The sequence below is a fragment of the Larimichthys crocea genome, chromosome X (assembly GCF_000972845.2).
Source record: "Larimichthys crocea isolate SSNF chromosome X, L_crocea_2.0, whole genome shotgun sequence".
Taxonomy (NCBI): Eukaryota; Metazoa; Chordata; class Actinopteri; family Sciaenidae; genus Larimichthys; species Larimichthys crocea.
In genome coordinates this window covers 5,116,380-5,238,275 of record NC_040020.1, presented here as the reverse complement: position 1 = coordinate 5,238,275, position 121,896 = coordinate 5,116,380, and the positions used below count along the sequence as shown (strand labels likewise).

The 121,896-nt window shown below is 41.0% G+C and overlaps 5 protein-coding genes across 10 annotated transcripts in view; 4 read left to right on the top strand and 1 right to left on the bottom strand.

Moving 5' to 3' along the window:
- The first annotated feature begins 692 nt into the window (after positions 1 to 692).
- Positions 693 to 18,684, top strand: LOC104917894 (uncharacterized). Of its 2 annotated transcripts, XR_003463054.1 has the most exons (11): positions 693 to 871; positions 1,222 to 1,431; positions 1,607 to 1,711; positions 2,285 to 2,329; positions 2,513 to 2,592; positions 3,034 to 3,130; positions 3,242 to 3,316; positions 7,121 to 7,339; positions 8,872 to 8,968; positions 17,551 to 18,037; positions 18,109 to 18,684. XR_003463054.1 is itself a non-coding variant. In XM_010729471.3 (10 exons), the coding sequence occupies exons 1-9, from the start codon at positions 697 to 699 to the stop codon at positions 8,922 to 8,924; spliced, it is 1,059 nt and encodes a 352-aa protein (XP_010727773.2). In that variant the 5' UTR covers positions 693 to 696; the 3' UTR covers positions 8,925 to 8,968; positions 17,551 to 18,684. The 2 variants fall into 2 exon arrangements, 1 of the variants encoding a protein (XP_010727773.2); XM_010729471.3 differs by having other exon boundaries at positions 17,551 to 18,684.
- A 5,594-nt stretch (positions 18,685 to 24,278) lies between these two features.
- Positions 24,279 to 52,692, top strand: frem3 (Fras1 related extracellular matrix 3). The gene is made up of 24 exons (XM_019256061.2): positions 24,279 to 29,437; positions 30,219 to 30,308; positions 40,271 to 40,417; positions 41,328 to 41,558; positions 41,664 to 41,789; positions 42,091 to 42,342; positions 45,362 to 45,511; positions 45,592 to 45,801; positions 45,886 to 46,083; positions 46,168 to 46,332; positions 46,436 to 46,618; positions 46,734 to 46,864; positions 47,409 to 47,567; positions 47,661 to 47,964; positions 48,048 to 48,179; positions 48,282 to 48,613; positions 48,954 to 49,146; positions 49,241 to 49,345; positions 49,643 to 49,770; positions 49,872 to 50,006; positions 50,289 to 50,415; positions 50,531 to 50,718; positions 50,817 to 50,963; positions 51,058 to 52,692. Exons 1-24 carry the CDS (start codon positions 24,409 to 24,411, stop codon positions 51,625 to 51,627), a joined length of 9,432 nt encoding a protein of 3,143 aa, XP_019111606.2. The 5' UTR covers positions 24,279 to 24,408; the 3' UTR covers positions 51,628 to 52,692.
- A 59-nt stretch (positions 52,693 to 52,751) lies between these two features.
- On the bottom strand, positions 52,752 to 60,616 carry smarca5 (SNF2 related chromatin remodeling ATPase 5). Its single transcript, XM_010729473.3, has 24 exons — positions 60,333 to 60,616; positions 58,808 to 58,933; positions 58,559 to 58,725; positions 58,354 to 58,454; positions 58,163 to 58,263; positions 57,887 to 58,066; positions 57,614 to 57,769; positions 57,393 to 57,524; positions 57,190 to 57,258; positions 56,986 to 57,095; positions 56,650 to 56,876; positions 56,443 to 56,564; positions 56,202 to 56,354; positions 55,983 to 56,115; positions 55,726 to 55,874; positions 55,500 to 55,622; positions 55,300 to 55,407; positions 55,082 to 55,195; positions 54,853 to 54,975; positions 54,616 to 54,748; positions 54,407 to 54,525; positions 54,014 to 54,226; positions 53,778 to 53,888; positions 52,752 to 53,218 (listed from the first exon to the last, which is right to left on the bottom strand). Exons 1-24 carry the CDS (start codon positions 60,402 to 60,404, stop codon positions 53,153 to 53,155), a joined length of 3,108 nt encoding a protein of 1,035 aa, XP_010727775.1. The 5' UTR covers positions 60,405 to 60,616; the 3' UTR covers positions 52,752 to 53,152.
- Positions 60,617 to 63,465: 2,849 nt separating this feature from the next.
- Positions 63,466 to 74,384, top strand: usp38 (ubiquitin specific peptidase 38). Its single transcript, XM_019256072.2, has 11 exons — positions 63,466 to 63,627; positions 65,731 to 66,421; positions 67,745 to 67,880; positions 68,316 to 68,445; positions 68,693 to 68,794; positions 69,198 to 69,356; positions 69,439 to 69,632; positions 69,722 to 69,815; positions 69,918 to 70,024; positions 70,363 to 71,704; positions 72,335 to 74,384. Exons 2-11 carry the CDS (start codon positions 65,740 to 65,742, stop codon positions 72,503 to 72,505), a joined length of 3,117 nt encoding a protein of 1,038 aa, XP_019111617.1. The 5' UTR covers positions 63,466 to 63,627; positions 65,731 to 65,739; the 3' UTR covers positions 72,506 to 74,384.
- A 1,989-nt stretch (positions 74,385 to 76,373) lies between these two features.
- The window catches only part of gab1 (GRB2-associated binding protein 1), a 49,728-nt gene continuing 4,205 nt past the window's right edge, over positions 76,374 to 121,896 (top strand). Inside the window, exons 1-12 of one of the 5 annotated variants that reach the window (XM_027283334.1) lie at positions 76,374 to 76,451; positions 76,889 to 76,944; positions 77,060 to 77,228; positions 108,084 to 108,212; positions 108,885 to 109,050; positions 112,472 to 112,697; positions 113,388 to 114,073; positions 115,679 to 115,773; positions 116,754 to 117,054; positions 119,787 to 119,879; positions 121,069 to 121,162; positions 121,804 to 121,896. The exon at positions 121,804 to 121,896 is cut by the window's right edge and continues 31 nt beyond it. In XM_027283334.1, the coding sequence (XP_027139135.1) occupies positions 77,157 to 77,228; positions 108,084 to 108,212; positions 108,885 to 109,050; positions 112,472 to 112,697; positions 113,388 to 114,073; positions 115,679 to 115,773; positions 116,754 to 117,054; positions 119,787 to 119,879; positions 121,069 to 121,162; positions 121,804 to 121,896 (1,955 nt within the window). In that variant the 5' untranslated portion in view covers positions 76,374 to 76,451; positions 76,889 to 76,944; positions 77,060 to 77,156. Of the gene's footprint in view, positions 76,945 to 77,059; positions 77,229 to 98,769; positions 98,877 to 103,781; positions 104,002 to 108,083; positions 108,213 to 108,884; positions 109,051 to 112,471; positions 112,698 to 113,387; positions 114,074 to 115,678; positions 115,774 to 116,753; positions 117,055 to 119,786; positions 119,880 to 121,068; positions 121,163 to 121,803 lie in introns of those variants that run through there. The other 4 variants (XM_027283333.1, XM_010729478.3, XM_027283336.1 and 1 more) reach the window with 4 other exon arrangements.

Genomic DNA, 121,896 nt, shown 5'->3' with positions numbered 1-121,896 from the left:
ATGTCGTTTTCCCACCAGACCACCAAACATACAATAACGTCTTCTTTTGCCTCAACAATAATATTATTGATCTTTATCACTTAAAAAAAAAAAGGCTGCAGTGCCACGTCAATCCATCATCCCTATATTTTATGAATCTCATTTCTTGTACAGTTTATCAGACAAGAAATAAATCGAGGTGACGTTAAAGTTAGTTTTACCTTCAGCAAGAAAAGGCAACAGTCTAAAATCCATCTGGCGTCCTTCCCCTTAGTCACAGCGACATCTAGTGAGCATGAAATAGTACTGACAACAATGGAAAGTAATCTATTTTTCAGCACTATCTCAAAAACAAGGAATACAATTTGTAATTATAACTTCATAACATATTGTTTGGCGGAAAGAAATAGAAAATATAAATTGGAAAATGAAACAGTAACGCTACTGGATAAAACATTTGCTCTCACAGGTGTTACAGCTGGCACTACTATGCCATATTGTTCACTAAATTTAGATTAACAGTGACTCAAAATATAAATGTTTTTTTATAAACAATCCACATCTATCACCTCTTGTTGTTTTGCGGTAAAAAGAGAGTCTGTGGCAACATGGTAGCAGAATGTTTCCTCTTACTATTTAAGCAACACTGTTCTTTGATGCATCCTGCTGTCATCACAGACGTTGATCCTCTTTTTTTTTTTTGTTCTTTCTAGATGCATGCAACACATTTTGAGACATTCAGGAAGACAAGCAGCGTGTCAGAGAATTACCTTCAGGCAGAGAGCTTTACTAATACCTAACTTTACAGCTAGAATTTGTTGTTTTTCTCAGCTACTGCTGACATCAAACAAACTTACAATGACATTGGTCGGTCCTTCCTTCTTTATCCTGGGTGAGACTCTTTGTTTTTGTGCATTAATGACATAACAATTTTTGACAAGGCAAACGCGGCCACACCTTAACATACTTACATAGCTGGTTCTGTTTAAGCTTTGCAGTTACAGTAACAGATCTATTGTAAGTCGTGTAGTTTGATACGTTGCCAAGTTGACTTGAGAGATCAGCAAAGAAATTAGAACAATATTTGTCTTTTGGCGATTCATTCTTTATTGTATAGAGACACAGAAACAAAATGAAAACAAACACATATTGAGAAAAAACATAAAGTTTGTTGAATCTGAATGCTTAAACCTTTGTTGTTTTTGCGTTGTGGATTGTTCATGGCTGTATTCTTTCCTGCAGGTTTGATTGTGGCTTCTGTCACAGCAAATGAGGCATCAACATTGGGAATGAGCACCACAATTACAACTGAATCTGGTGAGGCAATGGATGATGATAACAATGCCTCTACACCCTTTACTGTACCACCCAATATCACCATGATCAGCAGTATCTCCATCAGTACGATGAACACCACCACCATCACCGGCACCATCAGACCCTCAACAAAAGGTGAGAGCTACTATCTGAGCTGTTTATTGCTTTATGCATGCACCAATGAGTGTTTCCTAAAAACAATTCTGTCACAGATATTGAGCTTGATAGCCAGTACATTCATCATCATCATGTTTTTTTTGTTGTTGTTGTTTAATGATTGTTCCTGGAATAACATGCATGTTTGATTCAGGTGATGAAAAAAACCCCACCACAAGTGCCTCACCGTTCTCAGGCACACCTAAACCCATCGTTCCTACTGGTAGCACATTTACCACCAAAGAAAAAGAAAAGGAGAGTAAGTAGAGACTGCTGATGAATAAACTGTATTCTACAGGTTGTTTTTCCCTGAGTAGCTTTAATTTTCCATTATCAAACACTGAGTACAAATGTTGGGTCACTCCCAAAGTCCACTCTCCAGCGTACAGGAACACAACTCTAGATATTGCTCTGTGTGCACTGAAAATGTAGATCATCAGTTGTTTGCGAACATGTCACTGTTGTATTTTCAGTTTTTTTCATTCCCCAAGTGGCCAAAAGAATCTGTTAATGCAGCTTTAAAGGTCCAGTATGTGTGATTTTTTAAAGATAAGAACTGATATAGTTGACTTACTTTAGTATGATCCTTCTTCTAAAGAGTCCACCATGTTGAACCATCATGTTTCCACAGCAATTCAGAATGGACAAACTTAACATTGACTCTTTACTTCATGCTGGGAAGGAGAGAGTTCACCTAGATGCCACTGAATCCTATAGGCCACTATATTGTTGACTGTATAATGAATGTAGTTTTTTTTACTGATATCCCAACTTCATATTCATTGTTTCATGTCAACCTTTTGCCTTTAAAATTTGAACTTTGTTCTTACAGACACCACTAAGAGACCACCACAGGAGGCATCAAGCGACAGCACCGGTTAGTGACACTTAAACGTGCTCCAGCACATAATATTAAATTATTTCCAGCCATATATGTATTTTTGATGTTTTAACTATACTGTTAGTTTAGTTTATACTACATAAAAAGATGTATGTCTTTGTCTGGAGCCGCATTGCTTACTACAATCTTCATAAACATGAACTATATTACCTCCTCCAGGCATTATCATCCTATTTGTGATCATCATTGTAGCTCTTGGTTTTGGAGTCGCCTGCTATGTGGCACGAAAGAGAGGAAGGGTAAGTAGAGTAGCCTGTTGTTTCGTTGACATTTAGGGAAATGTGCTTTTCCTTTCTACATGTGGGTTAGATGATCGAGAAGATTGTTACTACTCTCCTGTCTGTTTTCTAACATAGCTCAGTATAAAGACTAAAAACAACTAGTCTAAAGAATACTAATTAACACATTAGATCTTGTTTGTTTAGTTGCACTATAAGCCTGTAAACCATGATATTGTTTGGTTCTTTACAATTAATTACAATCTTTACAATTAGACAGATTTAGAGGTGTTGGTACATTTATTTTTTAACTTTGGAAAGAACCAAGCTAACTTTTTCTAGTCTTTGTTTCTAGATAAGCAGCCACTGGCAATAACTTCATATTTAGTGCACATGACATGAAAGTGGTCCCAAAATGTCAAACCGCAATTGTTGTGTGTTTCTGTGTGTGTGTTCCTGCAGCGCTACTCTGTTGACTTTGCTTCCAGACCAGATGAAATCAACATCCCTCTCAGCGCTGTGGAGCCAGAGTTGCCTGCTGATACTGTATCTCAGAACGGTCAGTCCAACACTCTTACATTAACAGTGCTACTGAGAAGTTGCCAAATTAATAAAATAAAAAAAATCAATCATTAAAACCAAACTTTTGTGATCAACATCCGCTTTTCAGGTTTGCATACCTTTGCAGACACTCCTACAAAAGAGCCAGAAGAACCAGAGGAGAAACCTGAAGCACAGGAGAAAGGTAAGAACAAACCTGTGAGTGATCAGCAGATTTTTATCGTTTTGCTGGAGCTCAGAGAAACAGGACAGGACATTTGTTTGGGTTGAATTAAAAAATATTTTGTGGGCTCATTACCTCCAACAAGGATGTTATGTCAGCTGTCTGTCAGCAAGTTTAGGGAAACAGTACCGGTCCGATTTTCATGAAAATTAGTAGACGGGTGTAGCATGGGCCAAGGAAGAAACAATTATATATTGAGGAGGATCTAAATCAAGGCAATACGAATTTATTTTCTCATTTGTTATTTGTTTTATTGCACATAGTTGTGTACTGTTTTCCTTCCTCTTTCTTATCAGTTAAACTGAACAAAAGTGCAGTGCAGTTTGTGACAGCTCTCTACGTTAACACAGATACTGTGACATATATCCTTGAAGGCTTTCTTGCAAGTAGATGTGTGAAATGTGTTTTCCTCTATACAGGCATTCATTTGTCAAGCGAATGCAAAAAAGTGTTAGGTTTTTTCCTATATTTAGCAAATGTGTTAAAGTTGTCACGACAACATGTGTATGAAGTGATTGTTTATTGTTGGTGTGAATATCATGGGAAGGAAACTTGAAATTATGCGCACGAGAATGACTCTCGCTTGAAAAACAACTTCTGCAAATTAATTTAGATCAGTTAAGGACTTCGACAGAAAAGTTTTGAAATGTGTGTGACGTAAAGTGTATGCACAACTGACACACATCGCTTCCTGACTTTGAGAGGAGACGAGCTGAAAACCTAACCTGCAGTACTCGTTTCTACCACTTGATGGAAACGAAAGCCAAGTTAACAAAATCACAAGCTTATTAAGTTTGAGTTTAAGCGCAGGTGACGCCTCATTGTCTTTTACATTGTTGTTATTTTGCCACATAAAATAAGTGTTGTTCTGCATAATTCAGATGAAAAACATAAAGTATTTGTCTTCATATGCAGTCAGTCATTTTTAAAACCCAGATATTGGGCAACAAAAGCAGATATTTATGAATTCAAGAAAATACTTTCCTCCATGAGTTGATTTTACAACAAAATATGAGGCACAATCATGCAAAACATTATGATTTTCTTTTTGTTTTAACATCGTAATCTGCCTGAGAATGAATGTTCTTGTTTCACTCAAAGAAATCCTCCCAGGATGAATTAGAAAGGTAAATGGTTCACAGTTCATGCCTGGGCCTGCCTCTTTGCCCTGGGCCACCATTTGTTTATATGGACAGTGCTGATGGCCGCTTTGAAAAGCAACTACCTTTTAAATGGTTCTCCTCCTCTCATGGGGAGGAAATATTGTTTATCAGGAATCAGAGCAGGTGGGCAGTCAGGTTTCTAATCATGCACCTGGGTTTTGTTACAGCTGCTTTAATTTAACTCGATGGCAAGAAGAAGAATCTGATATGGCTGATGATGACTCCTTGTCCAGTGTACTCAAACTCACTTGTTTTATCTCGAGTGTTTCAAGTAGTGAGCAATGAAGAAACCAGCCAGACGCTTAGCAAAATGTGATTTCCTCAATTACAACATCTCTGTGACAAGAATAGAAATTCCCCTGAAGCCAGTCTTCTGCAGCATCTTCTGCACCCGAAATTTCTGTATGTGAGATCAGACTGAAAATAACTGCACTTTGTTTAACAGCCACAACCATGACATCATGGAAACACTCCCCCTCTCCCCTTTCTCTCTTCGCCTTTGGGCCCTTTGGTAAAAGATTTCTTTGGGTTGGTATACAAAGAAATGTAGTGAGAAGCTTGTGCATGAAATGTTTCTTTTTTTTTTTAACCATATAATGTTTTTCATCTTAAGTGGAAGTTGCTTGAATGTTTGTGACTCATTTCCTTCAATGATGAGAAGGACTGTAAAATTAAAGAATGAGATAAGCATAACAATAATGTAATATAACAAAGAAACATAGTTCAACTTGGCTGGTCTGTGACATTTTAAACCAAAGAAAGATTATTAGTGGAGAGTTGACTTTCATCAGCCCTCTAATTTGTCACTTCCTGATGGCTGAGTGAAAATACTTCTTCTTTCTTTTCTTTTTTTTTAACACTAAAGGTCACATTGAGATTAGCTCCCACACACGTACACAAATAAACAGCCAGCATAAACAGGCCAAGAAAGCTGTCACACAGAAGAACTACTAAGATGTAGTTTTGCGGTATTGATTTCAACATTTTGTGAAATAAATGTCGATACCACTTTGATAAAAGCCCTACACACACACACACACACACACACACACACACATACAGTAGGTGCTTTCAATTATTCTTGCTGATTATACCACTGCTTAGGTTGATGCTGGGTGGGGCTATGATAGGCCCCCAGACTCCAATAAGAATGATAAAGAGTGACAGGCAGTTAGCCTATTGAAAGCAGAAGGGAAGCAGCTAGTCTGACTCCTCTCCAAAGTTAAAGAAATCTGCCTACCAACACCTTATATTCAGACAGTAAAGCTCATTAATTAACTTGCTGTGGATTATTTCTCTAAAGGTCAAGGAGTGCTTGAAACAAACAATTTTGTACGATGTAAAAAGGCAGGATAAAAAAACCTGCCGTCACTGAGATATGGTAATTGCTGTGATTAAAGGTGGACATCTTTGGATGGTCTTTCTTCTATGGCATTCATAGAAAGAGTTTGAGAGAGTTCAAGAGCTCTGTAAGGCTAATGTCCTCAAGACGAACATCCTGGTGTGTAATGCAAATTGGCATTAGCATAGTAACATTTAATATTAACACATAACACAAACTACAGCTGATGGGAATGCCATTAGTTTTGCTTTGGTACTAAAACCAAAGTATTGGACAAATCCGACACAATTTCCAGGCAATACATCCAATATTTTAGAGAGAGTTACATGGTGTAGGCCAACCCAACTGTTGTTGCCCAAGGGTTAATTAGTGAGCTTTAGATTTTTTACTTTGGAGTTTCCAATCTTTAAGCTGAAGTAACTGACACTTGGCTCTGTCTCAGTAACACCCAGATATGAAGCAAGCAAATAAAGGTTGAATTATATCTTTAAATATCGCATTCTATCCAGTCACTCTTTATATAACAAGCACCAGGTTCAGATCACATTTCCAGTCTCTGGAGGAGAATGGTGAGCTTACAGTCAGGTCAAGAGTCCACCTGTGATAAAGAGCTTAGTCATCCACCATAAACCAAGCAGACATGATGATTCTCTGAAGACTGGAATGATGCCTGAGGAGCCATCTTACTCACGGCCAAATAATGACTAGAACAACTTCATCTCCGCTTTCCTTCTACCTAACCCTAGGTCAGATAATGATGGGGCCGCCCTACTTTCCCACAGTCTCCCAACAGCTGCATGGCTGTGGCTCATTAGGAATTGGTCAGTAATCAGCCGCCTCATTACCAACATGGTGGCCCCCTGAAATGCCTTTGCCTGAGAGAAATCCCCCCCTGACTGTCAGAAAGGGCAAAACCACTTCAGGCTATATTAGTGGAAATACTGTTATTATGCAGGTGCTAAATACAGAATGCAGTCAAACAAATATCGAATCTGCAATGCCATAGAAGTTCAAGTGATGGAGAAACATCTCAACAATATTGCACAATTAATTTATTGCATCAGTTTAACTTCCTATTGAAATGACATGTCATAAATGTTGGGTTTTTCCAGTGTATTCCAATGACTCAACCTTATGTTTTGTTTTTATTCATCCACATGTTTTCACCTGCATGTGTCACGCTATAACTTGATTCAGAGAAGATTATTAATGTTTATGAAAAACACTGAAAAAGCAATTTGCTTTTGTTGTACTTTACAGCTAAGGCTGATAAGTCTGAAACTGAGGCTGGTCCCAATGCTGAGTCTGCAGCTCCGGCCACCTCTGACAAACCCAAAGAGGATGTCGCTGCACCTGTGGAGCCGAACGTGGAGGAAAAAACTGATGATGAAGGCGCCGTCTCCAACAAGACCTCGGTGGAATCGCTGAAGGAGACAAACGAGAACAACAGCAACAATGTTGACGTCAGTCAGCAGATGGGTTGGTATTTCAAGTTTGTCCCCTACAGATCTCACATCTCGTAGTGTCTGAGATTTTTTCACAAACCTTTCACAGGTTTGAAAGAATACAGCAGTATCTTTGGTATGACTGTATAGTTAAGTTTGTTGAATCTACTGTACACTCACATGGTGTCTACGTGACAGCACTTACTGCAACGTGTCATTTCAACACATTTTCCGCTAAGTGGAGACAAAAAGGAGAACTTACAGCTTTGCAGTCATTTACTACAGGCCTAATGTGTACAACTTCTACAGTGAATTTGAAAATCCACAACATTAAGATTGAGTCTATCTTAATATATTGCTAACATATCCATATTGGATTTATTGGCTGATGTATCCTCTCCATACTAGGAGTGAAATGATCCCTTCCTAGTTGTGCTATACTGTTAAAATGTCAGTCCACATCCTTAGTCATTGATCCAATTTCTGCAAAAAAAACCCCCAAAAACTTTAAAAATTAGCTGAAGCTACTGAGGGTTCAGCGGCTTGAGCAAGTTGAATCAAGTTAGTCTTTTTGTTAAAAAACTCCTTCCTTCTGATTCACCAGACAACGTTTTCTTGCTGAGTTGAAGTGGAGGGATAGTAACACAAAGAGGCAATGTTATAAAAGACTGGGAACCTGGAAGATACCCACTTAATTTGGTTGACTCAAACTACTGAAGTCTCATTAGTTTGAGATAAACCGAATAAATGAATGGAAGTGGACTCAGAAAGCAAACGCAAGCTTGAGACCAGAATCAGTTGATTGAACAAGAGGATATAGTGCAATGGCAGAATAGGATCTCGCAATGAAGACGAGAGAGAGAGACGAGAGACAATAAATGGCGAGCAAGGTTCCATGTAGGAGACTCAACAGGAACAGGTGGTGAGGTGATCAGACAAGAGCCATGCTCAGCAACACCACAACAGAGACAGAAAGACAAGACAGACAGAATCAGATGGTAAAACGGGAAAGAAGATTGAATTTTTCCAACTTTTCGTACGTTGGAGTTATACTAGGAAAGGATGTAGTCTCTTCACAGGAAAAACAATGATCAATAACGCTTTCAATGCATACTGTATACATACATGTTATATTTTTATATAAATGGTTCAATCTGGGGCAACTCGACTTAGTTGTAGATCCATGAAAACGTTTCACCTCTCTTCTAAGAGGTTTCTTCAGTTCTGAGCGACTGGTGGGGAAATCCAGGTATTTACCTTGGGTGGGATTGTTAACCAGGCCATTGTTTCTACTTGGTGGGTAATGATGGATCGACAACCAAGTCCAGTTGCTCCAGATTTAACCCTTCTCAATGAAAGATGATCTGGACGACTGAGAACCTCCACAGACCACAAGACATATGTTTTATGCATATATGTCAGTATGGTAAGGAAAATAAACATAAAAACGACCAAATCTGACACTGTTTTACTGATAATCCTACCAATATCTTCATATATTTCATTAGTAGTTCATATATGTCTATTACTAAATCTTATCTGTTTGTTTCTTTGTCTTCTAAACAGATCTGGTGTCAAGCAAACTCTTCTGGGACATTCCTCTCGATTCTCCGGTGTGAGACATTTTGCCTCTCCGCCTCTGTTGCTGTTCTCCAGGAACTCGGTAAGAGCGAATCAGACAGACGCTGCGCTGCAGCTGCTTCAGCCAGCTCAGGTGTTAATGAAGGGAAAACCCCCACCCTGAACTGTCGATCAACAGGACACGTACGACCACTTGGAGTGCTGTGTTACAGCTTCCCATCCTGAACTAAGATATTAAAAATAGAGGAGTCATAACCATTAAATCTAAAATTATAAAATGTGCTTGTCCCCAAAATTATAAATCATGCTGACAGTCTGACATCCAGTAGTTTATAAATACACAGTGGAAGCTGCATCCAAAACTGAGCCTCCCTGCTGGTGGAAAAAGTCAGTATCACAACATATATTTTCATGTGTTACATAGCTAAAGGCTTTCTTCAAAATAATATCTATTTCCCATACTAATAACTGCATTCTATTGTTTCTTTTGTTACTATAATGTGACCAAAGTACCACACTTAGGTGATGGCACACACTGAGCAAACGCAATCTACTGATAAAAACCAAAGAAATATCTCGTAAATGGACCATGAATTCAGATTTTTTTGTCAAACAGTTATTAAAACAACAGTTTTTAGTCTTTAAAATGAATCTACATGCTGATATATAGGTTATATTCTCTAAATGATTTACTTAATTAATGCAAAACCAGCTGCTATCACTCTATTTCTGCTAACTACAACTAAGGCTTTCATTCCCTTTTTCATTCTGGATCATCCTGCACTCTCTTCTCTCTTCCACTGACGGATGAGATTCTTCTTACACAAGTACTAACACGGGCCCTCTCCGCCTAATCATCATGTGCTTCAGGATGTAAGGCTCCACACCTGCACCTGCACACTCCTTCTCTCCTCCTGTCTGCTCAGAAACACTTAGGGCTGAAGCCTGAGGCCCGAGGAATTCACGCTGCTCTTCACAGCTGATGATAAGCTCACATCTGAGAAGCTATCCGCTCAGATGCTCCCGTGTTAGCAGTCACGGATCAGCTCCAGTCTCACAAAAACACCAGCTTCAGAAATCCCAAGCATCTCCACTTTGGTGAAGGCACTATAGTTGTGTCTCTAAATACCTGCTTCCAGAGCGAGCATGTCTTCAGGATAACAAAGAATGTAATGAGATGTGCATTTATATTAATACACCTTTTGACTTGTCATACAGTACACCGTGTCCCAAAAGTTTGTGCACCACAGACACGGTGGGACACGGTGGGACACGGTGTACAGTAGTAGGAACGTAACCACAGGTGTTTAATAACAATAACGATGGCTCTGTTCTATTCAAGTATCACAGTAAGCTGTGAAAGTCTCAGAGTAAGCCATCAAATCTAAAATCAGCAGTAGTATTTTAGGACTTAAAGTCAGTTCATGCCTCGTGTTCACAGTCAAAACCACAAACTGCTTTTGTTGTCTAAACCACACCACACACAGAAGGAAGTCAACTCACCATCCACCCAAAACACCTTCCTTTGTCTACTGTGCCGTACAAAAATGTAACACCTTATTCACTCTTTGTGTCTGCGAACATAATCCAGACAGCAACTATGGTTCTCAACATGATATAATTGGTGGTAAAAAGTTTTTCATAAACATAATTTAAAGGAGACGGGCTTGCCTCAAGTTACTCTCTTTTCTTTTTAGATGAAAGGCATCTAGCTATATTTATGTCTGAGGCTGGATGTTTACTTAAGGTGGAAGAAAGTCAGAAGTCTTCTGTTCTGTGACAAGACAAGCTGCATCAAGCATCGAGCAGCAAGCCCTTTCTTTATTAGAGCAAAGTTGTTTTGGAAATATAACTTTGATACGATGATACAGATTGTACGAAGTGAAAAAAAACCCAACATATGTCAAGGTTATGGAAAGTAATAACTTGATTACCTTTGTCTCAGTAATTTGTGGTGTCTAATAATACCTAATAACATAATACCTGCTCAAATCATTCTATCGATATGGTTTGTACTAATTCAATAATTGACCAACACTGTTTCTTTAAAAGAGCCTGGGGCTGATTTGCTGCTGCTTCAGGTTACTCAGGTTTTGCTCTGGATTACAGAGATCTGATCTCAATGAGGATAATGAGAATTCGATATAAATACCATAACAATACCACAAAGGCCAGATCAGATTGTTTATGATCCAGAACCCTCTGGGGTCCGAGCAATCGCCTCATAATTAAAAAAGCAATTGATAGGATCCCAGAGAGTTAGTACCAGGTGTAATATTCAGAGATGGCAACTGTTTCTATGCAAACCCCATATATTTATCTTTAAATCATCATATGTAAATTTCCTTTTGTGTAAATGTACTAGAAGTTCATTGGAAGCACTTAAAGGACATATTTGTTGTCCAAAAAGTCGAAAGCGTGTTTTTCTAGATTCATTTTAGATTTTGATTTATTTGTCTGTAGTCTGAAGTCAATAATTACACTCAGTTCATAGACAGCTGAATCATGTCTCTAGTAGTCTGTGAGAAACTGTGAGACATTTTGTTGCTGGCAATTAGAAAAAGGGAAGAGAAAAGGAAAAAGTGAACTCTTCACTCTTTCCCACCTGGTCTGGGAAGTGATGAGCATGCTGGAAACTGAAGTTGAAAGGCTACTCACCATTCTGCAGTTGTGGATAATGGATGTGAGCTGACAGGTCATAAACTAAACTAGCATAATTAGACCTTGGACGTCACTGTGTTATTTTCCAGTCAGAGTTCTGCTTTCATGTTTGATGGCTAATGTTGGAGGAAACTGTCTGTACCGCCTGGGATGAATACTTCACAGCGAGTGAAAGAGAGTGACAGACCGAGGTTTAACTGTGTGAGACAAACAGGGATAGTAGTTAGCCAGAAGTAGCTTGTTTTATTTGCAGACTCTTTCTGGAAAGGGCTGCTGGTGCTGGTTCAGAGACAGGTCATAGAGACAAGGAGGGTCAGGGATCTGAAGCTAGTACTTTAATTCTTTGTGTGTGGCTTTGGGTCATAAATGAGTCACTCAACTTTATGTTCTTTCAATGCCTGTGACAGACAATAATTTAAAATGTGGATTGAGTCATTTGATTTTTGAGCTATTTGTCTCTTTTTCCTGATTCCCAGCAGGAGCAAAAATCATCATTTCCCTTAGGCAATATTGCAGGTGTAAACACAGGTTCACGGTTGGCAAGTTGACAATGCAAAACGTGATGAATGCAGGATCTTTATCTCAGTAATAACAGCGAGGGGAAGCTTCCTGTACGTGAGGTTTGATGTGGTTCAGATCGACAGGCCGGCCATTACACCTGGGCAGCTTTACAGGTGGGAGGGACTGTCGGAAAATGCAGACTGACACTCCCTTCTCACTTTGAGAAGAAACAGAAACAGCTGGTGGAGGCTGGTTCTGCCCCTTCCTTACTTGACTTCCTACCACAAACCATCAAGTTTTGGTCAAGAAATTAAAAACCCTTGCAAAGTGGTGAAGATACCTATTAGACATGCGTCATTAAAGGGCCAGGGTATGCTGTATATGCAGTTTTGAGGCTGACGACTGTGTGTCATCACTTTTTTCCTGTGAAGATTTTGTTGATTTTCATGTTCTAACAGAAACTTAAGGATTTTACAGCATGCTCCGTTATGCATGGCAAAAGGTGGTGGTGGAGATGTGGAGACATGTACTTGCAGCTTAAGTGAAGAGGGACTTCATGTTACATTATTTAAGTGTTGATAGCACCTGGATAGCAGAACGTCAGGATTAAAATGACTCAGTGTCATTCAGGATTAGGAGAAATAGATTGGTCACAGGACACTGGACCTTATTTTCATAAGCAATATTCTTGTGTAAATACAGGCAACCTAGATTATTTAAAAAGTGAATAAGACCTGAGACTTTACATCCAAAAGGAATGTTTGGAATAATTGGATAATCACTAGTTTCATACAGCAAGACATAAAGCAGCATCACTTTCATCCTTGTCAGTGTTTTTGGGATATACAGTGATACTTAAATACACCCTCACCCTGGTTAAACACACACCAGCAGGCTTTCATTAAAAGATGCATTTGGTTTGGTTTTATCAGCATCAACCAAGTTTTGTAAAGGTGAAACAGGACTGGACTACTACTGCACTATTCAACTCGTTCAAGGATTAAATATACAGCCCATGTGTAGAAGCAATAGCTGAAGTTGAAGCTCTTTAAAGGGAAATCTACGTGTTTGCTTTTTTGCTAAGAGTTAGACATGGTGATCGATACGCTCATATCTGTAATATCTGTTATATCTGGGAAATATGAAGCTGAAGCCAGCAGCCAGTTTTCAGGGGGAGGAAATTAGGTTGTCCTTGTCATTTAACCCCTGAAGATCTTTGATGGAAACAGCTGTTGGAAGTTCAACTTGCACAACCTATGGCAGATGTCAAGTTGAATAGGTCAGTGTCACTTGTTAAAGCTCCAATGTATGAGTAATAAAGGTTTACTAGTCATTCCAGGCATACAAGTGACAAATTTATTGGACAAACTAAATCAGTGTTCTTTGGCCTTTGTCTGCTGAGCATGTCTTTTTCTTTAATGCCCTGTCAACATATTAGGTACTGTACACTCACTGTTTTCCGAGCAATTTCTGTGAGTTTGTTTTAAAAATGACAAATGATGTGAATGATCTTTGAACTGAAAGCAATACAACTTATCAGTGTGATGTCATTACACGTGTAATCTGGCCTACAGGAAGTAGGCTGTGGGTATAAATCTGCCATTGGTCATCTATTTCAATCACAAACTGTTCTTCTTCATCAGATACGTCTGGCTATGCGATACACATGTGTACAGATTAGCTTCCCCAGTGTCTGTGTGCATACTGCAGCTCTTTATCAAAACCAAAGGGTGTGTCCTCTTCCTGCTCCAGCTCCATGACCCTGCAGTGTCTTATGGTTGAAGTCCTTTCCAAAGATCATAGGTCAAACAATCCTAATTAAAGGGTACACGGTGACTGCAGGAGAATAATGTGGCCTCAATGTCAGAGTCAACTGGCTCACATTCTTTGCCTATCAAGGAGCAAGTCTTTGCAGAATTGGATGTGCAGCGGCTGCTGTGAAGTGTAGCCCGAACCGGGATACATTTCAACAAAGACCACCGCACATGAATGAACCTGAAAAAAATGAAAACAATGTTTGGGAGAAACAGACATTGATTCTGAATTCATGTTGATTTGTATCCTGCTCCAGGAAACACACAAGTCAGGCGTTTCGAAGCAAGCTATAAGGTTTTACATTCCCTGATGCTCCAACATACAAGCTTTTATTTTAAGATATGTCAGAGTATGCCAGGCCCTGACCTTCACTATTTACACCATGGACATTTTGCATTTTCTAGATTCTTCCTTTGTACTTCAGTCCATGCTTTGGCACGTGGCCCACAAAACATTTACAGGACTTAATTTAGTTGTGTGTTTCACTTCTTTACAACATGCTACACGTTTCTCAACAAACAAAAGAGGACGTAGTGATTATAGAGTGACAACATTTTGTACAGAATACAGAAATAGAGTTGGCACTCCAGTCACACAATGTATGTGAGTTAACTGTTAACAATCACACCCTTGACATTTTGTGATTTATTGACGTTGTTGCCTCTACTCTGCCTAGTTACTAATTTTTTTCATGTTTTGTAATTTAGAAATGTGTTATGATCATTGGTGCACAGGCCTTTCAAGCCTCAATGTTGGTGATTCCCTAGGGACAGGATTAGATAAATGTTGATATTATGTGGTAGCAAATGAAGAAATCATTTGTTTGAGGTTTGTGATTTCTATGACAAATAATTAGTAAAATAAATAATTTGTACATCGATGTACATTAACAGCCCCTGACTAAAATAATCTAAGTTTATTCATAAATCACCTAAACCTCTGTAAAGGTAAACAACCATGCTAGCAGGTGGCATAGCAGCACTTTGTTGTTGTTTGACAAAGTTGACATGCTGATGTTTACCACCATTTAACATGCTAGAATACTAACTAAACACAAAGTATGGCCATGGGTGATGGGACTTAGGTCATTAATTTTCCAGATTATGGAGAATGAATGGACAAATTCATTAGGATTCATCATCTGGGAACCATGAATGTCCATGTAGAATTCCTCAGCAATCCATCTCATAGATATCAAGCTAATAAGTAAAAACTTTGAGCTACTGGTGGCACTAGAAGAAAATTATGTTACCAAAGTCACTAGAATATACCCTTGATCTGTTCCAAATCTGGCTATATGTCCCACTGGACCAAAGGGGTGTACCAACCAACTGAAGGGAACAATACTGCCTTAAAGCCAAGCACTGACCGTGGCAAAAAAGGATGAACACAGCATGAAGACGCAAACGCTTTCATGTCCACATGCCTAAATGCCAATGCAGCTGACTCCGTCAGTGACCTGTGACTCTCCCAGAATGCAAACCCCATGAGGCCTACAGTTTTGTAGGGACAGTTTCCCCTCCTGTTGTCCTCTCCAGGCCGGTTCAGACATTCCTGGCCTTGCTTTGTGCATTTGGCAGGGCTGCTGAGATCAGGAGACCTGCTGACAGACAGATGTTCATTCACCTGCCGGTATCGCCTCCGGCATCAGCTCCACATTCCTCAGGCAGTGTGAAGCTGTCAGAGTCACACCGTGGCTTTATTATATATCAATCTCTCATCATTCACACACAGTTTACAGTGAGCTCAGGAGGAGAATGAATGAAAGTTCCCCAAAAATGTTAAACCTGTAATTTCTTTTCATGTGATGCAAGTTGATGTGTGGACATATTTGATGTTGAAACACGATGAATTATGAAATATACACAAGGGTTAAATTAAAGTAGATGGTGCAACATGATAGCTTCCTCCATTTTCTGTTGGTCAGTGGTGAAACATTGCAGTTGAATGTGACAAGAACCCTGTGAGCGATTGATATCACTGTAGAACTTTAGTGTTTTAAAGGCTGGTGTGATTGGGCCAGAACCCAAACCTTATTCCAAACTATAGGCAGTATAAATATGGACGTCACCCACAAGTTTCTGAAGATCCATTGTGAATCTCAGAGTGTGGTAGTCCTGCCTCTGCCACTGCCCAGATAATGTAAAATTTGGCAAAGACAGGGATCGTGGCTGGTGCAGTTTTGGCACTTCTGCATTGGCCTTACTTCACAGCCACAGGGGTTGCCAGTTGGTACAAACCTAAATCTAAACCACTGACCATATTTATAAATCAAATCCAAACTTAATCAATCCCAAACCTCACTTAAACCTTTGATCACAATACTGAAATTGACGTTAAATCAGACATAAAATATCTATTTTACGCTATTGTGAGTCACCTTCAATACATTCGCTTATAACTGAACTATTCAACTTATATTTCTGCATAACTTAAATATACGTTGGTAGATTGGTCGATTTTGTTTAGTACATATATGCACATGTACACACAAATTTTCAGAATATTTACAGCTCAGCCATAAATCTGCATCTTCTGTGAACAACATCCATCTGTGTTGTAGTTCAGGAAACTTACCTTTCAGTGATAAATCCTTCGGTTTTGATGCAATTTATCGCTCCAGTTGTTTCGACTTCTGTTTTTACGGAGTCTTTGTTGTGTCAATTGCCCCCAATAAAGACACTAATTACTTTACAAAGCATACACAAGTCCACCTCAGTGACACGTGATGTCATTTTCTGTTGATTTGCGTTCTTACAATAACAGTGTTACAACACTTTGGCAAGTGAAAATTAGATTTCTGTCCAGAAAGTTCTTGTTTGCTCCAGATGTCAAATGAGTCCAAAGACAGAACAAAAGAACATACTTAACCTCAAAAATGTTCTTCACAAAGTGCCATTGTTTTACCTGAATGGAATTTGTGTGTTTTCTATTTGTGGGTGACTGAAAAGGATGAACGTCCTTGCATGGGATTCAGTTGAGCATTTTCTTTCACACTACCAAATCCCCCTTGGAATGCACAATCTTTCAGCAGCCAGGTTTCACTATAGAGGCTAACTGGTCTCCGCAGATCCCTATCTATCCCTGTGGCTCAACCTAGAATAGCTGCATAGACTAAGATCGATGTGAAATCTTACCTGCAACCTGAGCCTCTGTAGTCACCTTACTGGTCTAAAACCAAACTATATTGGATGCAGTTCAGATTAACTCAGGTCAAATTGGAGATTGTGGGGTTAGTGAGAACAAAATCCCATTTTGAAGTATTCCACTGGGTTTGAATGATTGTCAAAGTGCAGCAGTTGTCTTAAAGTGAAAGATTTAAAGAGTAAAAAAAAAAAAAAAAGAAGAAATAGCTCTAATGTCCTTATTGAGACAAATATTTGGATGAATCCAAAATTGAACCCTTCCTGTCCTGCTGTCATATCACCCTCAGGGACTGCAGTTTTTTTCAGCTGCTTAGTGGTTAAGCATAAATCACATCAATAGATTTGTAGGATTATGTCAGTTATCCTTTCCCTCAAACAGATGTTTCTCCATAGAGGTTAAAGGTCATGACAAAGGCCGTATAAACTTGGCCAAAGCAGAAGTTACAAGTGGAAAAAGCAGGTGATTGCAGGACACGTGACTGTGGGACGGGATACATTGATTTCATTGTCCTTTACCTTTTTTCTTTTTTTTTTCTTTCAGACTGAAGAAAGGCTCCTGTTAAGGCAGTGGAAAAGACCACTTCAGTTCATATTGTGCAAGAAATCAAGCTGGCTCTGGCCTTCACAATGGAAACAAATGTATTGTAACACAGCCGCTTTTTCAAAGTTAAACGTCAGCTGAGCTCAGCTTTTTAATAATTTACTGATAACAAATTTACTAGATTTATTAGACTAAATGTTGATATTTTTGGTACAACTGAAACCCCCGTCCAGCCACTAAGCAGTATACGAACATTTAATAAATGGTTTATAACAAATTACAATTTAGTTGTAAGCATGTATCAGTGTCACCTATAAGTAGAAGAAGTAAAGTGTTCCGATACAACTTTGCATTAAGGTACAAAAGGTTTTTAAGTTGTTGTTAATGATCTTATTAATAGTTAATGATGTAAATAAATGGTGTTATAATACAAGTACTGGCATTGTATAGTCACGGCCAACTCCTCAAACCAAAGAGATCCTTAAAGGTCCAATGTGAAGGATTTAGTGGCATCTAGTTTCCCCTTCACTTCACCCTCTCTTTCCTAGCATAAGGGAGAAATTATGGTGGCCACAAAACAAATAAAAAACGTGACAGGCCTTGTCTAGAGCCAGTGTTTAGTTTGTCCATTCTGGGATACTGTAGAAACGCAGCGGTTCAACATGGCAGACTGCATAGGAAAGGACCCACGTCTACATAAAAGGCTCATTCTAAGGTAACATAAACCTAGCAGTTCTTATTTTTGGGGTGATTATACACAAATATTTTTTGGCCATATTCTGTAAATAGAGCCCCTCTAAAAGTTCCACACTGGACCTTTAATTGAAAGCTCACAACCTGGTAACCTGAAACTGATCTTTACACTGGAGCAAAATATAGTTTTTTTTGTCACACAACAGTATTTTTAGTACTCATTTGTAAAATATCAGGATAAAAATGTATAAATAAACAAGACAATGTAGGACTGTATGATTTGATTCAGTGTTCCTGTATCAATTAAGGATGCAATGTTATTTTTGTGGATGCTACATTTTGCTTTTTCAGTGCTATTTTCATTATGGGTATTAAAGTTTCCATTGTGCAGAAAACTGTGATGTGAATGTTATTTGAATGTATTAAAGAAAAGTATTCTAACTTTGTCTGACATTTTCTTGGCATTATTTACCATGATGGTTAATTTTTCCGAAATTTAACAAATCATTTTGATTATGAAAGTAACACAAAAAGTTGTGGCTGTCAGGACAGAATGAAAGTAAAGATTTCAAACATATTTTTCACCAAATATCATGTGGTACTTTTTGCTTAGAAACCAAAATAACCTTATAAACATCCTAAAACACCACAGAACCTTTAACTATGCTTATATAACTTTATCCACAGAATGTATCCACAAGCATCTGAAATAAAAGTACATACTGGCACCCACTGAAACACTAATTTAAGTTTTATGCGCTCATTTAACAGATAAAATAACTATTAGGTCAGTTAGCATTTGTCAAACGTATCTCTGTATCTCTGCTGCTGACTGTTCTTTTAGATCGCCCCCGACTCATTTTACTGTACGTGCAAACATGAGCTCCAGGTGCAAACGCATTTAGTTCAAAGTGACAGTGTTAAAAGACAAGAATCCCTCAACACTGTGCTGTGCACATTTCTGGGTCAGTAGCCGGCTTTCTGATTTTGGAACCGGTGTCGTCTAGAAGTGGACGTGTAGTAAGGTCATTGTTGATGCTTAAACAAAGATGCTTTTTGTCAGAAAAGAAAGAAATATAAAGATAAAACAATTATCTGCTGTTTAATGCACAAATAATTGCTGTAAGATCATCACTAAATGACTATATATGGATCTAGATTCTTGTTTAATTTCATGAGCATAATATTTTTATAATTTCCATCTACAGTGATGTGTTGCCCAGTGTTTGGGCCTGATCCAGCTGCTATATACAGCCTGTTTCCATGGGCTTCCGCTCTCCTTTAAAGACAAGTGATAGCACCAGCCTATATCAATCTGCCCACAGGATGCTTTAATCCACCATTAAGCAGATGAAATGTTGCACTGAGCCTGCGGTGCAGCAGTGACGGCAGGAGCGGATCTAAAATTTGTACGCACGCCCCTCGAACCTGACCGCAGTCATAGACACTCTGCACCAAATCATCCAGTCCAGCAGAACACAAACCTCTTCCTCCTCTGAACTGGATTCAAATGTCTCAGGTCTCAGTATCCTCTATTTATACGCTGTGTATATTTACAACAGGCCGGATGATTAGGATGCTAGTAGTGAAGAGAATGTAGGGGCAATCTTCTTCAGCTATTCTAAGGAGACAAGGAGTTTATCAGGGGTGAGACACCTCTCTGATGTCATAGCTTGTTTTCAAAGAATCTGTCAGAGTCACTTTGGTGAGCTGCTTCACACATTCTGCAGATGATCCTTTAAAATGTTTTCTTTCATAACCTATATGATGAGATGATCTCAGTGAGACCGAGATCTCTAATGTAAGAGAGGCCGGCAAAAGAAAAACATACAGGGCGAAGACAAGCAGCAAACATAAGTCACACACATGCATACGCAAACAGCAGCTCATCAGTCACAGAGATTTCTATATCTGTCTGTTGTTAAAAGTTTTAAATCCCCTGAAGATGAGAGACTTATTATATCTAAGTGATGCAAAGCTTTCCGAATTCAGAGATCTAGCCCAGCGAACAGTAGTTTGATTAAATGTGGATGAGATCTGAACTGATATATCTGTGCTTTAAATGTATTTACCATAGATATTTTCTTATAAGCACTCTGGTATTTTGTGTCCGCTTGGGAGATTAGCTCCGATCCTGCAGACCTTTACCTGTAGTTGACCTTCTGTATTGGCTCTAGGCACACACATATACTGAGCTGTTCATCAGCTGTATGTTTTCGAGTGATAAGTGTTACGGACACGCTCAGAATGTGAAGAATGAACACTTAGACTATTGCTTTCTCAAAGAGAAAACATCCATTAAAACTTCTGTCAGTTGTAGAATGTTGTCATGATTTAAGTTTATTTCTTTTTGGAACAATTACATGAACTAAATTGTCTAAATTTAAGTTATATATTACTTCTATATCTATTTAGGTTTATTATATATTCATTCATGTTATACAAGTCTGTTTTCTATCACATTTTCAACTGAGGACGCATTTGTGCCACATGATGATAAATGATGTATGTGTTTGTCAGGAGATTGCTGTAACTGTATAACTTTTATTTTGCATTATATTTCATTTTTATCACTCGAGTCTGAACCGTGTTAGCCGGTCTGTGAAGTTGCACATGCTCACAATGACAATGCTCGTTTTGGAGGTATAATGTGTACCTGCTAATATTTGCTAATTAGTGCTGAACACAACAAGTCCAGCCGAGGTTCATATAGGACAAAGTAATCGTATTCATTTTTTGTATAATAAATATTTTGACCTGATGATGGTTTTAGATTTAAAGTTAGTTAAAACAGTATTGACATATTATCATCTTTTAAGTTAAAAAGCAGTAAAACTGTGGGCCAGACAGCTGAACAATGAGCTGAACCTTACTGTAAAGCTCTGTAAGGCCCAGTGGAGCTGCAGATACGGGTGACGATTCTTTGTAGAAATTTGACACTGTTATTGTGAAAATATTATTACTCTATGGAATCACCAGAGTTATAACAAATCATCCAGAGGGGAACATGAATGACGACCAAATTTCATGGTAATCCATCCAGTAGTTGTTGAGATATTTCTGTCTATGAAACCAAAGTGGAGGACTGACTGACCAACAATGCCATCCCTTGATCATGGCTAAAAAGATATATAGCCACATTACTGACATGCTGAAAGTATGACAGATGATGTTAATGTGACATTAAAAAAAAAGAAAAAGACAATATGTGTGTTTACTTAAGGACTTAAAGCTTAAATTATAGAGATCTGGATCTGAACGCGGCTTCATCTTGACAGACGTAACAACTGCACCGAGAGGAAAGAAAGCAAATCCTGTCTGGGTGGCTGTTAGGGATACAGAGATGGGATCCACTTGGGCTTTGTTTTCCATCTATCATGAAGTCATTACTGTGCGCTGTCATCAGGAGCTGCTCCCTGGATGAAGAGTTGATGCTGGGCAGCAGTGCCTGGCCTCGACCCAGCTTCTCTCTCTCTGTGTTTACCTTAGACGCTCATTAAAGGCATGTCACCTAAATTTGACAAAGCCAAACTAATAGCTTAATGAATGCCATGCTTCTGCTCGAGAGCAGATGCATTTAGTAGCTGTTTTCCTTTTCTTATCAACTAATCGCATCACCTAAAACTGGAGAGGTAGTTGAATTTCACATATTGCTCAGGAATCAATATTAGCACCGATATTAGCAAAGACCTTTTAAAATGTCATTTGAAAGTTTGGATTCATGATTCGGATCTGACTTTTTAGCCTGCACGTCTTGATATTTTGGGGTGTACTTCTTTGCCATGGGAAGAATGTAAATGAAATCTAGGAGTAACAAAGTATAAAAAGCTCTGTGTGTTTGTTTCTATAGTTACTCCCCACGGTGTGTGTCCCCTTTTTATTCTTGGCTTGTCAAGTGAGGAGGGCAAGATTTATTTAGGGGATGCAATGAAAAGTGTGATACAGAATGCCTGGATGCATATGGCATCTCTGCTATTTGACCCACACTTGGAGGAAGGTTGCTGAGTGTTTCACAGTGTTGTCCTTAAAGCATTATCACCTCCAATAAACAGAGGAACCTTTACAGAATGACATTTCAAATTGTATTTGTTATGGTATCAGATCATATTTATTTCATTAATTAAAAAAGTGCCTTTACAAATATTTTCCTACAAGAGATTTTCAGTCTTGCATTCTTGTGCTTTGATTCACATTTTTATCAGCTGTTAACTTCTTCAATTTGCAGTTGTGTTTATGCATTTAAATATAACTGGACATCAGATTTGTCCTGCTATATTGTGATATAGTATCACTGATACTGATGACAATAAAACCTTCAAAAGTTAAAAAAAAAAAGTCAACCATTGCCATTGAAAGAACTGTGTCAAAATGTTTGAGCAATGCACACGGATCGTTTCATCGAGTGTCAGGCCCGACTCAAAAGATGATCCATAAAAGGCTACTAGGTATTTTTATCTTAACATGACCTTGTGCACCATACTGAGTACACATTCTCACATTCTCACTGCATCCAGTATGACTGCTTGATTTCTCAGTGCTGTGCTTCGTCAGTATCGCTGCAGAAAACAGCCTATTCAATGTATGTTCTTTATAAATGTTGCTAAAATAAAATTCCTCGTGCCACTACAGCCATGCATTTTTATATTTTATACATTTGACAAACAAAATATAATATCAAAGTATATTTATTTGACCCTGGCATAATAAAGTAGAGGAAGATTGGATGCTGTGGTGTGGTGCTGCCTGTGCCAGTGTGGACTTAATAACTAAGTCTGTACATAAAGAACTAACTTGAGGAATCTCCAAGTATCTGAGCAGTATTTTGGGCTGTGTTGTGTCTTCTCTGCATGTGTGAGACCAAACAGTGTCCGTACACCTGTCCTACCAGCTGATGTCACATTATTGTCCCTCAGTGTGGGACTAATGGCCACTCCGGTGCCGAGGTGTCCCACTCAGATCAGCCTCAGAGGCCTTTGGAGGGTCATTTCTCACAGGTAGGGGGTTTTGTTTGTTTGTGCTGATGGTGGTAATGAACTTTTTGTTGAAGCCTGAGTAAGAACTCAAATCCATGCTGCACTATTTTTATTTATACTAGATTGTTTATACTATACAACAAATAGAAATAAATCCACATTCAATAAATTTCACTTGGAATTTCCAACTTTAACTGTAAGAGGTTGAGTTGTGCACAACCTAGTGCTAGGATGACAAATTTGGCCTTGATATGGAGACTTTAATTGTACTGGTATTAGTGATTGCTTACTTCATTCACATAGTTTCCATCATTAGAGCCCTTCATCCGCCCTCTAAAGCAGTGAATGAGATCACACAGGTCAATGATGATACATCCGAGCATATAGCTGACTTCAAAGTGAGTTTTAAACCACTTGTAGAAATACTTCAGAAGAATCTTCACACTGAGGAAAGTGTTTATTATCCACAAAAAATTACTGTTTGTTGCTTTATTCAACTTAAGTGTGTGGCATTTACCTCTTAGAGGGCACTGGTTACATACACTGTATGTGAACAGTGATTTCTGAAACTAAACCATGAGAATATCAAGAAATCAGTATCAGTTGATATATATTTTAGATCTATTTATAAATAACTTGTGGAGGATTAGAAAGCGCCATTATATCATATTAAGGTATTTCCTAAATCTAGGCTACATTACATACATATAAATAGTAAATTTTGTTAAATCTTAAATAAAATATAGAGAATAATGTATTTGATCACACAGATTCTACTGAGTTAGGTTAGATTAGGTTTTGCAGTGCATTATATCCCTCACTTTTTTCAGTGACAGAAAGGGAGATGGGTGGGTGTTGGTTGAGGGAGCACTTTCACAGTCTTGTCCAATGGTCTATCTTAAATTAGCCATGGGGGCTGGAGGCTCCCTCCTCTTGCTGACAGAAGGAGGAGCCTGCGTCTGTCACTGTCTTCTGTTTCATTATTACCTGCGCAGCCCTGCAGCATTCACCACACTTGTGTCTCTGTGTGGCCACATAGAAACAGAGAGAGAGAGAGAGACTCAGAGGACACACTCCAAGGCCCAAACCATCAGAGTTTTCTTTTTTTTATGCTTTTTTTCCCACTTGGGACAGGAATCTGCTGCTACTGCTGACTTGTTAAAAATAAATTGCAAGGCAACTAGCAGTGGATATGGCTGGTTGTCTGCAAAAGTCCCCACTTTGTCAAAAGTGGGCACTTTTGAGATGCCTGCTTGCAACATTTTCTCTCAGCTTTTGTTTTTCCTCAGTAGATGCAGAGCCGTTTGACCCAGCTCACCTTTACCACCACAGATCTGGACCTAATGAAGACAATATCATCATCGCTAACAATGGGATCAGGGTGCCCTTTGGCAGGTCTGTGTTTCTGGACCCTTTGAATGATCTGGTAACAGAAGTGCAGCCTGGTGACCGTTGCCACATCACAGTTTTGGACAATGACCCACTGGCCCAGAAACCTGGGATGCTGACCCCTAAAAAGTTTCCCTGTTCGTTTGGACCAGATGAAGTGAAATACACTCACTTTGGATCTCGGAGTCCCAGCAAGGATCGTGTGAAGCTGCAGCTTCGTTATGACTCCCAGACAGACACAGTTGTCATCCCCTTCATGCTGGAAGTGGAGGTGGTTTTCCAGCAGCTTGAGATCCTCACCAGGAATATGCCCCTTAATGTTGAAAAGCTCAGTGGTGACAGCAACCCTATTGATAAAAAAGGTCTGGAGTTTTCCTTTGAGGACGGTGTCACACAGTGTAAGATCGCCACTCTGGTCGGCGCTGGAGGTCTTCCCAGGTATGGCACACTTTTGAATAACCCCTCAAATGGCCAAATGATTGACTGTGATGAGTTTGTGAAACAGGGCATTCGCTACAAGCACACAGCTAAAACCAACTCACCGAACAGAGACTATATTCCAATGATGGCAGAGCTGCAGGATAATGAAGGCAACACCATAATGCAAGAGCATTTCCAAATGATGGTTAGAATTAGAGAGGGTGCGGAGAATACCTCTCCTAAACCCAGCTTTGTTGCCATGATGATGATGGAGGTTGATCAGTTTGTGATGACAGCTATTACAAGCGACATGCTGGCTGCTGAAGATGTTGAATCTGATGCAGGTGATTTAATCTTCAACATTACTTCACCGCTGAGCCCTCAGCAGGGCTATATCATCAGTACAGATGATCAGAACCTGCCTATCACCTCTTTCTACCAGCGAGACATCAAAGATCTTAAAATAGCTTATAAGCCACCCTCAGAGGACTCAGAAGTAGAGAGGATTTTCCAGCTAGAGCTTGAAATTGTAGACACCGATGGTGCTGTGTCTGATCCATTTGCTTTTATGATTGTGGTGAAGCCTATGAATACTCTGGCTCCTGTAGCAACCAAAAATACAGGACAGCTATTGTTTGAAGGGCAGTCCAGAGCTCTCTCCAGCTCCCAGAATTTAGAGATTAGCGATGAGGATAACCTGGAAGATGTGAGAATAACTGTTGTTGATGGCTTAAAGCATGGAGACCTGACCATACTCGGTGCTCGCAGGAAATTCTTTACACCTGCCGATCTAGACGCAGGCATTGTGGTGTACCAGCATGACGGCAGCGATACCTATAGCGACAATATTATTTTTAGAATGACTGATGGCAGTAATGAAGTGGAGTTTTTGTTTCCCATCACTATTGCTCCCACTGATGATGAGCCACCTATTATCAATGCTAACACCGGCCTGGTGCTATTCAAGAATGAAGTCATGCAGATCTCTCCCTTCATCCTGAGTGCCACAGATATCGATTCAGAAGATTCCACCATTAAGTTTATCCTGGAAGCGCCTTACTCCAACGTGGGCGAGCTCCTGCTAAGGCAAGTGGAGCCTCCCTCTGACCCGTCTCTCTGGAAGTTCAGCGAGACAGATGAGATGTTTGAGCAGGTGGTGACTGAATGGTTTCAGCAGGATATTCTTGATGGAAAGCTGTTCTATCGTCACACTGGACCCCATAGCACCACCATTGTGATTGATCAGTTTGTGTTCCGGGTCCAAGATGATAATGACCCTCCTAATCAATCAGGCGAACACATGTTCACCATCAAAGTCCATCCTGTCGATGACCTTCCCCCAGAGCTTTTTCCGGGCACCACCCTTCACATGACAGTTCAGGAGTATGAACTGACACAATTCAAGAAGAAATTCTTGTGTTATACTGATCTAGACTCAGAAGACAGGGACCTGAAGTACACCATCATTAAGACCCCAACTGACACAGATGAGAACAATCCAGCCCCCTTAGGTGAAATTGTACTGACTGACAGCCCTGACACTGTAATTACAGAGTTCACACAGGCCCAGGTTAATCACCACAAAGTAGCTTACAAGCCTCCAGACCAGGAGTTGGGCATCACTCCAAAAGTGGCTCAGTTCACTTTCATTGTGGAAGACACTGTTGGTAACACAGCAGATGGACTATTCACCATTTTCCTGCAGCCAGTTGACAACAAACCCCCACTTATCACCAATACAGGGTTCACTGTTATGGAAAGAAATACATATGTCATCACTAGGAAAGAGCTGCATGCCACAGACACAGATACAGATGATGAAAATATTGTCTTCACTGTGACCCAGATTCCTATGTATGGGCATCTGCAGTACTTGGGAATTAGCATGTCAAATGGTGAAACATTCGTACTTGAAGACATCGCAAATGGTCGCCTAACTTATATCCATGGGGGAGAGGAATCCCTCACCGATGTCATAAAGATCGATGTCAGTGATGGTTTTCATGAAGTACCCATCATCATTAAGATCACCATCGAGCCAGTCGATGATGAGAGCCCCACGATTATGCTCCCAGAGGGTCTGCTCGGGGCATCCATTGATGTACTGGAGAACGGGGCGACAGAGATTACAAGTAATGTCATTCAGGGCCGTGATGAAGACACAGATGACCTTGTGCTCACTTTCATTGTTGAAGAGCCTCCCAGGCTGGGTGAAATCCTGGTTAATGGTGCTCCCGCTGAGAGATTCACCCAGGAAGACATCATAAATGGGGCAGTGGTTTATGCTCACACGTCCGGTGAAATCGGACCAATCAGAGAACATGACTCCTTCAACCTTACTCTGTCTGATTTGTCAGATCAGTGGGTTGTTGGAGGCAACAAGGTCCAGGGTGTGACAGTTTACGTCACCATCCTTCCCGTTGACAGCATTCCACCTATTGTCAGTGTTGTAGAGCAGTTTGTTGTCGTGGAAGGGGAGAAGAATGTCATTACTCTAGACCATATCCAAGCTGAGGATATTGACACTGACAATGATGATATCCTGTGCACAATCATTGTCCAACCAACATCAGGTTATGTAGAGAACATCTCCCCAGCTGTGGGCTCTGAGAAATCCAGGGCTGGAACAGCCATCACTGCCTTTAGCATTAAAGATATTGCCCTTGGTCATATCTATTATGTCCAAAGCATCCACAAAGGTGTTGAACCTGTTGAAGATCGTTTCACCTTCCGCTGCTCAGATGGTGTTAACTTTTCTGAACGCCACTTCTTCCCCATTGTCATTATTCCCGCCAATGACGAGAAGCCTGAAATTTTCATCCGTGAGTTTGTGGTAATGGAGGGCATGAGTCTGGTTATTGATACACCAATCCTGAATGCAGCTGATGCTGACATCCCTGGAGATGATCTGCACTTTGAGATCATCAAAAATCCCAAACATGGCACAATAGTTCAGCAGCTCAGCACTGGCACTATCCCTGTGGAAAGATTCGACTTGGAACTGATCAAAGAAGCATCCAACATTGTCTATGAACACGATGACTCAGAGACCAAAGAGGATAGCTTTGAAATCAGGCTCTCAGATGGGAAACACACAGTGGAGAAAATAGTTCTTATCATGGTTATTCCTGTTGATGATGAGACACCAAGGATGGCTATAAACGATGGCCTTGATGTTGAAATTGGAGAGACAAAAGTCATCAGTAACAGAGTTTTGAAGGCTACAGATCTAGACTCTGAAGACAAAGAACTAACATATGTTGTGCGCTATGGCCCAGGCCAAGGATACCTTCAGCGTATCAGCAAGTTTGGTAATGTTTTAGGTAATGTTACCCTCGGGATGAACTTTACACAGGACGAAATCGACAAACAGCTCATCCAGTATGTACACACAGGCCAGGAGGGAATCCGTGACCTCTTGAAGTTTGATGTCACCGATGGCATCAATCCCCTTATTGACCGTTACTTTTACATCAACATTGGAAGCATCGACATGGTCTTTCCAGATGTTATCAACAAAGGTGTGACTCTAAAAGAAGGAGGAAAAGTAACTCTTACCACCGACCTCCTCAGCACCACCGACATTAACAGTCCTGATGAATACCTCAGCTTTAGCATCACAAGAGCACCTAGTAGAGGCCACTTAGAGAGCTCCGACCACCCAGGTGTTCCCATTTCCACCTTCACCCAACTACAGCTTGCTGGCAACAAGATCTACTATATCCACACCTCTGATGATGAGATGAAAATGGACAGCTTTGAGTTTGAGGTGACAGACGGTTACAATCCTGTCTTCCGTACCTTCAGAGTGTCCATCACTGACGTAGATAATAAGAAACCTGTCTTGACTATTAACAAACTGGTTGTGGAAGAGGGAGAAACCAAGCTCATCACACCATTTGAGCTGACAGCTGAAGATCGTGACACCCCAGACAACCTATTGCGATTCATAGTCACCCAGGTGCCAGTGCACGGGCAGCTGCTTTTCAACAATACCAAACCAATCACGACCTTTACCAAGCAGGACCTCAATGAGAACCTTATCAGCTATAGGCACGATGGGACTGAGACCAATGAAGACAGCTTCTCCTTCACTGTCACAGATGGCACTCACACTGATTTTTATGTTTTTCCTGACACTGTGTATGAGACACGCAAGCCCCAGATGATGACAATTCACATCAACACTGTGGACAATGGTGTGCCACAGATTGTGGTTAACAAAGCTGCTGCCTCGCTGAAGGTCCTCCAAACAGGCCACCTAGGCTTTGTGATCACCAGCAAGGCCCTAAGATCAGAGGACCGCGACAGTAACCAGAGAGTCCTGAAATACACAGTATCTGAGGCTCCCTTGCATGGCTTCATCATTAACACCGCCCAGGGAAATGACAGCATCAAGACCTTCACACAAGGTAAGTCACAACATTTAATTTCCTAACAGAGTTTTAAAAATGTAACATGTAAGAGCTCAAATATCACAGACTCTGCAGTTCCCCACACTTCTATAAAACATTTTAACATTATGCACCCATTGTTTTAGTTTCAACTTTACTGCTTTGGTTCCCTCTTACCATTTTCACCCAAAAAAAGTTCTACCTTAAAGTTGCTACCTGACCAGCAACAAACAAAGTTAATCTTTGGTAAAGATATGAGTTGGTGGAGACCAAAACAGAGCTACAAGGAAAGTAAATACTGGACATTTGTCAGCTGGTATGAATGCTAATGTTGCTCAATGTCTGCTGATGTGTAAATAAGAAACTTGTTGCAAACATGTTAGCATATCATAACAGTATTGTGACCAATATGTATGTATTTAATACTGCTTAGGGTTCCTTATCATGTAACACTAATGTGAAGCAATATTTTTCTGTCATATTAGAAAACTATGAATTATTAAAGAACAAAACGAGGTCTTTCTGATAAGTTTAAATGATAGATAATACAACTAATAATAATCATCATAATAATAGAAGTGGATTATATTTCTGTAACAGATATTTCTTAACTGATGAAATATTTAGACTTTAAATAAAACAATCCTTAATGCTTCAAAACACATCTCCTGTGGCACCATATCACTTTAATTGCAGTCTTTGGGCTGTAACTAAAACCTTGTAAAAGTGGCTTTAGTCATCAGCGTTATCTTGTTTTCAGCTAACACTTCTCGTCTCTCTATATTTGTCATACCAACAGCTGATATCGATGACATGAAGATCTGTTACGTGCTGTTGGATGGGAGCAATGCCACAAGTGATATCTTCTACTTCACAATTGAAGACAACGGTAAGAATCTTTTAATATTTCATACTTGTCTGCACTGACACAAAACTGGGGCCATTTACTTAGGAATTATGTCCCTTAAGGCTGTCCTCAGACTTGATCTGTCTTTTAATGGCTTCTTAAAATTTAAACTTCCTGCTTTCTGTCAATCTCCTAAATGTTTGCATCACAAAGACTTAAGGCAGTTGGCCATGACTGACACCCAGTATACAGCCGCCATCTCTTTTCGCCCCACTGGAAAGGGTACCAGGTTTAAAGGACAGGGGTCAAAGGGGACTTAAGCCAAACACTGACTGTGGGTTGGTGAAAAGTGAAAGAGGTGGGACTACCTCATGCTCTAAACTTTATTGTTTAAGAACAATAGGATCCTTTCCCCCTAGGGTACTCTCCTGCGTTTTAAAATGTCCCTTTCATCTTGTGCTTGTGACACTGTGAAATGCGTAAAGGTTTGTGTTGATCTATTCAGTTTATACTTCTCACAAAATGCATTTAATGGGATTCAAATGAAAAGATTCTGTTTTCTAGTCTCTAATTTTTGCTTTACAAGCACTCAACATCCAATAATTTCTTTCTTTCTCACTTGGACATATAGGCTTTGGCTTTCAGTAACTCTATTATAGACTTACTGAACTATAACTATAATATGATAGTAACTATTTTCTGAATATTATATTTCCTGTCATATGAGCCTCGCTTGTAGAAAATTATTAATATCTACAGGTTTAACATTACAATCTGGTGGTCTATCTGTGAACATGTTCTTATCCTGTTTATCCTAAAGAATTCTCTTAAATGAACCACATATGCACGGTCAGACATGACGATATACCGTGTAAGCTTGTCACCCTCTAACTCTTCAATTTACTTGAACGGCATTGTAAATATAGAAAATGCAAAGTAATAAAATGCAACAGGTGGCCTTTGCTATTTTGGTATCAACTATAAAATACAAAACAAGATGTGGAAATGCAATCAATGCTCCAGGGAAAGTTTGGTCTATAATTATGCTGGATTGGGGGTCATGTCGGTGATAATACCACAATCCCCATCAAGGCAATTGAGAAGGCAGGACTGGGAGGATGTGTATTTATGTCAAATTACTGTCTTTTCCTCTGCAAAGTGAAGTCTCTTATTAGCCTCAACTGGATCCCAGTAATCAACTTTTTCCCTAGACTATAAGCAGTAGGTGATAATTTATTTTAATGAGCATCATTAGCTCTGACATTGATTGATATAGATACATTATTATTATTAAATCTGCCCTGTTCACCAGTGTTGTTGCTATTATTTCTTTACCTTACATTTTTGACCTATTAATCAATGGTTTTGTCCTTAAATGGGAGTTTAACCACAGGAAGGGAAAGCAAAGGCTTCAGTTAGCTCAATAGTCACCTTTCTGTTTGCTTTCATACATTGTTTAAAGTCAGTCAAGCCATGTGCAGTGGTGCAGGCTGGGGCATAAAACAAAACGTCTGTATGATCACGGTTCACATGTAAAGGCCACAGACAGTGCTTCAGCTCACCCCACAACATACTTGAAATTAATAGCATACACATATATTATTCCACATAATAGATAAACTGGTTCGCATATGCACACCTGGACACTCACCACTGCACATGACACACAAACAAATAGACAGGCGCATCCGGACAAAGATCAAATAACAGATAAAAGCCGTTTAAGACAACCGGTGAATCACTAATGTGAAGTGTTGAAGAGGTGACTCCTTGAGGGGAGATGGCATTATCCTGGACATGTAGGGACACGTAGGTGGAGAGCACACTGATGGTCAGCCTATCTGCTTATAAATCTAAGTAGGTGAGCTGTTTGTGTGGGAAGCAAAACTCCGGGCCTTTAGAGATTTACACCCAAGATTATCCCCTGAAAGTGTCCTCTGTCAGCACACTTTGTTGTGTTCAATTATTTGAATGGAATTTAATGACTTATTTTTCAAAGTTAGATAGAAATGCTGCTCCAACACCATAAAAAACTGCTTCATAATGTTGAAGTTTGGAATTTATTTGATTAATGCCTAATTATTTGCAAGTTTCTCTGTCGGTTAAGATCTTTTTTGGAAACACTTACACATTAATCTAACAAAGAGAGACCGAGACATAAAAGTAAACTAGTGCTGAACTGTCCACATTGATCTTTTGGGCTGTAATCCTCCCTCAAACACAGTCTTTTATTATTATTATTATTTTTTACAATGAAATTGTGTTTATATTTATTAAGCATTTTCAAAGCTATTCAGCAGAGTAAGTTCTTGTGCTCAACACAGCCCGAGTGTGACCTCGCTTTAGGAAATACTTCTCAGAAGCATTGCTATGGGCAGCTGCTTAATGGTCTTAGCAGCCTGTAAAAGGTACCTGTCACTACATGTACTGTACTGCAGCTTCTTCACAAGTCAGGAATACACACACACACACACAAATAAACACACTCTAAATCATTAACATATCTTCTAGGAGTAGTAAAGCAGTTTGGCATGTGCATGTTTCTGCAACTGTGTATTATGTATCTGTAGACACTTATATCTCAATCAGAGGTTTGAAAATGCTGTGTCTGAAGTAGCAGTAATCTGCAGTCTGTGTGTGGGTGTGTGGGTGTGTGTGGCCAGGCACAGCTGAAGTGTGTCTTAAGTAAGAGGTCAGGAGTGTTTCACACCAAGGGTCTCAATGTGGACCTTCTGGTCAGCAGTTACATTCCAGGCTGTGTGGAGAAAGTTATCAAGTCAGGACACATCTTTTTGCAAAAATGTGTCGGAGGTGCATAAATCACTCATGTGACAGAAGCTGAAAAAACAATGTGGAATGTGGTGTTTTCTCAGATTTGTGGGTCGTGTGGGACTAAATAAATTAATAAAAGCAAAAATATACTCCCATTGTGCGCTGTAATATCTGAGTCTATACACAGAAAGCAAATAATTGCATTCAGGGAACTAAGCCATTAAATATACAACAACTGTATCATAACTTGCGACAAGTTCAGCATTATCTTAGCAGAGAAATCTTTATAATGCTACCTTCTATGTAAAGTGTATCAGCAGCATTTTCTAATTTCTTAAGAAGCTGATACATGTGGCCCTTAATGATCTGGTGACATACCAAGGTTCTTATCTCAGGAATCAAACAGCTTTGGTGTAAAAGCAACATTGATTATTGTTTTAGTGTGGCAGTGAACTCTGTCTGTCTGGGAATTTCTAGTGCAAAAGCAAAAAATCTAACTGACCAGGTCAGAAACTCCCTACAGCCATTCAAAGTGGGGGATACTGAGGCAATAAATACTTGTTTTTACAAGTGGATACACAGCTCGCATATATCCTTGTCCATTAGGCATGGGCCCAGTGAGCCACAGGCTAAAAGAAGAACTTCAGACGTTTTGAGGTTTCTGTTCATTTCTTAGTCATAGGACTAGGGCAATAATGTCAGATCTTTGGAGTATATTGGTCTTCAGAAACACTGCCTCTCCTTGCCAATCTTAGCTGCAAGATAGCCTCAGATTTCACAGCAGCACCAATCAAACTACTGATTAACAGATGAGAAGAAAGAGAGAACAGAGCCTCCGCATTCATATAAGTTGAGTCGGTCTGTGCTTTTTCCAATAGCAACAATATAGTCTTCCAAGCATTGGAGAGGGATCATAGACCCCAGTGAGTTGAGTGTTATGTGATCATTCAGAGCCGGGAGAGGAATGCACTTCCTTGGAGACTCCAGACTCCTGGGCCACAGACAGAGCAGAGCCTGGAAGTGAAGTGGTATCCCAGAGCAGACAGGTGTGTACGTGAGAGGGAAGGCTCCAGGGGGATCCCTTTTCAAAGCCCCCCGTCACCCCATTCCCAGCTCCACAGAAATCCAACCCAATCTCAGATAGCCCGATAACCTGCAGACTCCCAACTCAAAGGTGCCTGCTCTGGAGTTGCACTTCCCCAGAGGGTACAATAATACCAAGAAGGGGAAAATGATCAAAAAGCAATCAACACAAAGAGCTAGAAAGTTCGTATATATTTGTCTGAACTATAGTTCACGCTTATGTTATTTTTTTTCTCAGCACGGTGGGTGTACAGTAAGACTGTGTACTGACTGACATGGCCATGTTACACCCCGACATCCTAAGTGTGTTTTGGGATCTTACATGTCAACCGTGTCAACAGTCAGCAGGAGATTTATTGACTAATGGAGCCACAGTCGGGGCCCCCTGTGACTAGAAGCTGAGGCCTCTTAGTCCCCCTCCACCACACCTCACTCTGTTCTCACTCCCCTTCCTCCCACTCCTCTAAGACCCCTTTATGGTATTACTACTCTTTTTCTTTGGTGTATTGATCTTTTAACCTCTTCTCCGTTATTTCTCTTTATGTTACCTTGCAGGGGGTTCCCCCTATCCCTTTCAATGAACCATGGTATCACCTCGTTCTGTGTTTCTTACCCTTTTTGTCCTTTTTCTTCAGCCTTGATTTATGGTGGTTGGAGGGCTGCAGGGGGTGGGGAGTTATGATGTATGGCTACAGTGGTTATTCTTATCTGTTCTCATATGGCAAAGCTGTTGCTACCCCTAGCCAAGCTGTCATTGAGTTACTTGCACTCCTTTCCTTGTCCTTTTCTTTTTAGCCACGCTAGCGGCGTTTGGTGCAGAGATTCCATGTATCCATCCGTAGGATGAAATGTAATATCTTTGGTCATCCCTAACCTCCCATATTGGCTTCGTTAGGTCCAAAGTTTAATTTCCAACACTTTATGACCAAATACTGACAAAACTAAAGACATTCCTATTGGCATCAGTTGTGCCTTGTGTTAGGTGCTAACTACCAAATGTATGCATGGTGGTAAACATGGAAAATATTATAGCAGCTGACTGCATGTTAGGGAATGTTAACATGCTGATGTTAAGCGCAAAGCACTGCTGCGCAGCAGCCTTGTCCTGTTTTGTTTCTACATAATGTCTGAGCAGGCTCTGCATGTGTTGCCATGATAGAAGATTGGAATATGTTTGTGAAAAAGTGTTTCGGGTTATGTATGCACCATTTCTCATCCAGTTTGACAAGGATAAAGTTTACTAGTACAACATTTGTTATGTTATTAGATTTATCCAAAGTGTTGCAAGCAACTGTGTCACCCTGCCAATGTTGCAAGCAAGGGTTTAAAAGGACATGGCTCTCAGACCCTGTCAAATTATGATTTGCAACATCCTGCGGAGATAACTTCACTGTCCTGCAATGAAGCAGCAATCTAGGCACTGTGATGTGTCGATTTACAGCACACGCTGCCGCTGTTCTGAAGGAATGATAAGAGTTATTAATAATCATACAGCATTCCTGACATGAATTCCTTGGAGCGCATAGAGGAAGTAAGAGCTTTCACTATTTCAAAAATCTCTTTCTACACTTATTAAGATGTTAAAGAACCAAAACAAAGAGGAAAAGTTAACATTCTTCTGTTTACATCAATTTATCAGTGAGTTAATCGACCAAGATTAAACAACTGGTGTTTAAATACCGATCATAGCTGACTGGAACCTCCATAGTATTTATATCAGGGTGATTAATGAGGAAATGCAATAATGGTGATGCTTGTCACTTGATGAGGATATTCTTAGGAGGTTGCGATTCCTTGCATCATGCTGTTGAGCGTCAAAGCCTCACATTGACCTTCCTCTCCAATCATATCTCCGGCCTGACCCACTATCCCACTGCATCTATGTATGGTGCAGGCAGCACTGCTGTGTAAATATGAGCTGATGAAGAATGTGCTGTCAAAGGAGGCTGGTGAAGGAGAAATCTCCAGCTATAATATCCTGTGTATGTTTTGACGTCGTTTTGCTGAGGCAGGATATCGGATACTTGAAATCCTATGAAGAGCGTCCATTCGCTGAGTCATTCTGCATTGCTGTACCTGCGACCAAAATATTTCAGCTTTATAGCTTTGTGTTTTCTGCTGCTGATAGTTTTTAGTTGAATGATGCATCAAAACACCTACATATTCCACTAAGTAGTAAGCCACTGTGCCTTAAAGGAGTTTTATATGAAGGTCTAGTAGTCCTCCAGTGGGTCGCACTCAGGTCTTAAAACAGAAAAACATTATCATACTTCTTAAATATACATTGCCTGCCCTTGTCAGTGAATAACATCAATCACTGAAACTAATTTATTGAATAGCTGCTAAGAGGGACATTTAGAAACACGCGCAGCCTATAAACCTTTTCATCCCAGCAGAAATTATGATGATTGTCACTTTGAAAAGCTAATGGAAATACGAGCTGAGGCAGGCAGCTACTGTATGTATTGGGTTTGATAGCCAGTCTAATATAGTATGTGTGTCATAAAAATCAGAGCATTAATCATCTTTAAAACCATGTCAGAGACGCTATTTTGACTTTATGTTTGGGGTAATTTTTCTCAGAGCTCTTTAAATTGTCATTTTTCTATTTTGAGAAACCATCTTCTCCCTGAAGCACTCTGCCCGTGTTACCCTGGGAAGAGTGGCATCTTGATTATTTCTTGATGCGTTGAGACTCATGCCAGCTCAGTGTCTGACATCTACAATAGAGGTCCAAGAAAAGGGAGATTCCCCTCTCCTTACACTGGTGTGAACAATGTGGAGGCAGGCAGGGGAGACAGGCCATGGTGGTAGATCTGGCCCACCCAGACTGTGGCCTGCTGTCCCTCTCAGTTGTCGATTCCCTCCGTGAACAAAGCCGACACAGGGAGGAAGGGGAACGTAGAAGGGGGAGGTTTGTGGAGTACAGCTGTCACTCTGCCCCACATAATCTGGGAGTGTGGCGGGAAGGAAGGTTTTGCGGGACACAGAGAGACGGATAGACAAAAACAGAGAGATATAGAAAGGGATCTTTGCTTTGACACTCGTGAACTCAGCCAGCCCTCCTTCTGACTTTATGTCACGATGTGATGAGTCAACAGTGACTGGGATACTTTGAAATTTCTTGGAAAGATTGAAGAAGGGCTAGTAAAGAGAGACATCGACAAAACTTTTGAACTTTTTAACAACACTGACAGTAGTTATTCTAGCTAAAAGTAACCACCTGTACCACTTTTACTGCAAAGAAACAGCACCTGTTGACCACACAGTGTAATAAACTCAGCAAATAACAGCAAATGTTATGTATTCACTGGTCTCTTTAGTCCTGTTGGATTAAACGTGGTGTGGGCATTCATTCAATTCTGAAAGATATTTGCCTATTAATGAATATAGGTAACATAATTTCAGATTGATTTATTATTGACCTTGGAAATAGCAGTTTAGCAAAAGGACAAGATAAGCAGCCAAAGTCACAAGATGTGTCTGAAAGCTCTGGATTATTTCCAGCAAGAGATCTTGTGTTTCTCAAACAAAAGGTAATGAATTTTTTAATTACAGCGATGAAATTAGTTAAACACAAGGCCAAATTTGTTATATGATGGCCATTTGTGCAGTATCATTATGTCATTTCACATATGTCACATATGTCACGTTACACATGAGTTGCTAGTTCACATGCACATATCACATAGCACTTTTTTCCATTCGGTCATTGCTAGGTTTTTCTGTTTTGACCACACTGCAAGTCAGCTTAACTCTCTGTGACAATATTTTGGACACAATGTTCTAAAATTAGTTTGAAATCTAGTTATAAAAGGACAAAAACTCATTAACCTACGACAAACAGGTGCTACAGTATTGAATTTATCAATCATTTTGAACCTTTTCTCATCCATTGTTTTAATCCAAGTCTGACAGTGTATGAAATACCGGTCGGTGCATGAGCTGTGTGCTTGTCTCATTCATAAAACCCCCCATTGTTTTACTCCTTGTAGCGATACAGAAACCTAAAGCTGCCTGATTGCTTGATGCCAAAACAGAGGTAGCTTTTTGTCTCTGCCGTGTTCATTTGATAATCCGTGATGATAGCCACTGACTAAGCGTCTTCTCATATCAGCTCCAAATAGGGCCGACTGCCAGGACAAACTTTCTCAGAAACACAGAAACTAATCTAATAATTGAAGTTTGACTTTCTTTTTTTTTTTTGGAACCATCAACAAGGAGTTTTCTTGAACAGATTCATGTCACGTGAAGGAGTGTTGATTGAGCATTTACCAGAATACAGTTAGTGTGTGTTGTTGTTTCGGTACAGAGCACAACAAATTTACACTGTTTTCTAAATTTATCATTTTATGCATGCACTGTATAAACACCTAAAAGAATTTGGGGTGAGCAAAAACAGACATGATACATGTTTCCTGTATTTTTAGCCATGACTCTTGGAAACCTGAGCATGGAGCATGGTCGAGGGTAGCTGTGCCCACTGGGCTCTGCTGCTCACTGCAGGCTATCACTAGTGGAGTACATGTGTGGAAGATGACACATAGAATTAGAGGTACTGCGATTATTTGAGCTTTCAGTCAGCTTAAGTGGAAGAGGACCTTCATGTTTACTGTCCTAACCTTTTCCAGACAATTAACTACTGTCATTGTCCCAGAAAATCCACTTGTTGCTATCAGTACCATCGGAACATGCTTCTACGCCTTGGTGAGTGCGGTTTGTCCCTGTTGTGGCTCGGCCTGGTTTGGCTTCAGTCTTGACATGTGGGTTTGAGGAAGTGGCCCCACTCCCACGCTCAACCCCCCGAGTGTTTTCATTCTCCCCACTCACATAGCATAAAGACTGCAGCGTCTTTCTTCCTCACTGATGCAAAACTGAGCTCAATGCTGGTTTATTGTGTGGACAGGCAGAAGCGCCTTGCCATTGTTCTCCGTACACTTTTTTTTCACCAAGCGACTTTGACAGGTGCAAAGTTCTGCTCACCTTTGTGTTTCATAATTTCTTAGACATATATCACCCAGGATAAAACATAGAAAATAGTCCCACCAAACTGCTGAACTTCCCTCGCTTTTCTAAGCGTCTTTAGCAGTTAGGTCAACAAGGCCGCCGTCAGTGTGACCAGCTGTGCAAGACTAAAGAGAGACGGCCCACACTCAAACTTTCCAGATCCAAAGAATCCACCTTGCTTGACCCATTTCACATCAGAAGTCACAGGTCACCAGACTTGTCTCACCGAAGGATAAGACATTACAGCCTTTTGCCGCTGTTGTTAAAAAAACATTCAGATTATGTAGCAGAACCGATAATCTTAAACATCTCTGAAGGAGTTGGTATCAAGTCGATGACCAAAACTGAGCTGACAGTTTGAGGGATTACATGAGTCATGAGATAGTATGGATTAAGGGCCGGATTGGGTTTAAAGTTGCAGATCAGTGGCAGGTGACTCTGAGATTTAGATGGTTTGTGTAGAAGTGTTTTGGTCAGATGTCTACAGCCTCTTTCACATATGATGAAGAGATCAGTGCTGAAGGCCCAAATGAAACAATGTATGACTGATGATGAACAGAATATGTGAATATATCTTTGTGAGACAAGAAGCTGTGGTAAGATAAAGTGATAGTAGTTTAAGAAAAAGAAATAGTGTATGTCACCTGCTGAGGTCACCCTGAAAACACCCATCTCACATTAAAAACTTCACCTTGTTCAAGAGGGAGAGCGGCAGAGCGTGGATGTGATGGGGTTAGGCAGATTTACAAGAGGCCAGCTCATTAAAGAGATTTTGCTATGACAGATTTTTTCCATAAGCAGAGAATTTATTTCTATGTTTGCCCTATTTAGGGTTGAGAGTATGAATGAGCATTAGGTAGATCTGAATGAGAATCAGAGGAAATAAGAAGCAACTCTTCTCGAGGCCCAGTGAAGTGAGGTTTAAGGGAAGCCCCCGGTATTAAGTTATCATGTTTCCTTTTCATAATTAAAATGCCTCTTTGATTTCTTTTTTCCTTGAGCCCAGAGCAGATTGCAGTTTATATGCCTCAGTGGCTCCTAACATGAACAAAAAAGATTGCTGGCTCGTTGTATTGTGCAGCAGAGGATGTCTTTCGAATAAAGAACTGGTGCAATAACTTTTTTATTTTTTTGCCTTTTAGGTGGAAACAAACTAAAGCCTCAGCCATTCCGTCTCAACTGGTCCTGGATCTCTCTGGAGAGGGAATACTATTTAGTGGATGAGGATGCCAAATTCCTGGAGGTGACACTGAAACGCAGAGGCTACCTGGGAGAAACCTCCTTCGTCAGTAAGTGACGGACATTTTTTAATCGTCTGTTATGATATGTGAACTTTGGAATGAATGTTTCAAAACTAGGTGTATATACTAATATGTATTTAGGTTAGTAGTGTCTTTAGTTCAAGTCAGAGATTGATATTTTTTAAATTTTGTTTCACATCTTTTACTTTTGTTTCCTGTTAGAGTCTGCATCAGAATTTTTAGCGTTTCTGTTCCGGTCAGGAACAAATTAATGTGAAGGATGATGACTTTACACAACATGCCCTTATTAAACTGACAGTTTAACAAAGAATCATTGCCCTTTAACTGTTTCCTTAGAGTTTATTATGTTATTTATGTGCCATTTCAAAGGGCAGCCCTGCCATAAAACATCAGCATAAAATCTATGCAGATTCATGTTCAGCTGCACGATGTCCTCCCCACAGTTTTCCCCCACAGTTAAACAGAAGAAAACGTAAAATCAACACTAACACCGCTGTTGTGTCCCTAAAGGTGCAAATCTTTTGTGTTCTTGTTTGACTGGGGCTCCATTTCCTCTCTTGTCTGGGATGGAGGGGGGTCTGATTGAGAGCACATATAACCTTTCCTTGTAAAGGTCACAAGGAAATGTCAACATGCTGGTCTGTTTGGCTGCGGAAGATATTTTTATGCAATAGACATTTATAACAACACGTGTTGTCATGCACACTTCTGTTTTTAGAGATGAAAGAAGAAAGGAAACTATAGGACACACCTGTAAATAAGATTGCAGATGCAGATTTTAGCGTAGACCCAGGTTATTGGTGGGGGAAATACCTGTATGTAGACCATTGTGGTTTTCTGCAGACAGACAATGTGCCTTAAAACTGAAGAAACACTTACCTTAAAAACAGCCACTTAATTCAACAACTTTATCTCTGTTCACGTCCCTCGTTCTCAGGTATTGCCACCAAAGATGGAACAGCTGAGAAGGACAAAGACTTCCGTGGCAAAGCCCAGAAGCAGGTCCAGTTCAACCCCGGCCAGACAACAGCAACCTGGAAGGTGAAGATCTTCACAGACCAGGAGTTTGAGACCTCGGAGACCTTTGAGATACAGCTGTCAGACCCGGTCATGGCTGTGCTGGAGTTTCCTGACACGGCAACAGTCGAGATTGTGGATCCTGGAGATGGTAGGAATCAAATAATTGATTTAAACAAACTTTACCACCATGAGGGCGGCCTTTTTGGCATTTCTTATACATGATTACTCATCACTTGTCTGTTCTCCCGAACAGAATCGACTGTCTTCATTCCTCAAGCAGAGTACAAGATTGAGGAGGACATTGGAGAACTGTTAGTGCCGGTACGCCGTTCAGGAGATGCCAGCCAGGAACTCATGGTTGTCTGTTACACTCAGCAAGGTGAGAGGAGCCTGTTTGTAATTACTGTCTTTCAAAAGAAAGGGTTCCAAAATTACATGTGAATAAAGAAACTTTCAATGAATGGTAATTAAAATGTGGGTAAATGTGGAGTGCAGTAACCTACGTTTTACCTTTATTACTACTTTTATAACTATATATTTTTTATCATATTACAGTAACATTATCTATGTTTATGCTTTGTTTTATCCTTTCTCTTTTCAATCATATGACTTCGTGCTGCAAGCATCTCCACATGAATGAAGTTTAATATCCTTTCCTCTCTCTTCCCGTATTTCCTCAGCCACGGCCAGTGGCACCATCCCCAGCACAGTGCTCTCCTACTCTGACTACATCACCCGACCCGAGGACCACAACAGTGTGCTGCGTTTTGACAAGGATGAGCGAGAGAAACTCTGTCGCATCATCATCATTGATGACTCCCTGTACGAGGAGGAAGAGAGCTTTAACGTCAGCCTCAGTATGCCCATGGGCGGCCAGGTGGGCGCCAACTTCCCAACCGCCAAGATCATAATCTTGGCAGACAGTGACGATGGTAAGTGAAGTCACAAAAAACACCTATTTGCATTTTATGTTTCACAATTGTATGTCACCAAATTGAGAGTTTGGCAGGTAGCTTTGATTTTTCTTTGTTTCTTTCTTTGACCTTTGACTTGGAGTCATTGAGCTATTTTTGAAAATATGAGATCAAGGCAGGATGGCATCACATGCTGTGGTTATAGTGATCCGAAAAAGGCACAGTGGCAGGTGTGGGTGATCCTGTTGCCCTTTGATGCTCTATACTTTGCCTATCTGCACACACCATTAAGCCACCAAAGGTGCACAGGAAGCCCAATGACAGCCACCATTAAGCCACCAAAGGTGCACAGGAAGCACAATGACAGCCACCAAAACAATACTGTACTCGCCTTCATGCTTTACAGTATGTTCAGGTTCATTACCCATCCTCTGCCTGAGTCTAACCGTATTGTTTAAACACTCTGCTTCATTTATCAGCCAGACTGTCTGCCTGTGTCTGCCTGTCTGAACGCATGAAACAAGATAACAATAGACAGGTGTTGAGCGGGAGAATGGCGGCCTCATTGGATGTTATGCTACACTGTAGCCTGTCTGACAGATAAAAGGACTTTAAACCTCACTGTGCTCCCCAAGCGACCTCCGTCTTCATTGGCATTCAGGGGAGCTCAGGGGAAACAGAGGGCATCCCTTTGTCTGCAGGGACTAAAAGGCAGGTGGTGGAGAGAGAGGGACTATTGTGCAGGGAATCCAAATGACTGGCATGTTTTTACTCTTTCCCCTGTTTGATGGCATTTAAGGCTGTGTTTCCTGTTTCTGTTAGAGATATTAGACTTGCTACATTTCAGCAGTTAAAGTTATAAATCACAAATATATCATTTGTTTGATTAGATCCCGTCAAAGAAAACATCTTAACAGATTTGACAAAAAGTAGCCCTCAAATTCTTAAAATCCTCGAGGCCCTTCTCGTCTTTCCTTAGCGAGCAGTAATAACAGACTCATTTTGTCTTCATCACATTCCTCCTCTATATCTCCAACCTTTCACCAGGGCTAATTTCCTGGACTTGCTTGTTGTAGTGACAGACCTGCTCACGAAGCAAGCATCCCTCCCAACCAATTTGGAGCAGGAGTACAATTGAACTTTATGTATAAATAACCAGCATGCATTCCCAGACATGTGAAGAGACAAGAGAAGACTCCTCAGTGCAAACCTCTATTGTAGTATACTTCTTGGTGGGTCCTGAATTAACACCCCACCATAAATCAGATTCAGTGTGTGTCTGTTTGTGTGTCTGTTTGTGTGTGTGTAGGTGTGTGTGTGTGTAAAACCATCTGCCTCCCTGAGTAAAGTTGTGGTTTGGACTCTCTCCAGCATCCAGCCTCTATTGTTACTGTATTTATCTGGCTCTTCCTCCCACTGATCTTCAAGGTTGCCATGTTGGCACTCATTCCCCTCGTACAACCCTCCTTCCCATCCTCCTTGGTACTAAATAGCTGCTGCTTGGAGGCTGAAAGGCTTTTGAAATTGTTCCAGAAATCCTTTTTTCAATACCAGTTGTCTGTTGCTACATCAGTCAACTTCTAAATAAACCCAAGATCTGCCACTTCTACTCAAGCACCAATGATTGAGAGTAACTTTGTGGTGAGAGCTGATGTGTTTTAGCCTGTGGTCTTTAATACAGTCATCAAACGACACAAGGACATTTAAACATTTAAACAAGGACATTCTATTTTTATTTTTTTAATGTTTTTCAAGTGTTGTTTGATGACCCTAATTAAGGCCATGGGTCAAAATACAGCACAAAAGAAGTTTTAAGCTGAATAGTGACCACAAGTGACATTTATGGTATAATAACAAATGCTTTTTTTCCATAGTGTCAACAAAATCATGAAGTAATATCATTTTCCTACATTTATCTTGAGTTTGGTAACATTAGCCACAATAAGCTTCTGGTTAGAGAGTGTTTTGAATTTTACAAAGACAGGGTTGCTTAATGCATATAAATTTTATTTATTTAAATAGTTACCTAGTTTCATTTTATCAAAGGTTTTTCTCACTGCCTCAATGCTGTCTTTATGAAGGTTTATAGGTTATAACAAATGGCTTTAATAATGATTAATAAATCATTAACTAACTCCAAAATAAGTCATGAAAAATCACCTGCTTACCCCAACCTGGCAACCCAATCGTTGTTCTTGTTTGTGGCTTATAGCTGATCTACAAAGCATTAGTAAATTATTTCTTAAACCTTAATAAAGACAGTTACAGGTACTAATAATTATTTATAAACCCGTCATAAAGGGTGCCTTTAATTTCTTTGTCTTCTCTTTTTGTTTTAGTTCAAGTTAAAAAAAGCTTTAGTCCTGAATTTGCACCCCTATCAGTTGATCTCTAAGAGCACTGGCTGGACAGAGTGTGATGAAAACACGCTTTATGCATAAGTGAGGAGAGATGAATTGACATTGTGTTCCGGGGGTCTAAATTCTTGCCCTCTTGCCTTTGTAACATGGATGTTGCCTCTCTGTCTCTGGCAAACCCTTCGCCATAACGCTTATCAGCTGCTCTATCATCAGAAACTGGGAACATCCCTTCACTCGTGCACACACAAGCACACACCCTATTCTTCAGGTGTATCCTCAGCCCTTTGGCGTTGAGTTCAGACAGAGCTGTCTGGATTTAGATAAGTGGGGGAGGAAGGTTAAAGGAGAACAGGATAAGAGGGATGACAGCTCTCTTCCTGTGCTGAGTCAAAATGAGAGAGTTTGCTCAGCTATTCATGCCAATTTGTCCGTGAACATGATCGCAAAGCTGCAAAATATGTTGTCTAAATATACTCAGAAATTAGCCACAAATATCCGAAAGTCCAAGCTCGATTAAAAGCTTATGTTGCTTTGCCCTTCTAACAAAAGCCTTTTGTTCTGAAAATAGCTAAATAAATGTATTTTATGTGCTGTTCTGTTTTGGTTATTTTATTTAAAAAGTACTTAAATGACACCAGGTCATCATCATTTACTTGTTGTTTTTCACCATCCCACAGAGCCCTCTTTGTATTTTGGGGAACCTGAGTATGTCGTTGATGAGAGTTCAGGCTACGTTGAGGTGAAGGTCTGGAGGACAGGAACTGACCTGTCCAAGACGGCTACTGTCACCGTCCGCTCCAGGAAGAGCGATCCTGTCTCTGCAGAAGGTAAAATAAACAATCCAACAGAATCAACAGCCTGATTTTGCATCACAGTGTTAGTTCATGGTTTCCCCTTTATCTGGCAGCTGGACTAGACTACGTCGGCATTAGTCGAAACTTGGACTTTGCTCCTGGTGTGACAATGCAGACATTTAGGGTGACAATCCTGGATGATCTGGGTCAGCCAGAGCTGGAGGGACCTGAGACCTTTGACCTTGTGTTACGGATGCCCATGAATGCTGTGCTGGGAGAACCAAGCAAGACCATCATCACCATCAATGATACAGTCACTGACTGTGAGTTGATATAAGGGTTGATCTAACATTTGGAGCTTCATTTAAAGGCAGACTTCTGTAACTTGATGATGACTATCTTTGCAGTGCCGAAGGTTCAATTTAAGGAAGGAAGCTACAAGGTGGATGAGTCCGACGGGGAGGTAACAGCCATAGTGTACCGCAGTGGAGACATTAATCACAGGTCCACGGTGCGTTGTTACACTCGCCAAGGCTCTGCTCAGGTCATGATGGACTACAGTGAAAGACCCAATACTGATGCCTCAGTCATCACTTTCCTGCCAGGTGAGACCTCCCACTCCTGCCTAATCTCCCCGTTCCTCTAGATCCTGCAACACTTATCTGCATATGTTACCCATTTCTCTCCAGGTGAAACTGAGAAGCCATGTGTGGTAAGCCTGATGGATGACTCCATCCATGAAGAGGATGAGGAGTTCCGCCTCGTCCTGGGATCTCCCAAGAGCAAGTCTTCCTATGGAGCTTCTATTGGGGAGCAGAAGGAGGCACTGGTCACGGTTACAGATGAGAAAGACAGTACGTACTTTACCAACGTACAAAATAATTTAATGGCTATGAAATATTGAACCACAAAAACCTAAAATATTCTCAATAACTCCAAATGTTCTTCCTGCTCTAGAGCCCATCATCCGTTTCTCTGAGATCAAGTACAGTGTACGTGAACCTCAGGTCAAAGGTGACATAGCTATTGTGAAGATTCCTATCCTGCGTGTTGGAGACACCTCAAAGGTCTCAGTGGTGAGAGTGCACACCAAAGATGGCTCTGCAACCTCCGGAGAAGACTACAACCCGCTATCAGAGGGTAAGAACCTGATTTAGTGGCTGCACAGTGGCACAGTAGTTTGCACAGTGGCTGTGATATGACCCTATATTGAAAGATTTTGATCAGTGCTCACTTCACTGTCTCTGTGTCTAAGATGTTGAGTTCAAGGAGGGTGAAAAGGAACACTTCGTAGAGATTGAGATCCTGTATGACGGCCAAAGAGAAATGAGAGAGGCCTTCACTGTGCACATGAAGCCTGATGACAACATGGTGGCTGAAATACAGGTGACACAAAGGCCACACAGCCCATACACACAAACAAATATAAACCAGTAGCAAGTCCTATATGTGCACATGTACAGTGCTACATATCTACACACGTGAGCATGCGCACTGTCATGTCAGCCTGTGTTAAAATAGCCAAGCAGCAGCTGGCATTGCTGTCAGCGCGCCTGAACCACAGAGTCTTATAAAAAGCTTTTCCCTCTGGAATGAGATGCTGTAGGGAATGTCCCAGCAGAGCCAAACAGTAGACAAACCTATAAACAGAACTGGGACATTCTACCCATATACTCTACATCAGGCATGTGTTGGTCAAATGACAAATTCAAATATGTTAGGTACCAAAATTTGGGGAAGAGAGAATAAAATCTGATGGAAGAATGGTGAAAATGATGATATAATAGTAAAAGTGGCTTGTAAGTGGCTACAAGGTAGTAGTATCCCAATCAGAATCGAATAAGTTCTTCCTTTGTCCATAGACAAATTATAACTGGAGGTTATAATATAATTGACAAACAGCTAACATTGCCTTTCCTCTTCTTGCTAGATGAACAAGGCCATTGTTTACATCGAGGAGATGGACAGTGTGGCCGATGTTACCTTCCCTGCTGTGCCCCAAGTGGTTTCCCTGCTCATGTATGATGACACAGCTAAGACCAAAGACAAGCCCAACCCGCCCAATGGATACCCTGTTGTGTGCATCACGGTGAGTGTAATGCTTTTGCTGCTTTTGGGAGCCACACACACCTCCACATTTCTTCAATTTCCCATTTTCTACCTGTCTCGTCATCTCATGCAGGCTTGCAATCCAAAGTATCACGACTTTGACAAAACCGGTTCCATCTGCACGGCGGAGAACATCAATGACACTCTCACTCAATATCGCTGGCTGGTCAGCGCCCCTACCGGGTCAGATGGAGTGACCAGCCCCATGAGAGAGGTGGACACAAATACTTTCTTCACCAACACCAAGTCCATCACATTGGATTCAATCTACTTCCAGGCTGGCTCAAGAATTCAATGTGCAGCAAGAGCATTTAATGCCAATGGAGATGCTGGCCTGGAGCTGTCCAGCCCCATTGTTGCAATCAACAAGGATGAGGGTGAGTGAAAGACTGATGGTACAGCCACACATATATGCACAGTATAGATTTCTTTGGTTTAACTGACTTTTAACTCTTTGCAGGTATGTGTCAGCCTCGTATCCAAGGAACTGTTGGAGCTGAACCTTTCTCTGCTAAGATCCGCTACACTGGTCCAGATGACCCAGACTTCCCCAACCTCATTAAACTAACTGTCAATATGCCTCACATGGATGGTAAGCAGTAAAGATTTGTTGCAACCATTAAAATATAGTCATTACTGATTAGTAATCTAGTTGAAACCTTCAGAAATTAAACAAGCTTTTCACTCTCAACAGGCATGTTACCAGTGATTTCCACAAGACCTCTGTCCAACTTTGAGCTCACCCTGAGCCCAGACGGCACACGCGTGGGCAACCATCGCTGCTCCAACTTGCTGGACTTTAATGAGATCCAAACTGGCCATGGCTTCATCACCGATGCAACAAAGAACCCTGAAATCATTGGCGAGACTTCACCCTACCAGTACAGTATAAATATGCGCTCAGCCAACTCTCTACGCTTCTACAGGAACCTCAACTTGGAGGCCTGCCTCTGGGAGTTCACCAGCTACTACGACATGTCAGAGCTGCTGAATGACTGTGGAGGCTCCATAGGCACAGATGGACAGGTAGGACACAAATAAAGGCAGAATCAAACATTCCTAAGGCCCATATCAGCATTTCCATGCTCATCTTTTATGGCAAGAGTACTTTGACATGCTAATGCAAATGCTATTGACCAAATGCAAACTGTCTTGACAGTGAGAGTCCAAAATGGAAGAAGCTATTCTAGTTCTGTTTCACTATCCATTTTTTAACCTCCTCTGATGTATAAACAGCTCCACAAAAGAGGAATGGTTGCTCCCAGTTTTCCAGTTTATTACTAGTTAGCTCATCAGCAGTTTTCAACTAGTCTCCAAGATGCTTCTTACATTATCCTTGTCAATGTTTCATTTATCTCTTATTTAGGTGCTGAACCTGGTCCAGTCCTACGTCACCCTACGCGTTCCCCTGTTTGTGTCCTATGTCTTCCACTCTCCAGTGGCTGTAGGAGGCTGGCAACACTTTGACCTACAGTCAGAGCTTAAACTCACCTTTGTGTATGATACAGCTATTCTTTGGCAGGATGGCATTGGTAGCCCACCTGAGGCTGAGCTACAAGGTATGTGCTGCTTCTTGCTGGTGCTCACAGAAGTGGAAAAAATGTAACTCCATATCTGGTGCACACAGTCAAACTTTGTTCTCTGTTCTTGTAGGCGCCATGTACCCAACTAGTATGCGTATAAATGAGGAGGGACGTCTTGTGGTTAACTTCAAGACAGAGGCTCGCTTCAGGGGGCAGTTTGTTATGTCTCATCCAGGTGAGTGGCACCCACGCCCCCAAAACCTATCCAGTGTGGTCATTCTATACAGCAACCTCCTATTGCATTACCCTGTGGCCAGTATCCTCTCTTCATCTATTTCTGGAGTTCCACATTAGGGGTCCTTCCTGTGTGAAAGTGCCAGAGGTCATTTTAGCAAATGTCAGTTAGGAAGCAAGTGACACAAACAATGTAAAAGGTTGCACTATAAATAAAAAGGTAGACACAGTTGCTAGCTCCAGTTTGGACAAAATACTGCTGGACAAGATTTACGACTGTATACATGTTTGTTTTCAGGAACCAGCGTGACATCCATGGTGATGTGTGCTGACCACCCTGGGCTTACGTTCACTCTTGCCCTGGTCAGGACTGAGCCTACTTACAACCAGCCCATGCAGCAGTGGAGTTTTGTTTCAGACTTTGCTGTGAGTCATTATGTCGTCAAAACATGCCAGCTATGCTGAAATAATCATCAATTCCAATGGCAGTCTTGACATCATTTCTATTTTTCCTGTGGGACCTCTAGGTGCGAGACTACTCTGGCACCTACACAGTAAAGATGATCCCCTGCATTGCATCACCCAACGGGGAGTTCAGCATCCCTCCTGTCTGCCACCCAAGAGAGCCACTTACGTTTGACATGGACATTCGCTTCCAGCAGGTTAGCCTGGATATCCTGAAAAAAAAAATCCTTGGAATTGTTTAGATCTGGATTCAGAATAATCAGGTCCAAAAGACTTAGAATAAGGTTCAGTTGTTCCTAGGGTAGTTAAACATTTCTAGATATCTTGAAACAAATAAGAAAATTCATGTTGATTTGCCGAAGAGGAAACTTACTTTATATTACTCTATTGGATTCTTGGGGTTAACAATAGCAACATTTACTATAGAAGTAGTTGTTAGGATTTGTTCTGTGTATAGTAACTCTTGTTCTTTGCTCCAGGTGAGCGACCCAGTTGCAGCAGAGTTTAGCCTCAACACTCAGATGTTCCTGCTGTCCAAGAAGGAGTTGTGGTTGTCTGATGGCTCCATGGGCTTTGGAGAAGGGACTGATACTGCATTCTCAGATGGTAATACAACGCTGCCACCTAATGGATTTCAGTAAACATTACAGCTGAGGACCATTAAGCTTTAGAGACGCCTACATTACTGTCCCATTGAACCATTTCACCTGTTCTTCTTCAGGCTCCATGATCTACGGTCGTGTGATGGTGGATCCAGTCCAGAACTTGGGTGACTCCTTTTCCTGCAGCATCGAGAAAGTCTTCCTCTGCACTGGTGCAGATGGATACGTTCCCAAGTACAACCCTACTAACAAGGAGTATGGCTGCCTGGCAGATGCTCCCTCTCTGCTTTACAGATTCAAGATCTTGGTAAGATGCAATTAATCCAAGAGGACACTATTTTAAAGTGTTCTGAAAGCCAAAAGAAGTAGAGCTCACTTCTGATTTCTGTGTGTGTTGTTCTGCAGGACAAGGCCCAGCCAGATACTCAAGCTACAGCGTTTGGTGATATCACTTTTAAGGCCACACTGGCTCAAGACACACCTGGAGGTCTGGCTTTGGCGAGACAACCAGGATCAGATGGCTTCACACTCTCCTCATCTCCACTTTTCCAGGTCTGTGTGATTCTCAAAATACAGTAGATTCATGTATTGCACAAACACACACATAAATAAGGACACAAGACTCAAACTTGTATTTCTTCTGCAGGTGGCCGCCGGTCGAGAATGGTTCATCCACACTATTTACACAGTCCGCTCCCGAGAAAATGCCAACCGCAACATTGGCAAGCGCAGTGTGGAGTACCTGCATCACAGCATGTCCTCTGTTGAACAGCCAGAGACCTCCAACTTGGCCACCAACCGTCACCGTCGTGCCGCCCCTGCTTTCTCTGATGCTCCTCTGACCCAGGACATTGGTATTGAAAACAACCGAGGTACCAACATCCAGCACATTGCTCTGGACCGAGCAGACCGCATGGTGGTCAGCCAACGCCAACCCTGGTCACCTAACCATGACCCCCTCCTTGAGCGCCCCCTGCTGGAGAGTTCTGGCAGAGAGTCGACGAACACCTCCACCCTGCCCATGCTCGTGGGCCTTGCAGGTATGATCCTCCTCATCTGCCTCATCGCCACCATTGTTATTCTGCTGCTGCGGCGCAAGAAGAGGGAAAAGAAGACGCAGTTACCTCCTTACACCACCTCCTCTTCTTCTGCCTACGATGGCTACAGCCACAGCCCAGCCAGCATGTGGAGCAGCGCAGACAGCTCTGAGGTCTAAGTGTGGACCCCCCCCCCTCCACCTCAAACACCTGTCCCCTATTAAAAAGACTATAATAGTCTCCTCCACCATTGTGCCTTTAAAGCCCAACTCTTGTAGCACTGAATAGAGCCCAGTACAACCTGTGGACAGCACAATATGTCAGTGTTTGGCGCCTACACGCAGAGAATGCACCAGAGTTTTTCGGAGGCTTATTGATCTCTGATAATGGTTAGTTCTTGCTGTAATGTACTGTAGGTCTCTGCCTTTTTTTGCAGCCTATTCTGAATCATGGATGTATGTAGAAGCCCCTCAAAATGATTCACCTGCTTCATTGGTTGCTAAGTTGTAAAATATCCCGCTTTATCCAATATTTGTAAATGCATGAAAATCCCACTTTAGTAAATGCAATTATTACGAGTTAAAGGCAATCTTGCTTAAATTTCATTAAGGAAAATCATTTTCTATGTTCCTCCTTTAAAACTAACTAGTTTACCAAGTTTTTTTTTTATTGTTATTCACTGTGTTCCTTATTTTGTTTTGTGGCGAGTAGAGCAAAATGGATTGAATGTTAGTTGAAGCTGACCTTATTGAATGATAATGTGATTGTTAGTATTGATATTTCACTGTCGTGCTTTAAAAAGCCTGCAGTATACCTGCCCACTACTGACTAACAATACCAATATGGTGTCATTGAAAGGGATTGTAAATGTCATTTGTCTTTTGAGAATGCAGAAATTAACTTTTTATTTTATTCTTTTTTTTTTTTTACGTCCATGTGGCTGAAATCAGATGCAAAATTATCTGTGTACATAAACAATGTAGGTCTATGAAAGAAAAGGTATTATTACACCCTGGTGAAACTTGAAAAATTATGAACTATACGTCTTTCTGGTTTGTTGATCAAGTCCTGAAAAAAAAAAAAACAGCAGTGCAGCATAAAAAGTTATTATTCTTCTACAGGTGACAGTATATTTTAATGTGCCAATTGTTAGCAAAGTTTTATGGCTTATTAATTTTGTGTCAATTTCAAGAGTTTGGATGTCTGTACACTTAAACTGCCAAATATAAATGTCCTTTTTTGAATCAGTGTCTTATTTACCAGAATGCACACAATTTAAAAAAAATGGGAAGTTTTATTTGTGATGTTCAAAAAGACATTTTCTACTTCACATAGGAAGATAAAAGAACAAATGTTTTCTTAAAAATAAAAAGGGTACATATTGTTTCAAGCAATGGAATGTGGTACAACCAACAGGCATAAATACATTTATTTCAATTTAGTACTAGTAAAAAAAGGACTAGCAAACAAAAAACTAAACCAGCACAGCTGCAGTGTTTAGGTAAGTGACAACAAGGCAGGCTTGTGAAGGAGCACTTCCTAAATCCTAATACCACAAGATCAGTCCATCAGAGGGTTTTTTTTACACAGTACATTATCACAGCCTGCAAAAACAAACACAGACACTATGACTAACGATACCGAAGCTGGCTGCCACTCTCAACATCTGACACCGTGTGCAGTAGATTCAAGTCGGGAAAAGTTTCACAACTTGAGCTTTTTCCTGCGCCCACGTCCGTCTGCGGTTCCCTCCGACTTCCGTTTCTGGGCCTATATAAAGAGGAGAAAGTACAAAATTAGCAAAGTCTTCAGACAGAAACAGAAGTCAAACAGACAGACGGGCCCAGTCGCAAATCAATATTGAATTTGTAGGGTTTTTTTTTAAAATGTCTCCAGGGAAGATTTCAGACTATTCATAGTATCAAAGTACACAAGTTTCACTGAACGCCTGACCAGATTTGTCATCTCTAATTTAGTGTTTTATTTTTGGCTCGGTTATTGTGAGTTAAGAAAAACACTAAGCAGATGCTGCACAAGCATTTGACTTTGAAAATAAAACATTTTTATTCTAACTCCTGACTGCTCCCAGGGCATCACTACCTGGCAGCCCGTCACTCATGCATGTTTATAAGCCCTGTGTGGTTGTATTTCAGGCTTGAGTGAAAACAGAATTTCCACATTGGGTATGGATAAAGTGAATCTTCTATTTAAAAGGTATCAAAAAAGAGTTTGTAATCAGCACTGGAATGGAAACGACTTTGAACAGCTATGTCAGCATCAATAAACAAGTGGCTTTCTTCCAGTAATATGAGGTTGATTTGTAACTTACCGAGGCACTCTTTGGGCCCCGTTTCTTCTTCTCAGCCTTCTCCCTCTCCTCCAGCTCCATGTTCTCTCTCTCTATGAGTGTGATCAGGGTGTTACATCGCCTCTGGAGCTCCTACACATACACAAAATCAAATAAATTGTTAGGCAACTTTTTTTAAAACTTTGTGCACAAGAACAAAAACAAAAACTACTAGACAAAAATAATAGGAGAAACAGTACAACAACAAAAAAAAGTACCATGGCAGTCCTGGATTTGAGGAACCAGTCGAAGCGGAACTGAGGTGAGTTGCGGATGCACTGACGCAGCTCGTCATACACGCTCTCCTTGTCAAAGCCCAGCTTGTGAAGCATGCAGATAAGGAAGCGGTCCTCCTCTTCTGTGTAGTTCTTGCCTTTGTTGGTGCCATAGGAGATACGGAGCTGATGGAAGGGAGCCTTGTAGCGACCAATCTGGGAAAGGAGATGAGAAACACATTGATGGCCCGTTAATTAATCAGGAGGAGGAGATGAAGCGATAATGAAGAGAGAATTAAGGGATCAGAGCAAGATTTTGAGTTTTAGGTTTAATGAGATGAAGACAATTAGGTGGTTTAAACAAGAAATGAAGAGCGAAATGTTTGACAGTCCTACCTTTGAGTCCAGTGCTTTCTTGATGCTGATCCTTCTCTGGATCCTGGCCTCTCCTCTCTCTATCTGGGCCATGATCTTCTCGATATCCTGCAGCTCATTACAGCGCTCCCAGAATACAGCTGGAGGAACAAGCACACATGAGTTCACTAATCAAAGCAAACGTTTGGGTTTGCCTGTGAGGTGAAGGATTTTTTTAAAATGAGCATTACCAGAATATTCCATGACTTCTTCTGGAGTTTTTCCCTCAACCTCTCTGGCAATGTTCTCAATATCATCTCTTCCCCACTTCTCGTTGGCTTTGATGAACTGGTTGAAGTCGCGTTTGTTCCAAATAGTAAATCCCTGCAATCAAAGTACAGTTGATCAACATATGCACAATATAGATCCAGACTAATTTTGACTTGTGGCATATTGGCCATAAATTGGATTGTCTTTAACGAGTGTACCTGTTGCAGCAGGTTCTCCTTCTCCTCCAGTTCCTCCTCTGTTAGAGCCTCAGCCTCGTCGATCTTAGCCTGCTCTTCTTTCTGGAGCTGGGCTGAATTTGGCATGTCTGGATTACGGGGAACCTAAAGAGACGCAGCCACAGACTTAGAGACATTTCTAAAAGACATTCCTACTTCAACCAAATCTGGAAAATAACTCATTTGTCATCTGGAGAAAACATTGTTGTACCTTGTAGCCTATGGTCTTTCTGTAGAACAGAATTTCCTTTTCTAGAAGCTCAAAAAGACGTGGAGGGAAAAACTGGAAGTCCTGAACGTTTGGCTGCTTGGGAGGACGGGGAGCCTGGGAAATGGAGTCAGACAAACAAATGTTAGGCCGATAAGCAGGATAACATATCACCCATCTTCAGAACATTTTAACTGTTTCTATAGTGATCCTTCCCCTACCTTTGGTGCTTTGGGCTCACTGACTCGCAGAGCTTCTCTGAAGTAGGCATCCACAGCGTAATTGGCTTTCCTTTCTCTTTTAGGTGGCTCAATCCAGTTGGTAATGACCTGAATGAAGAAGCAAAAAAAAACTCAAAAGGTTCATTTGGTTTAAATAAGGCAATTAAAACACTGAATACTGACGTTGTTAGTTTTGTTACCTTTTTCTTCTCTCTGTAATCTTCCCCTTCAAATGTGTACACGCTGCTGTTCTCGGTGTCCATAGTGAAGTTCCTCAGAGTGCTCTCGCCCAGTGTGGACATCTTCTCCTTCATCTCCATAGTCTAGAATATGATGAGATCAGAGTGTTAATTTGAGGGCAATTTTTTAAAAACTACGTACAAAGAAGCACTGGTCGTAGATTTTCTCTGATGCGTCCAGACTCACCTTCCTTTCACCTCTCTCCAGGATTGCATCAATGTCATCATCTGTGATCTCGCTCTCTTTGGAAGCAAACACATGCGTGGCACCGTGGCGGATGATGGACAACATCTCATCTTTGCCCAGCTTGTTAGCGCTTGGATCCACGAGTCTTCCTGTTTAACAGAAACAGGACCGCTTAGTGTTTTAGTCAAATCTCTTATTGGTATTTTGGGTTAGGAGTTGAATTATGGCTACTGTTAAGAAGAAGAGAGACAAGTTACCTTGCTGGATGACGATGGAGTCCAGGCGCAGTTTCATCTCGGCCCTCTCCACAATCCTCTCCTCCACTGTGTTTTCAGTGATGAAGCGAAAGACGCGCACCTGCTTCTGCTGACCAATCCTGTGAGCTCGGTCCTGAGATAAAAAGATGAAAACTACAATCAGATCCTGTAACTGCTGCTGAATAAGTAACGGGCAGTTCAGCACTTCAGCGTACTAACCATAGCCTGAAGGTCCACTTGAGGGTTCCAGTCTGAGTCGTACAGGATGACTACATCTGCTGTGGCCAGGTTGATACCCAGTCCTCCAGCTCTGGTGCTCAACATGAAGATGAACTTAGAGCTGTTGGGCTCATTGTATGCATTGATAGAGATCTGAAAACACAAAAACAGACAATTAGATGACATTTACTTCATCCAAAGTCTCTCTCATATTGTTTTGTGTAAGAATCAAGCACCACACCTGTCTCTCCTCATGCGGCGTCTGTCCATCCAGGCGACAATAGCCGTAGTTCCTCCACATGCAGTAGTCCTCCAAGATGTCCAGCACCCTGGTCATCTGACTGAAGATAAGCACACGAGAACCTAGAACAAAAGGAAATACAGTAGCATCAGCATCGTGCCACTTTATACTTTTACTCCTGAAGTTACAGTACAGCCATCTACGTACCCTGCTGCTTCATCTTGGGTAGCAGTTTGTCCAGCACCACCATCTTGCCGCTGTTCACCACCAGGTGGAGGTCGGTTGTGTAGGGGGGACCAGGCTCGGCCCCGTCGAACAGGTATGGGTGGTTGCAGCATTTCCTCAGCTGCATGAGAACGTTAAGCAGACGCATCTTGTCCATCTTACCCGCTGAGTTCAGGATATCGATGTCCTTCATCAGAATCTTTGTGTACCTGATGGGTCGTGACATGAGTTAATATTACATGCTACTGTATAAAAGCAGGTTATTTCAAGCTGTGCGGAACAAAGAATCAGAGGATTTATTTCACTGAGGATGCTTACCACTCTCGCTGCATCTTACTCAGGCCCACATACATCTTGATCTCTTTTTTCGGGAGCAGAGTCTTCTCTACGTCAGCTTTTATACGACGGAGCAAGAAGGGGCGCAGAACCTATAGAAAAAACGGCAGATCAAAAAAGTGTTTTAACAATAAAAATTGTATTTAAATTTACAGAGATGAGTTTGGAGGAACTTTCAATACATACAGTGTGGAGACGTTCGACCAACTTCTGATCACCCAAGCAGTTGTTTGTGTCAAACCAGGAATCAAAGTCCTTTGGGAGGGGAAATGTAATTAGTACCAGAATACACAGAGTATATTTCTTTTAAATAACAGACTAAAACTACATCAGTACAACTACAGCCAGTGTGTTTTTGTCGTTCTTGTACACTTCTAGGCGATTCTTACGTCTGCTGAGTTGAAGACGTCAGGCAGCAGGAAGTTGAGCAGAGCCCACAGCTCGTGGAGGTTGTTTTGCAGAGGTGTTCCAGTCAACAGTAAACGATTGGTGGTCTTAAACTCACGGACAATTTCTGACAACTGCAGGAAATAAAAAGGCATTTTTGCTTAATTAGACTTGTAAAATGATGCTAAGTGGTTCTATTATATGTAAACATCTGTTTTACTACCTTTGATTTCTCGTTCTTGATCCTGTGGGCTTCATCAATGACCAGGTATCTCCAGTTGAACTTCTTGAACACTGCCTTTTCAATGATGAGCATCTCGTAAGATGTGACACAGACATCCCATTCTCCAGGCAGCAGCACATCTCTGATCAGGGCCGTCTGAAATTGAAGCAAAACCAGTTTTATTTTGTGGTTTTGATACATTTTTGCTCTCATTTGCAAACTAGTCTCAGTAGGAATAAGTTTGGGACACATCTTAATAGTCTGACAGCCTACCCTCTCATCTCTGTCTCCAATCAGACAGACTGCACGGAGCGAAGGCACCCATCTCTTGAACTCGTTCATCCAGTTGTAGAGGGTGGACTTGGGCACCAGCACCATGTGGGGACCAGGGATGTTTCTGTAGTGCTTCATGTACCCGAGCAGAGCAATAGTCTGCAGAGTCTTCCCCAAACCCTGTGCGTGTAAGATGGAGCAGTACATGTAAATACAACAATATCAGAACATAACAATATTTGTCACTTCACTCTAAATGTCAGAGAAATTACTGACCATTTCATCAGCCAGGATGCCATTGATGCCGTTCTCATACAAGGAGATGAGCCAGTTCAGACCTCGGACCTGATAATCTCTCATTTTTCCAGTTTTGACGTCTTGATAAGACAAAAAAATAAAATCACAGTCAACACCTCTGCTCATTACGTATTAATTTATCATATGGCTAAAATAAAAACAGGTCTTACAGGAAGGAGAATCATCGAAGCGAGTGCAGACATTAGTGGTCTTGGTGCTCTCGTTCAGAAGCTCTTCATCCTCCTCTTGCTCAGTGCGGCGATGGCGATTGCTGTTAAACACAGTAAAGAAACAATATGTCACATGCACAATCATAAGTTTGCCCCCCATCTTCCTAAAACTAAATAAATGTGTATTATATGGCCGTGTACTCACTCTCCGGCAGACAGCAGGTTCTGTTTTTCATCCTTCTTGATGCGTGGGCGTCCAGGCTTCATCTTCAGGGGGGAGGTGGGGGTCTTCTGTGCGGCTGGTTGGATGAAATGAGCAAACAATTCTGTCTGCTTCAACAGGTACTCAAATCTGTTGGTCCGGTCTGTTTGCTACATACACAGGAAGACAGTGTTATTATCCAAGAGCAGAGCAGCGAGTCATGTAATGTTAAGTTACAGGAAGTGTACTTACCACTTTCTCCTCGTACCCCGGCGCGGAGTCTTTAGTTTTGGTCGAGGATGAGGAGGATGCATCTTGTCCATCAGGTCCGGCGTCTGAAGACGACTCTTTCCCAGCATCTGAAGAATCGGACTTCTCCTGAGCAGAAAAGGTAAAGCATCTTGTTTAGTGGCTATCCTCTGATTTGTCCAACGACGGCACACAGGAACTGACTAAATAAACATCCAGCTCAATTCCTGGATTCTCTGTGAACCCAAGAGAGGAAGTGAGAGAGAAAACTTCTGGGCTATCATGGATGAATGACAAACTCCTTAACCCTGCACGCTGCTGGCAGGTCTTTTGTCCCTGCTGCCATCACCTCAGATGCTAGTGGACCAAAACACAATCACAGTACTCAACCTTCTGCACGAATACATTATTAAACAAAGATATAACAACATTTTTTGCTGCTGATAAAGTCAACAAGCAGAGAAAAGACACCCAATTTGCAATTAGTCTTTTAAAGACCCAGTGTGTAACATTTAAGAGGAATATAATATACAGAACTATGTTTTTATTAGTGTTTAATCACCAGAAAAATAAGAGATAGTTAGAGTCTGCTGTGCACCTACTCCTACAGTAGCCCAGAAGGGACACTGAACTCCGGCTCTAGTTGACAGGTTGAGGCCAACAGTATTTAGTTAGTTGCAATCTGCAACTTCACCACTACATGTCTCTAAATCCTACACACTAAACCTTTGAATGTTTTATTATTGTACCTTATCTGTCACAGCAGTGACTATTAGTGTAAGTATTTCCTCTTATTGTTATTTCTCAAACTTTATTCTGTTTATTGTAAGAGCCCATAATGTTGTTTTATCCATACTCTGCATTTGTTTTTATACTTTCCATGATGTCACACTACAGTTTCCCAGTGCGTGGGCTCAGTGAAGTTTGTTTCATCATGATGTTGAGCTTCATATATTAAAATTCCTGTTTTAATCAAAAACTCAACACAAGTCACAGACAGGCAGCGCGGTTAGCAGCATCCCTGCTCGGTTACAAAAGCCATAGCTGTCCCCGCTCACTGTCCCACTCACAACAAAGACGCGCTCGGGACAAACGAGCCCGAGTCTGTTGCTCTTTACTTGTTTCCTTCGGGTTTTTCCGTAATCACAGCTACAAGTACTCACCGAGTAAACAAACGCCGGGACTTATAACGTGGTGATCGGTGTGTGGGGCTAGCGGAGCTAGGCTCGTATTGTGTGTGTGTTATGAAACAGGCTGGCCTTCCTGCTGTTAGCTCCAGTCCCGGGTGGACGGGACCGAGCTGCTGCTGTCGTCGTGAGCTAATGATAGCCGCCTCGGCTAGCTAACTAGCTCCAACAGCCCGCATTAACATCGACAAAGTGAAAGTTTAACACGGAACAAACACACTCATGTAAAAGGACTCGTTGTTTTTTTTGTTTTTTTAAATGACTGAGACTTGTGTGACGGCTCTATGGAGGATGTACCCGGCGCTGAGAGGAGACAAAGTCCCGGTTTTAAACCGTCTTACCTCGGCTCCTCCGGCTTCTTCAAGTTCAGTCTGCTCTTCCCGCTGCTCCACGCAGTTTGCGCTTTCGGACATTTTCCAACCGGTTTCCACCCTCAAAAATCGGATATATCGCCCGTTACTCGGTGCCTTATGTGATCCCGTGTGAGAGCCGCGGAAGATTTCCCGAACTTTCTCCGGATAAACGAGAAACTATCTGGTTGTTTATAATGAAAGACACACCGGTTGGTCTCACACAGGCAGCACGTTCGCGCTAGGAAGATTGTTCTCGGAGCAACCGCGTTCACAGCGCGCTCTCGCGAGATTTGCGCATGCTGCCTTCACTGCTGCTCGGAAATGTGAGATGTCCGATAATATGGTGTATACTATATTTTAAGATAGATAGATAGATAGATAGATAGATAGATAGATAGATAGATAGATAGATTTTATTTATCCCAAGCTGGGAAATTATAGTGCAGCAGCAGCATTACACAAAGTGACAAGTGACAACATAAGAATAAAAATATACTATAAAGCAAACTATACATAATAAAATATCAAAAAAGCAATAGTAAATACGATAAAATCAAATATATTGTACAGAGGTATATACAGCAAGTTGGCAGTGTTGATATGTACAAAGTAAGGAGAAATGTGAGGTGACTGTAAATTATGACCTAGCTGTTGTTATACAGTGTAAAAATCGAAGACTTATATTTAATTTGGACTGCAATGAATGTGCTTTTTGTAAAACAGAAGTAGAAACACTTGTACACTTAATGTTCTCTTGCAATCTATCTGATTCGTTTTGGAAAAAATAGTTTAACCTATAATAATATAGATGTGCCACCCCTGACTTACAATAATGTGAGATTTGGTTTCATAATGGAGGACAGAAAAATATAATATAACATAAATAATTTGATTATACTCGCCAAATATTTTCTACACAAACGTAAATTCTCAAAAAATACCCCACGTTTCAACATTTTTTAAAAAAGAACTGCACCTTTACTTTGATTCTTTAAAACTTGTGAAATCAAAGAAAGCCCTATTGCTGTATGACAGTTTATCAACTTTTACTTTTGATTGACCCCCTGTAAGAATTTTTCTTTCTTTCCATTGCTTTACTTTATATTGTTGTTCTGTTTATACCCTATTGTTCTTGAATGTAAGAAATGCTACGCTCAGTTCTGAAAGCAACTTGTAATTGTATTTGAATATGCTTATTTGTATTGTATATTGCAAATAACAAAAAAAGTGGTAAAATCACAGCTGATTTTTTTTATGTTTTTTAAAATACTCATTAACAAAAGCTTGGAGTCCATCAACATCAGTTAGTTTTTTTTAATGGTGTACAGCAATTGACTGCACTATTCAAGATTCAAGAGATTTATTGTCATTTGCAAGTAAAAACACATGGCTTATACAGCAATGAAATTATTTTTTTCCCTTTACAAACAGCAACAATAAGCAAACAAAATACACAACACAATAATAGAAAAATAAGAGTAAATTAAAAAAAATCAAAATATACAGAGTGCAGAGCAGTTAAACGTGAACACCTACAGTTAACTGCTGTACACCATTCACAAAAAATTTAACAAACTGTTTACACTGTATACATCTTTTTATTTTTGACAGATCTCACTGTTCATTCTGTTTATACTTCTATATCTGCCATATTTATACTGTACTACCTATATCTTTTAGATTTGCCGTATTTTTCTTAGATATCTTTTAACTTCAGTATGTCCTGTACATATGGCAGCATTAACAATAAAGTTGACTTGACTTGACACAACACCCTTTTGATTAAATCCAGAGACATAAAAAATCAGTGCCTACATTGGAAAATTATTTCAGTTTACTTTGGAGTTCGTGTAATTGCATACAAGAACTACAAACAGAGTTTCATGTTGATTGAGCTTGTTTACATTTTCCAAGAAGATAAATATTTAAGTTCATGAAGTCTAAATGCTTGGTTAAAAGAAGTGACATCATTAATATCTATTTATTATAGTTTTTATGAACTCAATGTACTGTAACAGTATCATATCATAACACCACGAGTTTCCTCATAATAATACTGATTAAAAGCTTTGATTATTCTAAGATTTCCATCAGTTAGATTTGAGTATATAAACTGATTATGAAGACAAATCTAAATTTTTGATTGATAGGCTGAGATGTATTGCGTGACTCTCATAAAAGCTGAGAGAAACGTGCTCAAATAAAATGTCATGTCTATTCTCTGAAACTCCTGTACTTGGTTATTGGATAATAAGGCCCACTGCACATAATACTTTGTAATCTATATAACAAATACTCTGCAGCCAGTCATTCAAATGTACATATTTACATACAGTTACAGTGTTTCAGAGACCTAGATATCATTTTGGGGAAAAACAGAGAATCAATCTAGCACAAGGGACACCAAACAATGCAGATAAATGCTCTAAGTCAGGGGTCTTCAATCTTTTTCAGCCCAAAGACCCCTTGGACGAGAGCCAAACGGAGCAGAGACCCACATGTGTCACATTTTAAGCCCGGCTTATAATAACTTTTATATTTACTTTATTCACCTTTTATTTCACCTTATTAGCCTATCTATATGCTGAGTTATAAGCCTATAAGTGTGTTTATGATTGATAAACATTCAGGCATAATGGAATAATTTATAAATAGTAATAGTTTTTGTCAAAAGTAGCTTTTTTATTACATATTAATGCTTGTAGTTTACTCATTATCATTTTCTTTATGTTTTTTTTTTAATTCTCACAAATTATTTTGGTGAAAACTGTCAATTATTATGACAAAAATTGGCGGACTTGGTGAAAACTGTCAATTATTATGACAAAAATTGGCGGACCCCCTGCAATACCTCTGCGGACCCCCTAGGGGTCACGGACCTCTGGTTGAAGACCCCTGCTCTATGTGACGTGAACTATAACTGAAACTGGATGAGGAGTACGTGAATGCAGCACACCAACAATACAGAAACATATCGAAAGTGCCCAAATAGAAATTTGACTGAATTTAAATAATATCATTCAAAACTTTTAAAAACGATCTTTGACTTAGAACTATTGATTATTTATATATATATTAAAAAAAAAGAAAAAAAAAAAGCAAAGCGTAACAGGCAATGTTTAGACGAAAACTGACGTCTCTGTGTACCGGAATGACGTCGCCGGGAGGTTAATCAGCTGATTGTAACGATCAAAATAAAACCGATTTCTCCGTTAAAAGAGGTCAAACATCATCTGACAACTCACGGTAATCTGCTCGGACACGGTTGACATGCTTTATTTGGGTGAGTACACACCGCAAAGCGTCCGTGTGGCGCTGATAGACGGCGGTATTTATGCCAAGTCACAGTTACCGAGCGTTACTCGGCTAACGGCAGGCCCGTTCGATCGCTTTGTTCGGTTTTTTCCCCCGTTGTTAGTAACAACTGTCGCCATGGAGCCGGAGAACTGGCTCCAGCGGTTCGGTTTTATTTAACGTCAGAGTCCCGTTTGTTTGTTTTACCCGCCGGACGAGCCAGAGAAACATTTTTTAAAGTTAACCTTACGGCTAACATTAGCACGGCAGCCGCTTCAAGCCTGTAGCCGGGTGGCGTTCAGGGGCTGTTCTCCTTCATGAGGGGGCAACAAAAACAGTGAGAGTGCTTCAGTTTACCTGGGTTTGCTCTTATTTACAGCTGGCAGCTAATGGTGAATGACTGTGTGTGACCAGAAATATATAAAAACATCAAGTTATAGTTAGCTATACTTGAACACAGGCTAAATATATGACACATTTCTCTGTGTATCTCTATGGATATATTATTATTATTGTTATTTTACACTGTTATTATTATATACTGCACCTTATCTACCTATTAATCTTCTGTTTTTTAAGTGTTCTTGTCCCATTCTGTGTTTTATTTTTTTCTACCTCAGTATTTTATTCTGCTGTATTTTTATTATCTATCTATCTATCTATCTATCTATCTATCTATCTATCTATCTATCTATCACATTATAGTTAGCCTGCTGTTCAAAACCTGCCATGAAAATGAGAAATATTGCTCAATATTCTCTCTTCCCGCACCTCTTTTTATTTTTGATAGATCTCACTGTTCATTCCGTTTATACTTCTATATCTGCCATATTTATACTGTACTACCTATATCTTTTAGATTTGCCGTATTTTTCTTAGATATCTTTTAACTTCAGTATGTCCTGTACATATGGCAGCATTAACAATAAAGTTGACTTGACACAACACCCTTTTGATTAAACCAGAGACATAAAAAATCAGTGCCTACATTGTAAAATTATTTCAGTTATCCAGTTTACTCTGTAATTCGTGCATATAAGAACTACAAACATAGTTTATTGTTGATTGAGCTTGTTTACATTTTCGAAGAAGATAAATATTTAAGTTCATGAAGTCTAAATGCTTGGTTAAAAGAAGTGACATCATTAATATCTGTTTATTAGATATTAGATACATAGGCTTAACAGTTATCCTACACGTGTTTTCATATCACATATTTAGAAAAAAATCATGTATACCGTGTAATTAACACCTTAGTTCAGGTTTTCCCAATCATAAAACTTGATTTAACTTGGTGCTGAGAATATAAGATGAGATCAAATTGACTTTAATGGTCCCACACTGGGGAAATTCACGAGCAGCCCACAGATCACAAGGTGGATAAGAAATATATAGAAAACGGTAACAAGTTATATGCACCTGCATTTGTATTGTGCACAATTAACCTAAATGACTAATCAATAGAAAATGAATCTACAAGAATTTAATTACATTATCGAAAGTACATTTTCAAGAAAATTCTCAAATGTAAGGATTTCCTTGTGGACTTTATTTCCACTTTTCTAACAAAAAACATATCGATAACATGAAAATGATCACTTAGGTTGAGTTACAATTTTAAATGCAATAGTCAGAATCTATCGTGTTGTCGTAGTGCTGAGAAGTATAATGTTTTTTTTTTGTTTTTTTTTAACACCGCACAGCTGCCCACAATGAAAAACTAGTTATGGTTGTATGTTTGTATAATACTTAAAGACCCAGTTGTTAAGCATCTTTTCGCCTCAATAGTCACATCACAGTAAAGGAACGTGCACTACATTCCAGCTGCAGCACATTAAAGCTGAGTACACATGGTCTACGTCTGAATGCTTACATTCAATGTGTCTGTGCGCTGAATGAATGCGGACAGTGTGTCGCGGACTCTGTGCACCAACAGGCTTTTAACATTTTTTTTTATAAAAGGCATTTTGACTATTTAGACTTTTAACTTTGTCATTATAGGAAAACGCACCAGTGTTACTAATATAAAAGGTGGCACAATGAGTGCAGAAGTTATGTGACCTTTTCTAACAAGTATACTTGTCTCCTACAGACCGCCATCATGGACAAGATTTTGGAGGGCCTTGTGAGCTCCGATCACTCCGTTCCAGTGAAGAAAGCCATTGTGAAGATGGTCGTGGAAGCAGCAGAGAAAGAAGTCACTGAGGAGCAGTGTCAGTCGCTGTTTAATCTCACCACCCGCCTCGTGTTGCTTGGTGAAGATGCCTTTCAGAGGCAGATCGGCCTCCAGGTGTTGGATGCCTACGCGCGTTACCACCGCCCGGAGTTTGAGCGTTTCTTCAGTAAAGACTTCGTCCTCACTCTTCTTCAGCAGGGCTATGGCCAGTTGGACCGCAAAGACCCGGCCATTATAGACTACATTCACTGCTGCCTACGGCTGCTCATCAGCTGCCCATCGGTGCTGGAGATCTTCAGCGTGATCCAAGTGGAGGTTTTAAGGATGGTGTGCGAGCGTCCGGAGCCTGCGCTCTGTGCCCGCTTGAACACTTTGCTGTCAGACTTTGTGCAGTGCATCCCGAGGGATAAGTCAGGCATTTTGTTCTGCCAGCAGCTTGTGAGAACCATCAGTTACTTTCACTGTTTTGCCAGCCAAGAGCGGGAGCTGAGCGAGTATGTAGGTCAGGTGACTAAGGTTAGCACACTGCTGCAAAACATCTGGAAGGCTGACCCAGCCACACTGCTTCCCTCACTGCAGGAAGTCTTTGCTATTATCTCTTCCACAGGTGAGAAAAGTTTGATAAATTACAATGTAGTGGAATAAAAAGTATCTGATTTCATACTTTTTTTCTGTAGGGTTTATACGAACAAGTTTGGAGCTTTTTATTGTAGATTTATAGACATCTGCCTACCACTAATGGGAAAAAAAATAGTATTTTCATTTGGCAGCATGGAGCCATGACTTCTGCCCTTCCCTCCATAAATTTTGGCATTAATACCAGGGTTTTTAGTGCATGATTGAACACCCGGGAACAGTTGTTTCATTTTGGTTATTCAGGACCTTGCCAATAGCTGACTTTGATCCCTTGGCTTTCTCTCTTTTGTATAAGTTTGATCTTCATCCAACAATATTTAGTATTATTGGCACACTGATTGTTTTTTATTTTGGAGGTAGTGTTCTCATTTTACACACCCGTAGAGCAATTGCCTTCGAGTCCACTGATTCAAGGAGTATACTTTCTTCAAGAGCGAATATTAGAAAGCATTTTGTGAAAGTAGTTGAGTTGAGAATATTTCAGCTGAAGCCAAGGCTGCACTCTTTTTGTAGGTGGTAAATTTTTAGAGATGTCCTGAGCCTGCTGTGCAGTGTTGCAGGTGACTGAACTGTGGAGCAGCACAAAATAAACAAACACCAGGCAGCAGTTTCAATTGAATAGCCATACTGACAGCATGCGTCAGTGAGCAATGGAAGCACAGCCGCTTTGGGTGAAAAGGTCACTCTGTCTCTATTTCAATGACATTTTTCAGGTGAGCTGCGCCTCTAAAGCGTGCTGTTGAACCTCAGTGTTTTGTATTTTCACGCTGTCAAATCGACAGATCCACACTCTTCTTCACAGATATTACAAACACTGTAAGACACTGCACAAAATGTTACAGGAAACCATCAAAGAAAAGCTGCAATGCAGGATATATTTTGTTAATACAGAGCAGTTTAGCTGTCAAAGCAATTTAGATCTTTTTATTAATTATGAAGTAGGCCTACTTTAGTTTAATGTGCGGCTGTATTATGCATGAAGAAATAAATATTCTACTCCAGTCTGTATCGGCAGATATTCATCATTAAAGAACTTTACACTAGATCGGGGCTAAAAAAGTGATTTTTAGACACCCCTGCAATAAAGACAAACTTTGTGAAGCTTACAGTGTTTTAAACAGTGCTGTCTAATTCTTGAGGCTTTAGTTCATGGTGGCGTTGCACTGTATTATCATCACAAGGTGCTCCAAATCTTAGTTGTAACATTCGACTAGAAGTACATATTTGCACCCCACTTTCCACTTGCTGTCTAATTATAAATCATTTGTACATTTCTGTTTTGTCTTTGTTGCAGACCCTTCCTTTGACCCATCCATTGCTCTGGCCAGCCTGGTCCAGCACATCCCCGTCCATATGATCACAGTGCTTATCAAGAGTCTCACGACAGACCACAATGTCAAGGACGCAAGCATGACTAAAGCACTCTGCAGGTAACCTCACACACCTAGTCGTCCGAGATGAATCACTTTTACGGTGTGTTATTTTGAAGGTACAGTGTGTAGGATCTAGTGTAAAACTAGCCAAAATGCAAAAGGACATATCTAAAGCCAGTGTTTGGTTTGTTTGTTCTGGGCTACTGTAGAAACAGACTGTGGGGAAGAGGACCCGCTCCCTCTGTAGATATAATAGGCTCATTCTAAAGTAACAAAGACATGATTCTTATTTTCATTTGATTATACACCAAATAAAACATACTTGAATATTGTATTCAATGTCTGCCATATTCCGTGAATAGATCCACCTAAATCTTACACACTGCACCTTTTTTTTAAGTTATATTATGTGTACATATTATAGTATAGTAGTAATCTGTGTTTCTGTAATGTTTACACTCCACATACTGTGATCTTCTTCTCTGTATCTAGGATGATTGACTGGCTTTCTTGGCCTCTGGCTCAACATGTTGATACCTGGGTCATTGCTCTACTCAAAGGACTGGCTGCAGTTCAGAAGTTCACAATCCTCATAGATGTCACTCTGCTTAAAATTGAACTGGTTCGTAGTGAGAACTCCTCATTTTGATTTATTACAGAGCTCAGGAAGAAGCTAGAAAGAAATTGTACGCATCTTTTAGAAGAACACAGATGTTAAACTGCAGTAATTAAGCTAGATTGCTGCGATTTTTCTTAAAGATATTTTACCTAAGGCTGGAGAAATGGCTCACTTGAATTAATCGAAGCAATTCCCCACTTATTTGAAATGCACTCGTGACATAAAGACTTATTCTTTTTTGAACCCACAGGTATTCAGTCGTCTGTGGTACCCTATTGTGCGTCAGGGGGCGCTAACTGTGCTCTCCCATATGCTGCTGAGTTTCCAGCACTCTCCTGAGGCCTTCCATTTGGTAAGGGATCTCCTGTCTCCTCACAGCCCATTTCCCTCCTCATATGGCCACTTTATTGGCTTTCTCATTTTCTTCTCTTCTGGCTTAAATTACTTCAAAGCTGCATAGACTTCTTTTCCCAGAACCCCAGGCTCGACACCGCTCTCTCTCCCACTAATGATGTGTGAAGCACTTAAATGCCAAGCAATGGCCCTTGAGTTGGCCGATTTCATTAGCATCTAAAAACATGAATAGTCTCAAAAATACTCAGTAAATGAGACTGAACCCTCTGTGGGGTGCCACTACCCTCTGGCTGACCATGCTACAGATTGGTGTGATTAATATTAGCAGTACCATCCAATGTTTTCAACATCACAGTGTCCTCAACGTATTTTTCTCTCATCGTCCTCCCTCATCGTCTCAGGTTGTTCCACGTGTGGTGGATCTAGTCCAGTCTTTGAGGACAGATGGTCTACCCAGCAGTAAAGCTTTCTTGCCACAGTTTACTGAGCTCATACACTGCATGATGTACCAGTACTCCGGCTTCCCTGACCTCTATGACCACATACTAGAGGCCATCAAGGTAAAAGAATGGGGGGCAACTTATGTTTTCTCATATAAATATAGATATATAGGTATTTAAGAAGAATACTTTGTCCTCTCAGGATCTCCCAAAACCCGGAGAAGAGGAGATCAAGTTAATATTGAATAAAAGTGCCTGGACATCCCAATCCAACTCATTTGCCTCAGGACTTTTGAGGCAAATTGGGAAGTCTGAGACGGGCAAGACTGGCCTGGTCAACCTGGGAAACACCTGCTACATGAACAGCATCATCCAGACACTCTTCATGGCCACAGAGTGAGTTGTGCACGCAGACAACACACACGTACTATAATCAACAAGTCATGAATCTGGACATTCTGAGTGTAGTAAACGTTTTCTCTCAGTTTCAGGCGGCATGTTTTATCATTACATATAAACGGTTCCAACATGCTTATGAAAAAGCTCCAGATGCTCTTCGCTTTCCTTGCACACACTCAGGTTAGTGTTGTCCTGTGTAATAGATATTACAGAATATCATTACTGATGACAACACCATTGATGTTTGTGTGTGTACGTGTTGTGCATGTTTGTTTCCTGCAGAGGGCAGCATACGCTCCCAGAAACTTCTTGGAAGCTTCTCGGCCTCCCTGGTTCAATGTCGGCTCTCAGCAAGACTGTTCTGAGTACCTCAGATTTCTTCTAGACAGGTACAGTCGCACTCCAGGCAGATTGGAAGAATAAGTAGTAATAGGATTGTGTCAAAATCAAATTTAAAATACAAAATTGCTTTTCCTTTATTGTTATCCTTTGATAAATGGATTAAATTAGGCCAGAAAAACTGAAGAACACAATGCATTTAAAGCATTGTGAGTGTTTGGTGTGCATCACCGGGGCTTACTAATGTAAACTGTACTTTCTATACAACTAAATGATGTGACTAAGGGATTTTTGTTTAGAAAGAATCACCATCACAGCAGTTGCACAAATTTAAATCCAAAGCGCAGCTGTAATGTAATGAAGAGTATCCTTGTCTCCTTATCTCAAGGTTACATGAGGAAGAGAAAACACTTCAGGTCCTTGAATCAGCGAAGCCAAAGGTTGCCTCCCCTGTTGACACAAGCAGCACAGACCCAACAGGTCAGACCTCTCCAGAGGAGGGCGAGGAGTCATCTCCAGCAGAAACCAAACCTCGGAAGGACGGAAGGACTTTGATAGAAACGATGTTTGGTGGGAATCTGATCACAGGTATTCGCTGTATGCAGTGTAACTGCATCTCTGAGAAAGAGGAGCCTTTTACAGACCTCTCTTTGGCCTTCTGTCCTTCTGCCACCTCTCAGGACAGCCCTAAACCCGAGGGGCCTTCAGAGGAGCCCAAGGGTCTCTGTCAGGGATCTGTCAATGGCGGCAGTGAAATTCCTGACCCAGGCTCCGTCAAAGTCCCAGCTAGCAATGTCATTCCTATGCCAGCGACAAATGAGCCTCCCCTTTCTGTGCCTGACCTGGTGAACTATTTCCTGGCTCCAGAGATCCTGGACGAAGAGAATGCCTATTTCTGTGACAAGTGTAGCTCCCTCCAGCGGGCCGAGAGGACCATGAAAGTGGTGTCGGCACCTGAATACTTAATCCTCACCCTGCTGCGGTTCTCGTACGATGCCAAATGCCATGTCCGGAGAAAGATTCTGGAAAATGTCACCATCCCTCCACTCATGAGACTTCCTGTATATACTCCTTCTACACCTACACATTGTTCCTCTTCTACCTCCTCCCCTCTGCAAGTAGATTCTCCTGAGAGCAGTGAGAATCTGGCCAAGAAGCTCAAACCATCTCAAAAAGATGAGGAGGAAGAGGAGAACGACCGGATAGATGGAGCGGAGCAGATAACAAGAGGAGGAGAGATGTCAGTCCAGTCTGTGCCCTATGTCCTCAGCTCACTGGTGATGCATTCTGGTATATCATCCGAGAGTGGCCACTACTACTCTTATGGTCGTAACATTAATGGAGCAGATGGAACACAGCATCCAGCCAATCATTTCGCCCTCAAGGAAGATTTGGGAAATGGCCAGGCTGAGTCTAGCCTCTCCACTTGCTCAGGTCTTACAATTACACCTGAACAAGTCGACAGACCACCTAATGGTAGCCAGGAGGCAAAGGATTGGCTGCTGTTCAACGACAGCAGAGTGACATTCTCATCCTTCCAATCAGTGCAAAACATTACTAATCGCTTCCCCAAGGACACAGCGTATGTGCTCATGTACAGGAAACAGGAGCTACCAGGGCAAAGCATAAATGGCGGACTGATGGCAAATGGAATGAGATTGAATGCTGAGCCTCCCCTGCAGAAAGAACTGCTTGATGCTATTATCAAGGACAACAAGCTGTATTTACAGGTATGTGAGGGAGGGTGGATAAAAAACATACTTCTCCTACCTATTTAAATTAGTCCCTATAAATTCTACCAATAAATGCAGGCCAAGTGTAACGTGATTAGCATTACAGCAAGTATTAAATCTGCCACTAAGAGGTTCAGTGGGTATTTTGGTTGAAACACTGCTTATTTTTGTGCTTTACATGCATTTGACGTATGACATCATTGCAGTAACTCCTAAGTGTGGGATTATTATGAAAGTTGAGGACTGTACAAGATCCTCTCAGGTGGAACGAAGCTGAGGGAAAACAGACTGTACTTTCACAGATAAGTAAGAGCCTGCAGAGTATAGCAGAATTTATTTTTTTTAGACTGAACTTGAAGCCATATCTGAGCTGTCCTGTTATAAGACGTGAGGTGTAATTTCACGAGTCATTGACCTGTGCTGTGTTGAGTTGACTTTCCGGCGCACTATGTGACTGAAGTAAATCACCTCTAGAGGGTGCTGTAGTAATAAGTGACTACACTTGGTCACATAGAACTACACCAGTGCTAAACTAACTATTTTGCATAGCATTGGCTAAGTATGTTTTATTTTACACTGAAAAACTTATTAGATTTAACGTTTCTCCTTCCTCTGTGCTGCCCATAGGAACAGGAGCTCAATGCCAGGACCCAGGCTCTCCAGGCCCCTTCATCCTCCTGCTCATTCAGGCCCAACGGTTCAGATGACAATAACCCACCAGGGAGCTGCGGCCCATCTGGTGGAGGAGGTGGTGGAGGAGGGGGAGGCTTCAATACCATTAGTAGACTGGTCTTCTGAAAGAAAATACAAAATGCTGCAGGAAACCCAGATGAACTGGCACTGAGGGAGTCCTGAACTGTCATACCATAGATGTGCATATAACCTCATAAAAAGAGCACTGAAATCTGAACACGAACACACACACACACACACACACACACACACACACACACACACTGCACATGTGCGCTGATTCTAATCCCAGATTTGGTTTTGTTTAAGTCTTATAGTTTTGATTAGATCGTCTTTATACCACTGCTTTATCCATCATTTAATACTTTTTAATTTATTTAATTATTTTTTTTGTGATCTAAACATTGTAATCTCTTATTAATTTTTACAAATTTCAAAACTCGGAAGTACATAACACTTATTTGTGCAAATGTGTACTCTCCTTTAATTAAAATAAATGTTGCTGAATATAATTTATTATAGAAATGACTTCAATAAATACTAGTATCCCAAGAGACTTTTACATACATGATAACTATGTAAAACTGGTTCACTTTAGAACACTCTGACAATCCATTATCTGGATTCTCAGAGTGTTTATAATATTACCTCACACACAAGCATAAACACACAAACATATGCAGAGTTGAACACACAACATATGCAAATACATGCATGTGCAGTGCACAGTACAGAAGAAAGCATTGGACTGTAAGATAAACAGACTTTTTTTGATTTGTCATAGTTCTGAACACACGGCTCATAACCGTTTGTTTACTTTTCGGATTTGCATGCGGCTTTTCTTCACGAGCTGTGGAGTTTGATTTTTGAGATAATTGAATCTTTTTCGATGTGTGCTTTGGTGTTTTATAAGTTTCATATCCCATGCAATAAATGTACATATGACTTAAAATATCATTCTGAATAATCATGGAATACAAAACTATATGTGGAAAATGGAGTACTATATATGGGGCATTTCCAACATAAAGGCATTTTCAATTTGAATATTTGATGCTGTTCTCCCAACAACAGGTAGTGCGATCTACAGAAAGCTAAATTGCAAACTGCTTGTTGAAACATATTTGACAAGAGTTAACCGTTTGATGGCATATTTTAATGTATTCCTCTGATTTGATCATTCAGGGAGACTTTTGTGTTCATGCTGATTTTATGTGCCTTTTGATATTTAATGCAGACTTTTTGAAGAGGAATTTGTCAGGATATACACCTGTACTGTGTTAATATTCATAATGGCTTTACCTTTCCATACAGAAAAACAAATCAGTATTTGTTGTATTGTCTAACTTAATCATGCAGGTTATTTAAGGTAAAGTTATTTAAAGTGGTATGTTGGCAAAGAGGTGGGCAGATGTTGGGGACTAAACTATAAATGTAATAGTTAACCTGCGATCATGTTAAAAAAATAAATTATGATCATGAAAGGCATTTAATAAATACTCAATTTGAACAGTGGTAAGATAAAGCTGCAGATGGTTTCTGGAAACCTTAAATTCATTTATGTGTTAATGAGCCACAAAATGTTATAAGTGTGTTATTATGTTCAACTGTACCTCAATGTCTGTGTCGCCTTACTTGTCACAATTCCACATCTCCACAGAGACTATATTGACCACTAGGAGCCATCTCTAGTACTACAGCTTCATGTGAATAGATCACCTACTGTACATAATTTATATTCTTTCTTGCAGAATATACAGACCCATGACATCACGGGTGACAGGTAGCTCCATCTACGTGTGGCAAGATGGATATGAAGCTAGAAATAATACATTTTCTAACTAACTGAAACTAAAAATGGTTAAATGTCTGATTCTGTACATTTTTGATACAGCAAATGTCAAGAATTCCACTCAAAAACAGGAAGTTTTTGGGGGGGTATGAAAGTGACTTTGTGGATTAAAAAAAGAAATACAGAACTGTACATTGTTGCATAATTTATCAGACATGCATCATCCCTTTTTTTTTTTTTTTGCTTTGATTGCAAAATATTTTTGGCATGAAATGGAAGTCAGTCTAAACAAAGCAGGGACTGAAAAGGGAACTGGGAAATCACGCGCAATCACATATTGCATCTACTGACACGGGACGGATGACTGCTAATTATTTACAAAGATGCCATTTATTACTAATTACAAATTGATATGGTAAAAACACCACAGTAGCACTAAAGCTTTCAAAGGGCATTTGGAGAAAAAAAAAATCAATGATTCTCAATTATTAATCAACCAAAACCATTACACTTTTCTCCTCACTTTTGTTGAAATGTTAACTCTTGGGATTAGTGTGATAATTTGCCTTCTCCCTGAGGGTAATGTCAGTCAGGATTTTATAATGTTTACGCAAGTTTTAGGTTTTTATTGTTGCCTTCTTTGCACACTGTATGTGCACATCTTAATTTGGCATGTACTGACAGGAAATAAGGCCAGTTGGTCTGTTCATTTTGTGTGGGTACAAATGAGTTATGCACCGCAGTATTAAAAGACACAACTTCACAGACACAAATCCCTGTTAGACACACTGATTTAATGAAGCCCGATGCATGTAGAACATGGCTCACCACGCTGTTTTATGTTGTAACACTCAGGCTGTAGTGCTAAATATATGATCATGAAAAAAAGAAACTGGCGTATTGTGTCTACAGCCTTTAATTACTCTCTATTTCTTCATCAATACTGAGGCTGTTGAAAGAGGAAATGTGCCTGTGCACTGGCAAAGTCATTAATCATAGACTTACTGGGAACATCCTTTGAGGGAAGTGTTTACCATTACAATAGCATTCCAATAAGATTCCTCAGATACCATTCTGAGTCTGCGGGAACCACGTTTTTGCCTGTGGATTAGACCAGTTATGGATGCTCCGTTGAGTCCAATGTATTGATTATTTTTAAGATATGGCAAACCAGATCAATATTAGATATTAGACTTACAGATATTTCCTTTGTTCACACCACTGTGCTGTTGGACAGTAGCCTACAAAACATTTATCTTAGAATACATTTAAAAATAAGCATATCATATCTCTAATATACAGGTAAGTGTAGTTTTGAGGCCATGTTAAGTAAGTAAAAAAAAAGACACAAAATATTTTAATTCCTTACAATAAAATGACACCAGAGAGTATTATAATACACTTAAGAAGTGTGCAACTAAGTGCACTGTGCTTCCTAGTATTCTACTAAGATTACATGATGTTTATAGCTTTTCTTTAGGGAATAAACACGCCTTGTGGATAGTGTAGTTTAGGCGTGCAATGATTTATGGGAGCTTTCGGTTCACACTGAGGTGGGTCGTTTTCTTTGTCTTTTCTCCAACTGTCTGGGGCCACTTTTTGTATTCACCCAGAGGTGCACGTAGCTCTATTACATCATGTTTCATCCATCAAACCGCCCCGTGGTCATTTGTTGTTTTGTGGGACGGAACACGAGAGATTTTTTTTTTTTGGGACTACATGTCCCATGGTTGAAGCTCTACAGTTTTCCCTGCACGCCGCCGCCTCCCCATTTCGTCCTCGATCCACTTTGAATACGACACGAAAGCGAGCGAGGCTAGAGGGATGTAGCATCCGGTGGGCTTTCAAAATAAAGTCCTCAACGACGAACGTTACGTTGAATAAAACACGCACATGGGTTTTTTTTTTTTAAACATGTGGTAAACATAAAATATAGCATTGTAAATCCACGAAATAAAGGAAATGTATTCGCTTTAACGATTATAAAATCTAGAAATAACTTAAATATAACTGACAAAAAAAACAAAACAAATGAGCATACATAAGCTACGGCTTACAAATGTGAATAAACATCGATTAAAATAGAAAATACTTTTAGAAAATACACTAACTTTAACTTAAAAAATCAAAAAAGTTCGTTTTTTGGGGCGGTTATTAGACGTTAGGCGTTTTATTTTGGAACGCAGGATCCCAGGAGCTTCCGGTTTCTTGTCCGTTAGCTCCGTGCAGCTTGACACCGCCATGTTTCCAAAAAGGAGGGTGAGTTGAGGGAAAAGACGGAGCAAACCCTTGTCAATCATAATTAAGGAACCATGGGAGTAAACTGCTAAGGGGAAGCTCGGCGGAACCACTGTGTTTACGGTGAAGATTGTTTTTCTTTAAAAAAAAAAAATTGCGCAGAAACGACAACTATGCACCGGTACACTGTGGGACATTTACATCTGAGCTCGCCTCACTGGGAATCGCTGCACTTTGACGGGAATTAGCATGAAGCGTTAACATATAACAACAAAAAAAACTTACCGACTTGCCTTGCGCCTTTTTTTTTTTTTGCGTTCCAGTTTGAACAAAACACACAAGTCAGCGTTGATATTTGTACAAAAGGCGGTGCCGCGGAGGTTTATATGAACTCTAAGCTCAGGATATTCTCGTTTATTTGACTACAACTCGTGGAAAATCTGGTCTGTGCATTTCAGACTGCTGCCCTGTCGGCGAGTCGACTTTCGAAGAAGAAGAAGAAGAAGTAGTGACGGTATTTATCGCAGTTTTTTCTTTTCTTAAATGTTACAACTTTTCTTTGTGTATTTTTGTTGTTGTTTAACTTTCGCCGTTTGAGCTTTGTGTCAACGTCTTTTTTTTTTCTTCAGGTACAAGAAGACACTCCCAAAAACAAACGAAGCCCAACTGAAAAAAAATCTTCAAACTCAAAAGGACAGAGAGAGAGCAAGAAAGAAAGGAGCCGATATGAGTGGGGGAGATGTGATGTGCTCAGGGTGGCTGAGAAAGTCTCCTCCTGAAAAAAAGTTGAGACGTTACGTAAGTGCACTTTATATCCTATTTGTTACATCGTCATAAAGTAACGTGTTGGGCAGCTTTCACCTCCTCCTTTGGACACTGTTCATGTGCACGGTTTGGGCGCAGTGACAAGTCATGCGTAGGCCTCTCATCCTTTTGTGGTGCATTTCAATTAAGTTTAGCCATTTTTTTTTTCTCAACCTGAGACTGTGTTTGATTTCTTTACAGTAAGGGTTGACATGAGCATGAGTTAGCAGGTGAGGTGGTTTGTTTTGCTGCTTGTTTTTAGGTTAAAGCTTGAGACAGCCTTCCTCAGTGATCCAGTCCTAACAGCATTACCTCCTGAGGATTTGATTTTCTTGGACCAATACATCGATTATCTTAGGAAGTAATGCGTGTGCAGTCACATATAGTACTCTCTCTTTCTCTCTCTATCTGTCAATGATGGTATCTGATCATGCCAGGGGTTAAATGATTTACAAAACAACTGCGGGATACATGAAAGGATGACCCCATTCCTGCACATTTTGTTTGCAGAGAGTTGTCAGGCATGCATAATAAAGTGTTTGAGTAGTTAATAGTCATTTTTTCACACTGCGGTTGAATTGTTGCTTGTTTGTATGCGCTAAAAATAGAAAGGGGGAAAAAAAAAACGGTTTATAGCCGACTGATATAAAAGCAAATATCTTCAGGACGCACGTTGTGTGTGTGCTTTCCTTGTAGATCCTTGTAGATCACCGTTATTGATATTTGAATTACAAAGCCCGCAACTTGAGAGGAGGGATGTTTTCACAGAAACCACACGTCCAATTGAGTGTTTTCTCTGGAAGCAATAAAGCAAAAATAAAAAAATATATATAGCCACAAAGACAGGATTTTTACAAGGCTTTCTCAGATTCATAACAGACTATTCTCAAGATTGTTTTGTGAGCATTTCTGTATCACTTTATGAGCTTTGCAACACTGACCAGAGATGACATTCACCATTCGTAGGCAGAACGAATCGTTTGTTTTTTAGTGTCAGAGGTCACCCCGATGTGCGGTATGTTGTGCTGGGAATTTAACGTTCCCACTTCAGGATGTTCTTACTTGGCCAAAACCAAGTGTTAAAGCTAACACTCATAAAAAAAAGTTTTGGCAGATTATGGCTCTATAATTAGACCTAAATAGTTTTTTCCCCCCAGTAGAATAAACAACAGACCAGTGGAGGAAGTTTCATGACTCTTTTCTGGACGCAGTAGTGTAGAATAGCCAGGAGGCCATCTCGCAGTATGTTGCAAGGAGCATGGGAACGGCTCTAATGCTGGACTTAGAAAGAAGATTTTAAATGGTTTACAGCTGATCAGCAAACTACATTACTGTTTTGTTATGCAAACAACCGCGGTTTGTTATTTTAGTGTTTTTGCATGGTAAATCAGGCATCAGAAGCCATTTTTGCGGTTTCCCCCTTTTTGAGTAGATTGATGAGAAATGACAGCTTCCTGTCTCTGTTCCTTACACCCCCACGTCTGATAATTGACATATGGTGAAGATTGATTTGTTTGACCTTTTTAGCACCTTGCTCATCAGAAGTACGTACATTCGGGGCAGTCGGTAGCGTAGTGGGTTAAGCGGCCGCCCCGTGTGTGGAGGCTACAGTCCTCGCTGCAGCTGGCCCTGGTTCGAGTCCCGCATCGGACGGCCATTTACTGTGTGTCACTCCCCCTCTCTCTGCCCCCTGCTTCCTGTCTATCTTCAGCTGTCCTATCATTAAAGGCATAAAAGGCAAAAAAAAAAAATCATTAAAATAAATAAAAAAAAGAAGTACGTACGTTCAGATTTCAAAATAAAAGTATTCCACGAGCTGCCTAAAAATGGTAATTAACAGAGAAGTGGACTGCCTCCTTTTGAAAGGTCATTGTGCTTGGTCACATGAGGCTTTGCAATCCATGGAAGTGCTGACTGCCCTTTTTTTTGGCGGATGACAAATTGTTTAACCGTCACCTATCTGGGGACTCACCACCAGCTGTGTGAGCTGATGTCCCGAACAAATAGAGAAGTTTTGTTGAAAATAGAAGCTGCTAATGAAGCACTGCGGTTTTAGACTGGCACGGATTAGTGAGATCATTTTTGGTTTGAACCTAAAAGTAGTTTTGGTGAATTCTGGTGACTTTTTTTCATTTGCTGAAGCAAGATGTTATATTTTATGTCAACACATTGTTAAGAGGAAGCACTTGCTGTAAGTTAAGCTACTTGTAACATTTCGTGTAATTGGCACAATGATCAGCTTACTTTTTAGCTACACTGCTAATGATCCACAGGCCTTAGTATAGTAATATATGCATGAGGGAAGCATTGTTTGGAAATTTGGTATTAGTACCAGTACCACCACATCTGGGCTTCAATGCTACTACAATAACACTTTCTTGCCTTGTCTTTTAATCAGGCAGTTGTACAGTTTGACACAGTTTCCTATCATATGAGTTAGTTAACTGCATTCACCTGTGATCACATCACAACAGAACCTGATGAGCCTGTAACTATCCTAATAATAATCCAGGGTTTGTGTCGTTTCCTAGCAATCGTACTGTTCATTTTGTCCAACAGTTGTTTATTTAATTTCACAGATAACAGGTAATTAGAAGAAAATCCTCCCCACGTCACTGCAGCCGTATTGTTAGATAATCTCTCTTTTATTAGCCTCATCTCTAGACTGAGCAGTGGTAGGTCTAGACTCAAAGCCGGGGCCCCTGCTTACCTGATTAACCACTCGGGGCAAAGTTTGCCCCTGAGGCTTTGCTGCTGATCGGTAGAGCTCAAAGGTGAAAGTAGTTCAGCAGACCTTTCTTTCGTCTGAGCAGCACCAACCATCATTAGCTTCACACGTGCTAGAAAATCCAAAGCTCCAAATTGGTCCATTTTTTTTTAACCTGATGTTGATCCCAGCAGAGGTTTCATTGGTGGACCAATGGAATAACATCACGCCTACGAGTCTTTGTTATCCTGTGTATGAAACAAAACATAGATGAAAAGCTGATTTAGTCGATTGGTTTTCCCTAACTTCAAAGCAGCTTTAGGGTAAAACACCACAGCCAGTGTAAATTATGGATCAATGTCATTTAATAAATGTATGCAGCCTTAACATGGATTCAGTCCTCATTGCAGTCATAATTCTTTGTGAAAGAGTCAACGCTTCCTGGCCATTAATGTCTCATTCGAGGCAGCATGAAGGTATCTGACCACAATTGCTTTTGTAGGACTTTTCCCAGCCAGAGTTTGTCATAACTGTATCCTCTGTGGTTTTCCATTTCATTGACACTGCACTTTCAATCTGGTCCTCCTTCTCCGTTTTCATTTCTCTTACCTTTCGATTTGAGAATTTCTGTCCATATGAAAAAAAAGAAACCTAATTCAAAGGAACAGCTCTCAGAGTGGTATCCGCATGTCCTTTTCAGCACCGCTCTGTTAGAAGATGGTGTGATTCAGAAGAAAACCGAAAGGGGTTAACAGTTAAGCTGTTTGCTGGTGTATCGACCTGGGACAACAAAATTTACATGTCATTATTCAAATTTCAAGCCTTACAAGATGCATCTAACAAGATATATTTCATGTTTTTGTGACATATTTTCTCAGTGGTACTAGATTACAAATGTATTCAGCTTTTACAAGAAACATTTCTTGTTATTTCACAAAACAAATTTGATAAGCTGGCACAGTGTTCTAACAAGTTATTTTGGTGAGAAAAAGAGCCTAAAGAGGCTCTTGCATAGAGGAATTATATTGTATAACATGATAAACTTTGGATGCTCTAGACATGGGTCACTTCGGTGATTTGACCAGGCTCTGATTTAGGACTGGTCCATCCAGTGTTGGCATACTGTAGCACAGATGTTAAAGGTATCTGACAAGAATGGACATCTACCTCCCGACAGTTTGTGACATGGTGCGCTTAAATGTGCATTTGGTTTCATCAGGTGTCCCAACCTCTGACCACATAATGTACCTTATTAGGCTATATGCCAGTGTATCTAGCAAGCTTAATAACATGAAGTGCTGAGTACCGTGTATTCACCACCTCTTCATCTCCGTCCAGACACAAAATCGAACACTGCTTTAAGTTGTTCCATTTCCTGTACGTATAGTTCTGGACAAAAACGTATTTAATGAGTAATCCCTGTATCCCTATTCAGCCCTGAGTCTGGCTGTGTCCTGCCCTGTGATAGACTCGTGACCTGTCCTCCCCACCCTGTAGAGCTCTGGGACAGGCTCCATACGTGTAGGGACAGGTGGACCTGGGGTGCAGTAATAGATGGAATGTGCTTTGTCCGTGTCTCTTCCCAAGCATCATATAACACCCAAAACCATATAAACCAGTAGCCGATGTAGACCAGAACCCTCTCTAACAATGTATGCGAGGTTCTTGTTAACACAACAGGCCAGCTCATCATGTTATAATGAGAAAAGTTAGTTTTAACGAGACACGTCAGATAAAGTGATATGTTGGTAAAACATTAACTCGGTGAAGAAATTTTCTAATAACAAGAAAATATGTCATATGTGAAAAATATCTTGTTATGACGTGAAAAGGATCTTGTTAAAAGAGAAAAAAGTTTGAACAAGAAACTTGAGAAAATATGTTTTTGTCCTGGTGGCAGCAGTACTCTGCCATAATTAAAGAAATATGAAACAGACTTACCAATAGTGACATAAGAGGTGGACCAACCCAATATCTGTGTTTACGTGTCTCCCACTTACTTTTAAAAAGCCGTCAATTAAATACGACAACACCCATCCGTCAGTGTGACATGCATCCATTTCATCCATCTTAAGTCATGACAAAGGAGCATGCAGCACAATGAGGACTAATCCTTATGAAACATAATTTTTCAGTTGATCGTATAGCTCGTATGTTCAGTTTTTAATCATTGTGGTAAGTATATTTGTTTTTGATTATATTGTACATCTCTATTTGCTTTGGCATTAGTTCAGTTCTTTCCTCCCACTGCACATATGGATGATTATAATCTGTGGAGTCCATTGGCATGTACCCATTGGAATCAGATAAGGATTTTATCTTACACTTCCAGTCCTTAATAGGGCCTTAGTGCTGGAGCTCAAGGCTGCTGGATAAACCGGAAGAAGGAAAATATTGAACCCCGAAGGTCTTCCTCTGATGGCTGTAAAGGGAGACTGAGGACATGCTCCACGCTGCTCTTGAATCCTCTCAGCTGGAGAGGGGGGGCGGGTGCGTTTACAGTACACACCACTGTGGCCATAAGTCATTATTACTTGTGTCTGTGGCAGGACTGGAAACAATTGTCATTTCTAAAGTAAAGAGAAATGTGTATGCAACAAATGTGACGGCACGGTTTAAAAACGAAAACAAAGGCACGGCTCTCTGATTAAGTAGAGGATTCATTAAATCTGCTTAGCAAGTGGAACAGAGGACAAACACTCACTTTCTGTTAAACCTCCTCCCCGCATGCTTGAAGAAACAAACAAACAAGCAACCCCGAACAAGATGCAACAGAGGCGTACTTGTGCAGCTTTAGCCTCTTAGGCTAACAAAGGAAAAAAATTACTGGACCGTGTCCTGACCGCCTCACAGGCTCAGCTCTCCATTTGAAGCGAGTTAGACGACTGCTGTATGATCTGCCACAGCTTGAAAATGGATTGCATGTGCCATTAATTATTTAATGTCCATTACAAACAAATAGCCATTAAATATTAATATCTCTGCTACTACAATAGTTGTCTTCACTGGTTCCCTTTTGTCCCAGACACAGTCTATTGTCATTGTGTCATACATAGGCGTATCACTTCGCATCGTATCTAAATTGGTAACCAGCGTGGTTGCGAAGTTATGCTGTGAGGACTCAACACAACAACATGTGGCACAAAACAGAGCAGTCAGTACCGTAGTATTTACACCTGTTTGATTCTAAGCAGAGCTTTTATTGTTTTTTTTTTCCCCCAGTTGTCGAAATCTTCCGACACCAACTGGTGTTTAGGCCTTTTGTTTCGAAACACAATAGGGGTAAACATTGTCTCCATTTTCTTTTGGATATTTATAGAGTGTAGTAAGCCTGAAATCATGGCATTGCATCACAAAGGAAAACACAGGCACAAAAACAAAACAACCAGTACAGACAACCAGGAAACATTAAGACCTATTTTTATTTTATGCTGTTTCTTCCATTGCGCGTTTTATTCATAAAAGCTTTATGTGACAGCAGTTTTGGGCGTCTTTTTAAAATATAAATAGTACATATTGAATCCCCCCAAAGGGGCCGCCCAGTAAAAATAAATCAACTTAACAGATTTATTTTGGATGTCTCATTGTCTCTCTACGAACATAATTTCTGTCTTTTTGCGTACACTCTTGTAGTCATGAATCTACAGTTTTATACATCTGGTCTTTGTCTCCTCGCTGTCTCTGTTAACATGTGGTCACCAGTTTGCTGTCTTGCTGTTTTGCAGAATTCCAGGATCTGGTTGTCTGCATCAGAACAATACAGAGAGTTTGGATAAAGTATAATAAACTAACGTTGAGTCAGGTCCAGCTTTTGTCTGAACCGTCACTTCACTTTACACTGTTTCTGTCACAGTAGATGTGTTGTTTATCAGGTAAACGAGATACTTTAATGCATGAACGTCCATGCAGACTGTTGAGCAATGGGGACTGCTTTGCAAAGCACAGTACACCATTGTTTATACCAGCACATAACCATTTACAGTTTCAAAATGAAAGTTGAAATGAAAGACGATTTGTTTAGCTTCCATCTTGTTAGCTTCTCTATCAAGAGCTTCATCACAGTGTAAACTTTGCTCGATGTTTTAAAGCAGCGGAATTAACCCAGAGCTCACAACGAAATTCAGTATTATGTTTGTGAATATATTTTCAGCTGAAAGTTGGACACGATGGGAGGAGGGATCATTCAGAAATAGTCCAGGAGGTATAAATGTGCAACAAACTGTGCATACTGGCACACCAAAACGAATTCACTGTTGTCATTTCTGTCCTGGCGACAGAATAGTTTTATCGCCGCGTGCAATTTATTCACCATCCCCTCCCCCCACATTGTTATTGTATCTTTCTTTAAACCTTGTGTATTGGAGTGAGTGGAGCACAGAGATTGTTGGATTGAATTGGTAGGTCAAGGCTAACACGGAGCATTTTGTAAACAGATGTGTCTCTTTTTGCCTGGTGCAGCTGTTTACCATCCCATGTGCCAAGTCCACCAGCAGCTCGTGGAGTGACTGCAGAGAACTGGTTCTCATGCAGACTCGGTCTTTCCTGTTTGAAACTTTTGCGAACAGATTGCTGCGAGTCGTGTGTTTTCTGTTGGACTCTGATTCTGTCGAGTTGTAAAATGATCCTTTTGTGCTATTTGTCGCCGCGCCAAGTCGAACAGTTTCAAGCGCTGCTATTATTAAATGCAGATGACAGAAACCTTTTCAAGTATTTGCCAGAGCTAATTGTACACGTCATCATGTGTTGTTTCCATTTCTGTCGATTGATCAGGATTAGGGTGATTCAAATACACTGACGCAACACAGACTCACTTTCAAGACAAAAGTCACACATACTTGCTTTACATTGTTTCTCATGTTTCAAATGTTTAGCTAATGACGCCAGGCAGTAAAAATAGTATGTGTCATAAGGCTGCTTTCTATTTCCAGAGTGTAGTTGTAGTCTGGTCGGGACATTGAACAGGACTACAAGAACACCAGACAAAAAGTCTGTAAGGGTCTCTGTTCACATCAGATTTGTGTGTGTGTGTCATCTGAGGGGGGGAAGAAAAAAAAAGGACAAACAGACGTTGGGCCAAATTTATGATAATGTGCATTCCCTGAATTCTTGCAAAGCTGGGGAAAAATTCTTCACGACTAATGGTGAAGGACTATAAATATGTATGCAGTGACATGCAGGCCGGGATACACCACAATGGCAATCAATAACTTTGTCGTCATTGTTGAGGAGAATGAAGAGAAAGTGGTCGGGATGAGAAAGACTAGAGCGCTTTCTCAAAGCAGCACCATTAAGCAGCCTCCAGTGAGAGCAGCTCTCTGTTCTCTCCCCCTTTCTTTCCGTTCCCAGTGCTTGTTGGCAGGCACGGACAGCAGGAATGTAAGGTTGCTCTATGCTCCTCTTTGCTGGTCTGCTGGGGTGTGAGCGCCTGGTCCTGTGCCTCCGCCGCTGCTGCTGCTGCTGCTGCTGCTGGCCATCCAGCTTAGGCGAGGATGGGCCCGGGCTGCACTACACTGCAACGCAACGTTGCACTGGCTGATTGTTGTTTCTGCAGCACCGGGAGGGAAGAGGAGCCGCTCCCTGGCGCCCCAGCAAGGCATGGCCGCCCCTTCCTGTGTGAGGCGCTGATGGCTACCAGATGGCGGGCGAGGAGAGAGGAGGAGGGGTCCTATTCTCTCTCTTTTTCCTATATCTATCCTTTCTGCTTTTATGTATTGCTATATTTCTCCTATTTTCTACTTTTCTCTTGCAAAATTTAGTTAGCATCATCTTCACCCGTCCCGAAAGCTTAATTGCTCTCTTAATAAAGGAGCGATAAAACGAAAAGTGATGTCGAATCTGATTTTTCCAAGCTATACACCACGCTGTGCTTTCTCTGATAAGGTGTTACATACCCTGACACAAAAGATGTCACTATGACTCACTTGTGATCAATGACTCACTGAAGAATTGTATACTCTCAAAGCCTTCATGACGCATACTCCTTAACAGTTCATAAGTAAGATTTTTAATATAAAGCTTTATTATGGCTGCAGCTGCAGTGACCAGAGAAGTCTGCCCACACCTGTTACGCAGTAGCTGAGGTGTGCACGTTCGATGGGCAAGAACTCATGAGAACTGAGCTTTGCGACCGGTTGAGTAACTCTTAAATCTTGCCCCTCACCAACAGGAGGCCCTCTAAACTCATTGCAAATGCAGACCACCATTCCCTCTTTAGCTGAGTCTGCAGGGTATGTACACGGTCACAGATGGCTTGACACACCTGCTTGATGAAATTGGCTCTCATAGTCTTATTTTGTGGTTGACCTGTTTGTACATCTATACAGCCTCTCCCTCAGCTACTTTGGCCATTTGGCCGTGCTGTATTTCATCTAATCTAATAAAAACAGAAGCATTGTTTAGAGATTAAAAAAAAAAAAAAGCTTTTGTGTTATTCAATAGCTCATGATTTAAAAAAAAAATGTTTCCACTGAATTGTATGACTAAACTTGCAGCACTGTTATTTTGTGTCACCAGCAGTTTGGTATGACTAAACTTGCAGCACTGTTATTTTGTGTCACCAGCAGTTTGAAACCAAAAGACTTTCAGTTTATTATCAAAACCAGTTCACATTTGGAGCCACATTTGGAGCTGCAGCCAATATATTTTATCATTATATATCAATTTATTATTAAAATCATGATGCGACGACCTGGGCAATTGACCACTTGTTTTAGCTCTAAAACTTGACTTTTGACGTTGTGCAGTGATATCAATTTGAAAGTTCTGTTGGATCGTTAATTTTAAATCAGTAGTGACGGTTGACATCACAAACTACATCTTGTCTCGATGTTATCAGCGTAACCTTGCCTCTGGGATCCTCCCAATTCATGGACTGGAAAAAAATATCGGCTAATGTGATGTTTATGATCAAGTTAGTCTGACAAAGAGAAGCTATTGTCTCCAGACATCTTGTGACCTAGGCCTTTAAAAACAAAACAAAAAAAAAACCTTTTTTTGTGGGGTAGTCTATGTTTTAGTTGGGACATTTCTACAAATGTCAGAGATACTCCCTAGAAATCGTCCACTGTGTCAAAACTACTAGTTGTGTGCCTCCGAGTTAAACGGCAGATGCAAAATGCACGGTACTAAATGATTCCCAGAAGGTCGTACAGATGACGGGACACGTGTTGTTTGTTTGCAGATTTCTCCAGGCGAGTTTTTTCAAAGCAATTTTTTTCCCAGGGAGATCTTGTTGTTGGAGAAGTTTAACGCTTGAAAATATTGCATGATTTGGAGTGATCAGTTTTTGAAGGTAGAAAAATGTGCGACTGTATCTGTTCACATTTAACTTCCAAAGGTTCACCTGTCATTATACACACACACACACACACACACACACACACACACACACACACACACACACACACACACACACACACACACACACACACACACAGAAAGAGAGAGAGAGAGAGAGAGATGCAGCTGGCACTTTAGTTATGTGGTGCTGCGTGATTTGACCCTAGCCGCTGTGTCTGCAGGCCCTTAATATAGCCCACTGCTGTCATGGTAGTTTTTGCGCCCCTCTTCCCTTGCTCTGTGTGGGCACCAATATGTATGCATGTTTGTCAGCCCGAGGACAGTCTGAGTTAGACAGGGGGGGTGTTGGGGTGTCAGCCTGGAGACTAGATGCGAAATATTGCTACTGACTTGTGTAATTTCCCAAGTTACTGTGACTCAGACAGGCCCTCAATAAAATAGATGCTGTCTGTGTCTAATCGCCGTTAATTTGTCTTTTTATTTGCTTTATTTGTGTGTTGTAGAGTAGGAATCCTCAGAAGAAACAGAAATGGACAGAAAACAGATGGATGGCTCTTTGCTCTTCACCGCTGGCCCTGTTGTGGCCACCGTCCCTGATTGCATTAGAGTTACTATGGTGCTGCCTGATATCTTTGGCCTGGCTTCAAGCCAGAGGACGTGGTTAAACGCGCACACGTGTACACGCGCACACACACACACAGAGATGCAGCGAGAGACCCCCGCTCTCAGACAGCATTTGTTTCTAGCCTGATTGGGAGCTGAGAGTCTGGACGACCTCCTCCTCCTCTTGTCCACCTACTTTCTTGGCATTTCTCTGAACTTTCCCTGGCACGCTGCTCTTCTTTTTGACGCTTATTGCGGGTGTGTCCTAGAAACCTGTGGAATACCTTGATCATCTTTGTCTCTGCTCTAACACCATGGCATTTGGATAACCCACTACTAAACTGTTTGAAATCCAAGACGTCAAGGTTGGTAATTTACTTTCAGTTACAATTTGGAATTATTATCACACAGATTCACTTTTTTGAGTAGGAATACAGGCGAGAGCCTGTTATGTCATGTTTGAAATGGAAGAGAAAATCTGAAATGGCAAAATTTACAACTGTAGGAAACGTTACAGTCTGTAAATGATCCTGTTCTGTGGTGTGATGAAGTTGCAAAGGGAATTTCCAACACAAGTCTTTTTATGAGCAGCAGGTTTAGTTACAGGTGTTCAGTGTAACAGACACATTTGCAATTTAGCTTTAGCTCTAGAGCTCTAGAGATTTAAGGGACATCTTCGCTTCAGGAGTATTAGCTCTCAACACCTGTGTTGCATGTAGTAAATTACTAATTAGTACGAGTTGCACTAGTCGTCGTGCAATGTTGAAATATGAAAATCTTCTTTTTTACATGAAACCTTAGAGGCGTCGTAAATCAGAACTTTTTGCATGTGATTTGGTGTCTGTTGTAATCTTAATATATGCCTCAGTCTATGTTCTGTTGTGTCTGTTTTTTTTTTCCTGAACTGTTATGTACACATTTGGCTAGACTGCGCTGTTTGACTGCGTACAGGCCAATAGGGGCTGAAAGGAGAATTGTTTAAGCCCTTCTCGTCAGCGGTCAGGGAACAGCGCGATCATGTGAACCAAGTCTACCATGCCAAAGGAATGTGTTGAATTCTAACGATGCAGCTTTGACAAGTGCATGTGACTCCGTGCGAGAGCTTAGATTGGTGAGGGCAGGCGAAGCAAAGGCAGATAGGATGAAAACAGCAGAGGAGAGTGAGAGAAAGCGGAAGAATGCAATGGATAAAAATGTCAAGGTTGTGGTGGAGCGAGGCATACAACATTTTGACCTCCTGCTTACCCGGGGGGAGAAAAAAAACATTGAAAAACCAAAAGACGAAACAACAAGGAGATACTGTGGGAATGTGATGAACTTGTGTTTTGGGGAGTAACATATCCTGAAGTCAGATGAGCCGGTCTTTATCTCTAGCACAGCTTCGGTTCTCATGGCTGAGAGTGGGCTGCCATCTGCACTCACAAACCGTCCTCAGAGTATGCAGATTGAATAGGGCACTGTATGAGCAAGAGTAATTAAGTACATTGAGTCTGGGAATCATTTTCAGCAAAGATTCCCATTGGTTATATAAAGGAGCCATAGTAATTTTGGTGCCTAAACAAGGGAGCAACTGTCAGTGTCTTTCTTTTAATAGAGAAACAGTTAAACATAAAGACAGTCAGGTACTTGCCTCAATGTGACAGGAATTTAATTGAATCTTGTGAAGTTGGCAAGAAAATATGGACAAATATATTTTCTATTTACTTGAATCAATGGGATCATAAAATTTACAAAAACTGGACCAGAGGGTTTCAAGTACGACACACATAATGGATGCACAACCTCCATTTCTCAATGCCTGCAGCTTAATGTTGTTTCCTACTCTGTAGGGTAATAGGTAACGATTGGTGACCTGGATTTTGTCCTTGCTACCACAAGCCAGTGTGAGTGCATTCTCACCATGTTGGAGGAGCGATAACTATAAATTACAAGAAAGTGAGAAAGATACTTGAGTAATAGAACAAACGTTGACAGGCTATGATTTGTGCTTTCCACATGCTCCGACTGTTTTTAATTTCTGCCGTGAAGATACCTCGTTTGAACCTGATTTGCATGTTCCTGCTGCATATTTACAGTCCTTATCATTAGCAGAGTTTAAGCCGAGCCTTTTATTCAGCTACTAATCAGATTAAAAGCCCAGTAAGAGTTAGACTACGTCATGCACAGACCTTCTTAAGAATAAATTGGACCATTTGGAAACAAATCATTTTGTGTAACAGTGAGTGAATGAACCCTTAATACTTAATTCTGAAAATTAATGTGTATTATGTAACTGGTCACTCTGTTTTTTAAGATTATGTAGGCAAATCTAGGTTATAATTTTCTATTTCTTAGTGAGGTGTCTGTCTCATGGGAATCGGCTTTCTTTGAATGACGTGTGCACACTCCTTGGTTCTCTTAATGATGAGGAGGTGCTCTTCTTGTACCATTTGAGTCTAAAGAAAGATTCAAAGAGCAAGGTCTTCCCTTTCCAGCTGTTTGGCAGATTCAGTATATAGTGTACTGTATCAGAAGCATGCATCCGGTTTCCTCACCTTTTAACCTGTAAACATGACACCTCCATCTAATCACTTTTGTGATTGTGCGGAACTTGTCAGTCAGGTTGATATCATTTATTCAGAAACAGAAAGGCCTTGTACTGTAACTGTAGCTGCCGCTGCTGCACACTGAGGAGTGCACAGCAGTTCACACTTTTGAGAGTGGCTCAAAGAGGAAACCGATGCTGTGACACTGCAGTCTGTTACTCTGTTTTGCTATCAGCTGAGAAAATATGAGCGACGTGGCTCAAAACATCCAATAGATTTGTAGTTTATTTCACCAACACCTTCACTAAAACATAAATCATGGGATTCCAGTTTGTGTGTGCTGAGGGATATCTCATCTTTCTGAAGGAAGGCAAATTTTTTGTGGGTTTGAGTTTTGAGTGGGATGCTGTGGTCAAGGCTTTTTGGAGGATTGGCCATTGTGGTTGGTTAAAGATCAGGACAGTTTATTTTAAAGTCCTTAAAAGCACTTAATGGATATGGTGTTAACAGGAGGTCAAAACCAGCCTTTTGGCCTCTTCGATGGCCACAAAGCTTAAAATGCACGCATGCATGCATACATTTGTTCATTGGGCAAAACAGAAATGGTTGAATGTCCTGATGGTTCACATACTGAAAAGGTTAGGAAACTGAACCTTTTATGAGTGAAACTGTGTGCACAAGAGATGATGAGTGCAGGTGAGTTGAGTATGATTGAGTGTAAGCTGTTAGAACAAATCTCCAGGCATGCAAGCACACACCCACAGAAGCCAACCCACAGCTAAAGAGGGAGGAAATTTTTTTTCTTCTTCTTCAAAATGCTGACATTGTTTTAGGGCCGTTTGCGTAATGGTTAAGCTGGAAAAATATTTTGAATTGTTATCTCTGCTGTCTGTATCGGTGGCTTCAGTTGAACATGTACGAGGGACTCCACGCATTCTTCACCGAACGTGAATCACTGTACAGGAATCGCATGAACACACATGCAGCGCCCAAGCTCTGAGGTATGCGTTCACACCATGCACATTCCCTTTCAACTGAAAGTGAAGCAGTATCATCTGAATGTGACAACAGAGAGTGGAGGTGTGTACCAGTTTCAGGCCACTGGCTGAAAAAGGAGGTGTGTCGTCAGCTTAACAAGCCTCGGCATGCTCAACAGCTCAGCTCGTAGAACAGGACACCAAACATGGTTATCCACGCACTAAGAATAAGCATGTTGTATTTCTGATCTGAGAGAATAAAGCAAACAAAATATCTTTTGCAGCAGCGCTCGAAATCATGACAGCATTCACTAATTCCCTGTCCTTTGAATTTCCTCTAAATTGGATAATTTCATCGACCAGACCAGCTGGGGACCTAAAATTATACCTGAATTTTGTTTAATCTCCTGTTTTGCTGCCTAAAAAGGTGCTACTTCTTTTGAATGCGTAACCCACTGACAGACAACACAGAAGTGCATATCAGAGTCCATTTCGTTATCTCTGTGTACTGCATCTCAAGCCATTTCCTAGTGGACGGACTCTAGCAAGAGAGGGGCTAATTAGATCATGTCTAAGGCAACCTTTCACTGGATGCTAAATGTGATTTGGAATAATTTTCATTGGGCTGATTGGATTAGACTGCTGCTGCTCACTGCATGGATAAGGATTGGATTAGACGCACACACATGCTGGACTAACACAGTATTAACAAGGTACCTATTATCCAGCTTTACTTTTAGTTTTATTGGATTGCAATCAATCAAAAGGCCTTTTAAAATATAGAAACTACACTTTCTGAGGCTTCGTTGATGTGTACTGCATACAAGGGAAATTAATTTGAACATTGTCTCATTTAACAAACACACAGATGCTTTTCAGGCCCGACTATGGAGAAGTCATCCATCTCGTCATGCAGTAGTCCCCCTACAGGAAGCAACGGGACTGTCGTGAGTCTGCCGCTCAACCCACAACCTGCTGTAGTGTGAAACCCTCTACTTCACTGAGAGATGCACGGCTCTACCACTGCAGGCTCTCATTGAAATATTAAATGTATAAATACCTCAGAAGGTCCACAGTAATAACCTATATTATCGTAAGATGGGCCTTACTGACTGGTGGAGGTGCAGGTGTGATTCAGAAGCCACGCCGGGAATTCAAAGTGGGACGGTGCACTTTCTGGCATGTGGGCACAGCTCGTTGAGTAGTGGCTGATATTTTTGGTTCTGCCCACCTATCTTGGGCCTGCCGTATTGTAGGTACTCTGTAGTGTAGAAGCAGTGTGCAATGGGGGTTGGGGTGGGCAGTTGTTGCCAGGGGAGGTGGTGTGTTATTTTCAGTCCATTGTGTCTACTTCCTGTGGGTCAGGGGTTATTGGAGCAGGGTGTTGCAGACTTTACGGAGTAAAGAGGAGTGGAGGGAAGTCAGCAGGGTAGGCAGGAAAAGTGGCCAGACTCACTCGACAACAGTGGCTGGTCAGCAGCTTGCTTACCTCGTTACTCTCGCAATGTTTCTCGTTTTTAGCGGTGCAAAGCTTGGACACTTCAGAACCAGGTAAAGAGCCATGAATTGCGTTTTAAAAACCAGCGAGCTTGTCATTTAGCATTTTGTTTTGATCACTTCAATACTGTTGTTGTCAGCATTTTACATACGGTTAGCTTGTCACTCACAGCAGAAGTTTGGAGACGGACGTAACTATCAAACGATTATTCTTCAAAGTATGGAGATGTTTGTTTGTGGGGCGATAACACACCAAAAATATGGAAGACAGGAAATGGATGGAAGCTTCATGACTCTTGCGTAACTTGAACAACGGTGTTGTTTTTTGGGCATAGAGTTGTCAGCACCATTGCTAGCTGCACTTTGGTTCAGCATTGAAGCTCGATTAACCTTTTAGTGAGTCATAGGCAACTACCTGCAAAAAAAAAAAACAGTCTTAATAACAGTCATTGGGCAGTCTTTAAATGAATGGGTACAATGGAGTGTATGAATGAATCACAAAAACATGTGCACCAAAGGATAATGAGTTGTATGTTTTTTTTAAAAAGCAGGTCCCCAAGTGTTTTGAATATGACAATATTTGTATTTTTAAATCCAATAAAGATAAGTGAGTTACCTCTGCAAAGAAATGGCCACCGCCACTGCCACCGCGCAGGTGTTGCCCCTTCCAAGCGTGTGCACTGACAGCTCTTGTGTGAAAAGAACTTGTACTTTGCAAATCTTCAGGCCACAGCAACCTGAAACATTGAGCCAAGTTAATTCTCTAAGTGTTATTACTTTGTCTCCTCTCCAGGCCTTTGTTCTGTAATCAGGTGTTACTTTGTTTTGATAGTTAGCTGCAAGCTCACGGCTGATTTGTGCCCATATGTGTTATTGGTTGTTGTAATATTTCTGCTCGTAACAGTGTGGAGATATTTATTACTTCTTCCAGAGACACCCAAAGCTCTCTGCCAAGCTCTTGCACAGGCGTTTGAGCACTACATAATTATCTCCACTCTGTTGCACCCATCATTTGTACAAAAGTATAAATATTACAAAAGTAGACATTCCGACAGTGCTTTCACAATACCTGCTGCTTTCCCACAAATTATTATTTTCTTTCAAATTTCCAGGATATAGATAAAAAAAAAACATTATCATGGCTCACGGTTGAGGCAGAGGCAAAACAGTCTCCCGTCACTTTTATTTGTTGGTGGGAAGCCAGTGAGGGATCCCATCTTGTTGCAAAATAGGTGATGCACTCGTTATTTTTCTTAGTCCTGTTGCTTCTTTTTATGCAATAGCTGCAAACATGGAGCCTGTTGGTGGTTCTAGTGCAGCTAGAGTTATGCTGCTGCATGGATATATGCAGATACATATGCAGTAGGTTGGTTATTTTTTCAGAAATAGGGATTCTTTGGATTTACTTCCTCCAACACAAGTCAAACATTTTGCAAAAAGCATGTTGGTTTAATGTGAGCAAATCATCAACTTTGGTGATTGAGTTCTCACAGTGCAGATGTAATTCCCAGTCTGCTTTGTCCACTTGAAGTACACATGGTAACAGCATTTCAGCCGAGGTTTTAATGAGCTCTGAGCGCCTAAAAGAAAGACCCCCCTTTCACTTCAGTTCTGAACTCGTTTTCTGGACAACTTATGAGATATTAGCTGTTGCAGCAAATGTTAATATAGAAGAGGTTCTAAAGTTAGCTCTGGACCGACCCCCAAACACAACCACAGTGACAAAAGGAGGCAAAACAGGAAATCTTTTTGCCCAGAGTGTGTTGGGAACAGATGACCAGGAAGATAAAAAGCGCTAACAAAGTGGAAACTTCCACTAAGGGATGTTATTTTGCCTTGTGTGTGTTTTTTCTCTCCTTTTGTCTGTTTCACAAAGCCCCATGTTTCCTGGAAAACACAGTAAGAGGTAGTTGGTTTAGTTTTGATGAAAAAGCTAATACTGCGAGTGCTGAACATTTTTCCTACATTACACGTAACTACTGACGCTCCTGTGCTCCTTCAGTCATACATGATGTGAGGTTGTGTTAATGTTTAAACCGGCTCCCTGTGAGTTAATGCTTTACCCTGCACAATTTAAGTCTCAACCTTACCTGTCTGAAAGCTGCATTGTGAGGCCAGGGGGTAGCTTTTTTTATTAATTTTTTTATTTGAAGGGGCCAAAGCACAGTCCCACAGTGCAGAACTACTGACCCGTCCTTCACTTCCTCGTGCTCTCATCTTGCCGCAACATCTTCCCCACCTTCTCCCTCTCTCTCTCTCACTCTCTCTCTATCTCTCCCTCTTTTGGTCTTTCGCTCCCTCTGTCTGTGGATACTACTAATGAATGATATGGAGCGATTACTTGACTGAGCCCCGCCCTACAAGAAAGAGTTTGTAGCACAACGACAGCAATTACACAGTTGCCTATCCAAGACATTGGAGTGAAAGTGGTATCACGGTCCTCGGGCTGTATGGAATAGTTACAAAAAAAACATAGAACTAGCAGATGACAATATCTCTCCAGCGAAGCCTCGGAGAATACAATACCTGCAGTGGAAAACTCCGGTAAGCATCGCTACTTCCTCTGCAGATTTGTTTTTGTCAAAGTTTTGTGTAAAAAGTTGAAATTTGATAACAGTTCCAGGGTTAAGCCTTGGGGGAATTATTATGCTTCATGTGTTCCAGACCTAATGAGAGATGTTGTGGTCTCTGATCTCAGCCAGAATATTTTGTTCTTGATGTAGGATAGTTTGAAAAGTCACGACATTGCCTTGTTATTAGGTCACCTGCGAAAGCTCATAAATTAAGAACACTTGTTTGCCGTTCAGATGGTCTTTCATGAGAATTTTGTTCTTTGTGTGCGCTGTTTGCAAAGATAGCAGTATGACCACCAAGGTTTGTGTTCTTTGGACAGTTACCGTAGATTGTTAGGGCTGAGGTCAGATGGCACCTGGCTGGGTGAGAATTTCACAGCTGCACATGAAAGAGGAGCGACTGTGGGATGGTAAATTGAGGGTCGGGAGTGAGAGATTGTGTAGATGATGAAGGGAGAAAACAGGCTTGTTTTGATCATGGGTGCCTGTTATGGATCAATACATGTTGTTGTTGTTGTTGCTGATGTTGATGAGCATGCATATAGGATGTGAGCACGCTGACGTATCCTACTCTCTCAGGGGGAGCTCTTTATGTGGATGCTGCTGCTGAAAGTTTGTGTTTTAGAAAAGTTCTTACTTATTTGGCATTAACAGAACCGTGCGTAATCTGTGCTATTTTTACCACAAGCACACATGCACACTGTCTTTACATTACACAGCAGATGTCAGTTTGACAGTTGATAGTAGGAATGCACAAATGTTCCCTTGAAAGTATATGTCCAGCTGCGTAAAACAACTGCTCTGGTTTTTGGTATGGAGTCAACTTGTTTGGCTTTGTAGCCTCTACAAAGGATCGTGCCGACTCGTGTCTGTACTGACTGTCATTTATAAATCTTATCTTGAAATTGAGATTGGTGTTCACCCAAAATGAATAACAGTCTGTGCTGAAGAATAGAGGCTATTTTTTATTTTAATTATCAGATTATGATCTTTTAAAACACTAAAAAGACTCCTTTGATATACATGAGTAAGTTTCATTTGCTGTTATTGCTTTATTGAGTTTGCCCTTTTTACCACCCCTATTCTCCAAGTAGATGCATCAGACATTTCCCCCTTAATGTGCAGTCACAGCACGAGGAGTTATCCTTCAGAAACACGTGTGTGTTTGCAGTTACTCATTGTTTAGTCTTGTTGTGGTAAGCTGTCTTGTGATAATTAATGAGCAACACAAACTATAACGTGGATAAATAGGAGCACACCCGGTATATCAGGCCTCGCTGTGATAAGTTTAGTCATTTGTAATCGATTAAAAATGAACGTCTAGTTTCTGAGGAATTCTGGAGCTTGAGCTTTGGTTCTTCTGGAAGAAACGAAACTTGAGATTCTCACTGTTGTCTCTGACCTGTGTGGGAAGATGGGGCGCTCGCACACAAAGCAAGGATGTGATGTTTCAGTTTAACAAAGATTTGTTCTTGTTTTCTCTTGGAGGGGAGAGAAATGAAGAGGTTGACTTTCACATGGGAGCAGCGCTATGCCGTGGACACGGACGATAATTGATAAGTTCAGAACCATTCGGGAGTTACAATTTCTACTGTGGGTGTTTTCGAAGACGGACATGTACGGGTTCAATAGGACACACACACACACACACACGAGCACACCTAAACTAGTGTTTCTGTTTCTTCAGTCTTTTTGCCTGGGTGGTCCTATCTTTATCGTGTTCGAACACTATTTCTCTGTTAATTTCCTCCGCTCGCTCTGACCTCAACACTATTATGGGTGCAAATAAAATCCACTCTCAGAATGGATGATCAATCTTTGTCAATTGCTCTCCTGGATTCAATATAACTACGCAGGACAGTTTTTCTGTTAGCTGCTGTCCCAGGTGTTGTAAAGCTTTATTGGAGAATTAAATTTAATGTGAACTTCAACAAGATCAAATCATGGCTGATTTACTTTGTTTGATATTATAGAGTAACTGCTCATCCACACCTCTGTTGTTGAGAGCCGAAGTCTGCCGTGGTTAGGGTTAAAAAGTAGTCAGAAACTCTTAATTTTATGCAGAGAAGTGCAGCCTGCAAAGCTCTCATGCGTGACTCTTCTTCCTTAGGGCTGCCCCACAACATTGCTCGTGCACTTTTATTACAGTACAACAGTATTAAAAGTACATTGCCTCCAACTTGCAGCTGATAAGCCAATGAAATAACTTCAGACCTGTGTGCCAAAATGGAATACACAGCAGAGGAATGGATTGCAAAGCAGCGCCTCAGTATTGGGTGAAAATCTAAATAAGACCTCTCTTATTTTTATGCACTCAAAGCCTTTCTTATCTCTCGACTTGAAAGACCTCCAGTCGCTGACTAACCGTCTTTGCAGCATTAGCAGAAGTGTGTCTGGGGTCAGCGGGCTGCCAAGGGAGAAGAGCTTTTGTGAAGGGAGGCATGTAGAGGAAGCTGTCCATGCTGTGGCACATGTGACCGAGAGTGCAGATGGGGAAACAGAATCATAAAGTCTCCACAGGAAGCAGAGGAAGGCTCAGATCCAGGGAAGTGGATGGAGCCTTCAGATGCAACTCTAGAAGAAGAGAAAACCGCTCGTGAGCTCCGTGCAGACCTTCGATTAGAAAGGGAAACGGAGAAAGGAATATATCACGGCTGTAATCTGGGGACAGGGCTGCATCGCCACAACCATTAGGACAAGCAACGTGAGCGGTGAGACGAGATAGATTTTAAAGCCCCCATGAAATGCTTTACTTCTTTAATGTGATGTGTTTCCTTTTGAAACAGGATGTTGTTTAGGACGCGGTGAAAGATTAATGTCATTAGGCAGAGAAAGGCAGTTGTAAGGTAATCCCTTGATGTTTACAATGAAGTGCCTGAGGATAGAAGGTGTCATTACAAATAAAACTTTACTTGACCTTATTACTGTGTAATTTGGTTAAACTGAACTTAAACACTTGTTGCTCCGTGTCAAATCTAAATGCTGTGTCAGGCAGGGTCACATTTATCTCTGTGATTTTGCAATAAAACCAGAAATTACAATATAAATGAAACAATTTTGTATATTCATTCATATAATCGATAGTATTGGTGCTCAAATGTATAAAATTAAGAGCCAGATTGTAACAAAACTTGAATAAGTCATTCCTGTGTTATTTGTTGGGGTGCTCCCTCCCCACTTCATTTCTGAAGGAGCACACCCTCTCGTCTCCCCAAGTCCCACCCCCTCTGATTTACCAGTGGCAGTTGAGAGGGTCTGGGCCAACCTGATTACATAGAACAGGAAGTCAGAAGAGGGAGAGGTCACAAACTACAGACCCTCACACACACACTGCGGCACATGATAAAGTCAGAAGGCGCAAACAACAACAAAAACAACGCGACACTCGCTGACACATTCATAAACAGAAACACTACCAGGCACAGCATGAAAACAGCTCCTGGGGATAAACAGCTCGCAAGGTAGGCTCACTGTTTTTCACTCAGCGTCTGAAAAGAATCTGCCATGGATGATCTTTAAACATTAGTGTGAATATTAAGCAGCCTGTCTTTTTTATTATTTATCATGTCAAGCGGTTAGTGTTTGGGTTAGAGGGCTGGCCATGTAAGATAAGTGGAACACGTTCCCCCTCAAATCACATGCATGTTTGTGTGAACACGACCAAACAGAATAATTTTCATGGTTATCCTCAGTGATGTCTGTAGCTTATCTAAGCTGCCACTTTACACAACAACTGTACATTTGAGAACAAAGTTGTTTTTGAATTAAATTTCATTTTTTCCTCATAATTGTCACCTTCACTGCATGCCTGATGCTCCTCTTTACCGGAGCTGGTGTGGTCTGCAAGCAGAGCATAAAATATTGTTTTCAACAAAATATTTAAACAATCCACACATCCACACATCTTCCAGCAAGGATACTGTTAATGGCATAGGTGACTTTTTTTACTCTTTTTGTCATTGCAATGTGGTTGTAGAAGGAGCCGTTCTTCTTTTAGTTTTGGGTCGTAATAATAGCTTTAGTGCCCGTGTGTGCCTACGTTAGAGTGACAGGTAAACATGAAGACATCTGGACTGAGTTTTGGCTTTATGGATGGATCAGTTTTGTTATGGCGGTGTTAGCTAAACAGTTCTAGTTGGGAACAGAAGAACTTCCCACCTGCTGTGGATGTTCATGTCAGGCCGAGCAATTAATTGGGTTTATCTAACAAGCCTCCTTCATGCGTGCCTGATCTCAGCAGAACAGATTAAGAGTGTTTACTCTGAGGACAGTGTTAGAATTGGCTGACTGTTACCCACTGTCCAGGATGCTGGACCCCAGGCGTGCACATCTTCCATGGAAGTCCCCTCTCCTTCCAGCAGGCGGAGGGACGATGACGTTGGCTGAACAGCCTCAGTTTGCCAAAGGCCATGCACTCTTACTTGTACGTTAACTGCCCTCTCTGGTGCTCAAGGATGTAAAAATAGCTGTTTAGCAAGAATCCCAGTCATGTCTCACTAACAAAGACTGATTTATACAAGTTGCGGCACTAAGCATAGAGGAGCTTTTGTCCCTCCCCTCCTTCTCCTTCTGCAGACCTCGTCACCAAGGCCATGAGCACCAAAACCTCTGACGCTCTTGACACTCCTCTCTTAGAACAGGCCTTTGTCCAGCATAGTCCTACGGCCCTGATAGTGAGGCTTAGGGAAGCACTGCGGTCTACAAGATTGCGTATTTGTTTACTGCATATGTGTCAGACTGCACTGTCATGGAAATGCTTTGTAATTTTCTTGCTTTTTTTTTTGCGTCAGCCAATGCGATTACTTAATATTCAGGTATTTTCTCAAATAACTGAAAATGTCACACGGCACTCTTTGATTCGTTCCTTGATTTTTGTTTCCACAAACTCTCCCATGTGTCTAAATATAACCACATTTGGAAGGATGAGAACGAGAGGATGTGAATTTGTTTTTAGGCTTTGATTGCTGTTGGAACTGTTATGCTTAAACTGATTTCAAACAGAAAAATAAGTACTCCTGTTTGGTGCTGCTGCATCGTGACCTTTCGCAGACTCATATAACATCTCCAGGTTCTTTTTATTTTGTTTATTTATACTCGAAGAATCATTTGTTCAGGTACATGACATTCTCAAACACTGTGGACTGAAGCTATTGCAACAGATCGGAAGATTAGGCTGTAACGAATTTCATGTGTATTTATCCACATGAACGCTGAGTAAGATTACAGCAACTAATGCTTCATGTACATTTTTTTCACCTTGCTCTAAGTGTCGTTCCTTCTAATGAAACTGCCCTGAAGAGTACACAGATAAATACGAGAGAGAGACTGAGTGTAAAGCCAGAGTTTTTTTAATTTATTTTTTATATCAGCTGACATAAAAGGTGGTCTGTTTCCTGCCTGTCCACAAGCCTGGTTGTGATTTCTGGCAGATCAAACAATAGCACATACTAATTTGTTCTGTTATCACCCAAATCTTGACCTTCTCTCCCAACGTCTTCACCCTGTGCTCTCCCTCGCTCTATCCCCAGCGTCGTGTTTTTATGAGGAACACACAGAGATGCTGTCCTAGTCAGGATGAGTCAGTGCAGCTGGGGTGCAGGTCATTTACCCACAGCCCACTCAGAGAGGACAGATGGCCCGGCCCGCTCTCATGCTGCTAAGTGCTAACTGTGCATCCAGTCCAGAGTCTGCGAGCTAAGCTAATGCTAACGCCTAATGGGTGAACTGGGAGTGGAGAGAGCTATCGAAACATGGATCTACTGTAAGCAGGAGATGAGTAATGCACAAGGAAAATGTCAAACATGCTATCAGTTATATTTACATCCGCCAAGTTATTGGGATGTGTGGCGTCTTTTTGTTATTTTGTGTGTCCTGTGCTGCTGATTCCCCTTGGAAATGTACAACACTGACACTTTCCACTTCCAAATCAGCTTTTTCGTTTGTTGTATTTAACAAACACAAAAATAAATCATGTAATTGCACTGATACACAGCACAGACTCTCACCGAGTGCTCTTATAATGTCCTCCTCATTATCTGTTTTTGTCTTCTTTCTTTAATTGGCTGTTACTCCCCTTGCCCCAGTGACAAAATCTCTAATATGTTGACAGCATGATCGGACAGCCACACACAGATTCTCCTCCAAGAGTACGCTAAGGTTTTAGCTTCATAACAGTATAGTATATAACATTTTTAACTGTATTATTTTTGCATCAGCATAAGTGTTTGTGTGCACTTAACTTAATCGTGCTCATCTGGTTGTCCGTATGCTTTCAAGGGCTGAACCTGCACAAGACTCTCCAAGCTGTTGTTAACCGTTGATGGGGCGAGTGTTCCTCATTACCATCTTATTGTCAAAAGCGGGGAAAGCATTCCCGAATGGAAATGTGTTTGCAAATGTAACACATATACCACAGGAATAGCAATCTGTGAAATCATAGGTTACCTCGGGTTGGCTGTAAATTTTCTCGCGCAGGATATTTGAAACATTAAACCTTCGCTGTTTCACAGTGAGGGTAAATCTGAGAGTACAGCCCTTTAAGATAAAGTGTTGGCAATCTATTTAGTGTCCTTTTTAACTGGCCTGCAATTGTCTTTGGTCCATTACGTTTAATGTGCACCAACTGGCACACATGAACCAGTTGAAATACAGAAGAAAACAACACCAGAAACGGCACGTCTGTACATATCCAGAAGAGTCACTCTTATGTGCTACATCCCCAACTGCTGCTGCTGCAGAAATATAGAAACTCACAGGTCATGTCCCGGTATAATTTACCATTAGAGATATGGAGGATGAGTTTAAGTATGCAGTTTAACAGCCTGTGATGACAGTACATTCGCATTAGCAATTAGTGCACTTAAAGGCTTTTTAGGCTGCATTAAGCTATCTAAACCATGAAGCACAATTAGCCCTTTAAGCGCAGTGAAACTGGAGTTGGTGGTGCTTGAGTGATGTTGGCAGGATTGTTCACCAGAAACTAGTTTCACATATTTGGACTAATAAAGTCAAACTCTTTGGAACAGGAGTCTGATTTGGCCACACACTTTTTTTATTTTTAGCAGCTGCAGGCTAAAACACAGAGCTCATTTCGTTGTCTGCTTGTTCTGTATCTTAGCTGCATCTGGAGCCTTGCCATGTCTTTAATCAGCATACAGTGGTGCCATATTGTCTCATTCATTTCACTCTACTACTCCTAGTATGGATTTTGGCATTGCACGATGGTATCAGGCAGGACTTTTCCAAAGTCTGATTGTGGGAATGCTATGGCTCATTTCATTCTTTATAAATGGGAACAGGGATGAGGATAAAGCCTCTATTGATACCAGTCAGTGTCTAAAAGGAATCGTTCTACTATACTACTATACTTATCTTTCTTGCTGAGAGTTACATAAGAGATCGATGCCACAACAATTGGCAACAAACGGCCGTTTTCTAAGAGGTTATGTGCAGGACTGTTTCTTGGCCGGCTGCAACTTCTCATCATTCCTTCAAGAGAATTTTTGAATGTGCTTATTTCCTGTACTCTGACTGTGTTGGATGTGATGGGACAGATGATTTGGCCTGGACAAGCTTTGTGTTTTTTTTCCATTTCCATCTGCAGATTGACAGTGTCATTTTGGAGTAAACTTGGCTTCCAAGACAGTTTTTGTGTCTGGCCATTTTGGATTAGTATCAAAAATGTGTCTGTTTTGTTTTTGCTCATCTTTTAGGCAGAAATTAAGTTTGACGTTGTGAGATGTCCTCAGACTAAACAATGTGCAGTGGTTCATTACTAGTGAGCGACTGTCCCACTGAAAGTATGCATGAGTAGAATTTGGGGCCACAGTACCAGAAGCTTTTAGTGATAAATCTAACAAAATCACCGTACTCAAGGGCTTTTCTGTTGGGTTGCATTAGATTTCACTGTGGTTCATAATGTTGTGTCCACCTCCTGTAGATGCAGAGGTGATGGATCATGCAGCCAGTCTTCTTCTTTGCGTATTTTCTCCTCCCACCTTCTTCTGTTCACCACCTTTTGCTTTTGACATGCATCACTGATCTTAGGTCAGGAGGCCTCTGACGGCAGCGTGACTCCACTCAGTTGGCATCTCTTCCTCCAACCCTCCCACTCTCCCTTCCCCCTGTCATCGTCTTAGTCAGACCCTCAATGCCCTCTCTGTCTGGTCCCCATAGGCTGTAGGACCTGGGTGGGCCAATAGAGGGTGTCTTCCTGTGTCTCGCCCTATCAGAAGACACACTAGGACAAGCTTGGAAAGTGGGACAGCTGCCATGCTAGGGGAGCCCTCCCCATTCCAGTCCACTATCGTCCCATGCCGTCCCATTCCCAACCCTGGGGCAGTGAACACTAGACTCCTACAAGCTGAAGTGGGCTCTGTGATTGTTGAGTGTGCTCAATGGTTCAGAATCTGCTGTTGGTGTATTAAAGAAGACTGGAATGGATGTATATATATCCTGCAGACATTAAGTGCTGCAATCTGTTGGAATTTATCCATTAATTCAACACGACACTGTCTATAATGGAGTATACCAAACAAAGAGCAGGACAAGATGATTCATCATATTCTTCATGAGCCTTGACAGGAGGTATGTAACAGTGGACAACCACTCTGGTCATACTGCTCCAGTGGCTGGTGTTTATGTTCATATTCAGTCTGTTTACATACTTAAGAGTGATGTGTAGAATCTTGTATCTGATCATACATCAAATTATTCTGCTGATGTGAGTTTTTGGTTGCACAAAGTAAGGCAGTTCTGGTGGAAACTGGTGCACTCTCAGCTCATTCATTCTCAGAGATGCTGGGTCTTGTCAGGCCGTGTAAACAGGTTTACTTAATCTAGTCAAGAGAAACCAGGTTAACATGTTTCTGTTTCTGTTGGAGGAACCTTTTTTCTTCTTCTTTCTTCTGGGTCATGTCAGCAGGTTTCCAACAAATCTGGTACAAGAGCCTATATGCATGACAGCTTTCTTAAAATAAAATATCTCTGCTGCAACAGTTCACAGAGCTGAAAGGCAAGATGATTGATAACTTCTAGCACTACATCTCGTAGCTGGATTTAACTTATTTTGGATACAAGTGAGAGAAGTCAGCTTCCTCAGCTGAACTGTAGCTTTTTAAATTCAGACTCATTCGCACATTGGAGAGAAAACTGTGTGTTGTCTCACTACAAGCGCCCGGTCTCCCACTGTGCTGTCAGTCCAAATGCTTGCACAGAAACCGAAAAAGAACACTTCAGCCTGCAGTGCATATCACTAATACACTTTTAAATCTGCCAGCATTGGTTCAAAAAATATGGTGGGAGGCAGAGGAGAAATCTGATTACCGAGCAGCTGCATGTAAATATGGATTTTGCAGTAACTGGGTTATTGCAGTGCATGTAAATGTGTTCTCTGACTTCCTGCTTTAACCTGATTTCTCCCATTTTCCTTGTGTCTTGTGTGCATATAATCAAAAGAAGTGATGAACTGCGTTGTGCTGCTTCTCACTCTGAACAGTGTTTTTCATTTGTGTAGCAGTGTTTTATGTCTGGTGCTGGTACAAAACCGAGCAAGTGTGCATGAAGAAAGCTGTGCGAATGCCCACAGATGGAGGAGAGATGCTCAAGCTACCACACAGCTTGTCATCTGAGAACTACTACTGTTTGTAACCATGCTAACGTGGCAGAGCAGAAACTGGATGCAGAGTCTCTTCAAGGCTGCTACTCTTAACTGAGATTGACCCATAACATACCTGTCATCATATAATGTGTCACCTGTGGATTTAAAATTTGATTTCTGTTCTGATTTCTGAAATTATTTGTAACCTATTCTCAAAAGCAGGACCCAAACGAATGATTATTTTTTAGATTAATTAAAGTGTCAGGTAATTAAGTCAGAAAATAGTGAAAAAAGTAAAGTAGGTCTTGTTTTGTCAGTCCAAAACCCCAAAATATTCATTATATTTCAGTTTATTAGCTGGAAATCTCTATATTTGATAGCCTGAATACAACATTTTGGGATCTAATCATCGTAATGTTGATTATTTTTCTGTTGATTGACTGCTCGTTGCAGCTCGTCGCAGAGATGAGTACATTTTGACTGTCCCAGGAGGAAACAGCTGTTGATACATCCTCTTTCATCCTCCTCTGTTGTCTTTTAGATTATTTCTTCGATTAACTAATTGTGGCTCATTACATCATTTGTCCTTTTATTTTCTGGGCCAATTAATTTTCTATATTTATCACTTGTCTTCCTTTTTATGTTTGTTATATTTATCCTCTCATTGCAGTGCTCTCCATGGTAATTATTTCCTTTTTGGATAGGGATTTATTTTTTGTTACATTTTTGTCAGGTACCGGTTCAGATTCAGTGTGTTTTTGTTTGTTTTTCATACAACATTTTTGTCTGACAGCTCCTTTTATAGAGGACAAATTTTATGATCTCTTTGTAACGGTGTTGTGCTGTTTTTGGAGCAGTTTGATAATAGTTAGATAATAATAGACAATAGCAGTGTAATTATGCAGAAACTGCAGATCGACGCCACCTGTGTGACGTATGTGTTCGTCTCCCTCGTGATTACTCGACACAGTCTAATCAAGATCTCTGAGATTTAATCCACCTGTTACGGTTTTTGATGTCTCTCTTTTTTTTAAATCTCTAAACTCTAACTGACCCGTTGTTTTCTCATGAATTTTAACTCCTACTCCATGGCTGTTTTGTTAAACAGACCTCTCTTGCATGTCTGTCTGTCTGCCTGCATGTACAACTTACCCAGTTGTCAACACTCTCACCCTGGGCGGGTCTGGCCTCACTGTAACCTAAGCTCTCGGTCCTTCTGTTCCCAACAGGGTAACTTGACCCTAGATTGCTTTGTCATGTGCCAGAGAGAGAGGTTCCCTCTCCACACCCACCGTCTTTGTGCGACCAACACAACACAGACACATCAGTGTTGTTTTTGTGCATTCACTTTAGCTTTTATGGTTAAATTTGGTATTTAAGTGGGCCTGCCTCACAGGATGTAGGTTTAATAGGTTTAAGCTTCATTTTGGACTATGTGGGTGTGTTTGTGATTATATAATACAGTCCTCTTGAACTACAGTGTGTGAAACATGTGCTGCATGTTTGAGTGCATATATATATATATATGTCTGTGTGGGATGTGAATAGTGTTTACTTTTTGTATTTAACAGTGCGTGTGTTATTTAATGCTTTCGTGTTTCTGTCTGTGTGCCTGCAGTTTAGAAATCCAAGGGTGTTGCAGGTCTACTTGTTTCTTCATCTTGTTTGTAAAGGGAAAGGTCTGCTGCTCTTCATGTTGTCTCAGTCCCGGGCTTGGCCGACTAACAAAGGACACCCTGTAGATGGAAAAACAGCTAAAGGTTGAAAAGAAAAACTGAAACCTCAGCATTATTAACACAGCCAAAATCTTAAACCCAAAACAACAACAACAAAGTTTTAGCCTGCATTCCTCACACTCTGTTGGTATGCTTCCTGATCTGTCTGATCTCGGCGGTGGTTGTTTGTCTACCGGGTCTTGTCTATCGTTTCAAACAGCACTGGCAAAGTTTCTGGTATTCACTTGATTATCTGATTTTTTTTTTTTTTTTGCGTGTGTGCTAGTTTGGCGAAACTCTTACAAAGTTTCCATACGTGCTTGCTCCATCGTTAACCAATGGAAGGAAGGAAGTTATATTCGGCTGAACCTCTTATCTTATGATATAATCCAGTGATTGCTCAGACAAGTCTCGCTAGTATTCTGCGGAGACGTTATTTTGAGCTCTAAAACACAACGTTCAGCACAACTTCCATGACTCAGCAGAACCAGGAGTTCATGACCCCCTTGAGTCTGCATTTAAACGAATCACTGCTGGGTATGTTCTCTAAATAAAACTACAAACTCCATGAGGTGGAAAATACAGTCTACAAACAGCAGTGAGTGTAGTGCTAAAACTGTTCTTCGTCTGACTTAGTGTTTATTTTTAAGGCCAGAAGAATGATCTGACTATCTATGTATGATGTGCAAACAAGGTTTGAAGCTGTATGGTTTGTTTTCTGGTGTTTTGCCAGTAAAATGCCTCTGTATCTTGAATTAAGGTGTCACGAGGGGATTTTTTTAATGGTTCTTCCGCACTGTTAACTTATAAATTATCCCTTATCAGGAGGGATGCAAGTGGTCTCTCATTGTCTATATCATTAATGGACCAGATGTACTTTAAGATAAGTATTTTATTTATGTACACTGAGTAAAGTCATAAATTTCATCAGCTGACATTTTTTTCTCTCCGCCTGCTAAGCTTGAATTTAAAATCTGTCTGCTTTGTGGTGCCTTTTTTTTCTCCTCACAGACAACACATCCCATTTGAAAGAAAAGACCTAATTGCCTGTTTCTCTTTATAGATTTGGTTATTCACCCCATCCAGGGTGCTAGACCAAACTATGTGGCTTTTGTTCTGGTTAGTCCAGACACATATTTCTGGTTGAGGGCCTGTATTCCTCTGGCTCTGAGCACTCTTCAGTGAGGGCAGTGCAGCTGGTGGAGAATGCACACAGAGACACGAGCTATGCTAGGACACATTGGCTAAACTAGAAAAATAAAGCATTTGGCCAGCCTGTGGTCAGTCGGGAATGGAGCAGTCATTGTTAGAACACACATATAACCTTTGGCCCGATTTCTGCTCTCACCCTGCAGGCATGGAAGAAGCGGTGGTTTGTTCTTCGCAGTGGCCGTCTGACAGGCGACCCAGACGTGTTGGAGTACTACAAGAATGACCATGCCAAGAAGCCCATCCGCGTGATTGATCTCAACTTGTGTGAGCAGGTACGATTTCAGATTATTGTCAACTTACATAAGAGTTCCACGTTTCTGCATCTATGATTAATTTGAACTAATCACAGTTTATGCTCCTCATGTTTATTGTTTTTTTTTTACATGTGGGGTGGTCGTATTGATGACATTCACTACATTAAGTAAATTAAATTAAAACGTCTCATCGCTCTTTTCCTCAAAAGCAAATGAAAGTCAAACTTCAAAAAGCCTGACCGGTTGTTGTGCTTTTATTTTGAAAATCCAACTTTTACTTTCCTTATTTTTCAGGAAAACTGTGGCTTATATGTGAAATATGAATGTAGTCATCGATGCAAAAGAGTACAAGCTTGTGCTAATGTTTAACATACTTTGATGGTAGAACTTACTAGGGTTTCAACTAATGATTATTTTCATTTTAATAGATCCTTTGCTCAATAAATCATGTTAATCCCTGTCACAATTTTCACCTTTTTCAAATCAGTAGTCCAAAATGCAAAGATATTCAGTTTACCCTGATAATATATGACTAAATTTCTGTAACCACTAACCAGTCATCATGTTATTTCACTCCCACTACTACTACCTTTCATGTCATCAAGTTTCTCTTTGACTGGCTGCAATTAGCAATAAGTTTTTATTGACTGATGCCATATTAAAGTAAGACATGTTTGTTGCCCCCCTCAGGTGGACGCCGGGCTGACGTTCAATAAGAAGGACTTGGAGCACAGCTTCATATTCGACATCAAGACCATCGACCGCGTCTTCTACCTGGTGGCTGACACCGAAGAAGAGATGAACAAGTGGGTTCGCTGCATCTGCGACATCTGTGGTTTTAACCCCACCGATGATGGTAAGGACCGGCGTTTTGACAGCTAGATACTGTCACACATCAATATTACTTCAACCTTTTTTAAAGCACAGCTGAGATATCTCAGGAAATCCTTCTTCACAGAGCAAACCTGAATTAAGGTTAAACCTTAAGGTTCAGGTTTGGGCTGATGTTACTGATTATGAAATCAGCTGTTCATGAAAAAACTGCAGGTCACATCAACAGCAAAGTCATTAGGACATGCACCCGTCAGCCCACTGATATCACCATCAGATATACTGTTACAAGTTGAAATGTTTCACAATTAGCCTCTATGACCTGATTCACAGACTCTTAAAAACGAATACGATATTTTGAGCACACTTGCATACATAGATTTGTAGCTGCTTTAAATCAGAAGTGTACTTCATCAGCAGCATTAAGCAAAAGATATAGCCAGAGTTGAACATCGCAGTACTAGCTCACAAGCTGATCATCGTACGTTTGGCTGCTCTCTGTTTTGATGCTACTGTTGTGCATTTCAGATCTCTGCCTCTTTCTCACTGAGAGAGTTAGATGAACCAGCTGAATGTGCCAGAAGGCCCCTATTCAACGTAGTTCTCAGCCGAGGTCTAATGATCCATGTGTTGATCCATGTGTTGTGTCGAGGCTCACGTTACCCTTGTTCCCAGTACTGGATAATCAAAGCATTGTGTGCCTGTCTGTCTCACTGCCCCTCTTTCGTTCTTTCCCTCTTATCTGGTTCTCATTCTCTCTCGTTTGCATATTTTTGTTTCCCTCTCTGTCTTTTGAGCCCAATTTCAAGCTTCACAGTTTGCACCTCAGTCCAGCTGGAATGCTTACTGAACACATTTTAGTGTGATCAAAACTGGCCTCAACGTTTCACCAATCTACTGTCTGACATATCACGCCACGAAGATTCTTTCAGGAGAAGAATGTACTTTTCAGACCTGGCAGCTGAGTCACTGATTATGCTGCTCCAAGGTCATCCTCAGCACAGTATCGTGACTTTGCCTCCACCTCTGTTACATAGCTAGTGTTGCAGGGCAGCCCTGATAACAACATTCATGGCACCTCTTCTACAGAAATATTAGAACTGGCTGTTAAAACCCTGATGTGCAAACAAACAGTAAGCCCATTCAAGGAGAAACTGGGTCTAAAGACGAATATCCATGCAGATAGCCTTCCTCACAGTTCTTATTACAAAAGAATGTCCTTGGCTCTCCCTTTTGCGCTTGCTTGCATTTCTCTGTGTGTGAGACCCAACTCCCACTCTACTGTCGTGTGTGTGTGTGTGTGTATGTGTGTGTGTGTGGCCAGGCTCGAGTGCTTCACGGCAGGGCAGATATTAGAGGAGGGAACGTTAGGAGGGCCGGGGAACGAAGGCTCTGAGAGACCGTGTAGGAGTATGAGCAGAGGGGACTTTCCCTTTTCCTGTATGAATCAGCACTTAAAGCTTCAACAAACAAATGGGAAGAAAACGGAAGAAGATAGCAGGAGGATGAGAAGGAAGCAAATGATGCTCTTAAAGACAGAAATGTGCTTTTAATATGGGGGAAAAGGGGGGAGACCTTTTGTGAGATAAAAAAAAACATGTCAGCTATAGAAGAGATTGGGTGGAGAGCTGTGAAAAAGTGGAAAGATTGTGGAATGAAAACATAGATATATTCCACCGAGCATACAAATCAGCCATGTTGGCTCTCAGCGGAGTACAACAATCAGCTCGAGCAGAAGGGTTTGAAAAGGACTCTGATATTTGAAAACTCAGTGCGACAAAGCAGAGACCTTGAGGAAAGGCTGTCTGAGAAGGAGAGTGTGGAAGGCAGCGTTTTCAGATTCTTCACGAACAAATTAAGCTTTTTAAGTGGGTTTCATGTGCGTATGTGCCCAACATGAAAAGAAAGATGGAAATACTAATTCATTCATCGATTCACAGCAGTGACTGCAGCGCGCTTCAACTTGATCTTAGCTGTTGGTGCCAGTGTAATTTAGGGAATCTTGTGACACACATATCACACATATCACACATGTCCCACATATATCATGTCCTTCCACTCAAGCTGGACAGTGTACTGTGTTTGAAAAGGTTTAATTTCCCCCAGGAAATCCACCCAAGTAGGAAGTGAGGCTCTAAGTTTCTTGTGGCTAGTTGGATCTATTAGAGTTGGGGGGCGGGAGGGGGGCTTGGCAGCTTTGATTTGTGGGTTGGAGTGTGGTGAGCTATGCCAGAGAGATATCTGAGATCTATCTGTTTCGTCAGAGTGAGCCCACACAGATCAGCCGCACGAGTTCGGACATTATAGAGACATAAAATTGATGCGGTGTCAGTCAAAAACGCTGCTGGTGACTATAGACTGTTAACATTGGAAATGGGTTGCTAGGAAACAGCTTGGGTCCAAGTTTACTCTGCCAGAGCTGACATTGGCAAACACAGCTTACTGTTTACTTTCTGCCTAATATCATCAGTCACTAACATCACCTGCACTGTCTCAATGTGCTTTCCACAGCAGGTCCACAATATACAGGTATGGTGATGATCGGGGGGCTCAGTAGGATCCATAGGTTAACAAAAAGAACAGAAATGGTTGAAATACGAAAAAATACAATGTGGTTTATAATCCAACATTGTGCTTATACAGTCACTGGGAACAGTTTAATATGATCCGATACAGCAGCCCTCATAAATTCGGCCTTTGCAAACATAATAATCTTCAGTTCTGACACTATCAGAGAGGCATTAATTTAAGTATTTAGGTTGTAGTTTGCAGTGTAACCATCACTGTAATCAGTATAAAGCGCTCCAGTACAACACATCCACCCAAACCTTATAAAGTGGACAGTGTCAACAACTGAACATTTACAAGCTTTGTAAAAGTAGAGTTAATGGAAGAGCTGTTCACTTTAGATTGTACGGGTGGACCCGATGAAGTGGGCGGTAAGTGTACTAGGAGCAATGCAACTTTAGTGAATCCAGTATAAAAATAAATAATAAAACTAAAGTAAAATAAGTCCAGTAGAATGAATCCAAGATGCCCACTGGTTTTAATAAAATACATGCAGAGAGAGCTGATGTGAATAAAAGAACTAATGCTTTCCCCAGCTGGAGAATATCTACCAGATCTAACTATGATGTGGGTTCTGTGGCGCCCTGATTAATAACCGCAAAGCCACTGTACAATGTTTCAGCCTGATCAGTCATTCCCTGTCATCTGCCGGGCAGAGTCTGACAGATCCTGATGGCATCTTTTGTGATCCGTTTGGTCACTTTCACAATGTTTGTGAAGGTGAGCGTTAATTCAAAGGCAGTGTCTCATACCCTCTATTAGCTGTGGAAAACCCTGTTTAAGTCTTTTAGGGCTATGATAGGGTTTGATATAATAAAGTAGATGATACATAAACATTATACACACGTGTTAATCCCAGCCTAATTTCTCTCCTCCAGAGGCAGCCAAAGCTGCTCACCAGTCAGCCATCGGGGGCTTGGTGGTGGATACCCCTCCACACCCAGCGCTGGGTAATATCGTTGGTCCGGCAGCGGTGCTGACTAACGTGCCCCCTCCATACCAGCCGGTCAATGTGCGACACCTGGACTCTCAGTCCAGTTCAGAGGAGCCTCAGGATTACCTGTGGCTGGTCAACTGTGAGAGCAAAAAGCCTGAATCCAACAGGTGAGTGGACGTTAGTATGTATGAGGCTCCATATTCACTGTGCTGGAGTTGAAGTTTCTCTTTTCTTTACTTTTACAGCCCATTTATTTTCATGTTTTTCTGTATATTTTATCTGCGCTGCCACTCTCGTCCCTTCTCTCTGCTTGTGCGGTGTGTAGCTCAGTGCAGCTTCATTCTCCATTGGAGGGAGACCAGGAGTATTTGCTCCTGGAGGAGTGTGAGAGCAAGACTCTTCCTCCACAGGCTAGTCTGTGAGTGGCCAGCCATCCAGCTGGAACTGCCTGCTCGTGTGGAGTGCTACTCATGTATTTAAAACAAGACGGATCAACTGAGACACACAGACATCACTACTCAGATACACTGAGTAGATTTGAATGGCTTCTGTAGCTGATTTGAGGTGTTGTAGATCAGATAAGACTAACATTGCATTGATTTTGTCATTACCTGCATGTCTAGAAACTACCCACCCAATATTACTTCTACAAATCACCTCAATGCTTCACTTGACCCAAAACCCGAAAAGCAATGCTAACATAGCAGAGGTGTCGAGGATTAGTGTCAAAAGAGTGTCTGTATATAACTTTAGGTTACTAACTGTGACTTGCAGACAGTGCTGTGGCAGCTCATCACGACTGAGTGGATTTCATAGCTTCGCTAATACTCTGGTGCGTATGTGTACTCTCTTCTTAGAGCCCATGCTGAGTGTTCCAAGTCTACCTCTTCAGAGACGGACCTGAATGACAACCTCCCCTCTCACCGCACGCCCACATCCTCCACCTCCTCAGCTAAACACACTTCGCACAATGGCTTCTTCCCACAGCACCCGGCCCCTGCCTCCGCCTCGTCCATCTACGACTCGCCTCCCTCACGTGGTGCCTCGCTCTCGACTGACAGCGGCTTCTACCACCTCCCCCGCAGCTACTCCCAGGACACTGTGGTGCTCCCAAAGTCAGCCTCCTCCCCGTCGGCCCATCCGGACAGCGGGGATGTCTCCGAGCTCTACGTCTTCAACACGCCATCGCGGAAGCCCTCAATGGAGACACAGATGCGCAACCTTTCAATCAGTTACGATATCCCACCAACACCTGGCGCAAACTGTACCTACCAGGTGCCCCGCACTTTGTCGTCATCGACAGGGGTGGGAGGCTCAGAGGGTGGGGGAGATGTAGTACCCCCTCCCAGACCGCCCAAGCCTTCGCTCAGTTCCACCTCAGGACCCCCACCACCCCCTGCTGAGCGCTCACCTACGGACACCTATCATGTGCCCCGCTCGGCGTCAGAGACGGATGGAAACTACTGTGTGCCTACTAGTGCTGGGAATAAGGCTTTACGCAGCAACACTATTGGGACTGTGGACTGTTCACGCCTCCGCAAAGGTTTGTGTCGGGGTGTTTTGTGTTTTTCTTTCTTTGTTGTTGGAGTAGAAATTTCAGATTTTTAGTGGAAAATTGCTATAGAACTATTTAAATCTAAAAGTAGTGTGTAATCTACATTCACTGAGCCATTTCTTCTTGTTGACCTTTATGTTCGGTGAAACTTTTCATCATCCAGACCCGTTATAAACAGCCTTATAAGGCGTTTACACCGCTTTTATGTGCTCATTCGATACTGCTTTCACCTTATTTTGATGATAAGAAACCTTAGCGCCCTTGGCATGCTTTCCTCTAGCTGCAATCACTATTTTCACCTTTATTCTGTTCCGTTCACAATCCATTCAGATTGCCAAAAGCTTATCAGTCCTGAATCATTACAGATATCATTAGGACTTGACAATTTGAGGTTTGTGCAGCAATTGCACTCAGATCAGTTATAATACTTATTTAAAAGCAAAAAAAGATACATTAAGGATCGTCTTCTTCTTCTGCTCCATCACTGAAACTACAAACATCTTTGGCTAGTTATCAACAGAGCCTTCTTTGCTGTATTTATTCTGTTCTATACCGTCACTTACATTGAGAGTGTTGGAGAGATGATTCCACTAAAATCTGACCAATCAAAGCATCTTCTGGAGATACATTTTAAAGTAATAGTTAAGTAAAATATATCTTATAATAAAAGGTTAACTTTGTTACAGTAAGACACATTACAACACAACGCCCTGTCAAGAGAGAAACATATGGAGTAAGACGGGCGAGAACATAATATATTCTTCCACTTACTCCTCCCTCTTGTGGTGACAAATGTCATTACAGAAGTATTAGTGTCAAGATAATTGTTTACGAAAACCCAAGAGAGTCTCAGGTCTCTGGTAAACTCCGTTATCATTCTTACCCGAGCTGGACTCCGTCACACTGTCATTGCATAAATGGTCGATGTCTCAGGTTCATCAGATGATGTGTTGTGTGAATTCACATTAAATGGAGTTGAGGCCGAATTAAATATTCCTCCCAACGTAAACAGGATTGTATTTTCTTTTTTCTGCTCTGCTTCTCCACTCATTAAAACTGTATTTTTGTTTATTCGAGGGCAGTTACAGTATCTGAAAGCACATTTCTCTTCGTAGTTGTTTCCTTTCATGGTCTTCCTCCACTTAGTCTTCCTCAGCTCGCACTCTGATTTGCCTTACAAGCTTTTTCTGGCGGTGCTGTGGTTCCTGTGGCCATAAGTGAAATGCATTAGCGACTGCTTCAGTGCCTAATGAGAATGTAAAAAAATAACAATAATAATAATGTGCCAGAGAGTAGAGCTCTCTCATGTCACTGTTGAGATCGGATTGTCTTTACAGATCTTGAAAAATGCATGCATCATTCCAATTAGGCCTATATTGTGTGTATCATTAGGATTATTCTGTTGCATAAATGGGCTTGGAATTCGCCATACAGCTCTGATGTGGGATGTCTAAGCTGATATTAGGTTCTCTTGTTCTTCGTTGACTGATAAAGTGATGAAGTATTACATTTCTGATCTTATAAATTGCAGCATACATATTGTAATTATGTCTTATGTTTGGTATATTTGGTAATTGTGTTTGTTTCTTGCAGATTTTGGATCCCAGGACTGCTATGACATTCCGAGATCATTCCCCTCCGACAAAAGCTGCTCGTTTGACTTCAATGAAAGCTTCAACAGCTACTTTGTAAGTGTTGTGCTAAGGTCCGCTGGTTTATTGGCTAATAATTCTGCAGAATCCAGTGTTCTGTGGCTGAGTGTTTAAGGGAAGTGTTACAATGTTTTGATACTGATTTTGTGGTAACAGAGATTTTGAAAATACACACAAAGCATTTTTTTTCTGCTTACAATAAAGTTTTTCAGCTGCTGCTACAATACCCGGTAGATGCTGCACTTTCCCATCTTTCGCCCATGACCCAGATAAGCATCATGGTGGAGAGATAAAAAAGCAAATCTAGGGTGACAGGGAAAGCCGTCTTGTATTTTATAGTACTTTTTTATTTATTGCTGCCCAATAAGATACGGCGCTGCTATATAAACAAGCTGCAACATGCAGAGTTTCTTTTTTAGGGGAAATCACAAAAGGAAAGTGCATACTCACAAATAAAAACAACCATCTTAGTTCACCCTTCACCAAAAAATATCTGGCCCACATTCACCTGCTACTGTTACTACTACCACTGCTTCACAATCAGAACAATCGCAGCGTCTTGTGTGACGAAACAATGAAATTAATTGGCTACTCCAGCAATGTTGACGTAGAAAATATGAATTCATGTTCCTGTGAATAGAAGGATCAATGTGTCCTTGTGTGTATCGCACTGCTAAATTTCTTTTATTCTTTAAAACATAATTGCATTTGACTATTCTTATCATGTTTGTAGTTAAATTTGTTGTCTTTATTGTTTCTGCCAGCGGTTTTGCATCACTCCAACATACAGGCTTGTCATGCTGTTGGTTGACTGCTAGCCTGTGTTACCTTCTGCTCAATTTATTGATGCTTTGTGCTGGCTAGTAACCAAAAACAAACCACCTGTATATTTTAGTATTGGGAGTTTCCATGAGCTCTTCCTTGATTGAGTGTGCTACCAACGACCTTAGACGCAGCTTCATACCAGAACCTCGTTCCTTATGTTTGAACATGTATGTATGTTTTGTCACCCGCAGAAAAACAAAGGAATGATGCCAGTGGGTAGCCAGTCCACAGAAGAGGTAGACCAGAACTATGTACCCATGAGTGCCAATTCCCCGTCACACCATCAATCAGGCAGTTTGTCAGAGCCGATACACGAAGCGAACTATGTGCCCATGACCCCAAGCACCATGGAGTTCTCGTCCCTGGGCAAGCAGGTCCCCCCACCCGCCCACATGGGCTTTCGCTCCAGTCCCAAAACCCCTCCCCGCAGGCCAATGCTCAACGACTGCCAGCCCCCACCTGTGGACCGAAATCTCAAACCTGATCGCAAAGGTGAGAGGGCGACGGGTGTGTGCATGCATCTGTAGCTGTGACGTTAATCATAAATATTCTGTAGTTTTTTGTCAAGGTCTTGCTGCAGAGTTGATGTGTGCTGAAGTTTATCGTTGCACTTAACATCCTTCTGTGTGCTCGGTATTCACTAATGCAACAACTGACCGTGCTTTGTCTCGCACTCAGCTGCTACCCTCACAGTGCTGGCTCATGGTCATAAAGCCATCTGTACAAAAATCCCTCATTTCCAACCACTCACAGAGCAGTGTCTTTCTTCATCATGCCTTAGATGCCATCTCTCATTTTGTCTCCCTTGGTTTGTCTGATGTGTTAAATACCGCCATCTTCCTCTGTGTCTGTCCTTGACCAGCTTATTTCACCTCCTTGATGAATTAGTTTAGTGCCTGCTACATCCTCTTACACACAACACAGTAAGCTCCTTGTCAAAAGAACTTTTGTCCCGAGCTCAAGAGGCCCTGTAGACTGTTTTGGAGGGGGCTGCTCCCTGTGCCATGGAGTGACCGAAGCCCGGAGTGGTCACCTCCATCCCCTTTGTTCCCTTCATCTGAATGGAGGTCTTTGATGAACGACCTAATAGCAGGGGGAATTGCAATCTGGGCAGATTGAAAGGCTGAGAAATGGGAAAGAGAATGAAGAATGAAGAGAATGGAAGGATGTTAGAGAGACGGGGAGTCATCACGTAGGCAAACCAAAAGCCAGGGCTGTTATTGTCCAAGAAAATAGGACACGTTATGGAGGTTTACATTTCCCAGTGGGGGAATCCTCCCATGCACGACTTGTGGTCTTTTTTTCTGTGACCTTTTTGAGCCAGTCATTTCCAAATTTGGCAACCACCATCTCTGGACTGCCATGACTCAAAGTTTAAAAAAAGATTTTCTATTACTCTAAATCATCTTGCTGCAATACTAAAGGCCAGCCAGTTATAGAGTTTTTATTACTCACACTTCACCAAAAAAAGCCATAACTCCAAATCTCCAATACTTATGGAACTTGGATACATTAACAAAACAATGTTTCAACATTATCTTGAAAGCTTATGATTATGATATTAAACTAATTATTTTGGCACAGGGAGCACATCAGCGCAGGAACTCATAACTCATAAATTTGCATGTTAAATAGTTTGTGGTTTGCAGTGTGTAAGTTTATTCCAGAATACATAAACTCAAGAAAAACTCTGCCAGTAACAAATCAGTTTCCAGCAGCTCATCAGCACTATTGTGTTTGCCAAAAGCCTTTTATGAATGTGTAATTATGCCTACAGAACATTTATGCCTATAGCTCTTGAGCCACTGGACATAGAACAAAGTTTGCCTTCCATAATTTTCAGAAAGATACGACCGTAGGGAAAAGTATTGCCAGTTTTGGCCCTATAATTTTTTTTGCTATCTGTCACCTCCAAGCAACCCTGGTTTCTCTTCTTTGTTCATTTTAAATTAACTTCTAGCACTGTCCATCACAGCATCTTATTTAACTGTTCTCACTATATTTATTTCAGCTTTATTAGGAGAGCTAAGAGACAGAAGCGTATCATGTTTCATATAGTTATGTTTTTGTTTGGATATTGTTGAAACATTTCCAAACGCTCCTGATTTGCATTCTCTTCTAAAGGCGTCCTGTTTGTGCATTTTAATTTGATGCAAAGCAGTTTGCAACTGATAAATGGAAAGTTGCTATACACATATAGGTTAATATCATCATTATCATTATTAGTTTAGATCTAACACTCAATCTCACTGCTCCCAGCACAAATTTGAGTGTGCTTGTCTACCTGGATCTTGAATTTAAGCTGCTTGGATCTGCTCTTATCTGTATTTTATGCTAGAAATGGCACATCGACAAGCATAGGGCACAGAGGATTCACAATATGAACACAAATCTTTTTGGCAAGTGTTCTTGTATATTAGTATGATATCCAGAAACAGAAGAGAAGTAATCATTAGTGAGCAATGTTTAATTTTCAACTCTATATTCAAAGAAGTGGGTAAATCCTTTGATTTGTCCTTGAAAATCCTTTTCTTTATTTACCATGAGCCATGCAAAAATTCCTCTGTACTGTGGACTAATTCAACTCACCACCAGCCATGTTCATCTTGTGTGCACTTCTCTCTCTGCTTTGATTATCTCAGCTGTATGTTGTGAAGGCCTTGACATCTGTGGTCAAGGCCAGCAAACTGCAAGCTTTTACTTCATTAACACTATGATATGTGATTCCACTGAAATGCAATGATTCTCTTACTTTGGGATTGTGGCACATTTTAGGTCTTTGCGCTTGTCAGCACTGCAGAAAAATGTTGTGATCAGTGTGTTAATGTAAAAGGCGCTGCAGTGCGCGCCTCGTCAGTAAGTTACTCCGTTCTGCAGATTTCTTGTGCTCCTCTCAACGTGACATGATTTCTCAGTGTACTCTCAGTGCTTATACACAGCTCATCGTGCATGCACAGCTGTGATGTCAGTCTTTGTGTGGGAAGCCGTGGTGCATGGAGTGAGGTGCATGTTGGGCAGTATGGGTCTGCTGTTGTCATGACAATCATCCTCTCGATAACTGTGCTGCACAAATAAGGTGATTGGGTGTACGCGAGGGTGTAGATCTTTTCTTCAGCGACGTCTCGTCTTTTGCTTTGCATGGCAGGACAGCTGTGACAGTAGGGCTTAACTGTTGTGATCACCAAAAACTTTTGTAATGAGCCAAGTCTTCTTTCACCAATCAGGTCAGAGTCCTAAAATAATAAGAGCAAAAGGTGTCGGTTTAGAGCGAACCGACTCTCAAACCGTAGGTGAATTCCCGCGGGGACGACGTAAGGGTAGGTACTCCACACTGAACTGCCATTGTGTGTCTGAAAACTTTCCATTGTTTGACCTGTCCAAACTCTATTTCATCTCGACTCTTTGCATGTTGTCAGTAGTTTACTGTGGGATTTTCTGTTGTTTCTCAGGCCTGCTGGTTCTATAAGACATTAATTGTGTGTAAACCAGAATCAATTAAACTTCCAGAGCTACTCAAATAGATTTAGAAATATAACACGGGTGTCAGAGCTGTTGCATTAATCCAGTTTTATTTATTTTTTTAAATCCCAGCAGGAGGGGGATGAGTGTGCACTTCATGCATGGTGGATTTCACTTGATACAGATTTGTAGCTCAACATGAACTTTTACTACCACCTTACTTAAATATCCCCTCACTGTGATGTGTGACTACTTACATGCAGTCAACCAAGTAACTTACTAACATTTCTCTTCCCAAACATTTTTTTTATGTTTATGTTTTGTAATTTCACATACTGCGCTTTCAAAACACACATTCAGACATAGCAGCCGCAACAGAATTATTGTCACAAAAACACTCGCACGGCTCTGGAAAGTAGCAGATAGCTCTTCAGGCGGAAATTGAACAATGATATCATCTAATGAAAGAGACCATATCCACTCTCTCGCCTGCGTACAGAGTATGTACCGGTAGTGGCTACCTTCATAAAGTATTTCGTGCACAATGTTTTAGTGAAAAAAGCCGCAGATAATGAGCATCAGTGCTGAACCTCTACCTTACAGCGATATAGCGCTTACATTTTCAAGTACACAAGGCTCATTGTTTTCAGTTTTTATTATTTTTTATTTTTAAAGGAGCCACATTGATTCAAACTATATTTCACACAAATTTAATGTCCTCACACAGTCCCACCACAGTTTGCAGCCGACAAAATCGACCTCTGGTCAAGATATACTTGATAGAAATTGAAAGGATAAACGGAGGAAAACGATGCAAATGAATAGCTGAATATTATTTATTCATTCATTTGTCATTTGTGAATAAATTACGGAGAGTTGCACTGTATTTGCTTTGAAATAAAATCTGAGACATAAACATTTGTCCCAGTCTTAATATAACTAATTTTATGATTTTAAATTAAAGCTTATGAACACACATTATATACATGTAGCTTAAGTGTGTGTGTCTTGAGCGGAGACTGACTATGTGTGTGTACCTTGCTTCAGGAATACCCGCTCCACTGGTGATCAAACCTCTGCCAGAATGGGAGGAGCCCTGTACGCCTGTCCGCTCACCTGTCACACGGTCATTCGCTCGGGAGTAAGTATCTGAAATATTCTGCAGGATTTTTTAGTTTTTGCTAACAACTAAGGGTGTGTTCACACTACTCTGTTTTTTTTAAAGTTTGAAGTCAAGTAGGGGAGACTGTCTCACAAGAGGCACTGCTGCTCACACCAAAAATTTAACTAGAAATGGGCACAATACACAAGACAATAAAAATAAATTTCGCTTCATCTCCAGGTGACTAAAGCAGCTGATGATGTTATGGACGTGTGTGTGTGCATTGTCCTACCTGCTTGTTACATTACCAATTCAAATTACATTATTTTTATTCGTAGGGTTTTTTGGTGTGAACATTCCCTTTTTTGTAGTAGTACATGTAGTATACAATTAACTAAAGAAGTAGGCACTAACACGTCATGCATTTACTGTAGTCACTTTGTGACCAAAGTAGCACTACTCATACAAACCAGTCTGGGATATGCCTCAGAGCTACATTATACAGAATGTCCTTTGCTGGCTTATCTGGGATAAGGTCTATTTCTGTGCTTAGTGCTGCAGGGACATTTCTGGCTGCTGTGGTTTATAGCTGTGTCTGTTATGTCTGTATTATATTTTGTGCTCACCAGAGACTGTATTTGTCTGGAAGTCAGTGTGTAAACATTGTGAATGCTGCTCAGTCTCTCTAGGTTTCCATTGCCAACGAGACCCCCGTCAGTGCATAGTACGGCCTCCAGCACTGACTCCGACGAGAGTGATGACAATTATGTAGC

Excerpts from the sequence above, each read along its gene's own strand:
- usp38 (XM_019256072.2), top strand. The coding sequence starts at position 65,740 with ATGGACAAGATTTTGGAGGGCCTTGTGAGCTCCGATCACTCCGTTCCA. Across the intron at positions 70,025-70,362 it reads CTCAGATTTCTTCTAGACAG|GTTACATGAGGAAGAGAAAA; the intron begins GTACAGTCGCAC and ends CCTTATCTCAAG. Across the intron at positions 71,705-72,334 it reads ACAACAAGCTGTATTTACAG|GAACAGGAGCTCAATGCCAG; the intron begins GTATGTGAGGGA and ends TGCTGCCCATAG.
- LOC104917894 (XM_010729471.3), top strand. The coding sequence starts at position 697 with ATGCAACACATTTTGAGACATTCAGGAAGACAAGCAGCGTGTCAGAGA. Across the intron at positions 872-1,221 it reads TCCTTCCTTCTTTATCCTGG|GTTTGATTGTGGCTTCTGTC; the intron begins GTGAGACTCTTT and ends TCTTTCCTGCAG. Across the intron at positions 3,131-3,241 it reads TGATACTGTATCTCAGAACG|GTTTGCATACCTTTGCAGAC; the intron begins GTCAGTCCAACA and ends TCCGCTTTTCAG.
- frem3 (XM_019256061.2), top strand. The coding sequence starts at position 24,409 with ATGGCTGGTTGTCTGCAAAAGTCCCCACTTTGTCAAAAGTGGGCACTT. Across the intron at positions 40,418-41,327 it reads GGGAGAAACCTCCTTCGTCA|GTATTGCCACCAAAGATGGA; the intron begins GTAAGTGACGGA and ends CCTCGTTCTCAG. Across the intron at positions 41,559-41,663 it reads GATTGTGGATCCTGGAGATG|AATCGACTGTCTTCATTCCT; the intron begins GTAGGAATCAAA and ends TCTCCCGAACAG.
- smarca5 (XM_010729473.3), bottom strand. The coding sequence starts at position 60,404 with ATGTCCGAAAGCGCAAACTGCGTGGAGCAGCGGGAAGAGCAGACTGAA. Across the intron at positions 58,726-58,807 it reads CGGGGTACGAGGAGAAAGTG|CAAACAGACCGGACCAACAG; the intron begins GTAAGTACACTT and ends CTGTGTATGTAG. Across the intron at positions 57,259-57,392 it reads ACGTCTTCAACTCAGCAGAC|GACTTTGATTCCTGGTTTGA; the intron begins GTAAGAATCGCC and ends CCCCTCCCAAAG.